This window comes from Cupressus sempervirens, chromosome 8, assembly GCF_028749045.1.
Source record: "Cupressus sempervirens isolate cs-2001-9-10 chromosome 8, ASM2874904v1, whole genome shotgun sequence".
In the NCBI taxonomy this organism is placed as follows: Eukaryota; Viridiplantae; Streptophyta; class Pinopsida; order Cupressales; family Cupressaceae; genus Cupressus; species Cupressus sempervirens.
The window spans coordinates 782,220,171-782,364,349 of NC_143125.1; the positions used below are offsets into that span (position 1 = coordinate 782,220,171).

At 33.9% G+C, this 144,179-nt stretch overlaps 1 pseudogene; it reads left to right on the forward strand.

Annotated features, from left to right (window-relative positions):
* Nucleotides 1-23,853: 23,853 nt before the first annotated feature.
* LOC149544740 (DNA-directed RNA polymerase I subunit 1-like) lies at nt 23,854-98,743 on the forward strand (annotated as a pseudogene).
* The last annotated feature ends 45,436 nt before the right edge of the window (nt 98,744-144,179 follow it).

The window sequence follows — 144,179 nt, forward strand, 5'->3', positions numbered from 1 at the left end:
TAGGTTCATTGTTCTAATACTTTCTTGCCATTGCATTAGAAGTTGGAAATCCTATATTGATAGGTTAGCTTAACAACTATTGGAGAAGGTGATTGAAAATTCTATTGTATTAGGTGGGCTTAATAGCCTATTGTAAATCATTTAATAGGGTGACACTTCATGTAAGTGTTTGTAAATCCTCTAATTAGATCACTATTGATATAGTGTAAAGCCTTTAACAAGGCAGACCATCAGAAGTGGTCAAATAATTATTGCTACAATGATTTTTGTGGGTATCATCCTCACCCCAGTTTTACCTTCTCATTCCTAGAGGGTTTATGGGTTACCAAATCTGGTGTTATGTGTTATTGCATGTGTTTACTTTATGGCTATTTTATGTATTTACATGCATGGAATTCATTTTTAGTTATTTGAAATAAAGGATTAGAAAAGGTTAAAAGTGTGGTACTATATATATAAGAACATATATAACAATGTACCAATTATCTTTTTTGATCATGAAACACCATCATAAGCTAGATCATCACCTTGTAGTTAGAACAAGAAGAACAAAATAGGATCAAACCAATCTTGTGATAAATTATTCAAGAAGGAACAAAATGTGATGCAAAGGAAGACAAAGGTTCAGTAGAATATATAGAACACACCATAAGGATCATATAAATTAATGAGCCTATTAGATTGATCACTACCTAAAATATTAAAAATTGTCCAAATGAAATAAAGCACCATACAAACCAGTAAGAAATATTTTTTTGGTGATGCAAGATTTCCAAGAGCCCAAGATGCTATGCATTAGAAATGTATTCATACCATCATGGTCAAACTATGACAACTGAAAAATTTTGATGTTTCAAAAAATATAAATGTGTAAAAACTGCAATCCTTCGATAAATGATCATTAGTTTACAATCATGTAGATTAAATCTTACATGGTAAATTTTTTTTTTTATTATTAATCATATAATAGAGTTACTCAAAATTGCTATCATCACATTTTCTAAATTGATCAAGTATGTTGAACTTTTGTAAATATAATGCATTTTATTTAATTAGCTTGATTAATAGTAAATAATTAAATGTACTAGCATTCATTTACTTCAAGACAAAATTAATGAACCTATAATGAGACTTCAACTTCATGAGTGAAAAATAAACAACTTGTTTAAATCTCCATACACACCAATTCAATTCTTTTAGCTTTTCCTGCAAAATGATCCACTGAAATTAATTGATTCATTTGGCTCATGTACCTTTTTAGTTCACAATGAATGTTGCTTGTGTAATGTTTAGAAGGGTCAACCACTAACTTTGAATCTACATTGTTGATCTCCTTCGATCCAAAGGAAAAAAATTGTTTACCATTTAATACTGCTAACCCAAGCTCTTATATTCAATGTCTTTACTTTATTACCAGTGTGTCGCTCAACAATTTCTTATTCATTGAAGGGTAATGATGAACTCTTGTATTTTAGTATATATCTACTCATTGTCCTTGCACACTAAACACAATCATTCCTTCCTCCCTTGAAATCATGTGAATGAGGGCATTATTGCAAGATCTTTGATCCTCCTAAGACACCTACTACAAAACGATGAGAACTCTATGGTGAATATTTGATTGTTTAGGTTAATATAATTAATAAAATAGAAGCAAATTTTACTATTTTCAATAACTACAAGATTAAAAAAGATTAGAATAAGTATTTTAAATCTAATATACACTTTATTGTAGAGAGGAGTCTCTCTCTATTAACTGTATTGTTAAAAACAATATTAAAGTGATAAAAAATCTGTCCTCCCATATAACATGTTCTAGTCAATAATATCGTATTTTCCTTAACTCGAACATACCACCGACTATCTTGTAGCAATAAGATGTGGGGATATTCGTTAATTTCGAAGGCATCGTTGTGTATCATGACACGACAATATCGATGAATTTCTAATGAACCTAAGGTTGGATCTGAGATGCAGAGTCGGTGGGGGAAAAACCAGGGGATTTTAACCTAATCATGACAGAAGTCCACATCCAAAATGAGAAAGTAAAATTCTATCAATTTTGTTTTGTAATTATTTTATATATATATCTAATCATTTGTTTATTTATGGTGGATTCTGGAGTTGGATTTTATATGATCATATTTAAATATTATCTTGGTAATTGTCCAAAATTATGTTATGGTCAAAACAACATCAAATGTTTAATGATCATTCAAGAATTATCAAAGTTAATTTATAGAATAAAATAAGTTGGAAGAAGTTAAATTGTATGAGAACTCTTTTTATTACTGATATTTTGAGATAGTGGTATGTTTCAATTTTCTCTACAGTTAAATGGTAGATAAAATTATTTATATGGAAAAAACTCAGAATCTGTCAAATCAATTTGTTAAATTCAAACAAAATTGATGAGATGTGACTATTTCCACTCACTTTTTTGTGATAGAAAAAAGTATAATACATTCAAATCATGTGACAACTGATTATCAGAAAACGATTATACTATGGAGACTCAATCCGTGAAATGTGACTGTTTCCACTCACATTTCATCACCGAGAAGTGTCAGTCTCACCTTTGAATCGTATCAGTGGCAAATGCTCAATGTCTGATCTGTGACATAAATTCGAAATACAAAATATCTCTTATTCAATTAAAAAGAATAGTGAGCTGAATTAATAAGGGTTTCCAGAGGAAGAAGTTGACCTAAAAAGTAGAACGTGGGGGAGATCTGTCCATGACAGCTGAAAGAGTGTTTATTTTTGTATGTGAGAAATACTACTTCAACAGAAGGCGTGCTTCTAGAGTAGGACATACTGCCATTCATAGTTTCTTTGCATGAATTTCAGTCCCCAAACTGATACAAAAGAAATTTTGCAAATCAACTTATAATAACGATTTCTGAATTCAACCCCATTGAAATAGCTTCCCAAGATCACATGAAACCTTCTAACAAACTGTTTTACCAATATGTGGAATAAATATTGGGAGAGTTCAATTAGATGTGTACCAAATATGTTCTTTTCATTAATGGACACAGTAATATTCGAAACTTTTAAGAATTTGCAGGAGCTGTCTATTTATAAAATCTTTAATCAATTTTTTCTTTTTAAACTTAGAATATTGCTGGATTTAATTGTCACTGTTTTGCAACAAGTTTTCAGCATGAGTTTAGTACATGAATAAGTATCATATAATGGCATGTATTTCTCATTATAATTTAAAAATAAAAAATAATTTAATTTAGTTTGAAAAATAATTAGAATGTAACTAAAATAACTATAGTATAAATGATTTGTTTGAATTTTTTCTTGTATATATTATTTTATTCTATTTACTAAGATTTAAAATCATTAAAAAATATAAATAATACTAGTAGCTTTATAAATTTATTCATTTAATTGTACTTATGTGTATAATAAGTTAATTTATTATTTTAACAATGTTAATTGTTAATAATTAGTAAAATTTAATAAATATTAGAATGGTTATTAGTAATGTAAAATAATAAAATAGTCCCCGAAAATATTTACAATATATGTAATAACGAATGAATATTATAATTAGATAAGTATTTAAGCTTAATTTAATATGATCAAGACTAGTTATCATTTTAACTAATTTGACCCCGATATGCAAAATATGAAATTACACTACTCTTGATTAATTTTTTAATATTAGTGTAAAGATTTGGCATATTCACCCATGACATTTATGTCATATTCACCTATTACAAACAAGTGGCATGTACTTGCACTAAAATAATTGTAATAGAAATAACTGTTGAATATTATAATAATTAATCATAGATAAAAAAAAATAGAGAAATAATATTTTTTTTCATTATATAATATATAATTTTAATATTATAAAATGGATTATAAAATAAAAAATTTTAAAATAATATTTTATTATAAATTTAATTTGAATTGAGTTGTGATGTTTTTGGTAAAATAAGAAAATATTTATAAATGAATTTAAGGAATAGATTATATTCATTAAATGGCAAAGTTAAAATAGAGAAATAAAATTTTAAAATATAATATAATTTGTGTCATTTAAAAGAATTTAATAGCTTAATTAAAATAAAACACATATTAATTGAAACATTGATGAAAAAATTAGATAAATAGTTTGTAAAATATTTAAATTTGATATTAAGATTATAATCCTAAAATCTTGCGAGAAAAGGTGATTATGGAGTATGGCTCTGAGAAAAGGGGTCTTATAAGACCAAATTGATTGAGCCAATCATAATTCAAATAAGTCATTTATATAATATTTCTAATTAATAAATTTTTATGGAAACTTTAGAAATATGTAATTAAGAAACACCTGCTTATCTATGATTGATCGATGAGTGCAAAACTATTGATTAATTGAGTTGAACTGAATGCAATAGTACATTGCCTACAACAAGTACAATAAGAGGAAAGTGATAACTTTTATGAGTCCAAAGGAATATATGTCTTTTTGTAATGGTTTCCACCCAACACAAAACTAATTCTTGTATTAAATATGTTTATGAAAATGAAAAGTCATTAGTAATAATGTATTAATTAAAAAACTACATTAAAATATTTAACCAATTCTAAAATCTTGCAAAAATCTTGTAAATTGATTGAGCCAATCATAATTGAAATAAATGAATTATATAACATTTTAAATTAATAAATATTTATGGAAAGTATAGTATTAATCAAAGGGAAAAAAATATTAATTAATGATTGGCTCATGAGTGCACAACTATTGCTTAATTGCATAGATGTGAATGCAATAGTACATTGCCTATGTCAAGTACAACAAGTGTCATTGAGTCGCCAAGTACTTGCCTCTTGTTTTTAAACAAGCATAGATATTAAATTTTTTCTTTTTAAAATTTGAATTCAGTTTATATATTCACATTTTTACTTATTTATAACTAGTAGTATGCAATTTAAAATAGTATAGAGAATTTTTTTTAAAAAAAGAGTTTATAAAGTAAATAGTTTACATCCAATAAATATTATGTTGGATTATTTATAGAAAATAGTAAAAGATATTTAATAATATGTTTTTCATCCTATTAACATATATTTTTAAAATAATAGCTAATTGTTTTTGGAGAATTAAAATGTAAAATGAAGACACACACATATATAAAATGCACTATAAAATTTTGATTGGTTTATGAATTAATGTTTTAAATCTATTACAATATTTGATAGTTTTTTTTTTGTTAAAAAAAGATGGTCATTTAGTTGACTAGTTTGTCATAGTTTAGAAGAAGTTGTAAATTGTTATTGTAATTTTTTTTTTAAAAAGTTTTTTAAAAAAAATTATTAGTATCTTTGAATGGATAATGTTTTAGAACATTTTAAAAATTCATCTATTTCACTAAAGCTAAAATGTAATCTGCAACAATTGATTATCTAATAATTTTTTTTGGCACAAATAAAACCTTGTAAGATGAAAATTATGGAGCCGATAAAAGCATTTGACTAGGGTTAAATATTAAACATGACAATTAGAATGCCAACACATTTTCATAGTATATGGAGAGCATCATAAATTCAGACATTAAAAGGAAAGGAATTGGTAGAGAATGGAAAGCAATCAAGAGCAATATAGAATTGTTGTTTATATTTATAAAAGTTCTCAAATGCAGCAAATGTTGGCCCAGATTGAAAAACAAGATAAATATGTAGAAAGTGGAAACCATTTATTATTTGATGTTCCTTTTCACAAAAAAAATAATAAAGAAAAATTATTAAAGAGATGGCAATAACAGTTATAAACTGTCATACAAAACTGTCGAAACTAAAAACAAACTATAACAAATAAACTAATACAAAAGAAAACCTAATCTAATATTTAGAGTGTAAGAAACCTAAAGATTAATATTAACATCCCCCCCTTAATCTAAAGGGATTAAACTAAGCATTCCTCTAGACTTTTCAAACTTTTCTCTGCCCAATGCCTTGGTAAAAATGTTTGCTAGCTAATCTGCAGTGGGACAATATTTCAGCTGTATATTGCCATCTTTTACATGATGCCGAATCAAATGATACTTTGTGTTGATGTGCTTGGTGTGATCATTAAATATTGGATTTTTAGCCATTTTGATAGCAGATTGATTGTCAATGAGGAGTGGTGTTGAGGAAACCTGTGGTGTTTGCAAGTCTTCAAGAATCCTTCTAAGCCATAAAATTTCCTGAGTTGCTTTAGATGCTGCAATATATTTAGCTTTAGAAGAAGAAACAGCTAGGACTGATTAGATTTCCAAGAAATTGCACGAGACCCAAGGTGCATTAAAAAACTAGTAGTAGATTTACCATCTGTTGAGTCACCTGCATAATATGAATCTGAATATCCAATCAAAGAAAACTCTTTTGTTCTAGAGTATTTCAGCCCATAGTGTTGAGTGCCTTTTAGATACTGAAGAATCCTTTTACCAACTGACTAATGAGCTTGGTGGGGTTGTTGCATAAACCTTGAAAGAACTCCAACAACAAAAGAAATATCTAGACAAGTGGTTGTGGCATAGATCAAACTACCAACAAGTTTCCTATATAAAGTTGCATCAACCAATGTCAAGGAGTCATCTAATGTGAGTTTGATATTTTTCTCCATGGGAGTACTAAGTGGTTTGCAATTAGTCATGCCAAACTTTTGCAAAAGATCACCAATGTATTTTTGCTAGGTAATAAAAACAGAATAAGGTTTTTGAATCATGTCAATACCTAAATAGTAATGAAGATGACCTAAATCAGTCATATCAAAAACTTGCTTCAATTATTTTTTCACATCTTGCATAGTACTTTAATCACTACTAGTGATAAATAAGTCATCCACATAAACAACAAGATAGATAATAATGTTATCAGTCTTTTAATAAAAAGTGTTGCATCATCAAACTCAAAATGCTAGAAATTCAACTTCAACAAATGCTCAGTAAGTTTTTCATACCAAGCCTGAGGAGCTTGTTTCAAACCATATAAAGATTTTTTGAGCCTGCATACCTAATGTTCTTTCCCATTGTTGACATACCCTTCAGGTTGAGTCATATAGATAGTTTCTTTGAAATCACCATTTAAGAATGCAATTTTCATGTCCATTTGGTGAATTTTCCACCCATTTTGAGCTACAAGACTTAACAAAGAACAGATGGTTGTCCATTTTTCTATAGGTGCAAATGTTTCAACAAAATCTATTCCCTTTTTTTGAGAATATCCTTTCACAAAAATTCAAGCTTTATGTTTTTCAAGGGTGCCATCTGCTTTATATTTATTTCTAAAAATCCACTTGCAACCAATAGGCTAACAACCAAGTGGTGGATCAATCAACTCCCATGTGCCATTTTTTATTAAGGCATCATACTCATCCTACATATCCTGCCTTCAAACTTCACTATCTTTAGCTTCAATATAGGAATTTGGTTCAAAGTCACTTGCAAGATTAAGTTCATCAATATACTCTATATTAGCTATAATATTGGATTGAGCTGCTAGCCTCACCTTGTAAGAACTTCTTGTAGCCATTTTCCCTATTTCATTAGGTCTTAAGTCTTTTAGAGTTTGTTGGAGTTGTTTTTCCCACTTATGAGAAGATTTTGGTTGCACAAAAGAAGTTGTAGTAGTTTCCAATGGTTTAAAAATTTTAGGCTCATTTGGTTGATGGAGTTTTTTTCTTGTTCATTCATAGATGGATCAGCTTGATTTTGAGGTATAGATGCAACATGTGAATCCATTAAAGGTGAGGCTAAATAAGTTGCCCCCCCCCCCCTTAGAATGTATAATCTCATAAGAATTTTCTTTCCAAAGAGAAGATTTTGATAGTTCTTCTAGATGTTGAAATTCAAAATCTTCAAAATTTTTAGAAGTTTCACAAAATGCTACATCACATGTAATGATGAGTTTTTTATTAGCTTCATCATACAACCTATAGGCTTTAGAGGATTTAGAATATCCAAGAAAGATGCATTTAAAACTATGATGTTACAACTTACTTCTTTTGTCTTTAGGAATTAAAGCATAGCAAGTGGACCCAAAAATTCTAAGATGTTGAATAGAAGGGGGATATCCGAACCAAACCTCATATGGAATTTCTTGGTGAAGTAACGATGATGGAGACCTATTATGAAGATAAAATCTAGCTCTTGTTGCTTCAGCCGAAAAATACAACTTGATTCCTTTAAAGTATAACATTGCTCTAACCATACTCATGATGGTTCTATTAATTCATTCAACAACTCCATTTTTTTGAGGAGTACCTAGTACAGTGAGATGATGTTGAATCCCATGTTGACATAGATAATCTTTAAAAATGAGAGAAGTAAATTTTGGACACCACTGTCTGTTCGGAGAGTACCAATTTTACATTGAGCCTGATTTTCAATCATAACATGAAATCTTTTAAAAGTTTCAAAAGCTTCTGATTTTTACTACAAGAAATAAATCCAAGTCATACGACTATAATCATTAATGAACAACATAAAATACTTAGATCCTCCCACAAAAGTTATTGGTAAAGGCCCACATAAATCTAAATGGATAACCTGTAATTTTCTCTATGCCCTCCAATTGGATCAAGGGAAAGAATTTCTATGTTGCTTGGCAAGAATGCATGCTTCACACTTTTCAACACATTTAGGCAAAATAGGTAAGCCATCAACACCATTCTTTTTCATGATATGAATTTTATCATAACATATATGACCTAATCTTGCATGCCACAACATAGTAGTAGATAGGTTACCTTCCTCTATAAGATATGCAAAAAATTTAGAAAGAGTGGGAGTGCCATTTAATTTTAATAATCTTCCATCCTCACTTCTAGTCAGCACAATTTAATTATTATATTGCTTTCTTACAACAACCTGAGCATCTTTTTATAGAATAGAGTAACCTTATTGGGGAATCAATATGAGAGATAGTAAATTGCATTGTAACTAAGGAATAAATAAAACATCATGAAGCACAAAATCTGGAAGATTAGGCAACTTAAATTGAATAGTTCCTTTTCCAACAGGTTTGAGAATTGATTTATCAGCTAAGTAAATCAGACCACAATCACTTTTATTAAATTCTTCAAAGTAATCATGTCTAAATGTCATGTGTTGTGTGGCTTCAGTATCTAAAATCCAAGTATCATACCATGAGGAAGTAGATACACATTCTAAAATAGTAAGAACATATTGATCACTATCACTATCACAAGCAAATTGAGCGACACCTGAAATTTTATCATCTGAAGGTTTATCATTATTATAAACTTTTCTTTTATCTTTTTTCTTGAAAGAGTTTCCTTTAAAACTTTCTACCTTTTTCCAAGAGAGTTTACACTCATGTGCTTCATGACTACCTTTTCTACCACATCTTTTACAATATAAAAATTGCCTATCATTTTGATTATCAATTCTCTTCCATTGACTTCCACCTTTTCCTCTATCATTATGATCACCTCTCAAAGCTATTTTATTTATAGGATTTTTTTGATAAGAAAGAAAAACATTTTCATTTGGATTATCTATTTTCCTTCCAAACGCTTTCTCACGCTCTGCTAACTTTTCAAGAAATAGATCAAAAGTAATGGTTTTTAATTGGTTGCTTTCCTTAAGAGACTCTAGATATTTGGAATGTGTTGGAAGAAGTTCTTTGATAAAATTTTTGACATAAATATCAACTTTCCCACCTACAAGATCAACATCTTGTTTTATAGCTCTAATTTCTGAAGCTAAACTCATAACATCACCATTTTTCAATTCAAGATTGAATAGTTTTAACTGCAATTGAATAAACTCTAACTCTGAATGAGAATCAAATAATTTTTTCAATTTATCAAGGGCATCCTAGGAAAGTGTGCATCCCTTATATGTCGATACACTTCTCCATTAACAAAAGCCCTTATCAAAGCTAAAGCTTTTGAATTTTTATATAACCATATTTCTTTTTCTTTAGCATTAGTTGGTTCTATAGGTTGAGTATTTCCATCACATATTTTGAACCATAAATCATTAAATATAAGTGTATATTCCACTTTTCTATGCCATTCCATTCAATTATCTTTTCCAGATAATGTTTCCCCAATTAATGAAACAATAGATTGCACTATGAATACAAAAACAAACACAATTTGCATAGATTGTAAATGATTGTTGAAATTTTCTTGCCAAAATTTAGCAATGTAATCAAGTTGTAAAAACTTTATCAAAATTAAATCAATTGCACCTAAATTTGCTTTCTTTTATTTTGCTTCTTCAAAAATGCTCTAGTCTTTAGATGCTTTGTGCATAGATTAATTCCAATGCTCTGATACCACTGTTGGCCCAGATTGAAAAAAAAGATAGATATGTAGAAAGTGGAAACCATTTATTATTTGATGTTCCTTTTCACAAATAGAATAAAAAATTAAATTTATAAAATAGATGGCAATAACAGTTATAAACTATTATACAAAACTGTTGGAACTAAAAACAAACTATAACAAATAAACTAATACAAAAGAAAACCTAATATAATATTTAGACTGTAAGAAACCTGAAGATTAATATTAACAGAAGATTATGACAAATTGATGCATCTTTATAGAAGAAATTAGCCTATTCCTTATGAAAAATGCAGCTGATGGCAATTTAAGTGATACTACTAAGACATTCAACGTATGAAAATTTTAAATGAACATTGGTGGAAGAAGACTATTAGGATGGAGAGTTCACAGAAATTGTGAATTAAAATGTAAGATTCAAGATTAAAATAGTTATAATTTGTGCTAATTATAGCTGGAAAAATATAATTGTCATTTAAAGAAAATAACTATAAATTTTAAACAATCCCTTTTAGGACTGGTATCTTTCTTATTCAAAAGCACCATTACCATTAATAATGCCCAGTTGTAAAACCCTAATTAAATTGTACTAATATCTCTTGTTAAAGAAGCACTAAGCAACTAAAAGGTAAAATTTAAAAATCAATACTAAAATTTTCCTTAAACAAATTATGGCCTTCTAAAACAAGCTGGAAACTCTGTCAAGCAGCTTCCCTATAAAACCAAGTGTATCATTTAAATTAGAAAAGAGAAAAGAAGCACAAAATCATTGAAATAATGGTGTTAATTCTTGGCCACACATCAATTGAAGCAAAGAGAATTCACAAAACAAAAGAATGTCATAAAGTTGAGATGGTAGAATATTGCAAAAAGAGTTATGGATTTAATGTCAATTCTAGTTATGGAGATATGAAGATATTGGTGTCCTTTGACCAATGCCATTTTTTCCCTTAAAAACAATGCATGATGAAGTCATTGTGATAAAGAATTAAGTTGAAAATAATAAAAATATATTTCTAATTTCTAACATCTATAAATTTGTATATAACCTGAGTCTAATTGAGTCAACCAATAGCAACATAGAAAAATAATTTTAAAAAATGATAAAGTTAAAAAATTATCATCTATTTTTATAAAAAATCTAATATTTATATTAAAAAAACAAAATAATAATAATTGAGATTGGTATATCGAAGTTAATTTAATAACATGTTAATGTAGGAAATAGAAAATATGCCACAGTAGTACTTAGCCTACTGGCAAGTACTAATAATAAGGTTAGAAGAGCTATATAAGAAATAGATCTGGTAGGATTACAGTTGTTATAGTTTCTATTAGTTAAGTTGTTCTCAACTTGTATGGAGGCAAATTTCTAATTGTTTTTCCTAAATTTAAAGACATATATTTTTCTACTGTTGCATTAAATCTATAAGATAAATATTTTTACTACATGTGTAATAAACATAGGGAAATTTGTATGAAAATATTTTTGAAAGGAATTTATTTTTGGCAAATTCTTCAACCCTATCATTATAAACTTTATGTTGGAACAATATTTTTTAACTCTAAAAAGATTTGGCATCTCAAAATGAAGTATATTGTAAAAACAACTAAAATTACATATGTAATAAACTTGAGGAGAGCTCTATGAGAAATGATTTGGTGGCTTACTTTATAATTGCGCAATCTAAAGTGAAAAAAATTAATATATTTATTTATTTCAAATAGTGGCATCAATATTTAATAGGACTCATTAGCAATGTATTAACACGCTTTTCTGGTAGAGATTGAGTTGACCTAGTGATGGATAATATGTACTCTTGAAAGAGAGTTGTCAACTTCAAATTGTGTAGGGAATATGATATGTCCATCTCATTTATAATAGATTTAGGTGCCTCTTGCATAGAGTACAAGGTAGTTTTAAACAAATTATATAAGCCATGTGTACAACTGAAAAAATAGATCTCTCAATATTGTGATTCATAAAGTGACATGTTTCCATTTCCCTTTTCACTCGTTTAAAGATAAACTTAAAAGAACTATACAATGACTCATAAGTATTTCTTTCACAATATTTTTATTTTAATATTTACTTTTTAATTAACAAAAACATAATAATTTTTTGTTCTCTAAGCCAATGTTGTATATTAGTGTCCAAACACTTAGTCATTTACTAGGCAAGATTACAAAGTCATCACTACAATCGAGTTATCTAGTAAAGGTCGAGCATACAAGGCTTATACCAAACATGATAGTGATTGTTGAGCATTTAGTTAAGACTGAGCATATTTATAGATTATCAAGTGTTGAGAAAATTGGTGTATAGAAGATGAGTAACAACATAAAGCTTTATACATGTCTAAGCATTAGAGCATTCAAGTTCCTAGTAGTTTAGTTTTGTTATGTGAGTTTGTAATTGCACAAACTCATATGTGAACCATTTTGGTCAACTTTTAAATGATAATTAACATTTGTAGAGCTAGATAAGGAGTTGATTATGCATCATTATAGAAGGTAATGATCCCAAGGCATACAATTCAACCAATTAGAAAATGATATATAAATGACAAAAGATGATGAAGTGTAAGTCGTCGATCAAGATCTAGAAACTTCACATAATATCTTTTTAAGGAGGATTCTAAACCTAGAATCAGTGTGTATTATTAAGGAGTTGATATGCATAAGTATTATATGTGCATGTGAAGGAGTGAAAAAAAAGTTTCAAATACATAGCAGATAGAGAGAAATCTAAGTAGTGAAGGACTCAACAAAGTTATCAAAATATGAGATTAGGTCAGAGATATAGCAAAGAGGAGACCTAAGATCAACTTTGAGATAAAAATGAGGGTCAAGTACTCAATAAATTACATTGGTAATTGAGATAGAGTATATCTCTTAATAGAGTGATCTTAACAAATCTATATAAACCTCCTAACAGAGTCCTTACTTCATTGTGAATGTAAAATCCTTTGACAAGGTGATCTACCTAATAGTCTCTTAATCTTTTAATAGGGTAGACCTTCCATAAGGTAGATTATATCTTATGATCAAACATTGTAACCTTAATAGGTTGACTTTATTGGTGCAATAGTGAAGATTTTTTGGTTTCATCCCCACCCCATTTTTACCTTCATCTTCAAGTGTTTCTATGTAACCAAAGCATTGTGTTATGTGTTGAATTCTTTATGGATGTGATGTATTTCATTTATATTTTAGCCTTGTAGTTTTAATGATTGGTTTATGAGATGAATTAGGTATGCATAAATGAAATTGGTTTTGAAGTCAAAGTTTAAGATCTTGATTCATCCCTCACCCCTTCTCCCCTCTAAGTATCTCGTTTCCCATATACTCATTCCAACAATTGGTGTTAGAGCTCAATTCTCTTATCAAGAAGCCTAATAGATTGAGAGGACTAGATCATGGAGATGGAAGTGTATAAGATGGGAAAAAAAATTAAGAATTAGATGATTGAAATCTAGATTGTGTTACAATATTTAGAAGGAACAAAAGATGAGTTAAGGAAAACCCTAAAGATAAGAAGAGAGATAGCTATTCAGCTAAATCACACTTAATACATAAAATTTGACATAGAAGGACTCTTTGATAGTGGGAAGACTAGTAATAATGATGGAGCAATGAAAAAAATACTAGAGAAGAAGAGTAACTTAGTAAAAGAAGCAAAAGATCTCAAGTTAGAACATGAAATTCAATTAGTTGCACTATGTGAAGTAATAAAAGAAAAAAAGAAAGAAATGGAAGATAAGCTCTTAGCTAAATAAGACCAAAGACATATGGATAGAAAACTTGAAGAAATATCATTTCAAGTATATAAGCTTACAAATAATCAACTAGTTATGATAAATCAATTAGTGATTGCAAATTAGGAAGCAAATAGAATAGATGTGGAGATCACAAATCTAGGGCTATAGAATGAGAAATTGAAAAATGAGTTAAGACATGTAAAGGAGCTCATGGAGAGGTTGAACAAACCAAATGAAGAAATAAAGCACTTTGAAGACAAGATGATGTCACCTAGAACAAAAGACACCTCTAGACATGGATAAAAAAAATAATCTTCATCTACTAAAGAAGGAGAATTTTCCAAAAGTGGAGAACAAAGGAATGCAAACTCAAAAGGAAACCCTACATGTCATTATTGTTGGAAATATAAGAGGAGTAACTAAGAGGAGAGGAATGAATCAGTTACCACAAAAATAAATCCCATCTATCCCTTAGATGTCTATACAAAACAAACTTTGATGAAAACTAAACTCTGTTGAAGCTCGACAAAAACATAAACAAAATGTTGTAACTTGGCAGACATTGAAATAACTCAACAAATGATTCTGATGCAGGAGCATCCAGAGGTATAAGGGCAATCCTGTGTCACCCAGAAAAAATGTACTTAGACTTAGTTTATGTTTCATGTCTTTTCATTTTTGGATACCCATTTGGGTCAAATAAAGGTTCCAACTCTCACAGTTCAACTATCAATGTGCTAGAAAATCCTGAAAAAATAGGAGCATGCAATTTAGCCACCATTTTGGTGACTTAGAAGGTGTGAATTGGCCAGATGAATGTAATTGTGATTTGGAGCATTCCAAAAAAAGAATCAGGTCAAAAGGCCCCATGGTTTGAAAGTTATTGCAATTTTTTGGGTTTTGGAGACCTCCTAAGAATGCTTCAAAGTCAGGTTAGGGGAATTAAATGACCTCAAAAAGGGCCAAAAAATGGGGGACAAGCAAATTTGGTCCATAGGGCTATAGAGCGCTTCAAGAGATTTTCGAAAATGTAAACGGTTCGTCAATCGGAGTTACGGTTCAATAGTTATGCCTCCCAGAAGTTCGATTACCATTTTTGGATTCTTCTAGATTTGTACCGACTTCTAACGTAGCTTCTGGAACCTTCTATTTGGTCGGTGGATGCCTACTAGCACTTTCTAGAATGTACTCCTAGTCCTTAACCCTTTGGGGTCTATTTAAGGAGATTTCTTGCAGTGTAAAAGGAAGTTCGGAGTGGAGTTTGAGAGGAGGTACTGAAAGGAGAAATTATCTCCAAATTTATGCTATTGTAAGCCCTTAGGGCATGTTTTGAAGTTGATTTTCTCCATACTATTTGTACTAGCTTATTTTCTTAGTTAATATAATTTCCTCTTTTCTGTTGTGTCCATTATGTTCTTGGGTTGTGTCCCTATCAAGTGGTATCAGAGCCAGGTTTTCCTGAGTGTGTAGACAGAGCACTGACTGTGAGGTAGTTTGCACCAGGACTGTGTGGTTGTGGGTTTGAGTTAGAAGATGCCTCCACGAAGAGAGCATGGCGAAAGGGCTAGAGCTATTAATCCTGAGGAGGTTAGAGCCCTCCAAAGGCAGGTGCAGGCACTGCAAGAGGAGCTTCGTAGAGGAGAAAATGTTGCTGCAGGTGACAACAGTGAGGATGACAATGAAGAAGAAGTAATGGGACCAATAGAGGAATTTGACGGGGAAGTTCTAAATCATGCAGAGGAAAGGCTTTTTAGGGCCATTACTAAGTTTGGGAAAAGACCCACAATTGAAGTGGGTGTATTTTCAGGAAATCTGAAACCAGATGAGTTGATCGATTGGATCAATGAACTGGAAGAATACTTTGAGTATGAGGATATCAGGGGCCCAGATAGGGTTAAGTTTGCAAAGGCCAAATTGAAAGGCCATGCCAAAATTTAGTGGCAAGAGGTTCAATTGGAAAGAAATAGAAAAGGAAAGGAGAAGATCACAAGATGGGATCGCATGTTGGACAAATTGAAGAAGCAGTTCATTCCTGTGGACTACGAGCTTGATTTGTTTAAGAAGATGCATGGGTTAAAGCAAGCAGGAAGATCAGTCGAAGAATATACAGAGGAATTTTATCGACTCTTGATTAGAGCGGGGCATGCAGAAGCAAATAAGGAGAAGGTTACTCGTTATATCAGTGGGTTGCGACCTAGCATCCAGGAGGAACTAAGTCTAGTAAGAATGACCAGCGTTGAAGAGGCATACCAGTTTTCCCTATGAGTTGAAGAGAAGCTAAATAAAAGGTTTGAAGGAAGACAAAGAGGGCATGGTCAAGGAGGAAGGGGAAGCGGTAGGTCATCTGGAGGCCGCAATGAGACCCAAAAGAAAAATGAAGATGAGGGTACTAGCAGGAACTAGAGGAATGAGGGTTTCAACTGCTCCTGTGACCAAGACTTTGGAAATTAGAGAGGAAGAGGTAGAGGACATGGACAAGGAAGAGGAGGCTTTCATGGTACCTATTTCCATTGCAATGAAGAAGGTCATCGTGCCTTTGAATGCCCTCAACGACAAGGAAGGATAGATAGGAGAGCTGAGGGCCAAGCTAGGGTTGCTCATGTGGATGAGGATGCAGAATCATCACATTCAGAGGATGCAGAAAGAGGAGAGACCTTGGTAAATGAAAGAGTCCTACTAAGTGGTGAGATTGAACTAGGACAACAGAGGAGTTTTTTCTGTACCATATGCAAGTGTGAGGATAAATGTTGTGATGTGATCATTGATGGTGGTAGCACTGATAACTTGGTATTAGAAGAGATGGTCTCTAAGCTAAAGCTCAAGAGGGAGAAACATCCCCAGCCCTATCGAATTGCTTGGGTAAAAGATGATCATAAGGTCCTAGTAAGTGAACAATGTTTAGTGAAATTCAAAATTGGGAGTTACCATGATGAAGTTCTCTATGATGTGAAAAGGTATGTAGTAGTGGAAAGGTATGTAACAGTGCTAGGATTTCTCTTGTTGATGGAAGGAAGTTTTTAGATGGCATGAAACATCAGCATATGTGCTATGCTTTGATTCCTAGGAAAGATAAAGAAGGTAGTAGTGAAATACCACTTGAAGTTTCAAATTTACTAGGGGAGTTTGGAGATATTATCTCTGATAATGTTCCAGATGGATTGCCACCAGTAAGGCAAATCAGTCATCAGATAGATCTGATTCCAAGAGCTAGTTTTCCTAACAAGGCTACTCACAGGATGACTCCTACTAAAACAGAGGAGCTAAATAGATAGGTTCAAGAGCTGTTGAGGAAGGGATTGATTCGAGAGAGCCTGAGTCCATGTGAAGTACATGTAGTACTTGCACCAAAGAAGGATGGAGAGTGGAGGATGTGTATAGATTCTTGAGCTATAAATAGGATAACCATCAAGTACCAGTTTCCTTTGCCAAGGATGGATGATCTTATGGACTGCTTGAGTGGAGCTCAGTACTTCACAAAGATTGATCTAAAGAGTGGTTATCACCAGATACGGATTCGATAAGGAGATGAGTGGAAAATAGCCTTCAAGATCGAGGAGGGTCTTTATGAGTGGTTAGTCATGCCCTTTGGATTAACGAACGCCCCAAGAACCTTCATGCGGCTCATGAATGAGGTACTTAAGAAGTTCTTGGGAAAAATTTTTATTGTCTATTTGGATGATATTTTAATTTTCAGCAAGATTTTGGAAGAACATTTATTGCATATTCATAGTGTCCTTGAAAGCCTAAGGGAAGAGAAACTATTAATTAATCTGAAGAAGTGTATCTTTGCAAAAAGGGAGTTAGTCTATTTGGGGTTTGTTATATCACCTTAAGGTCTCAAAATGGATCCAAATAAGGTAAAATCCATCTTAGAATGGCCTACTTCGAGGTTTGCTACTAAGGTAAGATCATTTCATGGTCTAGTTAGTTTTTAGAGGAAGTTTATTCAGAATTTCAGTGGTGTATGTGTACCCCTAACTGATACAATAAGAGGGGATAGAAAAGAGTTCAAATGGACTGCAACAGCTGTGAGAAGTTTTGAATTACTAAAGAAGAAGGTGACAGAACAGCCTGTGTTGGCACTTCCAGATTTTAGAAAGGTTTTCCAAGTGGATTGTGATGCCAGTGGCAGCGCTATTGGGGCTGTATTAAGCCAAGAAGGTAAGCCTATTGCATATTTTAGTGAAAAATTGAATGATGCAAAGAAGAAGTATTTTGTTTATGATCAAGAGTTCTATGCAATAGTTCAGGCCTTAAAGAAATGGAGGCATTGTTTATTGCCAAAGGAATTTGTTTTGTATATCGATCATCAGCCATTACAATACCTAAATAGCCAAGGTAAAATTAATCAGAGGCATATGAAGTGGGTAGAATTCTTACAGAGTTATACACTTGTGTTGAAGCATAGAAGTGGAAAATCTAATAGGGTTGCAGATGCACTAAGTAGGAGATAGTCATTGCTTATAGTAATGCAGGTTGAAGTAGTCGAGTTTGATGAACTCAAGAATTTGTACCTCGAGGATCCTAATTTTGCTGAAGCATGGAAAGCTTGTAAAGAACCTGTTGTTGTAGATAGAACCAAGTGATTAGACTGTTTGATTCAGGATGGCATGTTGTTCAAGGGTAGTCAATTATGCATTCCAAGGAGTTCCATGAGGGAAAATCTTATTAAGGAGAAACACAGTGGAGGGATGGAAGGACATTTTGGTCGAGATAAGACCATTTCCATTCTTAGAGAACATTATTTTTGGCCTCAAATTTCATAGGATGTGAAGAAGTTTGTACAGAGTTGTTAGGTTTGTCAAGTTGCCAAGGGGTTTAGTAACAATACTGGCCTATATCAGCCATTGATTGTACCATCAAGGCCATGGGAGGACATAAGTATGGATTTTGTTCTTGGATTGCCAACGACAGAAAGGGGTAACGAATCAGTATTCGTGGTGGTTGATAGGTTCTCCAAAATGGCACATTTCATTCCATGCCACAAAACTCATGATGTTGTCCATATTGTAGACTTGTTTTTCAAAGAGGTGGTAAGACTACATGGTCTTCCAAGGAGTATAGTTTCTGACAGAGATACTAAATTTGTGGGGTATTTCTGGAGGACATTGTGGAAAAAGTTAAGAACCAACTTGAAATTTAGTTCCACACATCACCCACAAACTGATGGCCAAACCGAAGTGGTAAACAAAAGTCTGGGCAATTTGCTGAGATGTTTAGTTGGGGATAAGCCCAAGGGATGGGATTTGATTCTACCATAGGTAGATTTTGCTTATAATAACTCTATAAATAGGAGTACTAGAAAATCACCATTCCAAATTGTATATGGGAGTAGCCCAAGGACTGCACCAGAGCTAAGGAAGATAGAACAAGGGGAGAGGACAAGTGCTGAAGCTGAGGAATTTGCTGAACATATCAAGCGTCTACATGAGGAGGTTCAAGCACACATTACCAAGATGAATCAAGAGTATAAAGCTAGGGCTGATCAAAGGAGAAGACATAACAAATTCCAAGTAGGGGATCTAGTCATGGTGCACTTATGAAAAGAAAGATTTCCAGTCGGTACTTACAACAAGCTGAAAATGAAGAAATTTGGCCCCTGCAAAATTTTGAAGAAACATGACTTAGGAAATGCATATGAGGTGGAGCTACCAGAAGGTATTCACATTTCTCCCATTTTCAACATTGCAGATTTGACAGAATATCATGATGATGGTGCAGATGAGGAGCTAGTGTTAGAGCCATGTCTAATTCCTGCTTCTAAGAAGGAGGAGATAGAAGACATTCTAGATCATCATGTGGGTAGGAGTACCAAAAACGGACAGTATGAAGAGTATTTGGTCAAATGGAAAGGACGATCGATCTAGGATTCAACTTGGATTTCAGCAGCTGAGGTTTCCCATTTGGGATTTCCTCTACCATTCATAAAGTGACAGGGTCACTTTTCAATCTACCCTGGGTGTCATGAGGTGGTCTATTAGCATTCTTGGAAAAGCCCTTTTCGAGGTCATTTAATGCCCCTAACCTTACTTTGAAGCATTCTTAGGAGGTCTCCAAAACCCAAAAAATTGCAATAACTTTCAAACCGTGGGGCCTTTTGACTTGATTCTTTTTTTGGAATGCTCTAAATCACAATTACATTCATCTGGCCCATTCACACCTTCTAGGTCACCAAAATGGTGGCCAAATTGCATGCTCCTATTTTTTTGGGATTTTCTAGCACACTGATAGTTGAACTGTGAGAGTTGGAACCTTTATTTGACCCAAATGGGTATCCAAAAATGAAAAGACATGAAACAGAAACTAAGTCTAAGTACATTTTTTTTGGGTGACACAGGATTGCCCTTATACCTCTAGATGCTCGTGCATCAGATTAGCATGAAAATATTAAGATATTTTATATGATTAATATTACTTTAACCTAGTTACAAATACATAAGAGAAAAAGCATGAACACATTTGACACCAAGATTTAATGTGGAAACCCAATTTGGGAAAGACCACCAATTGCAACTAATTACTAATTTTCACTCTTTTAAAGTGAGCTCTATTAGGAGCCAACCTTGTTAAAGGTTACAAAACACATTGTTAGGTGTGAACCTATTAGAAGATTTAATCACCCTATTAGAAGTGGTCTTGTTAGAGGTCTTTTGATAATTCAATAGAAATGCCATCTTTTAGAAGATTTACAAATAGCTATTAAGTTTGTCAAGAGATGTAGATCATTGCTACAATGTTTAGAGAGTAACAATGAGATGACCTAATTTTTGATGCAACGGAATTGCTAATTAAAAATCTAAATTCTATCTAGTATACTTGGTCCTTCTTGATCGAATGTATTTTTGTATCTCAACAAGGATATTCTACTTATCCTTTTAATTTGCTTCCTCTTAGCATCATCAAATCTTCAATTATGTTCCACTCATTCTCTTTTTTCTAGTCCTCAACTGACCTTATATTTTATATCTTACACATTGTCAAGTCAGGTTGAATATAACTTGGAATAATTAATATTCATCTTCTCAGATGGCTAGAACTAACAAATAATTCAATTGAACCGAATATGCAAAAACAAGAAAATCCTTTGTTAGCTGACCCTATTCAGTAAACACTAACTCATAAATGATTTTCCTATGTTAACCAAGTGAACTCATTCAACACTACATATTCACAAAGTTTCTTTGGTAATTGAGTGAGCTTGATTAACACTAGTTCCATCCAACATTTCCTTTATTAATTGTGTGAGCTTGGTCAACACTCAAATTCCACAAACTTTCCTTTATCACTTGAGTGAACTTGGTAGATAATGTCTTCTGAACTAGGAAAACTTTGGAATTCTTGGTAGACACAGAAAACTATCTTCAATGCTTGAGTGATCTCAACATACACTAACTACCAACGACATGACATTTTGTGTAACATCAAAGACAATACATAATTAATCAATTGTTTCCAAAAATCTCCCTCTTTGGCATTGATGGCAACACAATATGTCATAAGTTTAGAGTAAGAATAAAGTAAGGAACATATCCTTAGTTTCATTCTGATTCTCATCCATGAGAATTCCCTGTATTAGTGTGAACTCCTTTTGCCTTCAGTTTCTCCCTCTATTAGAAAACTTGTGCCTGCAACATTTTCCTCTAATAACAAACTTTATCTTTAATATCAGACCAAGTTCATTCTCCCTTTTATTGACATCTCTTCCTCTTTTTCTTTATGAAATTTCTATGATATATGACATAAAACTTCTCCCTCTTTTATATCTCATGCCAAAGACAATATTTAGTGAATATCAATGTACCTCAAGTACTAATTCATTTGCAATATGCCCTTTGTCAATACTATACCAACTGATTGATCTTCAACATGCTCTGGTTGATGCATCACTAAACTTCATTTAATGAGTTTTAGATAGGGGAATGACCCCTAGCTTACCTCTCAAATACAAAAATGCATCCTCTTTAGTATTCACATATTCCAATATTACTTCTTTATCTTGTACCAATTCTCTCAAAAAATGATATTTTATAGTAATGTGTTTTTTTTGGGTATGCATCACTAAATTCCTTGATATATTAATTACACTAGTGTTATCACAGTATATAACCACTGGATCCTTGATCTCTATCTTCATACCTACCAAGAGTTGTTTGAACCAAACAATATTAGAACAATTTTCTATTATTGCCACATATTCTGCCTCTGTTGTGGACATAGAAATACAATTATGTTTCTTGCTTGTCCAAGACACTAGTCTTTTATAAACAAAGAATGTTCCACCACTGGTGCTCTTTCTGTCATCAATATTTCCTACCTAATCAACATCTACAAATACTTTTAAATCCAAATTGCCTACTATTTTGTATCATAAATCATATTCTTTAGTACCTTTTAAATATCTCATGATTCTTTTAATTTCCATCATATGATTTTCTTTGTAATTTGCTAAGAATCTTACCACCATATCGATTACTAATGCAATATCAGGCCTTGTATGCACTACATATTAAAAATTTCCAATCATTGATCTGTATGTGGTTTGCTCTACCACTTTGGAATCATCATTTTTGGAAAGCTTATTTCTAGTAGACATAGGGGTTTCAACTAGTCTTGAGTCTTCCATTCCAAATTTATTTAGTATCTCCTTGATATATTTAGATTGAGTAATGTACATACCATCTTTCTTCTACTAGATATGCAATCCAAAAAAGAATTTTATTTCTCCAAACATAGACATCTCAAATTCTTTACTCATTTTTTTTTGAAAATTTCTTGCATAAGTCATCATTTCCTATGAATAAAGTGTCATCCAAGAATATTTTTGCCAACATAATCTTCTTGTCTAGTCTTTCTTTGATATATAGACTACTCTTGTCATTTGTTCTTTGAAAACTAATATGTACAAAGTAGTTATGAAGTCTTTCATACCAAGCTCTAGGAGCTTTCTTGAGACCATATAATGCTTCATGTAATTTTCAAATGATATATCTTTCGCTAGGATCTACAAAACCTTTAGGTTACTCTATGTAGACTTCCTCATCAAGAATTCCATTCAAGAATGCAAATTTTACATCCATTTGATAAATTTTGAATCCTCCATGAGTTGCATATGCTATTAAAGTTCTAATACTTTCTAATCTTGATTTCCTTAGTCTACATACTATGTCCTTATCTTTTGTCGAAGGATATCCTTTAGGCTACTTAATTTATACCTCTTCTTCAAGTTCTTCATTCAAAAATGTTGACTTGACATCCATCTGAAATACTTTGAATTTCTTCTATCCTACATAGGCTAATAATTATCTTATAGCTTCTATTATAGCCACTAGAACATAAGTCTTTGCATAATCTATTCCTTCTTGTTGTGAGTAACCTTTACATACCAATCTTTCTTTGTTTCTTACAACTTCACTATGTTCATTCATCTTGTTCTTGAAGACCCATTTAGTTCCTATCATATTCTTTTCTATTGGTCTAGGGACCGATTCCCATGTCTCATTCTTTTCTATCTCATCCAATTCCTCTTTCATATCTTTCTTCCAATAATCATCTTCACATGCTTCATCTACATTCTTAGGCTCAACTTGAGATATCAACACTAATACATTTGGCATCGATTTGCGATGGCTAAGTGTCGCAATTGCGACGGAAATGTTTCGCCACTATGACAGTAGTAGACATCATTGTTTTTTAGTCGCAAATTATGATGTCTATCCTTAGATGTCACAATTTTGATGCCTATCTATCACAATTTCACCATTCTAACTTGGTACGGCTCCCATTGCAATGCATGCGGATCTTGTTGCAATTGTGACATCTTCCCCACGCATTGTGACAAGGTGGTGTCGGCATTTGCCCACAGGTTTGCTGAGGCAAGAGCCTTTCCAGTTCTTTTGTAGGCGTCGCACTTGCGACGGCCTTGGAAAATTGCAATGGGGACATGACGGTGCTAGCGGCACAGTAGCATTAGTGTCGATGCCACTGGTCATCGCAATGGTTCCAAATGTGTCGCAATTGCGATGCAAAGTCAGGAATTGCTACGATGTCACTATGCATGTGACGCACATTTCATTGCAATGCGTGGGCGAATGTCACAATTGCGACGTCTGTGGTTAGTAATATGGTGGGGTCACTATGGCGACAATGCCAACTGCCATCACCGCCACAATGGCCCTGCCACAAGCATGATGCATCATGGGGTATATGAATTCATATGCCCCCCAGGTGATAGAAAACATGCATTCTTTCCAAACGACAGCAATCTCTTTTAGTGTTGCAGGTGTAAACAAGATATCCCAACAGGTAGAAAATTTGTCAAATGTCAATTTCATTTCAGAAAGTCTAGAAAAGAACACAAGTTTTGGCCAATCATGCAGTAAATCTAGATCATCAGCAGATCATGGTGCATCATGCTTGCGACGAGGCCACTCGCGCTGCTGCCACAGCGGCCCTGCCGTAAGCATGATGCATCATGATTTGTTGATGATCTGGATTTACTGCATGACTGGCTAGAACTTGTGTTCTTTTCTAGACTTTCTGAAATGAAATTGACATTTGACAAATTTTCTACTTGTTGGGATATCTTGTTTACACTTGCAACACTAAAAGAGATTGTTGTCATTTGGAAAGAATGCATGTTTTCTGTCACCTGGGGGGCATATGAATCTTGTACATGGTTTTCCTTTGGATGTCCAATGTTCAATGACACCCTCTTCTTTAGTTTAGAGCCATTATACTGAGATTCAAACCCACCTGCTATTTGAATGCTAGTTTTCTTATCTCGTATATAGAATAGCATGTAAGCTTTCTAGGAAAGTACACTTTTCTCACTGATTGAATAGACCTAGAGTACAAAATGTCATAAGAATAACTTCAATCAGTCTAAGAAACTTTGGTATAATTAGTGTTACCAAATAAAGAAAAGGTTCTACATAAAATTGTAGTTCTTTTGTGTATCCTATTATACACAAATTATAATGAGCTTGCTCCACAAAATTAAACATGTCTTCACAACTGTAGCAAATGTATACCTAATTATCATCTAAAGCATGCCAGATGCATATGGATGAACGAATAAAGTAGAAATAATGACCAGAATGTGTGCTCTAGCCATCATGAACAAGAACACCATAAAGAGTGTTCTTAAAATTGCCCTCCTATGATTGATCAATAGACAGAGAAACTAGAATATCATTCAAATGTGCAATATTTATTAAAAAACTAGTAGATATTACAAAAACTATATTATTAGATTCCACTGAAAATGTGATCCACTGGCAAATAATATTGTAAGGGCTACTTACATGTGAACTGCTAACAAATGGTTTGAGATCCAACGTACAACCAAAGTCTACTTTTTTGTCAATTTTTCCTCCAGATCCAACTACACTAAAGCGCTTGAGATGAATTGCAAGAACATGTGGTGATTTATCAATTTTGAGTTGTTCTAGAGCCTTCACTTTTACTTTGCATCGTTCACATTGATCTCTTTTCACACCCCCATCTAACTGCTCTACTATTGTGTAATGGGATAATGCTTTCAACAAGGAATCTGCTCGAATGATCTCTAGGCTCAAATCTAAGAAAGGATCAAATTTATTTGAGCAATAAGAACATTGTGTGCACTTCACCTACAAGCTAGATTAAAGCAATTGTTAATGAATAAAATACTTTTCTAAGACTATAACCTAGAGTTCCCAGCATAAAAATAATTTTGAAAGGTTTAAGTGACTCAAAAAAGAAGAAATAATGACCAAAATGTGTGCTCCCACCATCATGAACAAGAACACCATAATCAATCATTTTCTAACATCTTTTTACCCATTGCACATCAATGTAGTATTGCTATTTTTTTATTCATGTTATGCATGGCAAAAGCATACAGTAAGTGTCACATCAAAGTTTTCATTGGTAAGGAAAAACCCAACAAATTACCCACCATATTACATGGGCCTAAGGAAAGATTTATGCTTGACCAAAGGCAAGGCACCTACAGCTAAAAGTCAGGATGATTGAACTGGAGTGAATAATGACTTTATAGAAAACACTTTGAAAACTTGTTAAGAAAATCTATCAACCTGCAATAAGATTGTATTAAAACTAGAATTATACAGATCCATATTATTAAAACTTAAAATACCAGTCAGTATTAGGTGTTCAAAAAAGAACATTCCGAACACCTCTTGGAATGTTCAGGGCCTCCATAACCTTTGCTACAATAAGAAAGAAATCTAAATAATATTAAATCTTTTCTGAAACTCCAATTCACAAGGATGTATAGTTATGTTCTAATAATCAAATACTAACAGTAAAAAACGCAAAGCTAAAATGGATATGTCACTAGTTTTTCTCCATTCATTCATAAAACAAGCTTGATACTAAAGTGTAAGTGTTTTCTCTTTAAATTATATCATGCTGATCACAAATACTAATCACAGATTAGTTATCCAAAAGGGTGCAATAATGACAGAGGAGCCAAATACTAAAAGATGCAATGAAGAGTTGCAATTCTTCAAATGATATTAAAAAGGCATCAATAACCAATCCAAGGACATTATTCAAACAGAAGATTACTTTATATTCTATATAGAAATAAGTGGTAGTAATCCACTAGACATCAGAAAGTCAGATCCTATGAGTACAATGATAAAGATCAGGAATAGTGACATATATATCACATAAGTAACAAGAGTTACATCAGAATTTGCAATAGTACAGATCACCCATCATTGGGTCATCACCATTACAAAGATATTATATCAGACAGAGATCAAATAAATATCCAACATCTTTACAAACCAAATAGAATCAATCATATCACATTTCAATAAGGTAGATATCATATACAGTGAATAACTTTAGACTAGTATGGTACATATCACTTTTACATTATGATAAATCTGTAACAGTGATTACTTGGTCTTGCAAATTGCTCTACAGAAATTCTAATGATACTTATTGCAGATCAGTAATCAACATTAGATCATCAGGATCTATGACATTAGGTCATTTAGTTGACTATCACTATACTTCCAACTTCAATATATATAATCCTTGTTTAGTATTTGATATTGATTGGATTGGGAATTTTCACAAAGTCATTTCCATCATTATTGGAAGTGTTTTTGGTTATCAAAGTTTGATTGAAGATATCAAAACTACTTAAAAAAACATTTGCATATTGTCCATCTATATTATTTACCAAAGATCAGTTGCATCTCTCTAGCAGTGAATTAAAGAATATATTAGAAGCATGGGTGATATTACTTGTACATAACATCAAGATACATGCACAATTGCATTGATATATCTACCCCAAAAAAATATTGTCATTAATACCTAACATTTATTTGTGGCAAAATAAAGAATTCAATATTAGTAATAATAGAAAGAAGTTTATTGTGATTTAAAATATAAGGATTTAGTCACAGACCCTTAGGAGTCATATAAGGGAACATCAAACATTAGCTCTAACCTCAAATAAGGGATTATTAACAAGCTGAAAGTTATCCTTGTTTCTGAAGTTAAATCTCTCTTCTTCCAAACTTTCCTTGTTTGATTTCTTTGGACAATGTTTTAGGTCATAGGTCTCAGCTAGGTTGTCCACTTTATCATTTCTTCCTTTGTCTTTTGGTTCCTTGAAGTGTTTTATTCCTAAACCTTGATTTTCTATTTTTTATGTATTCATGAACATCTATCAACTTATCATTTTTTCACTTATATCAATCCAAGGTCCTACGATATATAGCTATTGATCTATTCTTGCTTACTGTCTTGTTACCTCATCCTTAAAGGACTTCAATGCTATATGTTGAGATTTTTGACAAGGTAAATGCGAGTGAAGTTCTTGAAGCAATATTTGAATTACAATACTTAGTCTAAACAATGTCTCCTATTTAATTTTTTGCAACTTCTCTCTTTCTTGTGAAGCTATCATCTTGGCATGCCTAGATATTATAGAGCTCTTTCAACATCTTCAGCATGATCCCTCAATTTCCCTAGTTCTTTGCTTGCCATAGTTTCATCAAAACATTTTCTCAACTACTTGTTCCTATCCTTCACTATCACATATCTTTTTCTATCTTCCTCGAGGTGATTATATTTGACACACAATGTATTTTTTGATTGACTGACATTAGAAATATTACTCTTCTCATGGACAAACACTGACATGCTAGTCAATGTCATGTACTTTTTAAAAGGTGAAGGATAATTTTGATCAACATCCTTATCTCCAAGCAGCTTCACATAATCTGAATGATGACCCCTAGATTCAATCCCTACTATGTCATCCTCAATGTATGACATTGAGATGCAGTAAGAACAATCTCATAATCATCATCAATCCATGTACTCATTTCATTTGTGACAGAAGAAGGACTCAAAAAATTAACTGCTTCTATTCCTTCCAAGTATCAAAAACTATTTTCTCTCCTTGTATCTTGTTACCACTATCTTTGAGAGGGAAAGGTTCCTAATAAAAGAGGAACATGGTGAAGCAATGGAAGATGTTTTGATAAAAAAGGATGACGCTTTGAAGCAAACAACTAATGAGAATGAGGTTGAGGAAAAGAACCTAGAAAAGGATGATATGAAGACAAGTTGTCCATTTGAAGGACAAATAACAAATGAGCAGCAATCAAGTGTTGAAGAGCAAGGAGAACCTCACACCAAAAAGGTTCAAAAGGTTGAAGTAGAGGTAAAGAGAAAGGATGTTGATGAAGACAGAAAAATCAAGTCTTGAAGGGCTTCAGGGAAAGGAGATGATTGGAACAAAGATGAAAAGTACAAATGCTGATGTAAATAGCAAAGAAACAAGGCTTGGAGAAGAAGATATGATATTGATTGGTTCTATATGGTGTCCATTGAAAGTTGGACAAAGAAAATTCACAAAGACAATGATGACTGAATCAGATAGAATAGCCACCAACCAAGAGTTGGTATACCAAGGCAAATGGCAAGGGTGTGAAGACATGTTGCAGACAGCAGTAGAGGTCTCAATGTGCAAAGAGAAGGATGAGAAGACAATGGAGATGAAGAGCCAAGGGAAGGCTAAACAAGGTGATTATATTCCAAGCATGGAGAAGTATGAAAATATGATTTATTTTTGGTTAGTTATTCTAATTTTGTTGCAGGCATATGAGAATATGATGGAGATTCCTAGTGTGGGGAAGATAGCAATAATTGGGAAGAGTTATGTTCTAGAAGGAGCTTGTTATTGCTTCTTGTTTCTACCTATTGTTAGTATCTTATTGAGCTTCACTTTTTTTCAAGAATAGTTTAATATTCTCTACTAAATAGGGCCAACCATGTGAACGTGGAAGCTCATTTGGCCCCACCCCCCTCCCCTGTTAACATCTAACATTCATTCATTCTTTCAACCATTAATAAAATGTAACATTCAATCAATATCACATGATAACATTCAATCAATATCCCATGATAACATTCATTAACACATTAGATTCGTTAACATGCAACATTCATCAATATTTTGCATTAACACATAATTCATGAACATTCATTAGCACATAATTAAATTCATTGAGACATAAAATTCAGTCATTATCAATTAAGGCATGTAGATGACAATCATTTCTTTTTTTTCTTTCTATTTATTTTTTCTATGTAAGCTCTAAGAGGAGCATCAGTGTCATCATCAATTCCCCCCTCATCAGTTGTTCTATTCTCTGTTCTTGATGATCTCAAATTCCTATGCTGTTGTAAAGGGGGGTCCTCTGCAATAACAAATAAAAGAGTTAAATTAAAAATAATTTATTATAATTGTTACAAGTATTTAACTATTTTAAATAACATAACTGTAGCGCTCTTTACTTGATCTGACCACATCATTTTGTCTAGACTTAACATCAACACGGTCATGAACATCGACCCCTTGATCCTCTACAGTTGCTATACAAAATGTTTCTTTAATCCAAACACCAATTGCAATTGCATATAAAAAATTTAATATCAAATGTATACCTCCACCACTGGGATGCACATCATGTGAACCTTCGGCATCCACAGATTGTGTAGAAGGATTGTTAGGCTGCATTCCAACATCCTACGCATTGTTATCATTGCTTGCTTAAAATAGATATACTCACTTTATATTGGAACTTAACATCAAATAGACTAATTGGTAAAGTATTCAATTTGAAATATATTTAATTTAGCTTATTTACCTGTGGCTCAAATGCATCATTATTAGAACCTTCCACACTGACTTCAGCTCATAGCTGTTCAGCCACAGCTCTATAGCCTTGTTGGAAGCCAATTCTCTTATCCTCTTCTATGAGGCATCTCTTGAACTCTAAGCCCTGCATTTTTGCGTGGTATGGTGAATTTTACTTGCATTGTTTCATCAACCAATGGAGGGTAGTTAAAATATCAACAACAAATCATCTATATCCATCACAATATAATAGGAGAAACATTGAGCAGTTTTGATGGAGCAATCTACTATATAAATGTTGTGTGTTTGTATGCTTTATAACCTTTATCTTCCAATATCCAATGGCTCCTTATAGGCATTAATACAAAGAAGCCAACTGTCAAAAACTATGGCAATGATAAAAATTTTGAAAAATAAAATTGTATTAGGTATAAATAAAAAATAGTGAAGAATGGTGTAGACTTGTAGCCAGAAGATAACATAGTGAAAATTGATGAGCTCTTTGTTATCACCCACCTCAAAGAAATGTGCATATCAACTCCAAGTGTCAAATGCTAGCTATAAGTGCAACAATGCAAGTTTTCATCTGTGTAACTTGTTTTTCTGCTACAGTCAATGCTGATACATCCTGCTTTAACATAAATAGATTAGTCACCAAACAAATTATCAAGAGACCCTATGGTCATTGTCATGATTATTTGCTAAGCCAATTTTAACATCAAAGCCTCTAATATGAATATAGAGGATCATAACTAGATCCCATATGATTGTCATAGAGTGAGATCTGAAACATTGTGATTCAAAAAACATATACAATCTCTTCTAGAAACAACATCAAGTAAAATCTTGGATAGAAAAAAAATTTTTATGTATAATAAAAAGTTGTTTTTAAATAAACTTAAGAAATTTTTAGTTTACCAAAGTTTTTGCTAAGCCCACATTTGGCAACTATGTAAGGAACTTCATATGATGCTGCAAGGAATGTGTTGATGAAGCCAAAAAATGTGATTTTTTGATTAATCACTAATTGCCAATGTTCATGATTATGTAATTGTGAAGGACATGTCTGAATTGTTTCTACTCTAATTTACAATCAATTTTCATCCTATCACTGTGAAAAATGGTAGTGTGATGTTGCTTGTATTGCAAAAGGGATGTTGCTTGTCAATCTTGCTGAGGGTACTAACCCCAAATTCACAAATGTTCTTCCTTGCAGCAAGCTGCTCATAGTTTCTCTCTCTGACTTAGCTTGATCTGTACCAACTCAAAAAGCATTGTGTCTAATTACATGAATAACATCATTGAAGGCTGGTTTCACATGAACAGAAGTAGGAGCTTTTGCATTGATCTGGATCGTGCACTTCTCCTTTGTTCTATCACAGTTTGCATCATCCCTATCTAAACCTGAGCTTGATGAGGTGGACCTTTCTAAACACAATCCATATGGGCTACTCTCTACTCTCAAATGACAACTTTCTTCCCCAAGAATTTTTAAGCAAGTACCCTTAACACGCTATTTTGCAGCGGGTAGCAAATTTTCAGAAGGGGCTATGGAGAACTCCGCAATTCGATCAAGTTTGGGTGCATTAACTGATACATCAGGAGATTGCATAGCTCGAAGCCCTAAACATTTTTTTCTATCAGAATACCACAAAGTGGCAGCTTTAGAAACATAAGGTGACTCAGTAGTTGCATCTTCTAGAGTAAGTTTTGATCTCTCAGTGAGTGCTTCAATTCTTCCAAATGAAGATGTTGATGAGCGTGAAGTTAAAGAAGATTTTCATGGCCTAGGTGTTACAAATTCATTATTAACAACTTTTACTTTAGGTGTTCCATTCTAAGGACTATTAGTAATGAATGTAGGCCATGAAACTGATGACTTTGTTGGTAGGGATAGGGAGGCCCTACGACTAGAAATACCTGGAGTTTAACCTGGTACACAAGATGGACGTTGAGATTGTTTTGTGTGTGAATATTTACCATCCAATTTTGGTGTCAAGACAACTCATGGTGAAGGTTCTCCATAAGGTAGCTGTCAAATTTATGACTCAAGTTAACATTACAGTTAAGATAACAAAAGAAAATTGTAGAAATAATAAGAATTTGGAACTTACAGATTGCCTGCCTTGAGTAAGATGTGCCTTCTTTACAGAATCTGTTTTTACTCTAGGAGTGGGAAAAACTCGATCAAGTGTCTGAGGGCTTCCCACTCCAACAATCTCTTTTGCAAGTCACTTTGTTGCATTTGTAGGAGAGCTTTTCTTATGAACCATGGGGTGCTTTACTTCTTTATTTCTATCTACAAGACTTTCTGGATTTTCTGCAAGAAAGCTATGGCCACAATGCCTATCCAATGGAACACCCTCTGAACACAAATTTGATTCCTCTAGTTCTTGCACAACTGAATATTTATTTTAAAAAACCTTCTTGGAAGATTTTAGTAATTCCTTTCCTATGTATGAGAATGTACCTTCACTTCCAATGTTATGTGAAAGGCTATCCTGCAATGCACTATCTCTAGCATTCACATAATCACAAGGGGGCCTTACTGGACAAGTTAGATCACTATTACTAGAACCTTCTCTATCACAACTGCTATTTTTTTCATCTATATTTTCCTGTTCAAGATGGTATCCACCCCTCAAGACCCTATCTGGGGTCGGATAGTGAACACAGCCAAAATGTGTCCTTCCTTTAGCAATGTAAGGCTGAAAATGAGGATGCCTCAAGTTAGATACTATAGACCTTCACAATCAGGGCCATACTTTCATAACTATGCCAGATATATAATACCACTGCATTTTTGTGTAAGATACATGCAACCAAATGTACTTTTTATTACTCTTTATAGGATAGCTGAGATCTATGTGTACAATATCCAACTTCTTTTTAGTGGTAAACTTCTTGTTGTGAAAATAAGTTCTATTATGTTTTGCTAAAATGCACTCCTTGCAAATTATGTTAGTAAGCTTCACAATCTTTCACAAATCTCTAACAAAAAATACTTTAGTAGTCCTCTCAATGCTATCAAATTTTATATGACAAAATCTTTTATGCCATAACCAATTGTCATCTACCTTTGCAACCAAACATGTCATTTCAATAGGATTCAACTAAAATAAATTACCTCTAGATCTATTTCATGTTTCAATTACCTTTCCATCTTTATCTTTGATCATGCATGTCTTTTCTATTAACTATAATTGTAACCTTTGTCTACTAGTTGTCCAACACTCAAAAGATTGTGCTTTAAACCATCAATGAAGTATACATCCTCAATATTGGTTTCATCATCAAGAGTTATAGATCCAATACTTTTTACTTGGCATGATGCATTGTTCCCAACTTTGACAATTCCTCCCTCTAGACTTTTGAAGTCAACAAACTTGTTCATATCACTAGTCATATGATGTGAACAACCACTATCAATTATCAAATTGGATTTCTTCTCAACATGTGATACCAAAGCTACCTTCTCTATACTTTCTTCTTTAATTGCCACAAATCCAATTTCATCATTGCTAGCATTTAATGTTTGTTCATCAGAATCATTATCCTCATTTGCATACAAAAATTATCTATATTTTCTAGGCTTATGATTTCCTTTATAATTTTTTCTCCCTTTTATGACACTTAGATGCATAATGACCATATTCATCACAAGTCCAACACTTAAATATTTTCTTACCTCCCTTTTTCCTTCTTACTAAAAGAGCTACTTCCTCATCAATTTTCCTTTCTTCTTCAAATTTACTACTACTAGCAAAATCTCCTCTAGCACTTGTGCTTCTTGATAGGTTAGGTTGAATATTCAAGGCACTAAAAGTCATCTCTATTCTAGTCAATTCTCTAGATTGTCTCAATTCATTCTCAACTACTTCAAGTCTTCCAAGAAATGTCTCGTTTCTAAAGCCTTTGGTACATGATATCAACAATAGTATCATCTAAACTACTAACTTGAATGGTGGCGTTAGAGTCTTCAATATTTTCCATATAACTTCATCATCTTCTTTGTTTCCTTCTTGAGCTTTGATACCTACAATAATTTTTGATATCCTACCTATAGATGTTCTTATAGATTCATCTTCCATCATCTTATCATCTTGAAATGCACAAATCCAACTTTGTAGCCATAACTTCTTAGAATGTGCATCACCTTCAAAACTATTTTCCAAAGATTTCCAAATCAAATGTGAAGTAGCAAGTGATTTTACCAAATTATACTCAATTTTAGGAAGTATAGTCAATAGTGATTCCCTAGCTCTCATATCACACATGAAAAGATCTCTTTCTACTTTAGAGAAACTTTTCAACTCCTTTTCTTCAATAATTGTCTTTCTCTAATTTTGTCAAGATTCAATATCTCATAACCATACACAACAAATGTGTCTTCATATTTTCCTTCTACTAGTCATAGTTTGTTCCATAAAACTTGGGACTATCTTTCCTAAACATGTTCGCCATGGATCTCCCAAAGTTGTTAAACTTTTTCTTCAAGGACCTAATGCTCTAATACCAATTGTTAGAAATAATAGTCCACCATGATAACTTGGGGGGTTGAATCAATTATCCAACAATTAAAATATTTATTATCTTTAAACATACTTAACCATTCAACCAAAGTAAAAAAAAAACCATACAAAGATGTACATAAACAATTACACTAGATATGTTGACTAGGGAAAACCCTAGTGGGAATGATGCCCATAAGATGATGTACTAATATAAATATTTATTGTTAGAGGATAGACCTTGTTAGGAGTCTATTAAAACATTTAGTACACTAAGTCCTTGTTAGGAGACTTTGAATCCCTATTAGGAGATTCCAACCTTGTTAAGAGTTGTGAAATAATGTATGCAAGAAGAGCCCAATGCCCAAACATGCAATTTAAACTACAAGAAGAGCTCACTGCTCAAACAAATAATTTACTGCTATCTTCTTCTTTCCTCTATACTTTCCTCTATCCTATCAAGAAAACCAATCACTACCAGACTTTGTAGAGCAAGTCATGAACCTTGGATCCAAATACCAAACCTTAGATCAATCAATAAAACCTTAGCAATGAAGTTTACTTCACTTTTGCATTGCTCTGCTCAAATTTACATTCCACATTTTTTGCTTCTTATTGAAAATTCATATTTACATATCTCTATACCATGATAAAGGAAAATGTCCTTCCTTTATACCAAGCCCATAAAACAATTCCTAAGTTATTAGTCTTTCTCAATTAATTATTATAGGACCACACTAAGAACACATTACACATAGTGATAACCTTAATATTCTGCCTTGCAACTTGAATAACTTTCTATACATGCAATATTATGATGAGAAAGCTTAGCCACATCATCCTCAATATGTCTTCTTCATGTGCTCAACCTCGATCCTCATGATATCAACTCCTCTAAGAAATACAACATGCTTACCAAAACATGCCTTTGTAAAATCTATGTCAAAACAAACATCACCAAAACTTACATAACTTCTTCTAGACTTATCATTTCTACTTCCAACATTAACTACATATAATAGATACTGCAAAGTATCTCCGATAACCTTGGGTGGTTATCACGCTCAACTAGTTGTCTAAGCCAAGTTAATCTTTCCACTATTCTTTTGTTAGATACTATAGGAGACATCAAACATGCTATGTTGGCATCAATGACTAACTTAGTAATAAATGTAACATATCATCATCAAACCACTCTTGCCAATATTACCAATCTTCCAACACATAGAGTTGAGAAAAGGTAGAAATATAGCCTCACAATTAAGAGACTACACTTGCAAGAGTAATGCCAGACTTGGACAAATCTAAGATGAAAAAGGCTATTAATAAGTATAAGGGGAGATTTTCTCAAAAATACTGAGCTTTTAATATTTTGTAGAATAAAATTGAAGTTTTTATTTAGCAGAGCACAAAAATATGGAAGGTGATCTATGCATTGACAACATAAAAGGATATTGAGTAGGCACCCATGGAAGTAGGTGAAGACAAAGTAGAACAAGAGATAGTTGAATTAACTAATGATTAGTCTATGAAAGAAGTACATGGGGAAGATACTACAAAGGAAAAAACTAAGGAAGAGCAAAAAAAAGACTAGAATGTACCAAAAGTACACATGTCAAGTGTTAGTCCATAAATAGATATAGTAAAGACTAAGGATGTCTTTGATAGTAATGTTGATAACATCAATCCCCTTACAAAAGAGGATATGTAGAAAATATTGACTAATTCCACCACCAAGGCACAACTATGTAGTCATCCTCTTTTGGTGAGTGTGGATAAGATTGAGAAGAAAGAATTAGCATCTATAGGGGTGAAAAAACAAGCATTATTCATTAACCCCCTCCTCAATCTATAGAGGTGCAACCTACAATGTCTATTATAGTATACCAAAGGAAGGACACAATGTCCTCACATATCAGCACTAGGGTACAAAATATTTTAGTACCAGCAATTAAAATAATTGACAAAGAAGGGAAACCAATCCAAATAGGTTAGGAAGCTAGTCCATCACCCAAAACACAAGAACAAGGTGGAGAAAACACTACAGAAAAGGAGAAGGATTGGACTAAAGATTCAGTCTTGACAATTGTTGGTGAACAAATTATCCTTTTTACAATTTATCAAATTTACTCTACACCCAATCTTATAGAAAGAAAAAAACTATTCACAATAATTGATAAAGTGTCATTTAATCTAAATTTCTCTCTAAATTTTCTCGAGGTAAAGCTCCCTCATCAGATTTACAATGAATTTAAGATTACTTTTGCACTTTTTCCTGAAAGTGTCTAAGGGTCTCTCAACTGCTCTTTGGCAACAAGGTAATTATCAATACAAACTTCTCAACAACGAATAAATTCAAACTAACATGTGCAAGAAATGCACTTCAAAGAATGAATCTTCACCACAAAATCCAATATTAATTAAGAATTAAATTAAATGAACTTACAGCAAGAGAACAATGATCAAGATTTTCAAATTCCCAAATCACATTCACAAAGTAATAATGACCCAATGCTTTGAACACCAAGTTTCAAAGTTCAAACCCAAAATTCTTCATTTATGTATATTAAACTTCCATACACAAAATCTTTGAAAGAAAAAACATCCATATACTATCTCAAATCACTATTTTTAGATTATCTACTTTAACAATGTTAGTATCATCTACTTCTATCTAACTATTGCTTAAACTAAAACTAGTCAAATGCCCCATCATCTATAGTTTTCAAATTTGAAAAGGGCCTCCATCAAAACCCAACCCTTTCAGTTAATACAATAAACCATTATTTAAAAAAAAAAAATAGTTATCAAAATGAAAAGGTTTCAAAATGCAATGGTTCAGTTTTCAGCATCTTTGTTAGTTGTGTCTTCCTCCCTAATAGTTTGATGCACTAGCTTCTAGCTTTGAAAAATAGCCATGAACTCTTGTGTTGTATGGGAGTGAGGATTCTTCAAGCTCATCAATCAGGCTCTACATGCATCTTTCTACCACCTGTACTCTTCCACTTTGAGATTTTGTCGTGACATTAGATTCTTGTTGAGGCACAACATGGATTCAATGCTAGCTAGTGCAGTGAAGTCATCAGCTCTTGGTGGTTCACTGTGTCTAATTTGCTCCACTACTTCATTGAAAAAAATTTCAACACTTCAACGTCCATGTTTCCTTCATCAAATTGTAAGATGATTGTTTGATTCACAATTTTGATGTCTTTTATGAGTTCCTCGTGCATCTCTATGATCCTACTTTCGATACCTTATGCCTCCTTGATTGTTTCCTTGTAGATGGCTTCCTTCTAGTTCATGTTACTTTTTAGAATGAACAACATGCAAGAGTCCACATTTGTCATAGGTTTCTTATTCAAAATTTTGAGAACTTTGAATCGTTCAAATTTTGTTACCTGATAAACCACTACTTGGCAATGCCCTAGCTCTATCTCCCATCTTGGGACTAAGGTTTGAATCTCCCCTAGTAGTGTTTTAACTTCTATGTAGACACTAGTAAATTCAAAGATGAATTTATTACCTTCTTTAGTTATGCTATCCACCCAACTCTTCATGGCATCAGTCAGTAGCTTTTGGTTTTGACCTGCTTCACTAACTCTTGACTCTCAGTCAAACTAGGATCAATCGACTATGGAACCTAGACAATTGGTGAAGCTCCAAGATGAATCAGGGAATCAATGTATGCCACCATGGCTGTTATCATCCCCTTCAACTCTTTCTTTTCCTTTCTATCCTTTTTTGATTGTATGAGCATGGGATCAGCTAAAACGAAAACAAGTTATTGCCAGTGCTCCTATTGATGGTCCCCAATTCAATAGAAGTGGCCTTAAACCCTTCATCGTCAATGTCTCTAGATTCTTTCTTCTTCTTATAAGTGGTCACCTCTATAGTAATTTTCCCTATCACTAGATCCTTAGTAAGATAAGTATCCATTTTTATCTTCTTTGCTTTAGAACCTCTGGCTGCATATCTTGTGACTATATCCTTCACTGGTGTAGACACTAGTTCCAGAGTCCTTTTCTTGTTGATTGAATTTGACAGCCATGAAGTAATAATAGGGCTCACCGGCATCATTTGAGCATCTCTATTCAAGGTTAAAAACTTAGGTTGATCTACTCTAGGAGCTTCAATAAACTGGACATTACCATCTCCTCCATCAGAGAAATCTAGTCCATCACCTAAATCTTGCCCCTAGAATGCCATTTTTTGCTTCTAGGCTTTAAGTTGTTTCAAGGTTTTTGATTTGGATTGGGACCTTGTTCTTGGAGCCATAGTTTGCAAGTGGGAGGGAGACTTCTTTCTTTTATTTGAAACCAATGTATCACCTACAATAGGAGAAAATGGAATGTTAGATTGAAGTGGTTCAGAGGAAGAAATCACCTTAGTAGGAGGTTCATTTATGACTCCTCAACTCTTTCTCTATAACCAGTAATATATGTAGGTCAATATGAACCTAGCCCTCAAATTAATATCATCTTCCTCATCTTTACTCCATTCAACTTTGATGGACTTCATCTCATTTGATTCCTTCCAACTGGGTTCAATTATGTCTGAACCATCATCATTTATTCCTTCTAATTTGAACATCAATCTGAAAGAATTGAATTGCTGCAGGGTTAGCCTTGAATGGTCTTTCCTTAGGACTTCCTCTTCATTTTTGTAGTATCTCCAAAGATCTTCCAAATGTTGACTAGTTGAAGGGTTGATTTCCAGGCCGAGGATTTGGGCTGCATACCCCTTACTATTAAAGTCTCTTCTACTATGATAGAAGCCAAGATTGAACCCAAGTAGATTGCTTCCAATGATGGAAGCATTATCCATGTTTTTGTAAACTAATGAACCCAATTTGATAGGGAAGGTTGTTTCCCAATCCTCTTGTGGAAGATTATCTTTAACCATGGAAAAGAGCTATGTACATAACCCAGCCAAAATGAAACAATCCAGGGCATACCAGGGTAGCTTCACAGGTTCATCATCAAACCCACCAATTCTTAGGTATGTGAACCTGGGGAATTGGATGAAGTAACTCCCATATTGTTGAACTAGCCTCTGCACTTCAGGGGAAATCCTAGGCATCTATTTTCCTTTCAAGGACATATAGATGTTCTCCATCAATACATCATGCACTTTGCAAAAACCTTCTAGAACTTTATCCATTTGCAACAAGGGGCAATATTGATAAATGGTTATTTCTTCATTCCACACTCCATGGGGAAGAGAGGTGAGGTTACATGTGTAGGCAATATAGTAGGTCAAATATGAGACCATATAGAAAGCCTCGCGAGACTCTTTGGTGCATTTAAGTTGGGTTCTCAATGAACTACTAATAATTTCTGCCCAATCCATCCATTGTTCACCCTTTAAAATTATTTCAACATATCTATACATCCATTCCTCAAACAAGAGTACATCGGTTGAACCCTTCATTCTGTATAACAGTACAACTAGACCATGTTTATGGGGTTTCATGTGATCTTTAGTGATGATCTTTGGCAACCTAGACCCTCCTTCATAATTGACCTCAGTCCATTTTCTAGCAAGGGTATTGCAAAATTGGCTAGGAGTCTCATGGTATTCGACCAAAGCTTGTGTGGGTGAAAATGCTGCAAAAGTGTTTATTGTCAATCGAAAAATAGAAGCAATAGTTTCTCTTGTAATGGAGAGTATGGTGTTGCCATCTTTACTCACTATACTCTTACTCCTCACATCATAGTGGTCAATATAGAATTGTAGGAGTTCAGGACTAATGAAAGTAGGGGGAAAGGTGGAAACTTTGATTAATCCACTTGTTAATACTTCCATACACCCATTGACTTCATTAGCATACTCTAGGAATTCATTAGCATACTCTAGGAATTCTGCCTACAAATCCTCTACTTTTACCGCTTCTAAATTTTTATCACAAATAACTAATTTCTTACATTCAAGACTAGAAATGTTACCAAGGAAGTGTAAAATGACCTCATTCTCAATTAAACAAGCATGGATTTGAACAGATAAACATTTTGAAAATACACAGATTTTAGAACAAAACAAAGATTGTTAAGTTCTCACCTATTCTCCCCTGAAAACCCAATAAATTTCTCTATCCACTTTAACAGCTCCTTCTTTCCACTTTCAAATCTTTGCATGATAATTAAAAAGGAAACTGAATGAGTTTATTTTAAATAAAGTGATTTCATGTGGAAGTATAGGATGATCATTAAGCATTAATGAAACATCACCTCTCATTACCCTTCACACATTTGAAACCCTTGCTGCATGAGCTTTTCATTTAATGATTTTCCCCTTTTTGGCTTCATCAATAATGATTAACTTAATCATTTTCTCGAGCTGAAGATTTACACCACTTCCAATAATGATGGCTTTTTTTTCTTGGAAATAGAAATTTCCTTTAACTCATGATTCTCTGACAAGATCATAAATGGCCTTGTGTGATGATGGCACACCATACTTCTAGATTTGGAAATGTCAATCATATCTGTCGTGAACCACTTTGAACTACTTCAAATTGAGGTTCGAAGTGATTCAAAGTAATTCAAAATAAAGCAGCACTACATTGATGAATATTTCCTGCCAAAGAAAAGCATTTGCCTAAAACCTTATGTTGAACTACTTTGAACTACTTTGAACAGAGGTTCAAAGTGGTTCAAAGTGGTTCAAAGGAAAGACTATGACCACAGGTGTTTATGACTTCAACCAATCACTTTAGGAGATGATGAATTCATAGACAATGAGGGAAAGGCTCTAATCAACAATAGGAAAAAGGGAGGGCAAGGAAACTTTTGAAAAGATGGTGACTCTATATATGACTAATAGGGGCTCTAGCTGGGGACCGTGTATGTGGAACATATAGAGAAATTAGAAAATAGGAAAACAAATAGACCTAAACTAACATGAATAAAATGATAGGAAAAGGAAAACCTAACACAACAAAAAGACTATGTACACAAAAGGGAACTGTAGCACTTAGAGTTTGATCAGCTTCAAATCTTGCCCATTATAAGTAAAAGGAAGAATTGTTCCATCTGGACACTTCAAACAGAAATTTTTTGTGCCAACAACTTCTGAAATAAAGAAAGGGCCTTTCCAAAGAGATTCAAATTTTCCATGTGCTCCTATCAACTCCTTCCTCTTTTCCCACAAAAGAACTTCATCATTTTTGAGGAAATTGTGCAGTCATGCTCTTTTGTCAAAAATGTGCTTCACCTTCATCTGATGCTCTGTAATGTGATCGACCAATTTGTTTCTTTCATTCTCCAATTTATGAAGGTACATTATTCTTTTCTCCAAGGAGTCTTTAAAAAATTGATCTTCAATGACTAATTGCAAATTTTTGGTGGATAATTCCAGTGGTAAAGACACCTAGGCCCTAATCCCATATACCAATTCAAATAGAGCCATACCAATCACTCTTTTTGGTGTGATTTGATCTACCCATAATGCTTCATAGAGTCCTTTATGCTAGTCCTAGGAATTGTCAGACACCAAATTTTTAATTATGGCCACCAAGTTCTTATTGTTGGACTTTGCTTGCCCATTCCCCTGTCAAAAGTAAACTAGTGAATGAGCCAATGATACACCATGTTCATAATAGAAAAGAGATATCTCCTCAGATGAAAAATAAGTGGCATTATTCAATACTATTTTCTAAGGTACTTCGAATCTAACAAAAATATGTTCCATTAGGAAATCACACACCACTTGGGAGTTTTCCTTTTTAGTTGGGATCACTTCCACCCATTTAGTGAAATAATCCATTGCTATTAATATATAGCTATGTCTAGTGCTAGATGAGGGATTCAAAGGTCCAATGAAATCGATACCCCATTGTTTGAAAGGTTCATCAATAACCATAGGCCTGAGAGGTAGCACTGCTAATTAAGGGTGTCTAGTAAAAAGCTGGCATTTTTTGCAATTCTTCACATATTTATAAGCATCCTAGAACATGCCTAGCCAATAGAAGCAATTTTTGAGGATTTTGAAGGTAGTAACTATGGATGAAAAGTGCCCTCCACAAGCTTCTGTATGATAACCTTTCAATAGTTTTTCTCATTGTTTCGTGTCTACACACCTTAGGAAGGTTCCATCAATTCCTCTTTTATACAAAAAACCATCCGAAATCACATACTTCATAGCTTTCAATCTGAGATTTTGTCTTTCCTTATGATTCATGTTAGTGGTACATTCGCCATATTTTAGGAAGTATGCAATGTTTGAGAAGCAAGGGTCTATTAGACTGACCAGCAAAATGCTAGGAGTTTCTTCAGGTCATTCAGAAGAAGTATCTTTATTTTTAGCCATCAATTTACGCAAACCCTATCCCCTCACCAAAGAAGTAGGCTTAATAGTCAAGTCATATTCTTGAACCTAAGTTACCCATACTATCCTTTTGTTCATTCCTACTTCCTGTTGGGTTAGAATACGTTTGACTACTATTTTAGGTAAATACACAATAGAATGAGAATGTAAGATATAATACCTAAATTATTTTAATGCTTTCACTACTACAAACACATGTTTTTTTGTTTGAGTGTAATTCAATTCATGCTTTTTCAGTGGGACACTCATAAAGGCAATTGGGGCTTCATTACCTTCATCATTCTACTGAGTCAAAATACTAGATAACGAATGTTTAGAAGCATAGCAATAGATGATGAAATCCTTTTCAAAACTTGGACTTACCAACATTGGGGTGTTTGCAATGGCTATTTTAATATCTTCAAAAGCCTTCTTGCCTTCATCTTGCCATCTAAAAGGATGCTTCTCACTCATCATATTTAGCATGTATCTCACTTTTTTAGATAATTTTGGCACAAAACTCTTCAAGAAGTTAATCTAACTGAAGAAGGATTTTAGATCACTCCTATTAGTGGAAAAGGATAGATTCTGTATCACTTTTACTCTTTCTAGGTCAATTTTTATGCCATCTTGAGAGACTATATGCCCCAGAAGCTTACCTTCTTCTACAAAAAATAAAGACTTTTTGTGATTCAAGGATATACCATGATGTCTGCACCTACTAAGTACCTTTTCTAGATCTTCAAAGTGACATGCCCTCTTTTTGGAATACACTGTTAGATCATCTAGGTATATCACAATGATCCTATCCCTCAAATCTTTGAAAGAGGAGTTCATAGCTCTCTGAAAGGTGGCCCTACATTGATTAATCCAAAAGGCATTTGGTTATAGGTGAATGTGCCCCATGGGGTAATGAAATCTATTTTATGCTAGTCCTCTAGTGCAACACTGATCTAGTTGTATCCTAAATATCCATCAAGCATAGACATTATTTTAGATCTTGCCATAGTCTATAAGATATGATCTATGGTGGGAAGTGTGTAGTTATCCTTGAGGCTTGCCTAATTTAAGTTTTTGAAATCTATGCAAATCCTTATTTCCCCATTTTTCTTCCTCACATGAACAATATTGGCTACCCATGTAGAATGATGTATGGGGTATATTATACGGGCCTTCAACATTTTCTCCACTTCTTAAAAATGGCCTTAGATACCTTGGGGTTATAATTCTTGAGCTTTTTTCTAAAGGTGGTGGCTCCTTGCTTCAATGGTATATGATGTATGAACTCACCATTTCTGAAGTTTTTTAGATCTTCATACCCCACTCAAAAACATCTTGATATTGAATAAAAAGTTCAAATAATTTTTCTTTCTCTTTTGTAGAACAGGTGTGACCTATAGAAACCAATCTAGGATTTCCTTCAATTCCAATGTTAATCTTTTCATGCTCCTCTTTCTTTTCCCTTAAATTAGCATTGTTCTTTAAAGCGCTATCATCCTTTCTACCAAAAAGGTGTTCTAAAGAGACCAGACCTTTAGGAATCCTATTTCCTTTGAGTTGGATAATTTCCCTAGATTCTATTTATTCTTCTCCAATTAACTTCCCATCATGTTCAGACCCTTCAAAGAAAATTTTGGCAAAATCCCCAGCGCATTCTAGGAACTCTTTTAATTGGGTGTCATCATTAAAGATCTGCTAGTGATTAACATTATTTGGGACTTTGGGTCTGTAGATCATTTCAATCCTATAAGTGTCACTTTTAAACTCTAGATGGGGTAATAATAGTGATGCTAAAATAGCCAGAGAGTTAGCCTTTGTGTTATGAACACGAGGAATGAACTCAATAGAAAATGCTTCAAATGATTCAATTTCATCCCAAACTAAATTCCTGTAATGCTTCAGCCTATCATTTTTAATATAAAATTGGCTCTTTACCTAATTCATGATAAGTTCAGCATCACCTCTTACCTTTAGTTGTTTCACTCCTTTTGATTTAGCCTCTTGTAGTCCCAAAAGCAATTCTTTGTACTCAGTAGTATTATTAGTGTTATGAAAATCCAATTTGAAAGAAAAGGGGAGAACATCTCCTGAAGGTGAAGTAAGGACAACACTAGCACCTGACCCCAAATTTGAAAAACTTCCATCAAATTCAAGAGTCTAGAGGGTATCTTCACAATTCATTACTTCACTCACCTTGTATTGTTTCTCTGGCAGAACCACACAGTTTCCAAATTGACATTCTTCAAATAATATTTGTGCTTTAGGATTGTCTGAGGGCACCACTATATACTTATTCTTTGGTTAAGGTTCTAGCTTCACCCATTTCTTCCCCACAAGGATGTATGCTTCTGACCAGTCTAATTTGATGTCTCCTCCCATATCTTTACAAAAGGTTCTACTGAGGAGCATTCCATAATTGGCTGGAATATTAGCTACGAGAATTGTGAGCTTTACTCTTTTTTCAAGGCAAGCATATAGGACAGCTTGTACATCCTTTATTTGACCAAGTAAAGGTACTTGTTTCTCATCCATAGAGTAGAAACAACCAAAAGTTTTGGTACACTCTAGGCCAAGGGCTTGAGCAATGACTTTAGGCATGATGTTATTTGATGCCCCAGAATCAATGATACAATTATTGATCTTCTAGCCATTCAATAGCAACAAAATATAGAATGGGTCAAGTTTCTTCTCATCTTCTTCCCTTTAAATAGAATTTGCAACTGTCTCACTATAAGGAGCATCTAGATTGTTAGATGTGTCACCTATGAATTTTCCATTATTGGTAGAACCACCTTTTACATATTGAACCAATTTGTCTAATTCTTTAGGGTTTAGCTTCAAGTACTCAGTAGGAGAAATAGATATGGAAGAGGATTTGTAAAATTCAACAATATCAAAGGCTGAAGTACTAGCTATCATTTCTATTCGGGTCAAGATCCTTAGTTCAACAGCTTTTTCTAAATCAGTATGTAAAGGTTCTTTACCTTTAGAAGTGGGTGTATTTGAACTATTACTTGGGTAATTTTTTTGATTTCTCTATCCTCTAATCATTACTATGCATGCAGGATTTTTTAGGGTTGTGAACAAAGTGCCTCCTCTCCTTGAATCTGATTCATACTCTAGGAAATAAATGCCTAATTTTTCATTCTCTAGATTTTGTTCCTCGGGTGCTTGTTCTATGGCAATAGCATTCTTTACTAATTGAATACAATTAAGCCACTTAGGAAAATATTGCTCATCATGATTAGAAGTCATATAAAATGAACACATTGCGTCTTTGTTAGCCTCTTCAATTTGTAACCTTGTTGGAGGAGGATTCAATGTGGGGTTCTTACCAAAATTTTGAAATGGTGGTTGCCTATGCATATCCTAGTAAGGAGCTTGATAGAAATTAAAATTTTTGTTGTTGTTGCCTCTTTATCATCGCAACATCATTCATTAGTTTTTGAAAAATAGGATCAGTAGAGTTCGAAGAAGAAGGTGTTCCTAGTGTTTGAACATCTCATTTCCATTTCCCTACATTTATAAATGCATCTTCCAACTGAATAGCAAGTCTCTATGCAGTAGCTAAATCAGTGCATACATCTTTTATAAGATGGAAACTTATGTCAGGGTGCATGGCATTAATAAAGAATGACTTCTGATTCTCTGCATTAGGCCTAGATGCACTGGGAATTCTTTGTATAACTATATTAAATTTAGCTACTAATTCCCTCATTGGTTCATGCATTTCCTTCTTCATTTGGCTAAGTTGGAAAATTAGGGAACTTTCATTTTTAGGATCCTTGAACCTATCTTCAAAGGCATTTTTCATATCATCCTAGCTAGTAATCAAATGATGAGGAAGGCAATTAAACCAATCTACGATAGCATCAATTAATGTACGCACAAATAATCTCATAGAAACTTCTTGTGTGGGAACACTTATTACAACATAGGTTGAATGGAAGGCACTCAAGTGATCCTATATGGAAATCTTGCCATCCCCACTGAACTTGGGCAATACTAATTCGGTGGCTCCTTTGGGTAATGGGGCAGGGTTTACACCTAAGTTCAATGGTCCTATATTTTGACCCCATGGTTAATTTATGGCCATGTTTGGTGGTGGTATAACTTACAAAGGTTGGACATTGATAATAGCAGGAATAAGCATGCTCAAGGGAAGCAGAGACTATACTAAAGGTGAAAGCGAAGATTGTTTTGGTGGTGAATTAGGCCTACTTTGAGATTTAATAATCTTCTTTTTGAGGTTGTCAAAGTTAGGTAATAATTTTAGGTTCTTTAATGGCTCAAAGTTTTCATCAAGAATCCCCTTTTCTCTTCCCCGCTTGTGTATCTACGGGTAGCCAGTTTTGGGTGATTATAAGTTCAAGGTCTTGCTAGTGTTTGGGCTAATCTATTCATGATCACCACCTCTTGAACTTCTGGTACTCCTCTCAACAACTTAGCTTTTTCTTCTTCTCTCTCCAAAACAACCAATACTTCTTGGTATAGTTGACCACTTTTGCATAATCTCCAAGCAGTTGTAGCCAAATCCGAGATTATGTCTTCTTGAGTATCTTCAAATTGACTGTTTAGTTGTAGTACAAGGAAGACCTCATTATGTGGGCAAACCATCTTTATACGTCACTCTTCAATATTTAGGTTCTTTCAAAGGGACTCTCCCCAGCAGAGTCACCAAAAATCTGTTGCTGAACAGATTGTCCTTTTTACAATTTATCAAATTTACTCTATGCCCAATCTTATAGAAAGAACAAAAATATTCACAACAGTTGAGAAAGTGCCATTTAATCTAACTTTCTCTTTGAATTTTCCTAAGGTACAACTCCCTCATTAGATTTACAATGAATTTAAGATTACTTTTGCACTTTTTCCTGAAAGTTCCTAAGGGTCTCTTGACTGCTCTTTGGCAATGAGGTAATTATCAATAAAAACTTCTCAACAATGAATAAATTCAAACTAACATGTGCAAGAAATCAACTTCAAAGAATGAATCTTCACCACAAAATCCAATATGTATCAAGAATTAAATTAAATGAACTTACAGTAAGAGAACATCGATCAAGATTTTTGAATTTCCAAATCACATTCACAAAGTAATAATGATCCAATGCTCTAAACACCAAGTTTCAAAGTTCAAACCAAAAATTCTTCATATATGTATATTAAACTTCCATGCACAAAGTCCTTGAAAGCAAAAACATCCATGTTAGAGTAAATAATTAAAATTTACTAATTATTTATTCTATTTACTTAAGCTTACTTAGGTAAATGCATTTATTAATTAGTTGTAGTCTAGGAGTTAGTAATAAGTTGTCAACAATACTAGAGTTTTTTCTCTCCTAAGTCATACTTATCCTCTCACATTGTTTGAGGAGTTTCCACCTTATGTGGATGCATGCTTAGTTGTCACACTTATCTCCTAGCATCTTCTAGCTTGTTCTGGAAGATTCCTGGAGCTCTTTATATTCAGGCTCCCTCATTGTATTTCACATCATATTGCATATTGTAAATACAAATTTTCTTTTGTGTTTGCATACTTATTCTCTCTCTCATGTCCATTTAGGGTTTTTCCCTTGCTCAATGCTCTTCCTTCCTTGGCTTCTCTTTTACAGGTTTTCGCATGCAAGTGATCTTGGGCATCTTTGAAGTTGGATTTCATCAACTCCAAAAATCCATATACTATCTCAAATCACTATTTTTAGATTATCTACTTTAATAGAGTTTATATCATCTACTTCTATCTAACTATTGCTTAAACTAAAACCAGTCAAATACCCCAACATTTATAGTTTTCAAATCTAAAAAGGGCCTCCATCAAAACCCAACCCTTTTGGTTAATACAAGAAAAAATTATTTTTAAAAAAAAGTAGTTATCAAAATGAAAAGGTTCCAAAAGGAAATGGTTTAGTTTTGTAGCATATTCATCAATTTTGTCTTCCTCCCCAACGGTTTGATGCACCAGCTTCCAGCTCCAAAACATAGCAATGAACTCCTGTGTTGCATGGGAGTGAGGATTCTTCAAGCTCATCAATTGAGGTCCACATGCATATTTTTTCCACTTGTACTCTTTCACTTTGAGACTTTGTCATGACATCAGATTCTTGTTGAGGTGCAACATGGATTCAATGCTAGCCAGTGCAGTGAAGTCATCGACTCTTGGTGATTCACTATCTTTGATTTGCTCCAATGCTTCATTGAAACTTTTTGTCAACACTTTAACATCCATGTTTCCCTCATCAAACTATAAGATTCCCATTGGATTTATAATTTTCATGTCTTTTATGAGTTCCTCCTACATCTTTGTGATCCTACTTTCAATGCCTTGTGCCTCCTTGATTATTTCCTTGTAGATGGCTTCCTTCCTGTTCACATTATTTATCAGGAAAAAAAACATGCAAGAGTCCACATTCTTCATAGGGTTCTCATTTAGAAATTTGAGAACTCTAAATCATTCAACTTCCATTACCTAATAAACCACTGCTTGGCAACACCCTAGCTCTGTCTCCCATCCTAGGACTAAGGTTTGAATCTCCCCTAGCAGTGTTTCACCTTTTGTGTAGACACTAGTAAATTTGGAGATGAATTTATTACCTTCTTTAATTATGCTATCCACCCAACTCTTAATGGCATCAGTCAAAAACTTTCCCTTCTACACCTACTTCATTAACTGTTGACTCTCAACTAAACTGGGATTGAACAACTATGGAACTTGGACAATTGGTGAAAATCCAAGATGAATTAGGGAATCAATTTATGTTGTCATTGCTGTTATCATCCCCTTCAACTCTTTCTTTTCCTTGCTATCCTTTTTTGATTGCGTGAGCATGTGATCGATTGAAAACTTAAAGAAGTTATTGCCAATGCTCCTATTGATGGTCCCTAATTCAATAGAAGTGACCTTGAACCCTTCATCATCAATGTCTCCAGATTCTTTCTTCTACTTATAAGTAACCACCTTTGCAATAATTTTCCCTCTCACCATATCCTTAGTAAGATAAGCATCCTTTTTTTATCTTCTTTGCTTTAGAACCTCTAGTTATATATCTTGTGACTATATCCTTCACGGGTGTGGACACTAGTTGCAGAGTCCTTTTCTTGTTGATTGAATTTGACAACCATGAAGGAATAGCAGGGCTCACCGACATCATCTAAGCATCTCTGGTTGGGGTTAAAAATATAGGTTGATCTACCTTGGGAGCTTCAATAAACTAGACATTACCATCTCCTCCATCAGAGAAATCTAGTCCATCACCTAAATCTTTCCATAGGATGCCATTTTCTACTTCTGGGCTTTAAGTTGTTTCAAGGTTTCCAACTTGGATTGGGACCTTTTTCTTGAAGCCATAGTTTTCAAGTGGAAGGGAGACTTCTTTCTTTTATTTAGAACCAATGTATCACCTACAATAGGAGAATATGGAATGTCAAATTGAAGTGGTTCAGAGGAAGATATCACCTTAGTAGGAGGTTCATTGATGACTCCTCAACTCTTTTTCTATAACCAGTCATCTGTGCAGGTCAATATGAACCTAGCCCTCAAATTAATATCATCTTTCTCATCTTTACTCTAGTCAACTGCTAGGGACTTCATCTCACTTGATTCCTTCCAACTGGGATCAATTATGTCTGAACCATCATCATTTATTCCTTCTAATTTGAACTTCAATCTGAAAGAATTGATTTTCTATAGGGTTAGCCTCAAATGGTCTTTCCTTAGGACTTCCTCTTCATTTTTTTAGTCCCTCCAAAGATCTTCAAAATTTGGAGTGGCTAAAGGGTTGACTTCCAGGCTGAGGATATGGGCTGCACACCCCTTACTATCAAAGTCTTTTCTGATGTGAGAGAAGTTAATATTTAACTCAAGCATATTACTTCCAATGATGGAAGTGTTATCCATGTTTTTGTAAACTAATGAATCCAATTTAATAGGGAAGGTTGTTTCCCAATCCTCTTGTGGAAGATTATCTTTAACCATAGAAAAGAGCTATCTACATAACTTAGCTAAAATGAAACAGTCTAGGGCATACTAGGGTAGTTTCACAGGTTCATCATCAAACCCACCAATTCTTAAGTATGTGAACCTGGCGAATTGAATGAAGTAACTCCCATATTGTTGAAATAGCCTCTACACTTCATTGGAAATCCTAGGTATCTATGTTCATTTCAAGGACATATAGATGTTCTCCATCAATACATCATGCACTTTGCAAAAATCTTCTAGAACTTTATCCTTTTGCAACAAGGGACAATATTGAAAAATGGTTATTTCTTTGTTTCACGCTCCATGGGAAAGAGAGGTGAGGTTACATGTGCAGGTAATGCAGTAGGTCAAATATTAATCCACTTGTTAATACCTCCATACACCCATTGGCCTCATTAACATACTCAAGGAATTTTGCTTGCAAATCCTCTACTTTTACCCCTTCTAAATTTGTATCACAAATAACTGGTTTTTTACATTCAAGACTAGAAATGTTATCAAGGAAGTGTAAATCTGACCTCATTCTCAATTAAACAAGCAAGGCTTTGAACATATAAACTTTTTGAAAATACACAAATTTCAAAATAAAACAAAGATTGTTAAGTTCTCACCTGTTCTCCCCTGAAAACTCAATAAATTTCCCTATCCACTTTAACAACTCCTTCTTTCCAATTTATAATCTTTGCATGATAATTAAAAAGGAAATCGAATGTTTTTTTTAAAAGAAAGTGATTTCATGTGGAAGCACAGGATGATCATTAAGCATTAATGACACATCACCTCTCATTACCCTTCACACATTTGAAAGCCTCACTGCATGAGCTTTTCATTTAATGATTTTCCCCTTTTCAACTTCATCAATAATGATTAACTTAATCATTTTCTCGAGCTAAATATTTACCCCACTTCCAATAATGATGGCTTCTTTTTTATCAAAAATAGAAATGTCCTTTAACTCATGATTCTCTGAAAAGATCATAAATGGCCTTGTGTGATGATAGCATGTTGTACTTTTGGATTTGGAAATTTCAATCATATCTACCATGAATCAATTTGAACTACTTCAAACTAAGGTTTGAAGTGATTCAAAGTAATTCAAAAGAAAGCACTATTGCATTGATGAATATTTCCTACCAAAGAAAAGTGTTAGCCTAAAAACTTATGTTGAACTACTTTGAACTACTTCAAACTGAGGTTGGAAGTGGTTCAAAGGAAAGACTATGACCGTGGGTGTTTATGACTTCAACAATCACTTTGGGAGACGATGAATTCATAGATAGTGAGGGAAAGGTTCCGATCAATGATAGGCAAAAGGGAGGGGAAGGAAATTTTTGAAAAGATGGCGACTCTATATACAACTAACAACTATGAAACTAGAGGAAGTGATAGTAATTTAGACACATGGTACCTTACTAGATACTACTACTCCTACTCCTAGTCAAGCACTTCATAGGCTAAGTACATAAGCCACACCATTGCAACCATCAAGGCCCAGTCCTAGCACATCTAAGGTTGATGAGGTGACATCTTATGGTGATATCAACTTAGATGAGGTGATTGATCTACCAATATTTGATCTTACTTTAATCATAATAGATCAAATGATCATATTGCAAGATGCTCAACCAAGGAAGAAACACCAAGAACTACTTAGAAGAGAGCATAGGCAGAAATAAGCACTCCATGACATCAAGGAAATATTTCTTGATGCAGTCAACCTCCCTACACTTGATGAAGCCAAGCCAATCATTAAGTAGTTGGAAAATATTGTGGAAAATATTAGTGATAAAGATCTAGGTACTAATGTTAAATTATTGGAGTGGTCTAAGAAGAAAGTTCAAACAAAGGTGAATGCATAGATATCAAGTGCTATTGCACTATACTAGGTTGAGTTAGCAACCAAAACTTAGGGTGTAAAGAAGATATTACACAATATATGTGATGTTCCCCTATTCACACAATAAGTGTAGAGACACATTAACCATTTGGAGGTAGCTTTGAAGAAAATAGGAAACATTCTACAACAAACTCCTAGTCAAGGTCAGTCTCATTTTCAAAATTTACTATCAGAACAAGGCTAGTTAGCATCTTTACAAGCTCAAGATGAAAATATTAGGGCTACATTAATCAACATCTAGTCCATATTAACCCCTCACATGGAGGTGTTACACAAGGAACTATCCTATGTAAAGACATTGATGAAGAAAGATCCCCATCCTTCTAATCATGAAGGCCTAGTCACCCTTGCTATCAAGTTAGACAGTCAGGTCAAATCTTTGGAGGTACTATATGAAAACTAGGATGAAGCACTGAAGATTATAATGGAGGTTCATAAACCATTCTAGGAAAAACACACAATTTGTGTACCACCCATTACATAGGTGTCAAATTGGGGAGAATAAACTAAAGGAGAGCATAAGTTTTGGGGGAGACCAAACATAGAGGGAGACTACATAATAGAGCCAACACAAAAGACCTACATAGTAGGAGTATTTAGTTTCAGAATAAAAATTAGAACAATCAACTCAAGGGGAGTTATATAAATTTGAGGTATGAATGATAAGTCACAAGTTTTGAAAATTTTTGAAGTTTTGAAATTCTCTATGCAAGCCAAGTACTGAAATGGAGATTGTCTAAGTTATGCTCAAGGGCTAAGGTTATTTATGCATGACCAAGTTTTTTTGCCACTCATGTCAAAGGGGGAGATTATTAATCTCAATTTGGTTTTGACATATAAGTGACAATATACTTAAGTCATTTTCTTAGTTCATGCCAAACAAGTAATGTATACTGAGCATATGTTGTTAGATATATAGTATGTGCCGAGTAACTAGTAAGAATCGAGTCATTCAAGTATTGAGAAGATAGTATATGTTGATTTATTTAGATGTTGAGTGATCAATGGATGTTGATTCATTTAAAGACCAAGTTAAAACATTGAAGATATAATGGATGTCGAGCATTAGACACTTCAAGTGCCAAGTAAATAGTTTTGGACATAGTTGTTTATAATGGCATAAACTTCTATGTAAACTAGTTTGTAACTGACTTCAAGATTGTTCTGTAATTCTAGATGATAAGGATGAATCTATACTAAGGATGCCTATGTAGTACATGTAACCAATTAGTTGAAAGAATGTTTTAAGAAGAAAAATGGGTGAATCATAATCATTGATTCATACCTAACCTAAGTCACCTAAGTCTTCATAAGAAGGACAAACCCTTAAAAAATGCAAGAGTGGAAAGCAAGAAGAGGGAACTTTGCATGCACAAACATGGAATTTATGGTAGCTAAGGAGTTGTGTATTTAGATATTTTACAAAATTAGTTAGAGAAGATCAAAGGAAAGGAGTTAGAGGAAGGAAGTCATACATTTGAGTAGAGAGGATCAAGTACACATTAGGAAAGAGGTGATCTATTATCTAGCAGTAGAGTGTTAACCCCATGATCATTGCTGAGACATTCTACCAGGTGAATCAATTAAATCTCTTAGAAAAGTAGTCCTAATAGGTTGTTGTAAATCCTTTAACATGGCACTTACTTCATTGTATGTTTTAAGTCCTTTGGTCAGACACACTTCTAATATGATGTTGAAATCCTTTAATAGAGTAAGATCTAACAATCTTGTAAGCCTTTAGTAGGGCATACCTTTCATAGGGTAGATCATAGTTTATGATCAAACATTGTAGCTTTCATTGGATACACTTTATTACTATAGTAGTGAAGATTTGTGGGTGTCATCCCCACCCTAATTTTACCTTCTCATTGGAGGGTTTTTGGATAACCAAATATCTTGTTTCATATATGTTGTGAATGTTATTTTCTTTCATGCTATGGATGAATATTTATAGCTAGCTATTTCTATTTACATGAAAATCATGAGATGGATGTCTGGTGAATGATTTTAGGGTAAAAAATTTGAAGGACTGATTCACCCCACCCCACTCTCAAAGTTTACTTTCCTTATTATATTTCCAATATATGTTACTAAAGCATCCAGAGAGTATTTTATATCATATAGTTTTATAGTCTAACTGTAAGAATTTTCCTTAGGGAAAAATTCACCCATTAACTAAGAACTCAAACACAAGCACAACTGTAGACTAGAAAGAGAGAGTATGATCAGAATGATGATATATTCATTCAATATGCATTGAGAGTACACTAGGAGTTCTTATATATAAATGCCTCTAAGATACATCTAGAATGCCTTAGAATTAGCTACATGATAAGTCATAGAACTAGGCACATGTCCACTAGAAATGGGTTATCCTGCATTAAGCACAGAAGTAAGTGTGATGATGAGAGGATAAGCCTACAAGGGTGTAACATGCAAATAAATATTATAGACAACATGTGCTAAAGAGGGACTATGAATAATTGTGTTTTCAACATGACAGTTTAGCAAATGATGCAAACTCTAATGTTTTAGACACCATGTGATAAAATAGAGTTGGGTACTTTTATATTGTCAACATGAACACTCAAAAATGTGTGCAAACTCCTAAGTGTCTCACAAAATAAAATAATAAAATAATGCATTAACCTAAGTAAACTTAAGTAAGTGTAAATAGTAAATACATATTTACACCAACACCCTCCCTTAAGTGCAAATTAGGGGAATACCCTTAAGCTTACAAAAACTAGGATGAAATGGATGATGGGTCCTGACTACTAGGCCATGTTAGGTACCCATGTACATAATGAAAATGTAGTCTCTCATAAAGTGAAGAAAGAGGGAAAACCTCATTAGAAAAACCCTCCCCCAAAAGAGAGATGAATAGGGATGCATGGATGGATGGAGTAATAAAGACCCCTCCATTATGACATACATCCAGTATATACAAAGTTGAAGAAGGAGAGAGACAAAACCTCATAAGAGAAAAAGGTCCCCCTCGTAAGAAAGAAGAGGAAGAGAGACAAGGTAGTCCCCCCCCCCTAAAATGAAGTATGCCTATCAATGAAAGCCACTCCAAGGAAGAAGCTAGCCCAAGAGTGCTAGACGATGTTCCTCCCCTTTGAAAGAAACAATGGCAAAGGTACAATCCCAAAGATGTATGCTAGTCCTAAAACCTACTCAAGTATCCCTATGTTGATGCTAATGTTCTCCCCTTCCAACTATGCTAAAAAGAATGAATGCAAATTTGGAAAGGTTGTCTATTGAACCTATCCCAATAAACCATCTATCTCCTCAACTAACAAAGAGACCTCCAATAACTATTGTTCATAAGGATCACAATCATGCCAACTTGTAAAGATTGATCATGTAGAGAATGGACATGAGGGTCAAAGTGAGCCCTCACAACAACTATAGAAGGATCATCTTCATCAATGAGAAGATGTAAGTCCTCAAGTCTATCTCCCAAGTTTTTGGTGTGTGACTCCAAAAATAAACCTACAATGTATGCTATGTAGTCATCAACTAAAGCTAGAGTTGGAAGTCATGTACCCTACTATGTTGGACCTTTCACTGTGGCAATGTAAGCATGTGGACTAGACTAAAGATATGACCTCTCACTACAACTATTGATAGAACCCCACATATCTAAATCTATTGAAGCACTATCGCTAGTGTCACTATTAGTTTCTACTATGTATGAAGTGTGGAGAGGAGTAGAGGATAAGCTAGGTGAACATTCCTCAAAGTAAACATCCTTCTCACAAATATTTGATGAGTCTCTAGATCCATTAGTCCATAAGCCTTCATTTTTTTTTCATATCTAATGAAAGTACAAGGTCAAGTTGATAGTGCATTGTAGCCCTTGGAAGATAAATTTTCCCATGTAGGACAACCAAAGACTCTGAAGTGACTCACAATTGGTTTTCTGCTACACCATGCCTCAAAAGGAGTCTTCCCATCTAAGGCATTATGAGGAGACCTGTTAAGTATGTGAGTAGCACTACTAGTGGCTTCAACTTCTAATGTAGGATCAAGAGACTTGGCTTTTATCATGCAATTTGCCATGGATTTGAGAGTCCTAATCCTCATTGCTACAAAATTTATCTTGTATGAACTAAATCTTGGTGGATTTTGAAGATCAATTCCCTCATGTTTGCAAAATTATTTAAGTCTTCTATCCAAATATCTATTCTCATTGTCCACCCATAGCATTTTGATGGATTTCCTTGATTTGTGTTCAACATGAGTCTTAAAGGCTTGAAGCTTATGAACCACTTCATTCTTGTGATGAAGAAAGTAGACCCAAGTGAATCATGAAAAGTCATAAATGAAAGTAAGGATGTAGTAGCCTTGGTTGACTGAAGTCATAGCAAAGGGTCTTACTAAAACCATGTGAAACAACTAGAGAACAACTAGAGCTCTAGAAGACTTCCCTTTATCATACTTCTCCTTGAGATGCATATCCATTGAACATGATGAACACTCTCCCTTATAAAAGTTGATGTTAGGTAGACCTTTAACCATGTGTTTTGAGAAAAATTGTTGAAGATGGCAGAAGGCAAGATGACCAAATTGTTCATGCCATAATGTGGTTTGTGAATTAGAGTGAGTCAACAAGGCTTGAGAAGGAGACTTAGGCACAAAGTAGGAGAGGGAATAAAGCCTCTTGTCATGATTGACTTTCCCCACTAAAACCAATGAATCATCTCTAAGACCGTACACCATCACTAAATCTAGAAGGAACTCAACTTTATGACCATCTCCAAGGTGAGTGATTCGATAAACTGAGAGGAGATTGGAGCTAAGATTTGGAATGTAGAGTACATCTCTAAATTCCCCATTTTCCATTTCCACATGTCCTTTTCCTTCAACTTCCATTTTATTATCATCTCCCAAAAAGATGTGTGGGACCTTTGATTGCTTCAATGAAGAAAAATCTCCCTTTGAAGAACCCATATGGTAGGAGGTACTTGATTCAAGTATCCATTCCAAACAAGAACTTGTGTTTGTCATAATTGCTTGCCCTTTTCCCTTTGAAGAGGTTGGAGTTAAATCCTTGGAAGTACCTGGCACTTGAATTTTTTTCTTCCTAAGTAGATTTTCTCTCATCAATTCTTTTAGTTTTGCAGTGATGTTCATCATGATTTGGCTTTTTGTAGTATGCACAAAAAATTGTGTGCTTCTTTTCATTACTTGCCTTTTTTTTGGAAGAAGAACTACCTTGTTGTGAGGACGATTATTGTGTCTCATATTGTGATTTTTGCTTCCACTGCTTCTTCTTCTTATTGCTAGAAATTTTCCCTCCTTGACTTAATTGGTGCTCATCACTACCCACCAAGGCTTTGGTCTTTGATGACTTGAGAAGTCCTAAATCCATCACATGAGATTTTTCAACAATCAAAATTCCTTTATCCACCTTACCATACAATGATTCAAGTTTGCCCCAAGCTAGTTTGGATTCTATGAAATTGGCAATGTGAAAGAAGAGATCCTTATGTACACAACTCCTAATAACACCTAGAGCCTATTGGTCTTGTTTTATTCCATTCAATGAGTTCTTTAGCATTAGTAGATTTGGTAATTGTACCATCAACATAAAGATTGTAACCTTTTTCTATTAATCTTCTCCAATCAGTATCCTTCCATGTAGAATAATTGTGTGAAGTTAGAGGTAGACATTTAAATGAACCCATGATGTAGAAATGAAAAGAGGACAAAAGAGAGACACAAGAACATAGTACATAACCCCCCTTTTCACTTAGTCAAAAGACCTCCCCAAAAAATATGCTTTTGGCACTTTATAAGTAGTGCATGTACAATGGGCCATTTGTCAAAATGAACAAAGTGGAATTTTTGATTTTGCTTTTACAACTACCTTTTGAGACCCAAATCTATCACTAAGCATTGTAGCTTAGATGTACAACAATTCTAAAATGTAATCAAAGCAATATAATGTAGAAAAATCCCTAATTCTAAAAATGAGAATTTTGGCCACACAACCCTAGAATCTGACTATAGATTTGGAAAGTAGATGAAAAATAATGCACTTTCAAAAAAATGGAACATATTTTAGTGTCTAGATGAGCCCATACGGAGCATTTAAAGTTGCAAAATATAGGATTAAGTAGGTACAATCACCAAAAAATATAATTTTAGAAAAGTCCTTGAACCAAAACTAGAAAAAGAACACCACCAATGGAAATTTTAGGAAATTCTACCCAATTTCAAAAAAAATCACACCTAAATCAAAGTTTGGATGTCCAAGTTGGGGGCTCACAAATTTAGGTTGCCAAATCAAAAAGTAATATGGAGAGGGGTCTGAAAAAAAATTGTTATAATTTGATGGTCAAATAGCCATCACAATAGTTGAAAAATAACTAGGAATGATGGTCAGACAATTGTCAAATTCAATCTAGTGAAATGATGATGTTTGCAAAAAATCAGCACCCTAGGGTGATGTAGCAACTAATTGTGCATTTTGTACTATACAAACATACAAAAAATTTGGTATGTGGTGGTATGGACTACTATGTTGGAGCTAACATGTATAAATTTTCTTGCATGTTACTAGACTAACATGGTGGATGTGTGTTGTTTAGGCTAAACCAATTAAAAGAGGTCATGTGGTGGCTCCTGATGGATTCGCATGGAAAATTTGTCATGTCAAGAAGAAGTTTGCATGTCATTATATGCTATGGGTAGGAGTGTTTAAAAAAATAAATTACCAAAAAGGAAATGATAGGGTTGGGAAATGCACTATTTTTTGTTAGAATATACAATGCATGGGAGCTAGCAAATGAGATTCAACGGTGCCAAAAAATGAAGAAAGTGACGGTTGGAATCTGCAGACTAGCTAAAGTTCATTGAAATGTGTGTGGAGGAGGCCAAAACTTGAAAATAGTGCCAAAAAAAATGTTTTAGGTAGGTCAAAAATGTGGTATTAATCCCACATTGAGTGGGAGAGTAGCCACAGTGTTGTTTAAAATGTCGAGCCCACAGGGTTTAACACAAAGCAAGCCCCATTGGTGGGTGATTTGGTTGCCAATTTGAATGTAAAGAAGGCTATCGGGAAGGTGGGTTGGCCAAGTTTGTTCACCAGTATAAGTATGAAATACTTTCTAGTTTGTACTTTTAGGAATATTCTTTGCAATAAAATAGAATATGCCATGTTGCAGAGTTGGTGTGTGACTACTCGATTCTCCAAAAAAAAATTATCTACTAGTTGCTTGAAGGGAAATTGTTTTTTCAAAATAATATAGTTGAAATAATTGTAGAGATTAAATAAAAATACTAGATCTAATTTAAAAAATTGTAGATCTAAAGATCATACCTGTGTTGCAAATTAGGGCCTTTGGGTGCTAATTTGTAAAAAAAATTGCCTCACGATTGACTTTGGCCTAGGGTAGCCAAGTTTATAGTCAATCTTGCAATGGTAAAGTTAGATCTACCTCTAGATGCTCTCAAATCCTATAGTACTCTAGATTTGGGCTGAGGTGTTGAAGCAACAATGGTCTCAAATGGTTATGTGAAGAGAAAATCTCCAAGCTCTGATACCATGTAAGAAACTACCTTAGGGAAAAATTCACCTAGGAACTAAGAACTCAAACACAAGCACAAGTGTAGACTAGAAAGAGAGAGTATGATCAGAATGATGATATATTTATTCAATATGCATTAAGAGTATGCTAGGAGTGCTTGTATATAAAGGCCTCTAAGATACATCTAGAATTCCTTAGAATTAGCTACATGATGAGTCATACAACTAGGCACATGTCCACTAGATATGGGTTATCCTCCATTAAGCACAGAAGTAAGTGTAATGATGAGAGGATAAGCCTACAAGGGTGTAACACACAAATAAGTTTTGTAGACAATATGTGCTAAAGAGGGAGTGTGAATAATTGTGTTGTCAACATGACAACTCAAAAAGGTGTGCAAACTCCTAAGTGTCTCACAAAATAAAACAATAAAATAATGCATTAACCTAAGTAAACTTAAGTAAGTGTAAATAGTAAATATGTATTTACACCAACACAAACATTGGGCTAGTAGAAGTAATAAAAATGGAGAAAGATGGTAGTCATTTACTTAATGTTGTACATGTCACAAATAAATGGATAACTCTTGAAAATGTTTTTTATATGCTTATTGCTAGAAGTACTACAAGAATTGCAAGAGATAAAGAAACAACAAGAGTATTCCAATTATTGGAACATAAAGAAGGTTTATGTCAATTAAATTTAATGGGAAAGAGAGTTAATTATGCTTACTGGTCTATGATCTCTCATGATACTTACTTGAAAGTAAATAAGATTGGAATCACCCCATATTTTGAAGTTCATATTACATACCCAAAGAAAATTACTAATTGGAATGTTAAAAAAGAAAGAAAATCAATCTCATCTTTTGATGTCAACAACCGGCTTTTTCAAAAAGTATTATTAGGGCCATTTTCTACAAATTGTCTTTCACTAAAGACAACTACTGGAGAAAAAGTCTATTTGGTAAATTTTAGCCAAATATCCTTTTTACTTAGATAGTGAGTGGTGGAAGGAAAACATATTCCTTGTATGATTTTTGGTAAAATTTTAGCATGTTTTTGTTGATCTTTGATTGTTTTTTACAAATGAGAATCAACATAGTTAAGTTATTTACTTAGTTCATATTGAACTAATAGTACATGCCATGGACAACATGTATATATTAGACCATGCCGAGTCATAGTGAGTGCCAAGCAAATAGTATATGTTGAGTGACATAGGAGTGGAGTAAATAGTGGATGTTGAGCAATACAAGTGCTGATTCATAGTATAAAGATTAGTGTATGTTGAGTATAAACAACATCAGATGTTGAGTGAGACAGTTTTGACATATTTTTTTGTAAAGGCATAAACAACTATGTAAACTATTTTTGAACTGACTTAAGATTGAATTTTAATACTTTGGAGATAAGAATGAATCTCTAGTTGGATTCCCTATGCAATTACATGTAGCCAATAAAAAAATGGGAAGGATTAAGTGATACAATGGATGAATCTCAATCATATATTCATACCTAACCCTAAGTCACTAAGTCATCTTAAGGAGGGAAAACCATAAACTCTCTATCACATGTGTAAGGAATTGAAGGAGCAAAGAGAGAAGTTTGCATGCACAAATAGAGAATTCATGGTAGCTTAGAATTTATGAAGTAAAACAACATTGTAGAATCAGTTAGAGAAGAATAGAGAAAAGGAAAAGGATATTGCAAAGAGATATCTGATCAAGAAGGATCAAGAAGAAATAAGTTTAGAGGTGATTTTTTATCAAACAAGCAAGTGCTAACCATAGAATAAAAGCTGAGACATTCTATAGGTGATTTCAGTCAAAATCTCTTATCAAAGTAGTCATAATAGGCTATATGAAATCCTCTAACAAGGTGAGACCTAACAATCTTTGGAATCCTTTAATAGGGAAGACCTATCACAAGGTAGATCATGTTTCATGGTCAAAACATTGTAACCTTCATTGGATACACTTTATTATTGTAGTAGTGAAGATTTGTGGGTTTCATCCCCACCCCAATTTTACCTTCTCATTGGAGGGTTTCTGGGTAATCATATCTAGTGTCATATGTGTCTGATTGATTATGTGTTTACATGATTTCACTTTATATTCTTTACATGTTATTTCATTTTACTCATTGAATGTATGGTATGGATGTGTGGTGAAGGTTTTATGGGTCCAAGTTTAAACTATTGATTCACTACCTGCCCCTTTCAAAAGTTTACCTTTCTTATTGTAATTCCAATAGTTTTCTCCCTTGGGGTTGTAAAGGTGGTGTTGGAGGTTTTATTGGTGATCATTTTCTACTACCTTCACCATCAAGAATACTATGTTCATTGTATGGAAAGGCATGATGGGCTTGTTGACACTATTGTAAAAACACCTTGTAGTAGTTATTTTTAAAAATCCCTTATAAAAATCTTAATTGTTTGAAGTTACACTATGATTACACTAAAAGAGATTCAATAAGTTATATTTTTTATTATTTTACTATGGAGAAGATGGAGTGGATGTTATAAAAGCTAGCTACTTGACTCAACTTGATGTTCTTGTTGCTAATCAAAAACTAGTCATAGAGAGGCTCGATGAGGATCAACTAGATGAATTAATTTATTGGTCTTTAAAAAAAGGGAAGTCTCTAGTTTTAGATAGCCATGCAACTAACTTAGTTGAAGTGCTAAAAAAGAAAGCACAAGGTTTTATCAAAAAAATTTCAAAGGAGAAGAGAAAAATTCTTAACTTGGAGGGTCAAAGGAATTTTTTTAATTTTTTAAGGCTAAAGTATATTACAAGCCTTTCCTAGCCAAGGAAACCTATAGGTTTTATTGTTCATAAGTCTATTGGGGAACCATCTATTGGTCATGTTTTTGCCTCATGTTCCTATGAATATGTCATTCTATGATTTGCTTAGTTTTTATGAGAAAATTAGGGCTTGGTTCCTTTTAAAATTTGTTAACCCTAAGAAAAAACCTAATTAATATCTTGCATATTGTTCCCTAGGGAAGCCCTTTAAGTCATATTCCTTTGCTTTATCAATTGAGTGGGAAAAATAATTTTTGAAAAGGTATATATTTTTGAGAACTTTTTAAGAATTTTCATCTTTGCTTCATAATCTCCCAAATTTTTCTTTACCATCAAATCTTTCTAAGATCTATGGTGGTCATTTTGTCATTGTAGAAACTTGCTTTCATTTTATAGCATGCGACATGATGACCAAGAAATTACCACCTATGAGACCCAGTTCATATTTAATATGTCTTTAGTGTGCTTTTCACATGCCATATAATCCTTTAAGATCTATGGTAGTTTATATGTCACCACTAAGAATTACAAGGTTTTCATTGGTATCAATATGGTGTCCTCATGAAAAGTGAAAATGGTGGGACCAAACCTCAAGATGGGTGTTGAGATTTTGGTATGTCATAAATGAGCTTTGCCAACATGATTGATTATTAGATGTGTTAGGCATAGTAAAGGAGGTACTAGGGAAAGAGTGTGCTTACTTCACAATGCCAATTTTTTGCAAAGTCATGGTGGTCACTATGTCACCACTGAAACTTATGAGAGCTTCTTTGGTAGCAACATGGACACCTAAAAAAGTGAAACATAGCAGGGATAATAGTGAAGACAAATGTGATAAATTTTATTTTTCATTAATAAGCCATATCATCATCACAAAATTTCAGAGGTGTAGTAAATACATTATTTTAATGAGAACATTCTTATTTTACAATGTCAGAGTTTTTCAAAATATATTGTGGTCACTATGTCACCACTAGGAATTACAAGGTTTTCTTTGGTAGTGACATGGAAACTTCCTATGAATTAAAATATGATGGGACCTAATTTCATAAAGAAACACTAAAAGGGCTAAAAGGTTGATAGTTATAAATGATTATGCTAGCATGTCAAGGTGGTTTGATGTCACATACCATGTGGATCTACACTTAGAAAGGATACATATTAATTAGAGTCATTAGATCAAAGATATATCAATGGTGGGTGCCATGTCACTATGGAAACTTTCTCAACCTTTAGTGCATGTGATATGGTGACCAAAAGAAAGTGAGATGGACCCACCATAGTTGCATTAAAACACTTGTAAAATATACATCGTTAGATCAAGGTGCATCAATGATGGTCACTATGTTGCATAGAGAAGTTGCTTGATATTTATGCATAGCGATATAGCAAGAGTGTGACACATTTCTTAGAGCATGAATAGGTCTAGAATAAGTTTCTAGTAGTGGAAGGAAAAACTTATGTGGAGAAACTTGATTGGGTTGACTGCAAACCTTGCAAATTGAAAGTGAGCCATTCACAATTTTATTCCTAGATTATCAGATTTTTTAGAATCAACGACATGTTTTCAAAATTAGAAGGTGATTCCACCCTATTTATCCTTACAATTCATTTGTGAAAATTGAAAGCTCCCCATGCAAATGAGAACTAGAGATATATTGCAAAGATTTCATCTTTTCTTCTCTACGTAAATGAATTTTAGAAACTTAAAGAACTAAGAGTCATTGAAGAATTGTTCGTTGTGTGATTAAAGTGTGAAAGAGCTTCCAATATCCACAATGTGTGAAAAATTGTAGTGCAATAATAACAAACAACCAAATAAGTATCCAAACCCATTAGAAAGTAAAAAATTTTGGTATTTTTCATCTCTAGTAAACATGCCTCCAAAGAAGGTTTTCTCGAGAAAGGTAGATTATGCAAGTAGAAATATACATGATGACCTTCTTGAACTATTGCTTGAGTCTACAAATGAGTCTACCTAGATGAAAAAGATAATTTCTATGAACCCTAGGCTCAAGATTGTGGATGGCTTATATGATAGAGGGAATTGGATTAGGGATGATACTACTACTAAAACAGGGCTCCATCTTTTTAAAAATGGTTTTCAAAAAGAAAATTATTTTCTCCTCATGGAGACATTTGGAATTTTGATTTGGGAAAACTAGTGGTCCCTAGTGTTTTCATGGATGTTGAGCTACTCATGGCCATTGTACAAAATTATGACCTAGTAGCTAGAATAGTGAGAAGAAAAGATGGAGAGTGCCTAGTAAGAATAAATGCTAAGGAAATTTGAGAAGCTATTAGTTTAGAACCATTTTCTAATTATCATGTAACCATTGACCTGCTAGGATTGGAGAAAGAGTACTTGTCTAAGAGGAATAAGATTAGGTAGGGTGCACTAAGGGAACACTTGGGCTTAATTGGAAACTTGCCAATAGTTAAAACATCTAGTAGAAAGCCTTTTAAGAAGGAATTTTTCACTTCTAGGGCATAGAAATATATATGACACTGTGTAGGGTTTTTGGCAAAGATGAAAAAAAATTGTGCAAATAAAATGTATGTATATGTTGACTCAAATTTCTTCTTTTAGTGTTGATGTTATTTTTGATTTTGTATCATATATAGTAGAAGAGATCCACATAGGATTAGTTGGAATTGTAAAGAGAAAGGTGGAAAATAATTTTGGCCATTATTCATTGTTAATGCATATGTTCCTTTTTAAAGGAGCTAATTATTTTGAAAAAGAGATGGTCCTAAATTGAAAGTATGAAGAAGAAGCTCTACCAGTCTAGTTGTGGAGTGCAACCATGACTTGGGATGCAAAGGAGGCTACTTTTTTTAGGTTTGATAGGTTTTTTGCATCTATATTAAGATGCCTCCTATTAAGGGACAATCCCAAAATCCCCAAGGCACTGTTGGATTTCATTAGACCAATGGATAATCCTTCTAATTTGAAAGTATCACATAATTAAGCTAACATCATACCATATCCTATTTCAATAGTTTTTAGAGTTTATGGTTTCCAAGGGACTCCCCATGTACTACCCTACAAGGTGCTTTTGAAGGTAGGGATAATTGAGATGTTGTGGTAGCTAGGAGCATTGGAGGAAGCACAATTGGCTAGAAGAGGTAGAGGCTCAATTTTCCCCACATGTACTATGGCCCATCATTTCATAATCACAAAGGGTGGTTGGTTATTCTTGACTAAATTCTTAGACCAATATAAGATGGTTGTGTCTCATCCCTATTTTTGTGACACTAAGGGAATTTTTGATATGTTCAAAAGAAGGGGTAAGGTTGGTGCAAAAGACCACCAATTCTATTTCCTTGAAGACATAATAAGGAATGAGTTCTCTTTGTAAGACCAAGAGATAAAAATGAAAAAGTGGAGACTTTACCCCAGAGTTTTGGAATTCATTCATTGTTTTGATAACAATTATAGGCCTCTAACTAATGCAAAATAGAGGCAGGTAGATTAAACAAACTCATGACTACTTTTACTAAAATCATGGACATCATGAATGAGAAGAAACTATTCTTTTTTAATTATTTTCTTGAGAAGGTAAAAGAGGTCATGAGGAGGTTATGTTTTACTCCTATAGTAAGATCAAGGTAGTTAGTTGTTCAAGGAGACCTGGCTACTATATAATTTAGAATAAAAGGGCCACTATAGATAAAGGAAAATAGATAATGGGATCAACTAGTGATGTTCTTAAGGAAAGACCTGATGAGCCTCATGTAAAAGGTAGAAAATAGAAAAGGAACAAACACCTCAAGTTGAGGAATATTCGCCTACTCAACCCCCATTACAAATAGGAGATGAACAACTCAGCAAGGTGTAGGTGGAGTAGTTGGGATCCCAAGGGGGAGTATTCATTACTCAAGAAAAATTAGAAGAGGGAAACCCTCATGAACCTCTAATTCTAAGCCTGGAGTTAATAGTGGTAGACTACAAAGGAAAGGAGTCAGACCCTATGATGGAATAGGCTAGCCTTGAATTCATCTTTGATGATAATTTTGTCAAATCTAGAGCCTTCTACCAATTTGCTTGGAGAGAAAACATGGGAATGTTTGAAGAAAGATGTAATTAGCTAAAAACAAAGCATCTAGAAATAGAGGAGGAAAATGTGAAAAATCAAATAAAGGAAGAGATGATGCAACAAGTCAAGAGCTTGAACTTTAAGGATGAGAGACAAATGATAAACACATCTGGTGTTTTGCTACTACCCAATTGGGATATTATAGATGCTTTGCTTTTTAATTCTATTATAGATCAAATGAGTATAGAGGATTAGGGGAAGAAAGAAATGAATGGTGCTAAATTTAGTGAGGACCAAGTTGAATTGGTCATATGGTTGATGAGGAAAGGATCTAGGACCAAATCTTCCTAGCTTAATGATATTGGATTGATAGGCAACCTAATTGTGAAAAGAGTTGAAGAAACTACTAGTGTAGAAGCTACACATCTAGGTGTTGGAACAACCAACCTTACCTTAGCCACAACTCAAAGAGATGAAAGGGAAAGGTTGGAATTATAAAAAAAATATGAGAAAATTCTTGTCACATACAATAAAGAAGTTCAAAAGAGAATTGAACTTGAAAAGAAACTGATGTGATGATCCACCAGGCCAAGAATTACTTATCCTCACCCACTAGTTGGGCGTTTTAAATCTTGTCCTCTCATTGAGATTCTAGATACACCACAAAGGACACAATATTATACTCTAGAAGATTTTGAAGAAGAAAAGAGAAAACTATGGGCACTGCATGTGGAACTGGATATACAATATGAGGATAAACTAAGGAAAGCCCTCATGTACTTGGTTGATAAAATTGATTGGCCCTCACTTTATGAGCAATTAGAAGAGACAATAAATATATAGGATGATATAAAGGAAAATGATGAAGCCTTGAAGCCAATTGTCAAAAAGTGGAGTAAAAGGAGTAAAGAGGTCATCTTTTTATATTTTTCTCTCATTAGTTCATCTTTTCAGCACATACAAAAACTTGTGATACTACCAATGATCTATAAGATTTTGATGATAAAAGAGTTGAGTTACAAAGGAGAATTGTCAATTATCTAAACAAGTATAAGAGTGTTAAATTTTATTTGTTCCCACATGCTTTTGATAAAAGGAATAGATTGAAAAATAAGGAGGAATGGGCCCAAGAATTGAATGACCTATTATGTTTAAGGTTGAATAGAGTCATAAATGAAAAATCAAATGCATGGTAGGAAGCCAGAGCTGAGGAAATTGTAAAAGTACAATTATTCTTTGATTCTTTAAGGAAAATTTTTGCTAAAATTGACAAAATTGTTGAATATGTTATTAAGAAACAACATGATATTCTAGAATTTAATTCACTAGATGACACACCTTTTGACAAGTGGATGGAAAATATCACTCATGGTTAGTAATTAGAAGCTGTTAATACTAATGATGATGAGGAAATGGAACAAGATGAGATATAGATAATTGACACATCAGCAAGAGATCAAAAAGAAAAAGAGGACAAAGGTATACAACCAATTACAAATGCTAGCACAAAAATTTAGACTGATGACTTGCTAGAAGAGAAAATAGATATAATTGTTGTCTTATCAGTCCATGATGATATAAATGGATATCCTTGAGTTGAAGTAAGTTTATGAGAATCAATTCCAGGAACATCACTATCAATTCCATTAACCACATCTTCCAAGGAGCGACAACAACAATCAATCCAATCATCAACTTTTTCATCAACAAAGAAAATGTAATGAAAGGATGTAGCAGAAAATGGTCCCACCAAAAGAATGTTAATGATGTAAAGTTTTTCTTGTTGCAAAAATTTTTGTCTTTTATGATAGTAACAGTGTAGATAGTTTTCTCTCTTAAGGGTAGTTGTTAGTTCCTCTGTGCCAAATCTTGTTGCATCTGATGCTATATAAGTGAGATTCCAATGTTAGAGGAGAGGTCCAACTCATTTACAATTTTAGTAATACTTCACATTGTTTGGTCCAGTTTCTTGGTGCAAATTTTATGATGTTGTTCTCTACAAATATGTGAGAATACATTGGTTCTATATGATTCTAATGTCTTATCTTGAGTTATTTTGAGTTATATTACAATTGTTATACAATTTTCCAAAGAAATTAATACAAAGATGAACTATCCCCATATCTTTTCTTCCTAAATCTTGTCTCCATTTTTATCACCTAGTTATCTTGAAATTGTAAGAGTAAATTTGGTTTCAATTAAAAGCAATTAAGTCAACTTATATGTCATTTAACTATTTCTTTTAATTCAATGAATTAAGTAAATGCTTCAATGAAGTTAATAGGATTTCCATGGAAGTAGGAAGGATGTGTATAAGAATGAGTTTCAATGAAATTTTTTGATAAAATTGATTGTAATACAGTCAATTAGGTCTAACAATTGGATAGACTTTAAATCCCAATAGATGAGGCACTAATCTATTAGTTCAGTCTATAGATGGAGAAACCATGATTGAGCATTAAGCTTAAAACCAAATCAAATCACTTTTACTTTCATGTTTGAAGAATATCAAAGCTGGTTAGCACTTGTTTACATTTAACCTTTGAGCCTTAGTTAGCTGTTATTGCCTAGAGTTTCTTGTAAACCTAAGAAGAATTGTGACCTATCTACTATAAGGGATGTGTATTGCTGTAAAATGTCATGGAATGAGGGAAATATGCATGTAGTATTAGATTGAGCATCTTTTATCCCTCAAGTGCACCCATCTTGGTTTTATAGAGCTAAAAGAGTAGAGAATCTTGTGCAATTTTGTTGAAGTTGGGTCTAGAACAAGAGAACAAATAATTATTTATGTGAAATAGCTAATCCTTAGGTTATTGTGATCTTTATTATCTTTTTATTAAGTATTTTTTTTCTTAATAGTGTAAAAATACGAACACCATCAACATAGATGACTTTGAACACATTTTATTTTTTTGGTCAAGGTGAAATGAATGTTACAATAGGTGTTCCTTGTCTGCATGATATTTTAATAACAAGATCAAAGGAAATACTTACTTCTTTTACAAATTTCCCTCTTCTTCAAAGTAAAACAAGGGAGGGTGTTGTAAAAATTACTACAAAATATAGGAGAATTTGATTTGCAAATTTTATATAAAAGTTTAGTTTTTTGCAAATTACCCTTTAGTGTACAAAATTAGTAAGTGTCTACTATCCACCTCATTCAAATGTAACACTTAAAACATCTGAGAATGTGTTTCATGGTCAATTCCTAGATATCATGAATAAGGAAGTTAAGGAACCTAAAAAAATGGCTAGAAAAAGATGGACATGATGCAATTCTTATTGTTTATGATTCTCAAATTATGGAAGGTAGAGTAGGAATCAGTGATTATGATTCTCTAGTTAAGTCAAAAGATAGGGAGCAAGTAGAAAATGAAGATGATTAGGATGAAGAAGCTAATAATGAAGGGGCACATGCTTAGAAAACATGTGATAGATGAAATGGATTATGATGATGAGGTTCATGATAATAAAATGTCTCTTAGAAATGAAGATAATAAATTAGAAGGGGAAGATAATGATGAAAATTATAGTATTGTGCAAGACGAAGAAGAATATATTCATCATAAAATTAATAATTTAGAATTCAACAATTCACTAAATGAAAGTATGTTAACTCAGAAAAGTGCTTCAAACAAGAACAAACATCAGCCAAGGAAAAATATAGAAGGAAAAATTTACCTAGAAATACAAATACTTTACTTTCTCATATTGAAAAAAATGTTGCAAAATAGGTTTTTATCCATTCTATCTCAAATAGTAATTGTTTTTCCATCATATACTTTAGTAGAGATCCCAATACTCTATCACTTTAGAAATATTGAATAAACTTTAAAGCTCTAATGATTCTTGGTGATGAACTTGACTTGGATAAATTAACAAAAAAAATATAAATGTCATGCTTCAAAATTGAAGTGTTCAAACCTCTCCTAAAACTATTGTAGAAAAAGTGAGAGGTGTATTTAATTCCTATGTCGTAGGTGTTAATAGTCATCATTCAACTTTACTAGAAAATTTCATGGCATTTGATGGTAGTTTTAGGCCAATCAGAAGAATTGGGATATGTCCAAATACATCACCATTTCTTTAAATGAGTTTTGAGATAACCACCAAATTCATTGTGGAGTCTTTTTTTAGGGTGAGTTAGATTACTTGGAATCACCATCTTCTTGAATTATTTTTGGGTAGGTTGCAAAAGTTAGAAGTAACAAAATTTATTGTTTTCCCAACTTATGCTATATCCTTAATTTTCAATTCAAACACTTGGAGAACACAAATATTTGAAATGAAGATGGTAGTAATTATTGGAGTTCTTTAGAATAACTTGGGGGAGTAGGACGGGGGGTGGGGGAGGGGGAGAGAGGAGGGGTGGAGGGGGGGTGAATCAGTTATCCAAGGTCAAGATGTACAAATAAAAAATTTCACAACTTAGTGAACCCATAAAAGATTTATCATCATGCATGCATCCATAAGATTACACAATCACTTAAAAATTGTAGGTTACTATCAAATCAATTTCCAAAAATGTAAACATAAAACATAACATATTCAATAACACACTTGACACAATGATTTACATGGAAACTCAATTTGGGAAAAACCACCGGTAAGATGCTACTCTTTCTCACTATTCTAAAGTGATGACCTTTGAAAGGCATGTTAGAAATATTCAAGATAAGATAAGTTACTAAGAGGGGAGGGGTGAATCAGTAACTTTAAAAACTTTCCTTTAAATTTACCACACATCCATCTATGCTACTGCATACATTAGTTCTGAAATATAAAACATTCATTACACAAAAGAACGCAATATTTTGGTGACCTAGAAACCTTCCAAATAGAAAGTAAAACTAGGGTGGGGATGATACCCACAAAAATTCAATACTGCAACATAAAGTTATCTTGTTAAGGCTTACATTGACCACTTCTTCTGATCTGCCTTATTAGGAGCACAAAGGATTGTTAGGTCCACCTTGTTAGAGGATTTACCAACATACAATGAAGTATGCACTTGGCTAGGAGATTTATACAAAGACTATTAAGTCTACCTTGTTAGAGGATTTAGAAGACTAATTCACCTATTAAGATGAAAAAATGGATCTACTTACAACTGATTGCTGATAAAATCCTTTATATATTGATCACCTTATGTGATGAATATAACTTTTCTGCCTCTGTATGGACCTTGTTGTATTCCTTGAACTGCTGCTGAAAATCCATCACAGATACTTTTCAAAATTACTTCACATTACTTTTCTATTCCTTGATATTTGATATCTTGCAATAAATCTTACATATATACCTTTCAAATTTACAAAACTGCAAGGTCAACCAAAATGCACGTGAACAAATACATTACAAAGTTGACCCAACAGTAAATAACTCGGGTTCACTGAACTGACTCAGGGACCTTCTGATACATGAAATCCATTGCATTACTCAACATCATCATGCACTTATTAGAATTGAAGGCTTAGTCCATACTAATCACTCAATGTAGTTCTGAACTTAGTAACCACTAGTGACTCGATAGATGCAGTGTCACTCGGTAGATACTGCACGCTGAGTTTACCTTGCTTCACTCGATAAAAAATGTTTCTTTCGATGCTCAATTTTCTTTGAATCTTCATGACACAAACTTACTACTTAGTAGACACTGTGAAGCATGGTAGACATTAAGAAACTTGGTAGATATTGCTGGTCTTCACATTTCTTGTATTTATTCAGTAGCTTCAGGAATGCTCAGTGTAAACTGTATAACTACTAAGCTTACAAGGTAACCACTGGATGCTTGGTAAGTGTTCAGAATTGAATAAGTGTTGTACTTAATGAAAAATATAACATAATGCCAACAATCTCCCCCTTTGGCATTAGTGACAAAAAAAACTTATGAATCAAAACTTATGTTAACTAACATTCTAATTTTGATTTACCAAAATTAATCTTTGTAAATTTGTTATATATACATATCTTACATGTCTCCCCCATACATATGGAATACATAGCTTTTATCTGTACATATGTCAATTTATTTTTATGTCTTCACAAGTCTCTTTTACTCCCCTTGCTCTCTCATTCATCTCATACTCCACCTTTTTAACAATATGCCAAAGAATATATACAATAAATTCAAATAGAGACACTAAAATGTGAGAGAAATTTGGAGTGTACCTTGAGAATAAGAGACAATGTCTTATCCCAATTATCTTGAAAAATTTTGTAGGTGGAGAGAGCCACTTGAACTTTTATAGAAAGTTCAATCATATGATTTGCTATAGAAAAATTGTTGTCGTGAATCAATGTTTTGGAATAGACAATATGTTTTTGCATTTGGCCCATGACTAGAAGGATCATATTCTGGATGTCAATCAGTGTAGATCTAATCTTGGATTCTTCTCTAAGTAACTTTTCCTACATTTCTAACAAAAATTTCACCTTCATGTGATGTGAAGAGCTTGAACTATGGTCAAGCTATAACTTTTGAGCACTAGCCTTCATTTCCATGTCTATCTTATTTAATTTTTCTTTAACATCCTTGGTGTACTCTGTAACATCACAAAGCTTGACAAAAAGTAATGCTATATTTGTAAAATATTGCTCAAGGTTGCTCAAAATTGTGGATAATTCTACTTGCTTTATTGCAATGTGCTCAAGCACCTTATTGTCAAATTTCTTCTTTGCCTTTTCAATGAGCTTCTCTTGCCTAGAGGTTTCCTCATTGAACTTATTTATAGCCTCTTATAATTGTAACAAAATGTGTTGAGATGGATCAACATCAACACCAATAGCTTTAGTAATTATACTTTTTGGCATTCTCGATTATTGTGTATTCATTGTCCCTCTCTTCTCTTAGCTACTTCTACCTTTCCTTTAGCTCTAAGAGTTGACTGACCACTCTCATTTCCTTGGCTAAGGCAGTGTCCAAATCTATCTTGGGAATAATAATATCTTTATCCAAGTCTAAATCTTCATCAATTTCCTTACTAGTAAGCAAAAGTTTTAGAGGAGTCTTAGGTTTTACTTCAGTTCTTACTTCCTTGGATTTAGAAAAATAAACAATAGTTGATATAGATGGACTAGTAGAAAAAACTTGAATTGGTCCAACTAGAGGAAAACTGAGAGAAGTACAAACTATATCCAAAATTGATGTGCTTCCCAAAAATGATGTACCAATAGGTAATGTATAGGAAAGAATGTTTGTAATTGAAGTACTAACAAAGATTGGTGCAGTTAGAGCTATGGTAGACAAAATTGTAGAATGGGCTAGCAAACTTATTGTACATGGAATAGAAGAAGTTAGCACAGTTGATGATGTTGTGATTGATTACTCAGGTGTTGACGAAGAGGGTTGTAGCTCGGTAGATGAAGTAACTAATACTTCCATAGAAGATGCTTGGAGCTATGGGGTGGTAGGAGTAGATGATATTTCAAATGTAGATGCAATCAATCCTGCTGAAGTTGTTTCCAACCCTGATGATGTTGCGGGCTTAGGTGGAGAGTGAGGAAGGGAAGCAATGACTTTTAATACAATCTTCATTAGGTGTTCTTCTTCATCCACTTCCTCCTTATCTTCCTCTTTAGCTTATTCCCCTTTCTCTTCATCATTATCCCTTAGTGCTTGATAATCTTCAATGTCAACAGTAGCACATGGAGTGATGTCATCTTCTTCATCATCACTATCACCATCATCATCCTTGATTATAACTGGATCATCACTAGGTTTATGCAGATGATAGATATTCTTCCACATGCTTGTTAAATCTCTAAGAACATGCTCAATTTCCTTAATTAGAATCAAACATGTGTGAAATCTAATCATCATTTTACCTTCATTATTCTTCATAGCTGCCTTTACTTTTGCTTTAGTGAGATTTGGTAATATATTCTTCAAGGATTATTCATAGATGTCTTTTACTATTTCTGTGGCTGATTCCCACCTTAGTTGCAGTCTTACTAATAGTTCTTTTGAGATCTGAGGAGAAATATGGTCTAGGGAATACTTCCACTTTCCCATTTTCATGAGTACCAACTCCTCAATTTACATCTTCTCCACATCAGTTCTAGTTTCAAACTTTAAAGCTTTGAAGTTTGTAATGACAACTTCTTCTTCCATCTGTTTCAACCTTTATTGGAAGGTAAGTTGGGGCTTATTGAATACTACTTCATCTTTATTTTTTCCTTTGCCTCTCCTGGTGAAAACAATAGTGGAGGCCTTTGGAGGTTTAGTAATGGTACCTTCCCTTTCTTCTTTGCTGGCTCTGCCTCTTTCTTTGATTCTTGCTCTTCATCTTCTTGTTATTGATCCTCTTCTTCATCCTCTCTTTTTCCCTTTGTAAGCATTAAGGGACCAGTGACAGTTTCCATCTTAGCAATCTTTCTCTTACCTTTGTTGATTGCTTGAGGTAGCTTAATTTCTAATTCAATTTTGGCTTTTGCCTCATCATAAGTACCAAAGATTGGTTGCTTGGAATCTACAGGCTCATTTACCAATGCTTTAATGATGTCCCTAGTTTCATCAATATTGACCTCATAAGGGAGAGGTTTCACCCATGCAACTCGAGGCTTGACTGCCTGAATGTATACTCTATCACAGTCTACCATGAAACATGCATCATCTTTATAGTCCTCAACAAGTTTAGGAGGAATCCTAAACCTACTGTTCATTCTTTCTTTGAAGTCTTCAAAATAATTATCCATTATATTGTCAAAGTTTATACCCATTTTTGCTATAAACTTATTTATCTGATACAAAATGGGAACATCCTTTCTCCATATGACAGAACCTTTGGATGAAAAGAATTTTGCACATAAAAGAAGATACATGTTAACAAAGAACTAAATTTGTAGGGATTGTTCTTTGATGACCTGATGCTATCCATATTCTTGTTTAGTTGCCTCAGTAGTAGCTCTAACAGGTCAAATTCCAAGTTTTTCTTCACATCTTTGAATGCTAAGTCTATTGCCTCACATGGTACACTATTCAAATGACTGGAACTATAAATCCTATGAGAAATTACATGAATTTTGAAGCTCAGCTCTACATCAGTAATAGTGCTAATTTTCAAGCCTCTACCATCCCACTCAGCTAATTTTTTCTTTTGGAGTTCATCTTGACCTAGGGTTTTGGTGGATTTAGCTTTTCTTAGAATGGGAAGGCTAGTAATCTTGTGAATCATCTTTTTGGTGATCAATACAAGCCATTCCAACCATAACTGACCATTGTGAACATGGCTAAGAATATACCTAATCCATTTTATCTGAAATCTTCTTGGCATGTGTGATATGTGTGTCAACTCTTTTGTTTCCAAATGCTTGTGTTTGGGTTTCATTGAGCCATCAACACACATTTCTTTTAAAGCACTATCTATTTCTAGGGTTCCTATCTCTTGAATTGAACATTTAAAATAAGTGCAAATATCATTAATCAGAAATACCTTTGGTGGAATTTTTTATTGTGCACCATTAGGTTTGAGTGCCTCCTCCACTATAGGAACTAACTTGAAATTTGGTGCTTTCCATTCTACACCCTTGACCAACATCTCTGATCCTCTTTTCACCTTGCTACTACTGGTGCTTCTAGATGCCATTTCTACTTAGTAAGTGATGGAAATCTTCGAACAAATTCCCTAACTACAAATTCAATCAGAATCACTTGGAATCACTTGAAATGCACCTGGAGAACTCTTTGATCTAAGGATATAATGAAAATTGAAGTTGAATTTCACCCATTTTGATAAAAAAAAATTCCATTAATGCTAGGTACCATACTGTCATAGCACGTGATAGACTATCATCCACTGACCTAACTCGGTAAGAGTATCAGGTTGGTAGATGAACCAAATTCCTTTTACTCTTGACCTTGCTTGGTAAGGTCTTTAACCACTTTCCTTGGTGGAGTCTGATGCAACTCGGTGAAAGATAACCTTTGGTGTATCTAGAATAATAATTGGATCATTTGCATTCCTCAAAATTCTTGGAACTACTTATGATTTTCTTGCAAAGTACAGCTCCAATGCATTCTTAGAAATTTAGTTTGAGGGGATGAAGTCACCCACATCTTGAGTGACTTCACTTTCATGATTTGAGCTTGTGTCTTCAGTGGATTTAGGGATCCATTATTGCTTCATTTGTTTCCTTATGTTGTCAGCCCTTGCTTTCTTTTCATCTTCATTTTTTCCTATGTTCATGCAATTTTTAGCTATATGACTAAGTTCAATGCATGTGTAACACCTTGTAGTAGTGTCCTTCTTCCTTACATGATTCCTTGCACAATTTATACTAGTGTGTCCATATTCTCCACAATAATGACATTTGCACCAAGTATTGTAGTCCCATCCAAATATTACCTTTACAAGTTGTTCAATTGGATTAAATGATTTGGATCTGCATTGAGATGTCTTTGTTGGATACAATTGTTCAAATTGTGTGTTTTCTTTGATGTCACACAAATTTCATATCAATCATCAGATAGTGTCTATCGAGCTGAGAAGGTTAGCAAGGAAAAGGATAGTGTCTATCGAGCTCAGAAGGTTAGCAAGGCAAAAGATAGTGTTTATTGAGCTCAGATGGTAAGCAAGGCAAAAGGAAAGAATCTATTGAGCTCACTCAGTCATCAAAGGAAATGTGGCAGAAATAGTTCTTACCAAGCTCACTCGGTCATCAAAGGAAATGTGGAAAAAGTAGTTCTTACAGAGCTCTCATGCAGCAATTTAGTTCTTACTGAGTAAACTTGACAGCCAAAGGATTTTATAGATATTGCAATGTTGACCGAGTCAAGAAGATTAAATTAGGACATTTTTGGAAGTAGTATTTACCGAGTAGGGTTAGCCAGTGAAGGATTCCATTATTTTATGAAATAACATTTATTTGTTTAGAGTAATATCTATAGCTTACTGATGTATGGTTTATTGGTAAATGTAACATGTAAATGGGCCGACTTGACAATCTGAATGGTATAAGTAAGAGGTCAAGTTGCAAATTCTCAGTGTGTGGAATAAATATTGTGGAAGCAAATTTGAAGGATGATTAGAGGAGCAATAGAGCCATATTTGATCAAGGAGGATCTAATGATGTTGAACAAAGACCTGTAGCCAACAAATTTAGTTGCATCTTGTTAAGGTCAATTCATTGTTGCTTTCTAACCATTGTAAGAGTGATTTCAAATCTCTTAATAGAGTTCGTTTAACAAGCATTTTGTAAATCCTCTAACAACGTGACAATTTGGTTGAATTGTTCTAAAGACCTCTAGCAAGGCCACTCCTAATAGGGTGATTAAATCCTCTAATAGGATCACACCTAACAGTGTGTATTATAACCTTTAACAGGGTTGTCTCCTAATAGGGCTTACTTTAGAAGAGTGAAAATTGGTGATTAGTTACTTGGTGGTTTTTCCCATATTGGGTTTCGACATTAAATCTAGTGTCTCTTGTGTTTAGTTTATTTTCAGTATCAATAGTAACTAGATCTTTAAGACATCTAAGGGATCTGAAAATTAATTAATTTTTAAGTAACTGATTCACCCCCCCCTTAGGTACTCTATCTTTATCCCAACAATTGGTATCAAAGCTTTAGGTGCTTATAGGGAAAGATTTTAAAGATGTAATCTAAAGGTCAGGATGTCTTACAAAAGGGAAATTCCAAGACTTAACAGGGACAACTTCTTAGCACGACAAGGATTGATGAGGCTTCATCTGGCTTCTATTGGTGCTACAAGGCTAAAGTACCTTGATGAAAAATATGAAGAACCTTCCGGTACATTATTTGTCAATGATATTGATGAAAAGAAGACTCACAATAACATAATGATAGATATAACATCTACTCTAAGTTATGAAGAATTTGATGACATCAAGGATTGAAAAATACCTTTGCAATGTGGAACAAGCTGAAAGAAATCTATGGAGTAGATGATAATGTGAGAAGAGCCAAAGTAGAAAGGAGATGTGAGGCAAATCATAAAATAAATTTAGAGGCCATAGTTGGAATATTGACTACATTTGAGCTAGACAACTATGATAATTACATTCCAGCTACCAAGAACATTGAATCAACATTTGAAGCCAAGCTTTCACTCAAAGAAAAAGGGAAAAGGATGAAAGACCCACAATCAAATAGTGATGAAGAATCAGAACAAAGTTCAAACAGTGATCTTGAAGTGGTTGAAGCTCTACTAGCAAGAAAATATTCAAGAGGCAAATGGAAATACAAAGGTAAGGTTCCTCTATTCTGCGTTTCTTGTGAAAAAATTGGACATATTGCTGCTAGGTGCCCAAATAAGTAAAAAAAAGATGAGAAGAAAGATCACAAGTACAATTGCAAGAAAGAATTCAAATAATTCAAAGATAAAGGTAAGAAAACATGTTTCATGGCTAAAGATTCTAATGATTCTGATGATGATGAAGAAGATGAAATTGTCTATATTGCTATGAAAGATAAGTCTGATAATGATGAGAAAATGACACTCATTTCTCATATAAACAAAAATGATACATGGATCATAGATAGTGGTTGTGCTCATCACATGATTGGTGATAAAACTAAGTTTGAATACTTTGAAGACTATGATGGTGGTAGTGTAAGATTTGGTAACAATGAACCTTGTTGTATAAGAGGAAAAGGAAGAATCTCACTAACCAAGGAACTTGTATGTGATAATGCATATTGGGTAGAAGGACTAAAGAATAATTTGTTGAGTGTGGCACATCTACTCAATAATGTATTTAAAGTAGAATTTATGCATGGAAAAGAAAGATTTCTGGATGGCAAAGGAAAACTAATTGGATCAGGCACTCAAACAAAAGGTAACTTATTTTATCTTGAACTTGGTGAATGTTCATGTTTCATTGCTCAAATTGAAGAAAGTTGGTTATGGCATAGGAGATTGTGTCTTGTAAACTTTGAAAACTTAATAAAAATTAGTAAATTCAGGAAAGTAAGAGATATTCCTAACATAAAGAAACCTAAGATTGGTCTATGCAAGAATTGTCAAATTGGTAAAATGGGAAAGACTAGTTTTAAAAGCAAGAAGTATCAGACTGAAGAAGTTCTAGAAATTGTGCATACTAATTTGTGTGGACCTATTGGCATTGAAAGTTATACAAGTGAAAAAAATTTCATTCTTTTTGTTGATGATTATTCAAAAATGATAACTATTGTAATGTACCTCAAAGAGAAATCAAAAGCATTTGAAAAGTTCAAATGGTATTTGGCCAGAGTAGAAAAGGAAACAAGAAAAAGACTGAAATGCTTAAGATTTGATAGAGGTGGTGAATTCATTTCACATGAGTTCAATAACTTTTGTATTGAAAAGGGAATCAAAAGATAGGTTTCAGCACCTAGAACTCCTAAAAAAAATGGAATAGCAAAAAGAAGGAATAGATCTATCATGGATTGTGCAAGAACCTTAATGATTGAGAAAGGCATTGCTATAAAATACTAGAAGGAAGATATTAGCACTGCATTTCATACCTTGAACCAAGTATAGCTGAGAAAGGACTCATTCAAAACACCCTATGAGTTGTGGTATGGCTACAAACCCAATGTAAGTTATCTAAAAGTATTTGGAAGAAAATGTTACATTTGGAAAGAATCTAGAAAAGGTAAATTTGATGTAAAAAGTGATGAAGAAATATTGTTGGGATACTCCTACAAAAGCAAAGCATATAGATGTTTGAACTTATCTACTCACAAAGTCATAGAAAGTGCACATGTGAAAGTTGATGAGTTTGCAAAAAGAACAGAAGAAGAAAGCAAAAAGGAACCTGAAGACTATAGAAGATTTGTTTACATTGAACCTAATACAATGCCAAGTATACCTATTAATCAGTAATTCTCAACTCTAGAGTCTTCATTAACGAGTCACAAGAAGTTCAAACTGAGTCAATACCTATCGAGCTATAAGAACTCGAGTTGTAAATAGAAGCTACTGAGTTAGCATCCACTAAGCCTGAGAAACTAGAATTAGAACCAGAAGTTGAGACACAAAAGGATAACAATGCGAGTCATTCAAAAGGAAAGGAGCCCATGTTAGCCAAGTATGTCAGGAGGCATCATGCATTAGATCAAATCATTGGTGATAAATCAGAATGAACAATGACAAGAAGTAAGTTGAAAGGAACTTGTTCACTTGCTGATTTTGAACCTAGAAATATCAAAGATGCACTAGACAATGAGAGTTGGATTGAAACTATGAATGAGGAGAAAGAAAAAATAGAGAAAAACAAAACATGGACTCTTGTACCTAGACCCAAAGACAAAAATGTGATTGGAATAAAGTGGGTATTCAGAAAAAAACTAAATGAAGATGGTAAGGTGTCAAAGAACAAAGCTAGACTGGTATGCAAAGGATATTCACAAGAAGAAGGTGTAGAATATGGAGAAACTTTTTCTCTTGTTGCAAGATTGGAAGGTGCTAAAACCTTACTTGCATATGCTCCAATCAAAGGATTCAAATTTTATCAAATGAATGTCAAGTCAGCATTTCTCAATGGCATATTGGATGAAGATGTTTACATTGAATAGCCTGAAGGTTTTGTTGATCCAGACAAGAAGGACATGGTTTGCAAATTGCATAAAGCATTATATGGTCTAAAACAAGCCCCTAGAGCATGGTATGAAAGATTGTATAACTATCTTATTCAGATTGGTTTTTAAAGAACTAATGACAATAGCAATTTGTACATAAAGGAAGGACTAGATAATAAGATTGTTTTAGCAAAATTTTTTGTAGATGATACTTTGTTCACAAGAAATGATGATCGTTGCAAATAATTTTTAGAAAAAATAAACAAGGAATTTGAAATGTCAATGTTTGGTGAAATTAAATTCTTTTTTGGTCTTCAAATTTAATAGAATAAGATTGGCATCCACATCACTCAATCTAAGTACATCAAAGAGATACTAAAAAAGTTTGGTATGGAAGACTAAAAACTAGTTGGGACTCCTATGTGTACTAGATTAAAACTAACCAAGCATGATGAATCAAAGGAAGTGGATCAGACATTGTATAGATCCCTGATTGGAAAGTTATAATATGTAGTGCACACAAGATAAGACATTTCCCTTGCAGTAGGAATTGTAGCAATATTCTCAGCAAAACCAAAAGAAAATCACATGATGGCAATCAAAAATATCATAAGATACTTAAAAGGAACTGTAGAATATGGATTATGGTATAAACTTGGAGGAAATATGGATTTAAAGGTGTTCACTGATGTAGATTGGGTAGGAAATATTGATGATAGAAAGAACACAAGTGGAGGAGCTTTCTTTCTTAGAAAAAGGTTAGTTTCTTGGAAAAGAAAAAAGCATAATTGTACATCTCAATCCACATCAGAGGCTAAATATGTTGTAGTAGTAGTGAATTGCTCTAAAATTGTGTGGTTTAAAAAATTATTGGAAGGTATGAAGAAAGAAATCAAAGAACTTGTTGTAATGTTTTGTGATAACACAAGTGCAATTAACATCTCCAAGAATCTAGTGATGCATTCAAAAACTAAGCATATTGCAATAAAATATCACTTTGTTAGAGAATTGGTGCAAGAAATCAAAATAAGATTGGAATATGTGCATACAAAGGAACAAATTACTGACATATTCACAAAGCCTTTACCAAAGGATGCATTCTTGTATCTAAGAGGTAAGTTAGGGGTCATTCCCCTATCTGAAGCTCACTAAAATATAGTTCTAGTGATGCATCAATAGAAATAGAATTGAAGATCTATCAGTTGATCCAACAAACCAATGAAGACATTGCGTATGACTTTGTACATTAGGTACAATGGTATTCAGTTGTTTTGAGTTGTCTTTGGCATGTGTTGTCAAAGAGGGAGAGTATACTGTCATATCTCTCTAAAATTTGCAAAATAATAAGAGTTTGTGTAAGAGGGAAAGATTATTATGAAAGAGGGAGTTTATTGTATTTGAAAAAAAAAAAAAGTGAAGTATTCTATCAATAAAAGACTTGTTTTCAAATTTCATTATGCTATGACATGTTGTGTTGCCATCAATGCCAAAGAGGGAGACTGTTGGATACAATTTTCCAAATTGTGTGTTGTCTTTGATGTCACACAAATTTCATATATAGTCATCAGATAGTGTCTACCAAGCTCAGAAGGTCAATAAGGCAAAGGATAGCTCAGAACGTCAACAAGGCAAAAGATAATGTTTACCAAGCTTAGGTGGTTAGCTAGGCAAAAGGAAAGAATCTACCGAGCTCACTTAGTCATCAAAGAAAATGTGACAGAAATAGTTCATACTGAGCTCACTTGGTCATGAAAGGAAATGTCGCAGAAACAGTTCTTACTGAGCTCTCATGCAAGAATTCAGTTCTTACCGAGTAAACTCGGTAGCCAAAGGATTTTATAGATATTGCAATGTTAACTGAGTTAAGAAGGTTAACTTAGGAAATTTTTAGAAGTAGTATTTATCGAGTAGGGTCGGCTAGTGAAGGATTCCATTATTTTATGAAATAACATTTATTTGTTTAGAGTAATATCTATAGTTGACTGATGTATGGTTTATTGGTAAATGCAACATGTAAATGGGCCAACTTGACAATCTGAATGGTATAACTAAGAGGTCAAGTTGCAAATTCTAAGTTGTGGAAGTGTTTGGAATTAATATTATGGAAGCAAATTTGAAGGATGATCAGAGGAGCAACAGAGCCAAATTTGATCAAGAAGGATCTAATGATGTTGAATAGAGACTTGTAGCCAACAAATTTAGTTGCATCTTGTTCAGGTCAATTCAATGTTTCTTTCTAACTATTGCAGCAGTGATTTTAAATGTCTTAACAGAGTTGGTATAAAAACCATTTTGTAAATCCTCTAACAAGGTGATAGTTCAGTTGAATTGTTCTAAAGACCTCTAGCAAGGCCACTCCTAATAGGGTGATTAAATCATCTAATAGGGTCACACCTAACAGTGTGTATTGTAACCTTTAACAGGGTTGGCTCATAATGGGGCTCACTTCAGAAGAGTGAAAATTGGTGACTAGTTACTTGGTGGATTTTTCCATATTGGGTTTCCACATTAAATCTAGTGTCTCTTGTGTTCATTTTGTTTCAGTTGCATGTGAGAATGCTTGAAAAATAAATAATAGTTTAATTTACCGAGTTACAACATTTTCTTACCGAGTATCAATAGTAACTAGATCTTTAAGACATCTAAGGGATCTATGGATTAATTTATTTTTTAAGTAACCAATTCAACCCACCCCCCCCCCTCTTAGTTACTCTATATTTATCCCAATAGCCTTGTGACCATGCTTTTTGCATTTGTGATAATTACCTTCAAATTTTGGTTTCTCCTTGCATTCATAGGCTTTGTGACCATGTTGATTACAGTTATAGCATTTTCCATTGAATTTTCCTTTTCCATTGCTCCAACATTTTTTTGATGTATGACCAATTTTCCCACAATGATTGCATGAGGGTTTTAGATTCCCTTTTGCATCTTTCTTAGAAGATTCGCCTTGTTCTTCATTGTATCCAAGTCCTGCTTTACCTTTTTGCTTATGATAATTCTACTCATTTTGTTGAATCAATTGATTCATGTCTTAATGTGATTTCAATATTCTTTCATTGATTTGGTTTTTAGAATTTAGGTCATTCTTTAATTTTTCAACAATTTTCTTTTCACATCTCAGTTCTCTCAATATTCTTTCATTAATTTCCCTTTCATAGTTTAGATCACTTCTTATTCTTTCATTCTATGCTTTGAGAATCCTAATTTCTTCATTTACTCCAGTGATTTGATCAATGAGGTCTTTAGGCTGATTGGATTGATTCTCTTCTTCATTGTTTCTTGCCTTCAAGTCTTCATTTTCCTTATTTCTTTGTTCCAAAATTTCACATAGCCTGATTGATTGGGTTTCTTGTTCTCTTTTGAGTTTTCTTACTTCTTCCTACAAAGAGCCATTCTTTGCTAGGAGTTCCTTGATTGCCTCATTAGCTTCATCTAAGTTGCTTGATGGTAAAAGGTCTTCAATCTTTTCTTCAACATACTGATGGTCATTCATTTGTCTTGCAAGTTCCTTCCTTCTTTTCAAGGATTGGGAAAGATGCTCCTTTGCTTCTTTCAGTTAAGATATGGTCATCTCTATATCTAGCTTTTCATTTTCAATTGCCTTGTCAAGTCTGAATATCTCCATTTTTCTTTTAGATCTTTGCTCAAGCTGCCAAACTTTTATCCTAAGAACCACACAGATTTGATACCAATTGTTGGAAATATTCAAGATAAGACAAGTTATTGAGAAGGGAGGTGTGAATAAATAACTTTAAAAAACTTTCCTTTAAATTTACCGCACATCCTTCTATGCTACCTCATACATTAGTTCTAAAATATAAAACATTCATTACACAAAAGAACACAATATTTTGGTGACCTAGAAACCTTCCAAATAGAAAGTAAAACTGTGGTGGGGATGATACCCACAAAACTTTAATACTGTAGCATAAAGTTAGCCTATTAAGGCTTACATTGACCTCTTCTTGTGATCTGCTTTTTTAGGAGCACAAAGGACTATTAGGTCCAACTTGTTAGAAGATTTACAAACATACAATTAAGTATGCACTCAGTTAGGAGATTTATACAAAGACTATTAAGTCTACCTTGTTAGAGGATTTAGAAGATTGATTCACCTATTAAGATGAAATAGTGGATCTACTTACATTTGATTGTTGATAAGATCCTTTATGCACTGATCACCTTATGTGATGAATATAACTTTTTTTGCCTCTATATTGACCTTGCTATATTCCTTGAACTATTGTTGAAAATCCTTCATAGATACTTTTCAAAATTACTTCACATTACTTCACTATTTCTTGATATTTGATATCTTACAATACATCTTACATATATACCTTTCAAATTTACAAAATTGCAAGGTCGGCCAAAATACAAGTGAACAAATAAATTACAAAGTCGGCCCAACAGTAATTAACTCGAGTTCACTAAACTAACTTAGTGACCTTCTAATACAAGATGTCCACTGCATTACTCGGCATCGTCATGCACTCAATAGAAGTGAAGGATCAATCTATACTAATCATTTAATGTAGTTCTAAACTTAGTAACCACTGGTGAATCAGTAGTTGTAGTGTCACTCGCTAGATACTACACACTGAGTTTACATTGCTTCACTCGACAAACACTATTTCTTCCAATGCTTGGTTTGCTCTGAATCTTCATGACACAAACTTGCTACTTGGTAGACACTATGAAGCATAGTAGACACTAAGAAACTTGATAGATACTACTGGTCTTCACATTGCCTGTATTTACTCGGTAGCTTTAGGAATGTTTGGTGTAAACTATATAACTACTAAGCTGACAAGGTAACCAGTGGATGCTCAGTAAGCATTCAAAATTGATTAAGTGTTGTCACTAATGACAAATATAACATAATGCCAACAAGGCCAACCTTTTTAAAGGTTACAATACACACTATTAAGTGCAACCATTTAAAGGATTTCAATCACCCTATTAGGACTGAGCATTTCTAGAGGACTTTATATTGGAAATATAGGAGTAACTAAGAGGGGGAGTGAATCAGTTACCACTAAAATAAATCATAGATCCCGTAGAAGTCAATCATAAAATTTAGACTGAGAAAACTGATTGCTACTATTACTTGGTAAACACATAGAAAATGTTATAACTTAATAAATGCAAAGTGTGAATTAATTTTAGCAGATCTTAAACATTAACAATAATTAACTTCCAAGCATAATAGAAATAAAATGAACACATGAGACACCATTATTTAACATGGAAACCCAATTTGGAAAAAACCACCAATGTAACTAGTTACTATTTTTCACTCTTTTGAAGTGAGCCTTGTTAGGAGCCAACCCTATTAAAGGTTACAAAACACATTGTTAGGTCTAACCCTATTAGAGGATTTAATCACCCTACTAGGAGTGGCTTTTGAAGAGACCTATAAAAAATTCAATGGAATTTAAACCTTGTTAGAGGATTTACAACTGGCTATTAAACCAACTCTATTAAGAAATTTTAGATCACTACTACAATGGCTAGAGAGTAACAATGAAATGACCCAATTGTGATGTAACTGAATTGCTAAATCTAGATCTCTATTCTACTTAAACTTGATCCTTCTTGATTGAATATTACTTTTCTACTCCACAAGGATACTTGCTTATCCTTCAAGTTTGCTCCCTCTCTTTTCTTCTCAATTCAATCAACACACTTGCACACACACTAGAAATCTCAACTTGACCTTTTATTTATACCTTCTAGATTGTCAAGTTAGTCCAAATTCAAATTACAATAACTAATATTCATCACCATAGTTGGCTAGAATCAATACATAAAGTAATTAAGCTTCATATGCCAAAACAAGAAAAATCCTTCAAAAGCCAACCTTGTTTAGTAGAAACTAACTTTGGAGCGATTCTTTGCATTAACCAACAAAAGCTTGGTTAACACTATGAACTTACATAAATCCTTTGGCAACCAAGTGAATTCAGTGAATACTAACTTTGTCTAGCTCTTCCTTCATTAACCAAGTGAGCTCAGTTAACACTCTTTTCTACCTCAATTCTTTCGATGCCTAAGTGAGCTCAATAGACAATGTCATCTATTTAGAGTAAACCTGTGAACACTAGGTAGACAAGGAAAACTATCTTTATTGACCAAGTGATCTTAGTAAGTACTACTTGTCAACTGATGTGATATTTGCATAACATCAAATATAACACACAATTAATCAATTATATCCAAAAAAATTCCTCTTTGGAATTGATGGCAACACAACATGCCATAGCACAATAAAATTTTGAGAACAAGATTCATTTTGATAGGAAGTTTCTTCCTCTTTGATTTTACATAAGAACTTCTTCTTTATGCTATATTCTTCCTTTGCATACCTTCTGTTCAAGCTTCTCCCTCAACAAAATTTTAGAAGGATAAAGATATGATAGTAAACTTCTCCCTCTTTGACATCACATGACACAAACAACACATGCCAAATTTGTATCATTGTACTTTGGGTGTTGATTCATATGCAATATTTTTTTGATTATGCTACATCAACTTATTGATCTTTAACTTGGTTCTAGTTGATGCATCACTAAAATTTATTTAGTGAGCTTCAAATAAGGGAATGACCCCTAGCTTACCTCTTAAATACAAGAATGCATCCTTAGGTATTGGCTTGGTGAATATGTCTATAATTTTTTCTTCTGTATAGACATATTCCAATCTAATTTCTTTGTCCTACACCATCTCTCTAACAAAGTGATATTTTATAGCAATATTCTTTTTTTTTGGAATGCATCATTGGGTTCTTTGATATGTTAATTGTGCTAGTGTAATCACAAAACATGAATATTGGCTCTTTGATTTCAACCTTCATTCCCTCTAGCAATTGTTTGAATGAAACAATATTAGAACAGTTCACTAGTACTGCTACATACTTTGCTTCTACTATGGATTGGGATGTGTAGTTTTGCTTCTTGCTTCTCCAAGATACTAGCCTTTTACCAAGAAAAAAAGCTCCACCACTTGTTCTTTTTTTGTCATCAAGATTTCTTGTCCAATCAGCATCAATAAACACCTTTAGGTCTAGGTTTCCTCCAAGTTTGTATCATAAGCCATAGTCCTCGGTACATTTTAGATATCTCAAAATTCTTTTGATTGCCATCATACGATTTTATCTAGGTTTAGCTGAGAATCTTGCCACTATCCCAACTACTAGGGCAATATCAAGTCTTGTGTGAACTATATACTATAATTTTCCAATCATTGATCTATATAAGGTCTAATCTACTTCTTTGGAGTCATCATCTTTGGTAAGCTTGAGTCTAGTACACATGGGGGTACAAAATGGTTTAGAATCTTCCATACCAAACTTCTTGAGTATCTCTTTTACATACTTGGATTGGGTGATATAGATGCAATTTTTATTCTATTGTATCTGCAATCTAACAATGAATTTTATTTCACCAAACATGGACATCTCAAACTCTTTGTTCATTTGTTTTGAAAATGCTTTCCATAGGTCATCATTTCCTATAAATAGAGTATCATCCACAAATATCTCTACCAATACAATTTTTTTATCTGGTCCTTCCTTGATGTATAAACTATTGTTATCATTTGTTCTTGAAAAACTAATCTGTATCAAGTAGTTATGTAGTCTTTCATACTAGGCTCTAGGAGCTTGTTTGAGATCATATAGAGCTTTTGTAATTTATAGATCATGTCCCTTTTGTCAAAATCAACAAAACCTTATGGTTGATCAATGTAGACTTCTTCATCAAGAATTTCATTCAAGAATGTAGATTTAACATCCATTTAATATACTTTGAATCCTCTATGAGCTTCATATGCAAGTAGGGTCCTAACACCTTCTAATCTTGCAACAGTAGCAAAAGCCTCACCATAATCAATTCCTTATTCTTGAGAATACCTTTTGCACACTAATCTAGCTTTATTTTTTGATACTTGTCCATCTTCATTTAGCTTATTTCTGAATCCCCATTTTGTTCCAATCACATTTTTACCTTTAGGCCTAGGAACAAGAGTCCAAGTTTTAGTCTTTTCTATATGTTATATTTCTTTGTTCATTTCCTCAATCCAACTTTCATTTTCTATAGCATCCTTAATACTTCTAGGTTCAAAATCAGCAAGTAAACATGTACCTTTTAATTTGCTTCTTGTCATTGTAACTTTTGATTTATCTCTAATGATCTAATCATGTGCATGATGCCTTCTAACATACATGGCTAGTATAGGTTCTTTAACTTTTGAATGAATTACACTATCTTCATTTTTAATTTCAACTTCAAGCTTGGGTTGTTCAAACTTAGGAGGCATTGACTTGGTAGTTTCAAAATGTGACTCGGGTCCCTATGACTTGATTTGTACTTCTTGTAACTTGGTAGCTAAGGAAGAATCGAGAGATTAAGTCTCATCATTGTTAGATATGTTAGGTAATGTATTAGGTTCAATGTAAAAAAATATTTTGTAATCTTCTAATTCCGTTTTGCTTTCTCCTTCATTCTTTTTTGTAAACTCATCAATTCTCACATGTGTACTTTTGATGATTTTATGAGTAGACAAATTCAAACATTTATATGCCTTTCTTCTATAGGAATATCCTAAGAATATACCTTCATCAACTTTCACATAAAATTTCCTTTTTCTAGACTCTTTCAAGATATAACATTTATTGCCAAATTCTTTCAGGTAACTTGCATTGGGTTTGTAGCCATACCATAATTCATAGGGAGTTTTATGTGAATCCTTCTTCAACTATACTCAGTTTGAAGTATGAACTATAGTGCTGATGGTTTCCTTCCAGTATTTGATAGCAACATTCTTTTCAATTGTTATAGTCCTTGCATAATCTATGATAGATGTGTTTCTTCTTTCAGCTATTCCATTATGCTCAGGAGTGCCAGGGGCTAGTACTTTCCTTTTAATTCCTCTTTCAATCCAAAAATTATTGAATTCATTGGAAATGAATTCACCACCTCTGTCTAATCTTAAACATTTCAATCTTTTTCCTATTTCTTTTTCTACTCTTGCTAGATACCATTTTGTATTGCATAAAAATGTAACAATGGAATAAATAATAAGAAACTAAAGCCTATTCCTACATATTGATGCAACCTCAAATATGAAAGACAACATGTAAATAATGATGACATGAAATCACAAGATCTCAAACCATTCAAATTAGCACTAATGCAAACCTCATAAAATCACCAAGTTGTTGATGATTTCATTATTGTGGGATTTGGTTGCTCCCAAATCCTGTAGCATTACAATGGGCTATATAATGCTTATGGAGATGAGGAGAGGGCTATTCTTTTATAGGAAATGAGATGAAACAAAAAGTTGAGATTTAATACAAGATGAAGGGCTAAGATCTCTTAGGATCAATGAGGTGTCCATGAGGTGGATGCCAAGTGGACTCCATGTGGATTTTTTTTTTTTGACCATTCAAAGGATGGAAGATGCTCACACATGTATGAGCAAACTTTGATGTGATAGGTCAATGATAGGTGTAAGAGGTGTGAGAAGCATTGTTTCTCACACATGTGTGAGACACCTTGATTCTCATGTGAAGCGAGAAAAATATGTAAGAGGTGTTGAAAGCATGAGGGGTGTGGGAAGTGTGAGGATTCCTCATAGATGTGTGAGCACACACTTAGGATTAGAAGGGGATTAGCAAGGTGATTATGATAGTTAAGTAGGATTAAGTGGTGGGTAGGCTTAGAAGAATGAGTTAAGTTAGGAAAGTGAGGTTGGGTGAGGCTTGAAGTTAGGAGCCATGTGCTCAAATAGGATTAAATTTAATATTTAATTTCAAGTGGGCTTAAAAGGGATTAACTAAGTAAACAAAATAATTTACTTAATTAAAGTGAGTGGGTTAAGATGTAAGTGGGATGAGGGGAAATAGGCTAGGACTTAAATAAACCTTAATTTATTTAAATCAAGGAAAGGTGAATGTAATTAAATAAATAATAAATATTTATTTAAGTGGTCATGAAAAGTGTATTTCGATAATTTTAGGTGTCTACATTTTTCCCCTCTTTGATATAGCATTAGTAATGTTATATCAAAGAAAAATAAAATATAGTGGATGGAAGGATAAGACTAGTAGCATGATGCCCCAGTAATGGAAGGATGACAAAGGATGATGAAGGTGGAAGGGTATGCCCTCTTGAGAGGACATGCAGGCTAGGAGAACATAGATGTTCTCTCAAAATGGATGGTAGTATGGAAGGGAGGGAAAATGAAAAGATTGATAAAGCTATGCTGCAATGGTGTGAACAACCTAAGTTTGATATTGTATTCAACACTATGCACCAAGGTATGAGGAACTAAGATGATAATGTGTCAAGTACGTGATAAAAATGGGTCTAATACAACCATATGCCTTATGAAACCATGATATGGAAGACCATGATTCCTTGGGACAATAAGATGCAAAGACCATGATAAATTCAAAAAATACTAATACATACGAGTAACAAGCAATCATGCACAAAAAACCAAAAGAAAACCAAACTTTTCCCCTAGTCAAGCTGAAAACCAATCAATGGATTGATTGATGATGATTTATTAAGGATGATAATGTTAATGATAAGCACAATGCACATCCAAGGGTTGGGAAGGAAACATCCCATGGTGATGTTCAAATATGGTCAATGGATTATCAATTGACTGGGTCAAATTGAAGAATTGATTAAGGATTGATGTACAAGATTGCAAGATTAGATTGATTGGATTAGTATTGATTGAGATTTTGATGGATAAATTGAATTGAAATGGAATTGGAAGAATGAACTTGGATGAGATTGGAAGAATGATGTTGATAGGATGAAGAATGATGAGAGTAGAATTGAAATTGATTTGAGGTGAAAGGACAAGAAGAAGGAAAAATTGATTGAAATAGAGGATAAATGAATTTGAGTGAAGTGAGTGGAAGAATTAGATATGAACGAATGTGATATGAACAAATGTGGGATAGAATATGTTAGGACCAATGACAAGGGAGAGCTAAGGCATGGTAAATGGATGGGAAGCAACATGATTCGGTGGATGAAAGGAATGGTGAAAGGATATGAGGGGCCAAATGATATGGTATTAGAAAATGTGGAGCCAAGGACTGTGTTTCAAAGGAGACCAAATGCCCCATACAAAGGATTAGAAAATGGAAGAAAATATGGTGGGAAAGGATGCATGAAAATGGAAATATGGTAAGAAGGCTAGCATATGGAGGAAGAGAAGGCATGTGCTTTTCCAAAGCATGTATGAACATTTTTTTGTTGTGCCTCTTGTATGGATCACAAGCATGGGCATGAAAGGATAATGAATATGGGATATGGGAGGGAGGGTATGAATATGATATGGGTAATGATATGAAGGATATGGATGAAATATAGATATGAAGTGGATGAAATGGATGGGATAACCAAGACCAAGGACATATGAAAGAAAGTTGGAAGTACATTGGAGTATGGATGGAAAATGGATGAAATTAACATGACAATGACTATGGGAGGTAAGATATGGATAGAATGTCAAGATCAAAGATCTAAAAGGATCATGGAAGTATGTAGGATAATGTATGGATAATATGAAAAGGATATTTTAAGTGAGCATATGGATGGATGGAAGGAAAGTGAAAGTCAAGATCAAAGATGGAAAAGGATGATGAATGGTAGATAGGAATATGGAAGATATATAAGGCAATGTGGTACGGATGGAGCTTGCCCCTAGTGTAGAGTGCAAGTGGAAGAGGACAAGTGAATGGATGGATAAGTGGAATTGGAAGACATTGGATAGATGATAGGTAAATGAAGGGAGGAATCAAGCATCAAGATATATGGATGGTATCCCTAGATATTTATTTCTCTTTCTTGGTTATTTTTAAGGAATTTGTACTAGTTTCTCATAGATGTTGATAGGGTAGTGAATGGAAGGATGAAGTTGATTGGGGAATGGAGGAAAAAAACCTATGAAAAGGTTTGGATTAAGGGGGTGGAGTGGGTGGGAGGAAGACATGGTTGATGGATGCTAGGTTGGAAAAATTGTAAATGAGTGGATGAAGGAGGTGAAAAGATCATCATTGGCACACACCTTGAAGGGTGATGGAAAGGAGGAAATAGTGAAGGATATGTAGGAGAAAGTTTGGCTTTTGGGATATAGGGACCCAAAATGGATGAAGGAGACGATGGATTTAGGATGGTGGATTTGGGTATATAAGGACCCAAAATGGATTTGGAAGATGGAAGATTTGAGAATTTATGGATGAAGGAAGCCTTTGAATCACAAGATTGGATGCCATTTTCAAGTTTTCTTTGAGATTCATAGCTACATTAAGTAGCTTTGGGATCCACAAATTTTTTTTATTTTTCATTTTGAGCCTTTGTGGCCTTCTGGTTTTGTTTTGGATCAGATTTGTGTTTTCTTGGACATGTCTTGTAGAGGGGACATGTTGATCCTTGGAATTTTGTGGATTTTTGGCTTTATTCTCTTTTTCTTTGGCATCCAATTTACTTCCATTGGCTATGGTATGGGTACATAAAGATAAATGGTATGGAGAGCTTATGCATGGTGAGCATTGGAAGGAATTCGAGGATGTGTGCCTTTGTTGATATTTACTAGGACCATGAGGGGATAAAGTGGAAAACATGCATATGGTGGATGGATGTATGCAAGGTCCCAAAATGGAAGGAAGGGATGAAGTGCTTAGTTGTGGAACATAAGGACCCAAAATGGATGGAAGGGATGAAGTGTTTGGGTGTTGAATAGAAGGACCCAAAATGGATGGAAATGAGAAAGGAATGGGAATATGGATATAAGGGCCCAAAATGGACCTGGAATATGGAGGATGGGAATGATTAGGTTTGGAAGGAATAATCTTGGATGTGGAAGAAGTGGAAGGTATACCAACATCTTGAGACATTATTTCTTCAATGGGATACTCATTAGTTTCAACACAAGATGTGAGTCCATGTGTATGGGGTTCATGAGTGGATTGGATAGGTGTGATAGGATCATGTCAAGGATTAGGATCATGAATGGGATTATGAGGGGTAATAGGATCTTGAGATGTAGTGGGATCATGAAAGGAAAATGAAGGGGTGCTTTGATCTTGACTTAAAAGAGGATCATGTGGTGGAATGAGTGGATCATGAGATGGAATAGAATCATATAATGGAGTGGAGGGAATGGAACAATGAGATGGAGTGATTTGATCTTGACATGGACGAGTATTAGTGAATGGAGTGGAAGGAACTTCTTCATGAAGTGGAGGATTGATGGATGCTAACTCTTGAGATGGAGCGAAATTGGTAAGGTGTGTGGTACATGAAATGCCTTGATCTTGATTAGGAAGGGAATCATGAGATGTACTAAGAGGGATAAATGGATCTTTATGGATAAGGGAACAATGGGATGGATAAATGCTCAAATCTAGAGGAGAAGAGGAATCTATAATGTCATGTTTTGGAGGAAGGTCTTGAGATGAAACTAGGGGTATGACTTTGGCTGATTGGATCACTTTATTTTGAATTTTGTACTTAGACAAGAATTTAGGTGAGAAAAACCTATTATGAGGTGCAGATGATGTTTTTGGAGGATTAGGATTTTGTGAAGGTGGAGGTATGGGTAGGATATTGGAGTGATGTTTTTTGACATTAAGCTCAGAGTAGCGGGAATCACATGGAGGGTTGGGGTTGGATGGGACATGAGGATTATGGTCTTTGAAACATGGGGGAGGAGGACATATGGCATGGAAGGTGGACTTTTTCTATTGATTTTCTAGGCTCAAGATAGAATTCCTTAGTTCCTCAATTTATTTGGCCATGGCATTTTTGCTTGAGGCATTGTGTGGGCTATGAATGGAATTGTAGGTGGTTGAAGGATAATGAGATGGATTTCCCTTGTCAAAGGTAGAAGAATAATGAACATGAGATGGATTAGAATTAGATATGAAGTTATGAGGATTGATTTGATACATAGGTTGAAAGGGAGGTATAACTCCATATTTCCTTTGAAGATCATCAACCATTTGATTAAGCCAATTCTTATCCATAGATTAGATGAGGAGTGGTGAGAGATTTGATGATGAATGAAATATGAACTTGGGACTAGGAGCAATTTTGGACTTTGTGTTGACTCAATTTGAATTGGATTTGACCTAATATTGATTGGATTGGATTTGATTTGATTTGATATTGATGAAGGGTTGATATAGCTTTGATGAAAACCTTATGATATTGTAAACAAGTGAATGTGGGATTTGAACTAAAGTTTGATGTTTATGATAGTGCCCCTATGTTCAAAGTAGAAGATTTGATGAAAAGTTGAATTAGAGGAAGACTTGAATGGATGAGATTAGAAAGATTTATTGTGGATGAATATGTAAATGGATTGAATTAAGAATTGATTAGAAATGTATAAATTTGACAAGGAACTAGATTAAGAATCATGAGGATGAAGCATTGGATGAGGGAATTGAAGTGTGATATGGAGTATGAACCATGGCTAGGATGGAGATTAGGAATTAGATTAAATGATTAGGAAGATGAGGAAATGATTTGGATGGATAGAGATTATTAAGACCTTAAGGAATGGTTTGAATGATGAAGACAAGAGATGTATGAGGGTGATGAATGTGATGGAAGGAAGAAGTGACGTGGAATTTATGTGGACAACTTGACTAAGAGGACTTAAACTAAGACTTTTTTTTTGTTGTTTTTGAGATTTTCTTTTTGATTTTTTTGGATTTTTGAACTTCTACAATGTTTTTAGATTTTTATGTTATATGATGTTTTGGCTTTTTCAAAATTGAGATGCAAAATCAAACAATGAAATATATACAAGACAAGTGTAGACATTGTGTCCCTTTCAACTAGGTAGGGTTTCAAACACTCAAGAATGTCAAACACACCACCAATCCTATAAGGTTTTGATTAGGATGTACAAGGATCAACTAGAGGGTGTCCTTGATATACGAAAAGTATATGAGGTCCAAATCTGTAGATGAAAAAAAAAATGCCACACAATCAGGGGGGGACAGTAACCCAAATCCCCTCCTTCACTTCCCAAAGGTATAAATTTTTTTAAGGCTTAGCCAAGAGTGACAAGATTTTACTTCAAAGAGAGGTGTCTTTTGATTCACCTCTCAATTTTTATACTTTTCCAAAACACTGGAGTTGAGGTCATCCCAAGGGGTGATGAAATCCCCAAGTAGGCCTCCTAAAAAAAAGATAGACAAGACCACTTATTTCTTGTGCATCCAAGATCACCCAAAAGCACAAGTGGAGAAAATATGTAAGTGGCCTCACGGTTTAACATACACTTGTTCTTTCCCAATGAGGTTGTATGTTTTGTAATCTACTTTGAAAACATGTGTTTATAGCATACAATGTTCTTTCCAACTTAAAATCATCATCAACATAAAAATTGAGAGTTCGCCAACATAAGTAAATCAAGCATCTTAAACATAAGAAAATTTGGTAAGGAAAGGATCAATTCATTTATGCATTCAAGATTGAGTGAGTGTTCATTTTAAGCACAAAATTGAAATGTTTATTGCAATTTTCATTGATCCTTAGACATGTAAGATTGTGCTATCATACATTCCACTAAAATGTTCAATTTCCTTATGGCATTCAAGATTGTGTTCGATTGTTTTAGCTTTAACCATGCATTCAAAGACAAGTTTTTAAGCATACAAGTTCATTCCCAAAACAAATTTAAAGAAAAACTTGCAAGCAATATGGTTAGTGATTTCTAAAATTCTCCAGCCTCAATGCACAAGTGAGAAAATATCCTTGAAAAACCACAAGTTAGTACATCAAAAATATGTGACAAAGACAAAATAACCTTGCAATAAAAATGTTAACACAAAGTTTGGTCTTTGAAAAAAAAAATAGGGATCTAAACAACATCAAAATCTAATGAAACCAACACCATCATGATGGGCTCGGAATCAGCTTTTTGGCAATATTTCATTTTTTGAAAATGGAGTTTGTATACTCAAGTTAAGAGGAAAAAACCAAAGGCTGCTCCTTATGGTCTAAAAGAGCATGCGGAATTCTGATGCAATGATGATGTCAACAACCTATGGACTTAAATTTGATGGTTCGATGCATGTCAGGGATTTTTATTTTTATTTTTTTTGCTAAAAAAGTTCAAATTTAATCTACATGATTTTTTAAAAAGATAAATTTATTAGAAAAAGAAAAGTTTAACAATAAAATCAATACTTTATGATTTCAATCTACATATCAATTTTTTTTTTAAATGGGTGGAGGGAGTTCAGCAGAGGGATGGCAGAGCAAAGGTGAGCAGTGAGTAGAGGTTGCAGGCTGAGAGGAGTGTAGCAGGGGTGTTGGTGGAGGGTTTGAGTGGTAGGTAGTGGTAGAGTAGCTGCACACAAAGGTTAGTAGTGGGTGAAGTGTGGAGATCGAGCAGTGGGCTGAGGGTTTAGTGACGAAGATGTTGTAGAGCCGGAGCTAAGTGGCACAAACAGGGGAGCAAAAGTTATAGAGCATGGGGAGAAGTGAAGGAGGGAGAAACATGAGTTTTGTCATGGTGATGAATAGGAAGTTGGGTCGTAGGAAGTGCAGGGTTGAGAGGAGGTAGAAAAATGCAGTGGTGGCAACAGAAGTAGAGCAAGGTTATAGGGTGCTCGGTAGCAATGAGGGTGGAGGAGCAATGATAGAGTGAATAGAGTAAAGGAGTAGTAGGGCTATGAATGGTGGGCCATGGATGGGGTTGTAGATAGTGGTGGCATGGGAGATGGTAGCGGGAAGTGCAATAGTTTCAGCGAAGGGCCGTGGTGGTGCGGGGGCGGCCTTCGCGGGCACTGCCGGTGGTAGCACCTATGGGTGCCAAACTTGCACAAAAGAAAAATGACTTTAATATATATATATATATATATATATATATTTATTTATTTATAAATTTTTTTTTTCCATTTAGACCTTTTGACAACATTTTTTTTTACAACCTCTCTCTCTCTCTCTCTCTCTCTCTCTCTCTTTCTCTCTCTCTCTCTCTCTCTCTCTATATATATATATATATATATATATATATATATTCTACTATATATATTTATATGAAATATATATATATATATATATTTATATAATATATATATATATTTATATAATATATATATATATATATATATATATAAATGATAATAAAAAAGAACATTAAAAAAACTCTTTTTTTTAACCTATTTATTTCTCAACAAAGATAGAGAATTTTTTTTGCTTTCCTATTAACAAAGAAGTATACTCAATGTATATACACTCCTACAACTTGGAAATAGACAAATAAGAAATATAGAGTGTTATATGTTAAAAGACTTCTCTTGTGTGCTTCAAGCATGATGATGAGCTTTTTGGCTCAATTTAAGACTCCTTATGAAACTTGATCTCCAAGTGCAAGCCTTCAACCTACAAGCTTAAACTCACAAAATACATTAGATGATTAGTTTGAACCCATGAAGTGGGTCCCACCGGGTGTGCCAAAATATGTTACACAAAAATGTAACAACAAAATAAACAATAAGCAATTAAAGCCTATTCCTACATATTCATGCAAACCTCAAATATGAAAGACCACATTGAAATAATGAAGACATGAAATCACTAGAGCTTAAACCATTCAAAATAGCACTAATGGAAACCTCATAAAATCACCAAGTTGTTGATGATTTCATTGTTGTGGGATGTAATTGCTCACAAATTCTACAGCATAACAATGGGCTAGATAATTCTTATGGAGATGAGGAGAGTGCTTTTCTTTTATAGGAAATGTGATGAAACAGATGGTTGAGATTTAATATAAGATGAAGGGCTAGGATCTCTCAGGATCAATGAGGTGTCCAAGAGGTGGAGACCAAGTGGACTACATGTGGAATAGGGTTTTTGACCATTCAAAGGGGGGAGCATGCTCACACATGTGTGAGCAACCTTTGATGTGATAGGTCAATGATAGGTGTAAGAGGTGTGAGAAGCATGGTTTCTTGCACATGTGTGAGACACCTTCATTCTCATGTGAAGGGAGACAAATATGTAAGAGGTGTCAAAATCTTGAGGGGTGTGGGAAGTGTGAGGATTCCTCACACATGTGTGAGCACACACTTATGATTATAAGGGGATTAGATAGGTGATTAGGATAGTTAAGTAGGATTAAGTTGTGGGTAGGCTTAGAAGAATGAGTTAAGTTAGGAAAGTGAGGTTGGGTGAGGGTTGAAGTTAGGAGCCATGTGCTCAAATAGGATTAAATTTAATATTTAATTTCAAGTGGGTTTAAAAGGGATTAATTAACTAAATGAAGTAATTTACTTAATTAAAGTAAATGGGTTAAGATGTAAGTGGGATGAGGGGAAATAGGCTAGGACTTAAATAAACCTAAATTTATTTAAATCAAGGAAAGGAAAATGTAATTAAATAAATGTAAATTTATTTAATTAAAGGTAGGGTAAGACTATAATTCAATAAATAATAAATATTTGTTTAATTGGTCATAAAAAGGGTATTTGGACAATTTTAGGTGTCTACACATTTGAATTTCTCAAATGCTTCTGATTTTTCTCTAAGATACATAACAATCATCATTCTAGAATAGTAATCAACAAAAAGAATATAGAATTTTTCTCGACTATAACTTTCTATTCCAGTGGATCCATATAGGTCAGTATGCACAATTTTTGAAACATTTTTAGATTGATATTTTTTTTCTCTTAAAACTAGTCTTTTCCATTTTGCCAATCTAATACTTTTTTCAAAATCCAACATCTGGTTTCTTCAAACTAGGGATACCTCTTACTTTTTTGAATTTTCTTATCTTGACCATATTATCAATGTTTAGATGACATACTCTTCTATGCCATAACCAAATTTCTTCCATTTGAGCAATAAAACATGAGCAATCACCAAGATCAAGATAAAATAGGTTACCTCTTATTTTTTTGCCTGATCCAATTAGATTTCCTTTATCATCCAATAGTCTTTTCTTTCCATGCATGAATTCTACCTTGAATCCAATGTTGATTAGTTGTACCACACTTAATAGGTTATGTTTTAGTCCTTCAACCCAATAGGTTAATGAGATTCAACCTTTCCCTTTTATGCAACAAGGTTCATTGTTTCCAAACCTTACACTACCTCTATCATAGTGTTCAAAGTGTTCAAATTTTTTTTTGTCTCCAGTCATATGATGTGAATTTCCACTATCTATGATCCATGTGTCATTTTTACTAACATGAGAGATAAGTGTCATCTTATCTTCTTCTTCATCAAATTCATCTTTTATAGTAATGTACATTATTTCATCTTCACTATTATTAGAATCTTTAGCCATAAAACAAGTCTTCTTACTCTTTTCTTTGAATGATTTGTGACTTTTGGATTGCTTCTTGCCTTTGTACTTGTGGCTCTTCTTCTCATCCTTTCTTTCTCTATTTGGGCTCCTAGTAGCTATATGACCAATATCTTCATATGAAAAGAAAATGTAAGGAACTTTACCTTTGTATTTTCCTCTACCTCTAGAATATTTCTTTGCAAGTAAAGCTTCAATAGCTTCAAGATTACTATCAAAACTTTCCTCTATTTCCTCTTCAATTTTGGAGTGAACGTCTTTTATTTTCTTGCCTTTCTGTTTGAGTGAAAGTTTAGTTTCAAATGTAGACTCAACATTTTTGGAAGCTGGAACATAATTGTCAAAGTTTTCTAACTCAAAAGCTATCAATCTTCCTACCAAGGCATCCAAACATAACTTGTGATTTGGGTCACATCTCTTTTCTTGAATAGTAGATATTCTAATTACATACATAGGAAGCAATGTTTTGAGAACTTTACTTACAATAGTTTCTTTCTTGATTTCTCTTCTAGAAGTTTTGATTGCACTAACACTAGCTTTGATTCTTTCCACATATTTGGCAACATTTTCATCTTCTCTCATTCTCATTTGATCAAATTGTCTTGTAAGGCTTTCTACTTTGGTTGTCCTTACATTGTCATCACCACCATAGATATCCTTTAGCTTATTCCACATATCAAAACCAGTTTTATAGTCTTTGATCTCATCAAATTCAACATAGCTTAGAGCGGATGCAATATCAATCATCATGATGTTATGGTTCTTTTTCTCAGCAAGATCGCCAACAAATAATGTGTCAGTAAGAGTTTTGTATTTTTCACCAAGGTATTTGTAGCCTGAATCACTAATGGTGCTAGATGAAGTCCCATAAGTCCCTACCATGCTGAAAAGTTATCTTTGGATATCTTTGGAATTTCTCTCTTATAAGATATCTTGATCTTTAGCTTAGGTCCTTGAAACCTTTCCTGCAAGCACCAAATGCTCTGATACTAATTGTTGGAAATATAGAACGAGTAGCTGAGAGTGGGGGTGAAACAGTTACCACTAAAATAAATCCCAAATCCCTTAGATATCAATCATAAAATTTAGACTGAGAAAACTGATTGCTACTATTACTTGGTAAACACACAAAAAATGCAATAACTCAATAAATGCAGAGTGTGAATTACTTTTAATAGATCTTAAAAATTAATAGTAATTAACTTGCAAGCATAATAGAAATAACATGAACACATGAGACACCAGAATTTAACATGGAAACTCAATTTGGGAAAAACCACCAATGTAACTAGTTACTATTTTTCACTCTTCCGAAGTGAGCCCTGTTAGGAGCCAAACCTGTTAAAAGTTACAAAGCACACTATTAGGTCGAACCCTGTTAGAGGATTTAATCACCTTGCTAGGAGTGGCCTTACAAGAGGTCTTAAAATAATTCAATGGAATTGCCACCTTGTTAGAGGATTTACAACTAGCTATTAAACCAACTCTATTAAGAGATTTTAGATCACTACTACAATGGTTAGAGAGTAACAATGAAATGAAATAATTGTCATGCAATTGAATTGCTAAATCTAGATCTCTATTATACTTAAACTTGATCCTTCTTGATCGAATATTACTTTTTTCTCCACAAGGATACTTGCTTATCCCTCAAGTTTGCTCCCTCTCTTTTCTTCTCAATTCAATCAACACACTTGCACACACACTAGAAATCTCAACTTGACCTTTTATTTATACCTTATAGATTGTCAAGTTGACCCAAATTCAAATTACAATAACCAATATTCATCACCATAGCTGGCTAGAATCAATACATAAAGTAATTAAGCTTCATATTCCAAAACAAGAAAAATCCTTCAAAAGCTGACCATGCTCGATAGAAACTAACTTTGGAATGATTCTCTATGTTAACCAATAGAAGCTTGGTTAACACTTCAAACTTGTAGAAATCCTTTGGAAACTAAGTGAGCTTGGTTAACACTCTTTTCTGCCTTAATTCCTTCGATGCCTGAGTGAACTTGGTAGACACTGTCATCTATTCAGAATAAACTTGTGAATGCTTAGTAGACAAAGAAAACTATCTTTACTAACCAAGTTAGCTTGGTAAGCACTATCTATCAGCTAAAATGACATTTTTATAACATCAAAGACAACACACAATTAATCAATTATATCCAACACTTTAGACCATTCACCTGGAATGTTGCCTAGTTAAAAGATTTACAAATGATTATTAGGTCAACCTTAATCCAAAGAATTTGTGCTAGACTAATACAATTATTAAAGAGTAATAGTAAGGCTTGATTTGTTAACAACTTACCACTCCATTTGCAAATTGCAGATCTTTGTTTCAATCCTCCATTATGCTTGGCTTTCATACACTTTATCTTTGATAGCTTATCCACCCTTCAAGCATCCATACCCTTAAGCCTTCTTACTTAACTTGCCAATGCATATTTTTCACTAAGGTCACTAAATGATGCAATACCCTAGAATCCTTTTCTTCCTTAGGTTCTTACACATGACAACCTTTTCTTTTGACCAACCATCCCTATAAATAGAGAATTAAAATATTATGTTTTTCAATCTCTATCATCTAATTTAGGGTTAGGAAAGATTAGGTAGGATTCAATGAATCTACCGCTTATTTCATTTCATTCCCTTCTAGAAAATTTTCCTTCAATCCTCTTTAAATTTGCCTCAAAAAAGTTTACCATGAGTTATGTGCTAGCATCTCATCAATCTTACCTTCCACATGATTCACATAATCCAAGAAAACAAACTTGTTAGTTTAGATCCACCAAATTCATAATCTTTCTAATAATGCTAATGCTTGACATTAATTAGCTTATGATGCTCGACACATATTATGTTACTCAACCTCCACTATAAAATCACTCAACATGAGTTAAAGTTTATTGGTGCTTACCAAGAATAAAAATTTATTGGGTATCAACTATTTTACTTAGCTCCAACTAATTTTCTATTAGATTGTGGTGACTAATTAGGAAAGTACTATACTGTAGACACTCAAAAATGGTTCGCATCTACGATTTCATCACTTATTCATACTAATTTGTCCCATTTTCTCATTCTACTAACTTCAATCTTTTGGCCAGATTGACCATATTTTGTCATTTGTATCCCCTTTCACATCAATTTCATATCAACTCAGAATCATATCAAATCAACTCAAAATCACCCCAAATCAACTCGGAATCACTCAAAATTGGTCCTAATCAACCCAAAACATATCAAACATCCCAAATCAATCATCATTTATCCATTCCTAGGCATTGTTGTGGCTTTCAGTGCCTTGGAAACCTATCAACTTATCAATCTTATCAATCTGACCTTAGTACTATCATGGCTCTCAGTGCTAGGTCAAAATATCATTCATGTCATTCAATCTTTGATTTTGTTGAGGCTTTCAATGTATGATCATGGAATCATCAACCATTTAATTAATATTTACAATTTCTATCAGTGTTATTATGATCGAACCTTATCAATCAATTTTAATCCTGTAGCATTTACAATGTCGGTTAAATATTACATATCAATTTATTCATGTCATGTGTCCTTAGCATGTTATAAATTTCCATCTATCAATTAATTTGACCATAGTTTTGGTCTACCTTTTCATCATCTTATTCGATATCCATCATCGTCACATTTTCATCAAAGGATACAGTCGCATTCATTTAATCAATTTGGCCAATCATCTGCTAATTTTCTCTATAGGATTAAATAACCCATAATTTAATCCTATTATTTCTAATTATTCTTCCTAATTATCATCCTCAATTAATTAATTTTATTAATTAATTAGTTTTTCATCATCAATTAATTAATTTTATTAATTAATTGATTCATTATCTGCAAATCGTGGAAATTCTTAATTTCCTAAGTTCCATTTTTCATCATTAAATCCATTTTCTACTAATTATTATTTTGTGGAATAAGAGGATTTTTAATTCAAATATTCCATCATCATGACACTTGGATATGACACCTTGTGGATTCTCCTTTGACACTTGGCTAAGATTTGTCATAATCAAATATTCTTACCTCTTACGCATGTCCCTATTTGGCTTATTCATCATAGATTCTTGGCTTTAAGTGGGTTGAGGAATCTTATGACGCGTCATAGATTCTCTTCCAAATTTAACTCTTCTGTGTCATAGAATCTTATTTTTGGCATATTCTATCATATGTGTCATAGGAATTATTATTACCTCTTACGCATGTCCCTATTTGGCTTATTTGTCATAGATTCTTGGCTTTAAGTGGGTTGAGGAATCTTATGATGCGTCATAGATTCTCTTCCAAATTTGACTCTTGTGTGTCATAGAATCTTACTTTTGGCATATTATGTCATATGCATCATAGGAATCTCTTGCCACATTGCATGTCTGTGGGTGACAAATCCAATGCTCTCACCCTACATGAAAATTATAAAATGGACACCCTTCCTCTCATTTCAGATCTGAATGCTGAAACCTTGAGTCCTTGGAATCTGAATGCTTGAGTTTTGAAAATCCAAATTGTTAAATATTTGAGTCTCTAATTCTTTGCATGTTGCATGCTTGCTATCACATAAAATCACACTTCAAGTATTCTCATGGCATTATCTACATCATAGACTTTGCTTCAATTTTATGTGTACTATAGGAAACTTTGGAGCTACAATCATTTGGAGAAGAAAGAAGAACATGGGAGCTACAAATGAAAAAGGGGGTTTCTATTGCTTTCTCTATTAGTTTGGCTTTCATGGTAGACTAGTGGGTGCTAACATATGATTATTGAGTTTGTGATTTGCTCATAGTATGTTACGCATTTTAACCCATTTTTTTGGTCCTACATTTTGTGAACCCGATGTGACATGCATATCTAAATTGGGTTTTCTTGTTTTGTACTTGTAGGTGCAAGGAAGGAGCTCACTTGGAAGGGTATAATGACTATCTTCTCTCTCTTTTTTTCACATCTAGATCTGTACTATCAGAGCACACCTAGGTTCATAATAAGCACATGCACCAATCAAAATCTACATTTCAAGTTCCTATCACTCTCTAGGACATAGATTAGGTGATTTTGTGTTACTAATGGTCTATTTGCAGCATGTGGTGATCATTGGATGAAGATATGATCATAACAAACTATTGATGTGTGTTTTGCAGGACGTTGTCGAAGACTATGTGTGTCTTTCAAAACTATGTGTGTGGATTTCCTAGATTAGATAACATTTCATTTGGTGCTTAAAAAGAACCTTTTTCTTTTCTGTCTGGCATGTCTACGATGTTAGATCCCTAGGAGTTGCATTGGATGTATCCTCTCCCCTCACCATTCATGGATCTTGGGTGTAAGAGAAATCTATGTAACTTCTATAGGAGGCCTGCCATGGACCAAGATACTTGATATTGGGTATGCTAGGGGACGACCTCAGAGTGGTAATGGGCCAAAGCCAAGTCAACATTCCAGCCACTATATAAAATTTGATTACTGTGAAAGCTATATTGGTGGTATTGCTGCGTGATAGCTCTCCTCCAGTACCCTTGTGGTGCGTCAAACCCCGATTCTCAGGGCTGGGAGAACTTCTGTAAAAGTTTATCATTAACTTGCCGAATGGAATGCCCTTACTAAAAACCATGTTTTAGTGGCCAAAATCCTTTCTATCCACTGGCTCAAGGGGTCACCCATGCCTATGAAGACATCCTACATTCTCGTGGTCCTTAGTAGAGGCAACAGTCCCTTGGGAAGTCATGCCCCTTGGGAAGCGGATCTTGGTAGCCCCAAGAAGTGAGTGCACTGTAAGGGGGAGCCTGTGGTGCCAAGATCCTAGGTTGTCTGCTTTGGATAAGCATGGATGAACTTCGATTCAAGTAGGAATTCAGTGGATAGAGTCCCAAAAGCCTAGGTTGTGGTGTGTTTATTAACTTTTACAACAACTATTCTTGTCTTAATGTGTCTTGCGTGTGTGTAAAACATAATCAAGATAAAAGCCAAACTTTTAAATTTACACCTTGGATATCATTTGAACTTGTCAAAACCTCACACATTGCCAAAACATTTCAACCTTTATCAAAATTTGCAAGCATTGATTCAACACACTCGAACCTTGGAAAACATGGCAACTTGTGCTCTTAAATGTGCTTGGAAAAATGTAGATCTCACACTTGCATAGATTTCACTTGTAGTCACCCTAGTCCAGGCTTCATTCTTACATCATATAGACTTCATATTGCACCTTTTAGTCCTCATTACTTTTCATATTGCATCCATTTAGGTTCAATTTTACTTTCCTTAGTTTTTGCATTCCCATCTCAGAATCAGCACTTTTCATTCACCACCTTGCATCTTTACATACCTATTCATCATCTTGACCACTTTATCCATCATTCTAGGTGTCCTAATCATCATTTTGAGAATCCAAACTTTCCCTAACACTATTGTCTACCATTTACCTCTTTGTGACATCCCACTTAGCATCACCATCATTTTGAGTCCTCAAAATGTCATTTTGAACCCCCAAAACCTTTGAATTTAGTGAAAAATCTAGAAAAAGTATAAGTCTTAGAGTATCTCCTAGTGTTGATGGATAATGGATCTTGACTAGTCCTTTTATCTTTGCTTATCATTTTCTTTGGTCAAAATTTATCTACGTCTTGATATATTTGACCTTTTCATCTTTTATCAATTTGATCTTTTCATCTTTTATCAGTTTTTGGTCAAGATCCAAAGTCCTTTATCACAAGGTTAAACTCTTAGGCAAAATACTTTCAAAAGGTTTTATCTAAGTTCAAAAATTTCCATTTACCCTTTTCATAACATCCCCAAATGTCATTTTGACCTACCCTAGTAGTATATCCCCTTCATATTGCATTGATCAAAATCCTTAACATCATTTTCACTACCAATCCCTATCAAATTGTCCATCAACCAAATTACCTTCTTGAGCATTTACCCTCATTTTTCATGTCCCAAGTGTCATTGTGAACCCTAGAACATCATCCTTTACATGATACACCTTGCATACATCAACCTTTAGCAACCTTAACAAGTCCAAAACATAACCCTAATTGTCATTTTGCATACCTTAGAGTCATTTTCATCCCCTCTAGTCAAACTTCAAAACATCACCTTACATTTGCATTTGCATAACATCCCTAGGACATTTTCACTTTGCACATCAAAACCATAATTCATCTAGCATTTCCTCACATTTCATAACATTCCTAAACACTTAAAAATCCCAAAAACACTCATATCTTGCATACCCACCACTCTTTGCACTCTTAGGTATCATGCCAGCACTTACTAGGAGACAAGCAGCTCAAAGACCAGAGGAACTCTATCAACCTTTGTTTTTTGATGCACAAGCACAACCAAAACCTCATCCAAGACAAAGAAAGAGCAAGAAAATCCAACAAACCTTTGACGAAGACAAAATCAATGCATCACAACCATTACTATCAGACCCTTTGAATATGTATCCACAAGATCCTCATAATCAAGCTATGGCACAACAAACCTTGAACAATGCACCTACCATGAGATTTCCTCCAAACACTTCCCCCACACATGGGATGGTTCAATGGAGTCCTGACTTTGAACCTATATTCATGCCAATGCCACCAGGAGAAGGAAGTGTACCAACCTCACCTGAAGATGAGCAATCACATTCATTTGAATTCAGCCAACCTAACACATCAAACATACAACAAGGTATTGTACACCTAAGTGATGACTCTGACATTGATTATGGCATCACTGATGAAGAAATAGCTAGGGCATGTCAAGAAAAAAGTTTTTTCAAGAACTTCAAACATTTGGCAGCATAAGAAATTGTCAAAATTAACCCAAACTTGGAAGGTCCTAGGTCCAAAAATCAAACCAACACAACAATTGAAAACATCCAACCCATGATAAATTTGGACTTAGACAAGGTCAAACAACCTTTGGAGTTTTCAAACACAATAATGGCACCTATAAGGTCCCATCAAAAACCAACAATTGAAATCCTCCAAAGCACATTTGAACACATCAATGTTAATCCCTTGTTTGATGAAATACCACCAATCCCTAAACACCCCAAAAGGAAATTAAGACTTGATTTTAGTCATATGATGCAACAACAAGATGAACCTAAAGGGACCTATGCTCTAGGGATGCCAGACATACCTTCTTTGGAGGAAAATCAACAAAGTACACCTTTGCTCCTAACTTTACCAAGTGCTACGACATCAAACACTATAGAACCTCTCATAAGTACAACATGTGAAACATCAAGCGCAACCATCCCTATGGACACACAAAGGAAAATTCTTATTCACATTACACCCATTCCCAATAGAAATTCATCTCATAGTCAAGTCAATATGATGTCACAAGAAGGAACATCTAACACACAAAGGTATCAAAACAACAATACAAACATGACGTTTAATTCTCAAGGACTTAGTCAACCCCCATGACAACAACAACCTACAATGGTACAAGGACTCAACACTTCCAAGGCACAACCAAGTCTACATCCGCTTGACACACATACCACATATCAACAACAACATCAAACGCAACAACAACAACCACAAGTGGGGCAAAAATCCAACATTCCTAACATGCAATCCCATGTGGACCCACTTGACTTACACACAATTTATCAAAAACAATTCCAACAACAATAAATGATGTTTGCTAAGCAATGAGAGAAACTCAAGCAACAATTGGAATACCAAAGATGCCCTGAGCAAAAAATCACATACCAACAACATTTTTTACAACAAAAACATATGCCACAACAACCTCAACAAATACCTCTACAACAACAAGTATGTACATGGTCTCACATACAACCAATAGAGGTATCCCAACAACAACCACAACACATGGCACAACAAGAACACATGGTACAGCAATCATAGTCAATCCCACAGCAAATGCCACATCAAATACCATAACCAAGTTCCCCAACAATAGGGACCTTTCTGTCTTCGAGGTGCCAACATACCTCCACCACCTAGCGACACTTCATCAGACTCATCAGAGATAGAAATGTAAGAATCAAGTAGACATAGTTCTCGCCACCACAAACGATCTACTCACATACACAAAAGACTTGAAGGAAAGACCGTCATGCAAAACCCCAATGAAGAACTATTACAAAAATTCAAACAACTTTCCAAACAAGTCGAGGCATTGGGAGTCCAAAAGAAATAGGCTCTATACACAGAAAGGGACCTACATCCTAATCCATTTGATAAAATTTTGTATATGCCTCCATTCCCAAAACACTTTGAAGCTCCAAGGTTTGAAAACTACTGAGGAAAAGGAAACCCTATTGATCACATTCGATAATTTTGTGCTTCATGCACCAAACTCAGTGATGAGCCCACGTACCTTATGAGATTGTTCCCTTGTTCTCTAGGTGGGCCTGCACTTGAAAGGTACTCCAAACTTCTTGGTAATATCAAATCTTGGTAAGAACTAGCAGACAAGTTTATCTCCCACTTCACCTTTAACATCGCAAATGAGGTGACACTTTTTGATTTGTGCTCAACTAAACAAAAGGTAGGAGAATCATTCATCACATTCTTACTACGTTGGAGAAACCTAGTTAGTTAATGCTCACTAGATATTCCTAAAGAACAACAAGTAAACCTTTGCATTGAAAACTTAGTCCCAGACTTAATGTATGAACTCAAAATCAAGAGTCCAAGCACCATTTCTAAACTAATGAAAAAAGGGGCTAGTATTGAAGATGCTCTTATCTGTAAGGGAGTCCTCAAGATAAACAAAGAAAACACAAACACCAACTTGTCTAATGACAAGGCAAAATTTTTCTCCAAAAACAAGAATGTGACTAATGATGGTATTGTGGATGCTTGCACAATTAGCACAACACAACCTCAATTGACTTTGAAAGGTATAAACCCTACAAATTCACAAACCTCTAATCAAACATTAGCTCCACAATAGAAAATTGAGACTCCCACATAAGATAAACCTCAAAGACATCCTAGAACCAAAGATAGGAAATTCACACCATTGGGGATACCACTTGAGACTACATTACAAAAATTACTAAGTAATAACTTCCTGAAATTACCCCCAATCAAAGATGAACCATTGACTAAAGCTGATTGGTGGGATGACAAAAAGTATTGTGATTACCATCACACCAAAGGACATAAAACTTCATCATGCTTCCAACTAAAACATGCAATACAAGACCTTATTGATGATGGTGTCATCACAGTTGATCCATCACTGTTAGCATCCAATTCTAATCACACTATTTTCAAAGATCCTTTGGGTAATCATGACAAAGAGAAATGCTCAAGTTCAAATTCAAACTCATAAGGTAATGTGAATTACACATGTACCGGCTATGACTACACCATCAATTGCTTTAATGAGTCTGATTTTCATATATCCACATTCATATTAAAGGCTGAAAACCCTCATTGTGCTATCACTACATGCCATAGCAAGATCACCCTACCTGGAGCCCCATCTAGACCTACTGTTTCTACTAGACCTGTACCCCCAAGTAGAACTATTGCTCCTACTTCATTTGATTATAGCCTTGTTGAAAAACTCGGCAAAACCCTTGCACAAATATCCATTTTGGACCTACTACATGCATCTCCCCAACATCAAAAGATCTTGGATCAAGCCCTTAAAGAGTCAGTATTCCTAGATAACATTGATGTTGCTCAGTTCCAAGCCATGGTTGGGAACCTGTCTGCATCACAACATATCACTTTTTCACCCTGAGATATTCCTAAGGACAAACCTAACCATAATGATCCCCTTTATCTCAAAGTCTTCATCCATAATGCCAAAGTCAAACGTGTCTTAATAGATGGAGGAGCAGGACTGAACATCTGTACTCTTAAGGTTGTCATCAATTTGGGTTATTCTAAAGATGATGTGGATCCATCTCGAAGGATGGTGAACGCTTCTCTAGGGGCATCATCACATTACCTGTCAGAGTTGGTCTAGCTACTGAAGACACATTGTTCCATGTCCTAGACATTGAAATGAACTGCAACATGATACTAGGACACCATTGGCTTCATGCTATGAAAGTAGTCCCTTCTACATATCATCAATGTTTGAAGTTTTCCTATAATAACATGGAGGTTACCATCCCTGGTGATCCAGATCCTTTCCAATTTTGTGCTAATCTAAGAGATGCTACTACATTCCAAATCCCAACAAACAATGAAGCACAACCCACAAATTCCTCTAAGTATGTGGATGCTGATATACTGCTCAGTAAAGCCAAGGAAAAGATGAAGATTGAAGACAATGGGTGTGGAGAGTACTTTATGTCTCAAGTCTTCCACATCAAGGAGTCACCACTTTCTCCCATCAGTACAAAGAATTATACTTCTATCAATGAGAATACATCCATATGTATTGAGAAAGCAAAAGAAGAACGAGAACCCACTTTGATATCTCCTAGGAAGTATGGACTTGGGTTTACCATCATGCAGAAACAAGGCTATGATGGTTATACTGGTCTTGGATCTCAGAAACAAGGAATCATCAAACCTATCATTACAGAAGGAAAACCTCCTAGTTTGGGTCTTGGATTTAAACCATTACAAATAGGTCCTCCTAGTACTATGGTACCTATGTGTAAGACTATGGATGTTTTGAATGATGAAAAGGCATCTGAGGATATCCCACCTAAAACCAACAATCCTCTAGCTTCTGAGCATAACCCCAATGACCCAGTTGAATCAGATACACATATATCTACCTACAACCAAAGCCCATTCAACACTAATGATGACATCTCCTCAAGTTATCCTGAACCTTTGGATTGGGACCATTGCGGACCACCAATTTTTGATCGATTCAACAATGATGACACTCTTATAATAGACTTTGAAGGCATTATGACTGAAGATTATAAAGAAGTAGTTTCTCCTAAAGAGAACACATTGGCATACTTTGGGGAGCCTACTCCACCTTCTAGTTACAAAGCAAAAAGAGAAAGAAATAGCAAGCATAGGTCTCTTGGTGAAAATCGAAAGGCACTATTATACCATAAAAAATCAAAAGCTAAGAAGCTCCCAAGGATACAAAATGAAAAATATCATGCCATGAGTATCAATGTTCCAGTGTTCAACATGTCACAAAGTCTTTTGGAGCTCTCTCGATCAACATTCATATGGAAGGTCATTGGTCTCAACCCTCCCAACCCTCCCTTATATCCCTTTGTTTATCCCCAAATCCAGCTACCTAATTTGTCCAATAGCAAAAATTAGTCTTTTATCCAACAAGCCTTTGCATATGTCATCATCACTGACACCCCACATGATACATCTATTTACCCAATTATCCTCAAATGCCTTGATTCACAAGAGATAGACATTGTCTTACATATGGTACACGATGACATATCTTGAGGCCTTTCTAGTGGTTTGATTTTAGCTACAGACTTGGAACAAATCCTGCGTAGTTATGGTCAGTCATGGATCCAGAGCTCATTAGCTAGTAGCACCAACAATATATATCTTCTTAGAATTTGTCAGTGACATTCTTGATTTCATGTAAAAGTCTTGAAAAAATATCAAAAAAATAGTAAAAAGTCATGAAAAAAGCAAAGAAAAAAAGTGAAAAAAGTCATAAAAAAATGGATGTCTTGATGTAAACCTGGAAAATAGGCATCTTGGAACAAAAATTTGAGTCAAAAGAAAAATTCCATCCAAAAGTGAAAACCTGGTAAACGGGCACTTTGGGCAAGTACCATGGTGAAAACCTGGCAAACAGGCGCCATGTGTAATCAGTTATTGCTCCTCCATCTATTAGGATTCTATCTGGTCTTTTCCCCCTCCATCATTCCTCGATCATATCCTTCATATTTCAAGACATCCTAGTCCCTTATCATGGCTCACTAACTAGTTAATGTCCTTTGTTACCTTGCCTAAGCATCACCAGTCTACACACACACTCTGTCATTGGCCTTTGTACATAGTTTGCGTCTTGTCTGGGGGCATATTACCTACATGGTGCATGAGTTTGAATTTGAACTAGGGGCATATCCCTAAGTGCTTTTTATCCATTAGATCTATCACATAACAGATTGGAGCTAACACTTGTTTATGCTTATACGATCCTGAAAAAAATCCCTAAAAATCATTAAATGTCTTGAAAAAATCCTAAACATTCAAATACGATCCTGAAAAAAAAAATCACTAAAAATCATAACATGTCCTAAAAAAATTACTAAAAATCATAAAATGTCTGGAAAAAAATCCCTAAAAATCATAAAATGATCCTGAAAAGAAAATCACTAAAAATCACATAATGTCCTGAAAAAATCCTTAAAAAAAAAAAAATTCAAATACGATCCTAAAAAAAGCACTAAAAATCATAAAATGTCCTGAGATAAAAACCTAAAAATTGTAAAATGACCTGAAGAAATTAGTTACACTAAAAAATCAAATATTCCCAAAAACCATAAAAATCACAAAACCCATCAAAAATTTGCAATAAACCTTGTACATATTCACTATGGATAAGCATCCCTTTTGTGTTCACCCTTGCACTTTGCAGACTGAAAATCAAAGCACTACACTTTAGTGCCAATCACAATATATGAGCAACATGAACCAACAGTCAGTCCAACCAGTCACTATAAACTTGTCAACTGAATCCACAACCAAAACTATCACATTATCAACATGTCAAACACTATCTACACAACTAAAAACATTAACAAGAATGTAATAATGGACAAGAATAGTTGTTGGCTCACGTTGTTTAGTGAGTGATTTTATTTTTTCTTTGATTTTTTATCATGTCCCTATGCTACTCGATGATATAAATTGATCTATGAGGGTGGTCGGGATGGTTCATGGTCATCTTTTTCCATTTTTGTCTATTAAAATGTACCTTTTGAGAGTCTGGTGCATGTACATATCCCTCAGGAAGGACAAGGTCATTCTCTATTTTCATCGTGCTTGTTTACGCAAAAGGCTTGCATTTGCGCTCTGGCCCTTTATGCCATGATGAATTGCATTCCATTTGCCATATCAAAATAAAGCTCCATTTGACATTTAGTGCACTTTCTAGAAGCAAAACTCTGTCCATCATACTAACATCTCCTCATCTCATCTTTCTTCGCCATCTCATTCTTCATCACCATGATCATGTCTTCTAATTCACCAAATCATCTTCCTCTTGCATTCATGCATTCTTGCATCATCCTGCACTATCAATCAACTTTCTATGGCTTTCCACCTGGTTCAACCTTAGTCTGACATTTGTCTCATCATCTTTGACCAAATACGACCATTTTTGATGATTTCCCTTAGGTTATGACATCTTTCCATCATCTTGGGCATCCACGCACAGTTTCGGGTCATTCCGTCAGTTGCTATGGTTTTGTCTTCTTGTTGTCGATAAATTGACATATCATATGCTTATCTTAGTCAGTTTCTTGAGGGGGTACCCATATATATCATCCCCACTGGGGCATGTTGTAGCTTTCTCATCAGTTATTCTTTGATACAAAGCTCTAAATCACATTGTATCAAAGAGGGGCAAAATGTAGACGCTCAAAAATGGTTCACATCTATGATTTCATCACTTCTCCATACTAATTTGTCCCATTTTCTCATTCTACTAACTTCAATCTTTTGGCCAGATTGACCATATTTTGTCATTTGTATCCCCTTTCACATCAATTTCATATCAACTCAGAATCATATCAAATCAACTCAAAATCACCCCAAATCAACTCAGAATCACTTGAAATTGGTACTAATCAACCCAAAACATATCAAACATCCCAAATCAATCATCATTTATCTGTTCCTAGGCATTGTTGTGGCTTTCAGTGCCTTGGAAACCTATCAACTTATCAATCTTATCAATCTGACCTTAGTACTATCATGGCTCTCAGTGCTAGGTCAAAATATCATTCATGTCATTAAATCTTTGACATTGTTGAGTACGATCATGGCATCATCAACCATTTTCATACTATTGACAATGTCTGTCAGTGTTATTATGATCGAACCTTATCAATCAATTTTAATCCTATAGCATTTACAATGTCAGTTAAATGTTACATATCAATTTATTCATGTCATGTGTCCTTGGCATGTTATCAATTTCCATCTATCAATTAATTTGACCATAGTTTTGGTCTACCTTTTCATCATCTTATTCGATATCCATCATCGTCACATTTTCATCAAAGGATACAGTTGCATTCATTTAATCAATTTGGGCAATCATCTGCTAATTTTCTCTATAGGATTAAATAACCCATAATTTAATCCTATTCTTTCTAATTATTCTTCCTAATTATCATCCTCAATTAATTAATTTTATTAATTAATTAGTTTTTCATCGTCAATTAATTTATTTTATTAATTAATTGATTCATTATCTGCAAACCATGGAAATTCTTAATTTCCTAAGTTCCATTTTTCATCATTAAATCCATTTTCTACTAATTCTTATTTTGTGGAATAAGAGGATTTTTAATTCAAATATTTCATAAAATATTCCACCATCATGACACTTGGATATGACACCTCGTGGATTCTCCTTTGACACTTGGCTGAGATTTGTCATAATCAAATATTCTTACCTCTTATGCATGTCCCTATTTGGCTTATTCATCATAGATTCTTGGCTTTAAGTGGGTTGAGGAATCTTATGATGCGTCATAGATTCTCTTCCAAATTTAACTCTTGTGTGTCATAGAATCTTATTTTTGGCATATTCTGTCATATGCATCATAGGAATCTCTTGCCACATCGCATGTCTATGGGTGACAAATCCAATGCTCTCACCCTACATGAAAATTATAAAATGGACACCCTTCCTCTCATTTCAGATCTGAATGCTGAAACCTTGAGTCCTTGGAATCTGAATGCTTAAGTTTTGAAAATCCAAATTTTTGAATCTTTGAGTCTCTACTTCTTTGCATGTTGCATCCTTTCTATCACATAAAATCAAACTTCAAGTATTCTCATGGCATTATCTACATCATAGAATTTGCTTCAATTTTGTGTGCACTATAGGCAATTTTGGAGCTACAATCATTTGGAGAAGAAAGAAGGACATGGGAGCTACAAATGAAAAAGGGGGTTTCTATTGCTTTCTCTATTAGTTTGGATTTCATGGTAGACTAGTGGGTGCTAACGTATGATTATTGAGTTTGTGATTTGCTCATAGTATGTTATGCATTTTAATCCATTTTTCTGGTCCTACATATACATACTTCATAAATTCTTTGCGGCTTAAAAATAATAAGGTTAGGCCCTATTTTATCAAGATTTTGGGCCAACATGTAATTATTGATTATAACCCTAAAGTGGTTTAATAATTGTATAAAAGGGCTTAGGGTTAGGGATTATTTCATAAGGTGATGCAAAATTTGTTCTTGCTGTAGTATTGATATGTAAGCGATTATAGATTGTAATTAGGTTTTAATTACTAGATCATAATAATATTGGACTTGTTGTTTGGTGGATGTAGCCCAAGGATTGGGTGAACGATGTTAAATCTTGGTGTCTTGCGTTCTTTTCTGTGTGATCTATTGTTTTCTAATATTGATTATATTTGTATGTAATTGTTATTTCTATCCATAGTTTAATCCTAACAAGTGGTATCAGAGAAAGGTTTTTTTTAGTTATCCTCTATAAGAAAGTCTCATGGTTGAGTGGGAGTGATGGTGGAAAAAGGTAAGCTGAGGGTTGACAAGTTTAATGGGTAGAACTTCTAGTTATGGAAGATGGAAATAAAGGACTATCTTTAGTAGAAGGATTTATGAAGTTAATGGAAGGAAAAATAAAGAATCAAGGATCTATGTCAAATGATTAATGAGATATTTTGGATAGAAAGGCAATTGGAATCATTTTATTATGTGTAGAACCATCGATGACATTTAATATTACAAAAGTGAAGACAATAGAAGAGTTGATGAAAACCCTAGCAACATCGTATGAAAAGATCTCCACTTTAAACAAGGTGTTTCTCATAAAGCATTTATTTAATATGAAAATGATAGAAGGTGGATCTATTGCAAATCATTTAAATGAGTTTAATATTGTTACTATTCAATTATCTACTGTGGGAATTAATTTTGATGAAGAAATTAGGGCTCTCTTGATTTTGTGTTCATTTCTTAAAAGACAGAATGGCTTGGTAATGGCTGTGAGTAATTATGTTCCTAGATCTAGTACCCTAAAATATGGTAATGTGATTAGTGTTATTTTGAGTGAGGAAACTCATAGGAAAACCTTAAGTGGATCTACATCAAGAAGTGCTTTGAATGCACAAAGCTGAGGCAGAATGATTGAGAGAGGAAGTAATTTGAAAAATTATGAGAAATCAAGAGGAAAGTCAAAGGGGAGAAGGTCTCAATCGAGAGGACCAAATAACTGCTGGTACTATGGGAAATTAGGGCATAAAAAGAAAGATTTTTAGAATCAAAAGAAAAATGAAAGAGATAAACTAGATGGATACAAGGAGGCAAATGTGGTAAGTAACAAATTCAAAGAGGATGCTTTTCTTTTATCTTTAGAAAGTGTTGATGATTCCTGGGTTGTAGATTCGGGTACTTCATTTCATGGTACACCTCATAGAGGTTATTTCATTGAAAATGTCCAAGTGTATTTTGGATTTGTTTATCTGGGGGATAATGAACCCTGCAAGATTGTTGGAAAAGGAAAAGTTAAGATTAAGTTTCAAAATGAGAATCATTGGCTACTGCATGAAGTAAGACATGTTCCAAGGCTAAGTAGGAATTTAATTTCAGCAGGGCAACTCGATGATGAGGGTTGTGTAGTTACTTTTAATGATAAAATTGGAAGGTTTTAAAATTTTCACTTGTAGTAGAAAAAGGTGTGAAAGTAGGAAACTTATATCTTTGTACAAGTCATTTTGTTCCTTCTACTTTAATTGTTTTAGAGAAAAATTAATATTCATGAATAGTTGCTATGTTGAGTAGGTAGAAAAAATGGCTACTATAAATTCTGATACAGTGTTGTGGCACAACAAACTTGGGCACATGAATGAGAAAGGTATGAAAGTACTTCAATCAAAGAATATTTTACTAGGTCTGAAATGTGGTAATAAAAATTTCTATGAAAGTTGTGTGTATGGAAAACAAAAGAAAGTGAGTTTTGTAGAGAATAGGAAGGAAAACAAAAGGGAGAAATTAGAGCTTGTGCATACTGATGTATGGGGACTGGCTTAGGTATCTTCCCTTTGAGGCTATCATTATTATGTTACATTTATTGATGATGCAACTAGAAAAGTTTGGATTTATTTCCTTAGACAAAAATATGATGTATTTAAACTTTTAAGAAATGGAAATGCTTGGTTAAAAATGAGATTGGTAAGAAATTAAAATCTCTTAGATTTGATAATGGTAGTAAGTATTGCAATCATGAATTTGAAGATTATTGCTCCACTAATGGTATTCATAGACGAAAAATTAGTCCAAGGACTCCACAAGAAAATGGAGTAGTTGAATGCATGAACAAGACTATAATGGAGCATGCAAGGAACGTGAGGTTGGATGCTAGGTTTCCCTTACACATATGGGTGGAAGCTATCAATACTATTGTATATTTGATTAATAGAGGTCCCTCTACTTCTTTGGGTTGTGGTATTCCATAGGAAGCATGGACTGGTAAGAAGGTGACTTATTCTTTTTTCAAAACCTTTGGTTGTGAAGCATTTTCTCACATAGATTCTAAAAATAGAATGGAGCTATAAGCTAAGTCAAAGAAATGTGTATTCTCTTGATATGGCATGAATGAATTTGGTTATAGGCTTTTAGTTTTTGAAAATCATAAAACTATAAGAAGCAAAGATGTCATACTCAATGAGAAAGTGTTGTACAAAGATCTATTACAAAAACATAAGAAGAAAGAAGATGATTATGTAGTGCTCAATGATACTCCAAAATTTGATGTTCTAGCAATTTGTCATGATGTGTAACAACAAATACCACACAGATCGATGAATATTACATGGTCAAAAAGTCAAATTAGACCTCAAGAAAGATTATCTCCCTCTTTGTATTCAATTTTACCTACTGATGCTAGTGAACCTGAATTTTATGATGAAGCTGTGCAAGTGGATACTAAGATCTAGTGGGAGTCTACAGTGAAAGAAAAGATAGAGTCTTTGCTAAAGAATAAGACATGAGATTTATGCTAGTTTCTTGTAGGTCAAAGGGCTTGACAGAATAAGTGGGTTTATAGGTTAAAAGAAGAGGAAGGAGGTAAGAAAAGATTTAAAGGCAGGTTAGTTGTAAAAGCATCTACATAGAACAATGGCAATAATTTTGATGAGATATTTTCTCCTATTGTTAAGATGACTTCTATCTATACTATTTTAAGTATTGTGGCTATTGAAAATTTTCATTTGGAGCAACTTGATTTTAAAATAGCCTTCCTTCATGGTAATTTGGATGAAGAGATAAATAGCTTAGCCACAAGGATTTGTGGTCAAGGGTAAGGAGAACTTAATGTGTAAATTGAAGAAAAGTTTATATGACTTGAAGGAAGCACCTTAGCAATGGTATTTGAAATTTGATAATTTTATGCATGAGCATGGATAGAATAGGTGTCATTAAGATCATTGTGCTTATTTTAAGAGGTTGGATGATGGCTACTACATTATTTTATGTTTATATGTTGTTGATATGCTTGTACATGGGTCTAACATGGATTAGATTAAGGAACTAAAATTTCAGTTAGCACATACATTTTCTATGAAGGACTTGAGGGCAGCAAAAAAAATCCTTAGTATGAAGATTTGCAAAGATAGGAAGAACAAAAAATTAATGCTATCTTAGGCTAATTATGTTGAGAAGGTGTTGTAAGTTTTCTCTATGGAGAATGCTAAAGCTGTCAACACACCTTTACCTAGTTATTTGAAGTTGACTAAGGAGATGTGTCCCAAGACAAAAGAAGAGGATGATAAGATGTCCAAGGTACCCTATGCTTCAATTGTAGGAAGCTTGATGTATGTTATGGTATGTACTAAGCTAGATATTGCACATGTAGTGGGAGTTGTTAGCAATTATATGAGTCATCCAAGAATTGAGCATTGGAATGCAGTCAAATGAATTCTCAAATACTTGAGAGTAACATCTAATAAGTGTTTACACTTTGGGGGCTCTACTACTTAATTTCAGGGATTTTTTGACTTATACTTGGTAGGGGATATTGATACCAAGTGAAGTACTACAAGTTATGTCTTTACTGCTGGTGGGGTAGCCATGAGCTGGGTTTCTAGGTTACAAAGGTAACCAAGGAGATGCTATGGCTTCAATTCTTCTTGGAAGAAGTGGGACATCTTTAGAAAGATAATTATTTGTTGATAGATAGTCAAAGTTCCATTCATCTTATAAATAATTCAACTTTACATTCCAAGACCAAACACATACAATTACAGTATAGGGGTGAAGCACCAAGACTTCTTGGGATGTCACCCATCTCAATACCACTCCAACTTGAGCACACTTAAGTATGAAGTTTTCTCCATGGTTAAACCCAAAGCTTACAAACCCATTTTTAAAACCTTCACCAAATTTTTTGCCTCATGAACCATTCATTAGAAAGCCTAATGAAACATGGGTCAATGAGTTTGATTAAAAAATACATAGTTAAATCTTGATAGCAATATCATTTGACTTGCTATGGAAATTATCTCCTACTTATAAATTGATGATCTTAATGGTTTTTGTAATGAATGGTTCATAAAGAACAACACTTGGTGAAGGTTTTTCAAATGGGTTGCAAGATTTTGGTTTAACCATGGAGGAAACTCTGTAGTTAAGCATGCTAAAGCTGGAGTAGTACTGGAATAGATGACCTCCTAGGAAGTCCTGGTGCTTTACCCCTATGAGCATCACATAGATCCAATGAGTGCTAAGTGTTACATTTATTCTCATGAGAGATGGATTCATTTTGAATCACTACACATGAAACATGGGTCAATGAGTTTGACTAAAAAATCACATAGTTAAATCTTGATAGCAATATCACAATTTGACTTGCTATGGAAATTATCTCCTACTTATCAATTGATGAGCTTAAGGGGCTTTCTGATGAATGGTTCACAAGGAACAACACTTTGTGAAGGCTTTTCAAATGAGGTTTCAAGCTTCGAGATTAACCATGGAGGAAACTCCATAGTTAAGTGCACTTAGGCTAGAGTAGTATTGGGTTGGGTGACCTCCTGGGAAGTCACGGTGCCTCACCCCTATGGGCATCACCTAGATCCAATTAGTGCTAATTTTTCCATTTATTCTCATGAGAGATTAATTCATGTTGAATCACTACTCATGAAACATGGGTCAATGAGTTTGACTAAAAAATCACATAGTTAAATCATGATAGCAATATCACAATTTGACTTGTTGTGGAAATTATCTCCTACTTATTAGTTGATGAGCTTAAGAGGCTTCCTAATGAATGGTTTATAAGGAAAAACACTTGGTGAAGGTTTTGAAATGGGGTTGCAAGTTTTGGGTTTAACCATGGAGGAAACTTCATAGTTATACACACTCAAGTTGGAGTAGTATTGGAATGGGTGACCTCCCAGAAAGTCTTGGTGCTTCATCCTTGTGAGCATCACCTAGATCCAATGAGTACTAAGTGTTCCATTTATTATCATGAGAGATGGATTCATGTTGAATCACTACTCAAGAAACATGGGTCAATGAGTTTTATCACACAGTTAAATCCTCATAGCAATATCACAAATTCTCTTCATCAATCAAATAATTGATAATACTTAAATCATATAAGCAATTTTCTTATGAGTAAATATTAGGTTTGACATCAATGACAAAAAAAAAATGAAACACATTTATCATACTTGTATCAATCTAGTTTTAATAATCTCCCTCTTTGGCATTGATGGAAAACCAAATTAATCAACCAAAAAGACTAGGTTTAAACAATAAGACCAACAAAATACCAAAAGGAAAATAATTCCTTGTATTGAAATCTCTACTTCTATCAATAACTTTCATCTTCTAAATAGATTACAATTTTTTTTCTATCATGAAGAACAAACAATCAAGTCATCCTTGTGCCTCCCTTTGGATCACTTCTTAAAATCTCCCTCTGCATTATCATCCTCTTACTAGGTAGATGTAATTAGCAGATACAATTTCTTTCTTAGTAGTTATAATTTCTCCCTCATACTAATGGATTTCTCCCTCTTTGTTTAGTTCCTTTGTGTGTTGTCAACAATGTCTTTCTTCAATATCTCTTAGCTTTTTACTCAGTTTCCTTATATATCTCCCTCTTTGACAATAATACCAAAGACTTGTCATCTTTGATATGCAGATATGAACATCTTCAATTTCTCCCTCTACCACCTTGATTGTGACTAATTTGTTATTTAAATGTTTTGAGTAATTTATACAGCTCCTAAAGTAAGATCCATTGCATCAATGTGTAACGTATATCAATCAATGTGTTTGATGCAGGGCACTCCTCTTGTTTCTTAGATAGCTTTTGATAGGGGTATCACCCCTAGTTTACCTCTTAGATACTCATGAGCATCCTTGGGTAATGTTTTTGTGAAGATATCAATAATTTACTCTTTTTTGTTAACATATTCCATCTTCACCTCTTTATCTTGAACTAATTCTGTCAAGTAATGATATTTGATTGCAACATGCTTAGTCTTTCTATGCATCACATGATTCTTTGATATATTTATAGCACTTATATTATCACAATAAAGTATCATTGGTTCAATGATCTCTTCTGTGATACCTTTGAGTAATTGTTTGATCCATACAATGTTTGTACAATTTACTACAACAAGAACATATTTTACTTCAATAATAGATTGAGAAGTGCAGTTTTGTTTCTTGCTAGTCCATGTAACCAACCTCTTGCCTAAGAAAAATGCTCCTCCACTAGTGCTCTTTTTTTCATCAATATTTCAAGCCCATTTTTGATTCAAATTTCTCATTTTTCTTATAGTGTAGACCATATTCCTCTATTCCTTTTAGATATCTCATTATTCTCTTTACTACCATCGAATGATTCTCCCTGGGATTAGCAAAGAATCTTGCAACAATCCCTATAGATAATGCAATATCAAATTTGTTATGCACTACATATTGTAATTTTCTAATCATAGACCTATATAATGTTTGATTCACCTCAGCTAAATCATCATTCTTTGACAATTTATGTCCTATCACCATAGGTGTACTTATTGGTTTAGAATTCTCCAATCCAAAAGTTTTTAGTATCTCCTTAACATACTTTGACTGAGTGATGTATATACTACATTTCATTTGGTGTATTTGCAAACCCACAAAGAACTTGATCTCTCCAAACATGGAATCTCAAATTCTTGCTTTATTTCATTTGTAAAAGCCTTACATAAACTATCTTGACCTCCAAAAATGATGTCATCAACAAAAATTTCAGGTAACCAAACAGCTTTCCCTTTCTTTGTTTTCAAGTATAGATTGTTGTTATCATCAGTCCTTTCAAATCCAATCTTTACAAGATAATTATGAAGTTTGGCATACCATGATCTTGGTTCTTACTTCAAACCATATTATGCTTTGTGTAATCTACATTTCATGTTTTTATTGTTAACATCAACAAGTCCTTCTAGCTTTTCTAAATAAACTTCTTCCTCTAATATACCATTTAGAAATATAGATTAACATCCATTTGATAAACTTTGAAACCTCTATATGTAGAATAAGCAAGAAGAGTTCTTACTCCTTCCAATCTAACAACAAGGAAAAATGTTTCTCCATAGTCAATCCCTTCTTCTTGCACATATCCTTTATAGACTAATCTTTCCTTTTTTCTTGTGACTTCATTTTTATCTAACTTTTTTCTATATACCCACTTGGTGCCATTCACATTTTTGTCTTCTAGTCTAGAAACTAGAGTCCATATTTGATTTTTCTTAATTTTATCAATTTCTTCTTCCATGACTTTACTCTAGTCTGCATCTTCTAAGGAGTCTTTCACTATTTTTGGTTCTTTCATGCTCAACAAACATGTACCATTTTTCAACTTGTTCTTTTTCATTGGTCTAGCATCTTTATCTCCAATGATTTGTGTAGTAGGATGATGTCACTTGACATATTTAGACAATCTTGGTTCAACTCTAGTTTCTTCATTTGGTCTTTCAACTTCTAAATCATTGTGTACATCTCTATTAGGTATTTCAACATCTCTTTCATGTACACCAATCTCAGAATAAGAATGTGTCTCAATTTCATTTTACAAGTTGACACCTGAATGTAGCTCAGTTCCTAAATGCAACTCGACATTCATAGTATGTGTCTTGGTAGTTACTAAAGCTTGTTGTTGGTTTTTAATTTGATTTACAACATCTTCTTTAGTAGGCATACCTTCATAAAAGTACACAAATTATTTTTATTCTTCTAGTTTTGTATTCTTTTGGTTCCTTCATAGGTTTAGCCTCATATACTTTTGTATATATAAGCTTTACTTCTTGTGGAATAACCTAAGAATATACCTTTTTCAATTTTTGCATATAGTTTACCATTCTTGAAATCTTTGAGAATATAAAATTTTCTTTCAAATACCTTAAAATATTTTACATTGGGTGAGTATCCATACCATAGTTCAAAAGGTGTTCAATGAGTACCTTTCTTGACTTGTACACAGTTCAAGGTATAGACAACTATACTTACAGCTTCTCTCTAGTATTTCAAAACAACATTTTTCTCTATCATGAGTGTTCTAGCATAATCCATTACAAACCTATTCCTCCTTTCAGCAATTAAATTTTTTGGAGGGGTTCTAGGAGAAAATTCTATCTTTTGATTCCTTTGTCATTACAAAACATCTCAAACTCATTTGATGTAAATTCAACTCCTTGTAGGTCTCAGATTGATTTTGACAATTGAGTGTCAACACATTTAAGAAATCTATGGCAAGACAAAAATTTAACAAATGTCAAGTCATTTAGATGCCAAGCAGATAGACACTGTGAAGCAAGTTTCAACTATCAAGTGACTAATAGATGTCGAGCCAGTATATGTTTCAAGTAAACTATAGGTGCAAAGCAAGACAAAATTTCTATATTTGCCAAGCATCAATAATCAGTAAGTGCTAAGTAACATAAAATAAGTATAAGAGTTTGTACCCTCACAAACTAAGAGGTAAGATAAACTTTAAGCAACCCCCCTTGAAAAAGAGATAAAAATATTGGTGAATCTTACATTATTTTGAAAAAAAAAAAAAAAATTCTATAATTAATTGGAAAATATTTAACTATAAAAATAATTTTTATAACTAAATTTAATAAAAATGTGGCAATTTTAAATATTTTTAAGAACTAAATTATTAGCCAAAATTTCCTAAAATCATCCAATTAGTGAATATTAGCCACTAAAAAATATCCTGCTAAGATGTAAGCCATTTTTGAGCTAACATATGATGAATCTCAATGATAGATTCATACCTAACCCTAATTCATGAAACATTTTTAAGGAGGTCAAAACCCCATAATTCAATGAATGTAGAAGAAAGCATGTGAAAAGAGAATGCATGCAAGGAGAGAATACTAGAAAAATCTGAAGGAAGTGAAAGTGGTGAAAAGACTTAGAAGAAGGACAACACTATAGAATTAGTTAATAGAATAGAGTATTAATACTTTGAATAGAATCATATTAGATCAATGAGGATTAGATCAAAATAGATTGATCACCGATCTAAAATCAGCAATTGAAGATTGTAAGTTATCAAGTCAACACATTCTACTATACTTTCTAGCCATTGTATTAGGAGAAAGAAAATTTGATGATGATAGGTTGGTTTAACAACCATTTTGTAAATCTTTAAATAAGGTGACATTCTAAGTGAGTGTTTTTAAAATCCTTTAGAGAGGTACACCATTAATAGTTTGTTAGAGCCTTTAATAGGGTAGGCCTCTCATAGGGTAGACCATTGATGATGGTCAAACTTTGTAACCTTGACAAATTACATATTGTTGCAGTGATAAGTTGTGGGTGTCATCCCCACCCTAGTTTTGCCTTCTCATTCTGAAGAGTTTCTGAGTGATCAAATATTGTGTTTTCTATTTTCATGCATGCCTTTACTTTCATGTTAATTAGAAATGTTTAATGCATGTATTGATTTTAGTTAAAAGTTTTATAGCTTAAAGTTTGGTATTTTTGATTCACCCACCTAGAATTATTCTTCCCACTTGTAAATTCCAAAAATTGGTATTAGAGCCAAGTTATTAAAAGGAGAAGCCTTACAACTTGAAGAAAATATCTAGAAATGGAGGTCTACAAACTTGGGAAGATTATAGAGAATGAGGAAATTGAGATACATCTCATTCTGCATTCTCTAGAAGAAGCTAGGGAAGAATTGAGGAAATCCCTAAAGAGAAGAAATGAAATCACCATAGTTGAGAATGATACATAGTGCAAGGAGGTTGACACCTCAAAAGTGTTTACCAATGGACATTCTAAGGAGTTCAATGAAACAATTGTAGACCCGATGGAGAAGAATAGAGATCAAGCCGAAGAGATCAGATCTCTCAAGATTGAGTAAGAATCTCAAGGCATGCTACTTTGTGAAGTGACTGAATAGAAGAAGAGAGCTATTGAAGATAAAGCTATGATAGAATATGACAAGATAAACCTTGCCAATAGACTAGAGGAAAAGTCAATTGAGCTTGTAAGAGCTTCCAATATGTAGCTAGACACCCTAAGCCAAATGATGAATGCCCATCATGAACTAAATGTCAAGGACATTGAGATCTCCACATTGAAGATGTAGAATGAACAATTGTAAAATGACTTGAGAAGAGAGGAGGAAATTACAAAGAGCTTCAAAAAACCTAATGAAGCTATCAAATACTTTGAATAGATACTAAAATCACCTAGATCCAACAATGACACTTTAGGACTAGGATACATCAACACTAAAAACTGTGTGCATAAAAGTGTCACACTTCAATAAACCATTATTCTTGAGAGAACCCATGGATGAGGAAGTCTCAAGAGCTAGCTTAAAGCTCTCTGTCTATGATGTGAAAAGGCTATGAGATGGTGGCTCTCAAATGAACTAAACTATGCAACCCTTGCAAGGTGCACCATAGAACAAGAGATTCAAAGAGTAGAGGCAAGAGTGCTAATATCCAAGAATCTAGAATAAAATACAATAAAAATGCAAGCTATTCTAAATGAAATGTAAGCTAACAAAAAGAACTAAGCTAAAGCATGAATGAAACTAAGATAAAAAATTATTCCATAATGCAAGTAGAATGAGAGCTAAGCTAAAATGCAAGAATGCTCTGAGTCTCCAAAATCACTAAGAAAACCTCAAGCATAACAATAACATGAGACACTAAGATTTTTTGAATGAGGAGAGAGTCCACCCTTTTAAAGAAAAATGGACGGTAGAGATTAAGAGGCAAGATGAATGTAATCAAGGGTGGAGTTTTAAAGTGGGAGTGATCCATGTGCACAAGCATCTCAACCCCCAATCACAATTAATGGTTGACTTTTGAGAGGGTTTGAAATGTATGGAGGAGAATTAAAGTTATTTTAAAAGTAGAAGATTCCTCTCACATAGAAAAATGTGCATTCATGTGTAGAAAAATATTCCTTTTCTTTTATTTCTAAAATAGGAATAATGCTTTATGTGTGCACACTTAGGATAAGAGATGAGTGGGGAATTTTATTTAATTGAAAGGGGGACAAGTTATTTTAATTAAATATGAACTTGGGGTAAAGTGGTTATACCATGGGTTATAATCAAATAAATAGATTTTTGAGGATTTGATAAAAAATAATCATTAGATAAATTATGAAAAAATGCTAGAGAGGGGGCTCATAGTCTAGATGACCATTTTTAGTTGATTACATTTGCCCTTGTTTGACTAATGTTTGATCAATTTGGGAACACATTATGTCAAAGAACGAAGACTCTAAGATGATGAGAGATTTTATTATGAAGAATAAAATGCAGAAAGAGATAGCAAGTCTTGAATGTATAGTCTAATAGCGATAGTATTGAACACTAGGATAGAGTAGATATAAGAACTGAAGAAGAGTACTAACACCAAGAAAAGTAGATAGATCAATAGAAAATAGATAGTTTTAGCATAAAGCAATTTGTGACAATGATAGAACTTCATGCCCTCTCGGGATCAAAATCAAAATAAGATACAGGAGATGTAGAAATAAGCTAGATTTGATCAAATTAGAACAAAGAAAAGTTCATGATGATAGATAAGAGATTAAGACCAAAGAGTGACCACCAAGCAATGAAGATATGCCCCAATTTGACTAACTTTGACCAAGAAAGATAAAGCATAAGAATTAGGTCAAAGAAAGAAGAAAGATGAAATGAGATGAAATAGAAATGAAAGAAAATAGTGGAAGAGAGTAGAAATGATGAAGAAATGACGATTTCCCCTACAAGATTCAAAGATTAAGCCTCAATAGGTCAGCCAACTACATAGAAGAAAGAAGAAATTTTTGACTAGTGAGATAAAGCCAGATTTAGATTTTGATCCCAAAAATGGATTATGATATCGAGATTAGCAAAGATAGGTCAAAGGCATAGATGAGATAGTAAGATAGAAAAGAAGCGAGAAATAGGAAAGAAGAGATAAGATAAGATTGAGAAGATACAAGAGAAGGATAAACGTAGTTAGCTAACAAGTCCATGAAAGATAAAGAAGAGAGCTCTGTCACCATGCAAAATGCAAAGCTAAGCTAGAATGAACCCTAGAATGCAAGCTAGTATGAAAAGGTGCAATTGCAAGGGTTACATAAGTAAGTCCTAGTTTTTATCATCGAGCCTTATTAGGGACATCATAAGATCATACAATCATCACAAGTAAAATTATGAGGTTATGAATATGATCTATGTTAGATAGAAATGTGGGAATCTAATCTAAGCATCAAAGACATAAAATTCAAGATGACTACACGATCAGATTCCCTAAGTTTGATATAGCAAGATTACACCTATATCAAGGCATAAATGCCAAGATAAACCTGAGTGCGGTCTTGCAAAAATAGACAAGGATGATACACTGTAGGTCCAAAGTGTCATGTAGCACAAGCATGAATGACCTAAACACCTTAGACTAACAAAGTATACCCACAAGTAGAAAGCAAGTAAAACATGCCCCATGCCCCCGATCTTCTAGTCGATGACATCCTCAAAAGTCTATTAGGGAGGGAACATATACCAAGAAAAATCATCATAGACAACACACAAAGTAGATAAAGTGCATCATAGCTTAGTCACTTAAATGTTAAGTGCGTGTGTGTAAGTTACTTGGCCATTTCTTCAAGACTTGATTCTGATGGTGAGAAATATCATAATACCCTAGACTGTAGGTAGAGTATTTGAAAAGTATTGAGAAACACTCGATGGCAAGGGTGGGTAGTGTTCAGAAACACTATTTTGTGAGTGCTAAGGAGACCCTAATGCACAAGGAGACCTCAATAAGATAAGAAATTGTGTCCCTAAGACAAGGACAAGAAACAATTCAAAGCTAGGAAATATGTAGCAGAGTGTGTGATTAAGGTTGATAGACATAGGTGCAAGGGTCTCAAGCAGCACTTGTTTCCAGGTTTTCACCACTTGGTAGATTTTTTTTAGGACTTTTGATATGCCAACACTGGAGCAAATAATAACAAAAGAATTAACAATTTTATGATAAAGTTCAGCTAGTCTATACGTGTCAATCCGAGAGCGTAAGCTTGCAAAAGGTGTCCGAGCAATATGCTATCAAGGGATAATAGTTATGACCTAAGTGATTATGAATGCAACTAGAACACACGAATTGAATCTATGAAAAACTAAAGAAATCCCAGTGATAGGAACTATCACTTCCTGGTGACAGGAACACTAGAAATAGAAATAAACATTAACCTATACAATATTAAGAACAACAATTTATAAATAACAATGGCTTTAGAAATGTTTCATCCAACTCTAAATTAATTAATCTAAAATTACTAAATAGATAAAAACACAAATATCTAATTTAACAAATAGACTAATTCTAAAATCAAACTCTTCAATAATATATTAAATAGCATACCAAATAAAAATATCATCATGCTTTGCCAGTTGAGCAGGCCCTTACTCCCTAGCTTGCACGATGAGTAGAGAATGGTCAGATTCTACACTGTTGTAATCATGCAAAATATTACTTTATTCAAAAACAACACATGCTAATACAATATGCCTTTCTAAAAGCTTCCTTATAGCAATCTACAGAAATTTGTATATATCCACTACATATGTCTACTACTGCTTATATAGGTGCATATTTAAAAATGCAATCACTACAATGATATATAATCTATGCAAGGAATAGCAAAAGTCTGATGTGCAAGTATTTTTTTATTACCATCCCAACAAATTATTATTGTCTTCATATCCATTAGGTTGCAGGTTTGTTTTGGCCCATAAAGAATAGGTAATAAGAAGTAATTCAGTTGTAAAAAAATGCTTAGAACCATAGGTTTTTTCCAGCATGTATCCACATAGTTTGCTGTAGGTACAAGTTGAATCTATATATGACATAGAACATAAATATATTATGTGACAAGAATAGGCAATTAGAATGATATTGCCCTCATTTGTTGCTGATTCATGGTAGAGCAAATTCTTGTCGAAATCCAAACCCGTAATAGAAAAATCACATTTTGAAAATGGTCTCTAACTTTTCCATCTTGCATGTTCTGAAGATTTTTTCGCGTGGGATTGTAATTGGGCATGTTCTGAACAATACCCATGTTTTAGATTTTTGAGATTCATCCGCATCTATTCAAAAAATGAAATGCAAAAGTAACTATCCTCATTTTAGTTGGTAATTATTCCTGTTATGTTCTTTCTCAACATACTCCTTGGTCAATATTCTTGGAAGGAATAATGCTTTAAATTGTTGATGAAATAATGAATGCCAAAGAAATACATTTCAAAGTGGATGGAACTTTATATTTCTAAAATAGCTATAGGAAGATGCATAGTAGGTGACAGGAAGAACCATAACTTGTTAGATAAATACAATTTCATCTATTTATTCACATATTCTATCTAATAACTATATTAAATATTACTCATAAATATTTGATCAGATGCAACATAGAAAGAGAAAATGGAATAAAAGATAGGGATTTAAATGACTGTGAAGGCTTATACGGAGGATAAAATATGGTATAATTTAGGACAAATATTGCTCTCATCAACTTTTTTTTCAATTTTTTTTGTATTTTTTTATTTTTGATTTTTTGGTGATACATCAAAGCACCTATTGCTAGGTTTTCACTAATATGATCATTTTTTTAGGATATTTTTTTATTTTAAGGATTTTTTCAGCACCATATATGATTTTTTGAAATTTTTAGAAGGCTTTTAGAGCTTACTAGTTCTCAAACAAGATCACATCATTTTCTCCTAATGTCTAGCAAGGTATAGGACATGATGGAGAAACAAGCTAGTGGATAAGTAGATATGGATAAGAAAGGAGTATGAAGCAAGTAAAAGTGATCCTCAAGGACTGACTCCTCAAGATTACCCAAGCTAGGGAAAGAGGTGAAATAGTCATATGAAGCATGTTTTGGATAAGAAATGGAAGTAATGAGAAAGATAGCATGTAGGATAAGCGGTGAAGCCAACAAGTGCAATAACATATAAGATAAGTGATGGAAGCCAATGAGTAAGATAGTATGAAAGTGTGCAATCCAAGAGAGTAGACATGTCAAGAGGCTTATTAAAACCATGTTTTATTTATTTTGATTAAGACTCATGGGGTCAACTATATAGGATAGCGATGGGATAGAACAATAAGAATAAAACTCAAGATGGAGGCTATGAGTGAATGAGAAAGCACAACAGAGAATATCATGGATAAGATAGCCAATATGCAAAGATAGCTCAACATTGTCCAGATCAAAGAGAGAAGAGGGGATAGATAGATGATGGAATAATTACACATGATGCCAATTTACTAAGTTTTCAAAATGGTACTTATCCAAGGTACCACAAGATGTAGTTTTCACCATAGGACACATTTATTTCTCTTTACTTTTGCTACCAAGGTGCCACAGGAAGTAGTTTTCACCAAGGCACATTTTCTTTTCTTTTTCTTTTTGCTTTTTTTGTTTTGAATTTTTAGAAAGAGCTGAAGCTATTTGAATGTAGATAATGCGCCTATAGAAAAGATAAGTCATGATAAGCCAAGACCATAAAAAGGTATGCTCAAAGATGTTGATAGGGTGATGAAAGAGAAATGGTAGTAGGAAGAGTATATGGAGGATAATAGTTCATGTATACAAAGTAACTATAAGCTTTAGAGTATTTCATGAGGGTAGCTGAAATATTGGACAAGATCAACATTGACACACACCTTGAAGGGTATTGGAATGATGGAGGAATCATAGATGAAATAGTCTTGAGGTTTAGATGTATGAGGTGGTAGAAGAGATTTTGAAAAAAGTGGAGTGGAAGGCTTTGGAATATTTTAAAGAAGATGGAATGGAAGCCTTTGGAATATTGAATGTCAAACTTTGAAACATTTTCAATATTCAAGTTTTTTAAAAGAGACTCGGAAATCCATATAGCTTTAGATTTTCCTTTGGATACTTTACAACATATTTCTTCAATAATTGGTTTAGGAACCCATATTTTCTTTGATTTAGCTTTTTTAATAGTGGACCTTTGTGATCTCTTTTGCGCATTCTCCTTCTTAGCATTCACATGTCGATTAGATGGGACATATTGATCTTCCTTTTTCAATGGATTCTTATGTTTATTCTCACTTCCAAAGGACTTGGGATTTGTGGATGAATAAGGATGATATGACTGGTTTAGATGGATAGATGGGTGAAAAGTCATCAAGGATGAGTGTCTTTGTTGGTCTTGAGATATGATGGGAGAGCTAGGAGTGGAAAATGTAGGAGATGAACGAACATAAGGTCCCAATATAGATGGAAGGTTTGAATGCTTTAGCTTAGATGGATAAGGACCAAGGATAGATTTAGAAGATGCAAAGGGATAGTGGGAAGGGATATCAACATCTTTAGAGTGAGAAACATGGTCAAAGCCATCGATAGACTCATGAGTACCTTTGATAGGAACACCATTTTTAACAGAAGCACTTGAAGCTTGAGCACAACTTTGAAGTGGATGTGGAGAAGTAGAACATGAGGGGATGATTTGATCTTGACAAGTAGCTTTGGATAGCATATGAAGAGAAGTTTTCTTATAATTTTCAATAAGTTCAAGGGAGATAATGGAAGTGGTATCTTCATCATACTTAGGAGGTGGACAAGATATAGGATATGGAGGGGAAAAATATTGAAAGAGATGAATGGGTGATTGATCTTGATCTTTCTTGACATTTACAACTTTTTCTTTTTGAGAGTCCTCTTGACATGGAGCCACTTGTAAGGATAAAGGGATAATGAAGAGTGAATGGAGTAGTTCTTTGATTAGGCATAGTAGTGCATGAAGGTTGAGGATATTTAGGATTAGTATCATGGAAAAGGTTTGTATCCAAGTGAAGGTTAGCTTGAGTTTCTTTTAGAGGTAGCCCTTGAGGATACACGTAGTCAATGTGGAAAGCATTAGGTTCTTTATTTGATGTAGGCATGTTGGAAAGCTTTGAAGTGTTGGGAGATGCACGAGTGTTGGAAGAAGTGGAGGTATCAAGGCAACCATCACTAGACATAGGTTCATTAATATGATCTTTCTCAAGAAAAGTATCCTCATCACATGAACCATTAGAGGTATTAATAAGATCTTGGATTTTATGTTCTAGCTCAATGCAATCTGAAGTACTATGATCATCATGTTGATGATAAGCACAATAGATATCCAAGAATGGGTTTCCATATGAGCTAGACTTAGGTAACATGATGATCTCATCACCAAGAAGTTTTTGAAAAGTTTCATCATAAGAATCTTCCAAGGGAGTAAAAATTCTCTCAAAAACATATCTAGGATCTTCTTGTTGTTTCTCAAGTGAATAGGATGCATCCAAGTCTTCATCATTTTCTTGGTCAAAGATAGGTTTATCATGAAATTTTGGCATAGGCTCAAAGGATGTATCATTTTCTAGCTCTCTAAAAAGGCCTTTAGATCTAGTAGGTGAAGACAATTGATGTCTTAAAGTAGAGCATGTAAACCTAGAAGAAGAGGATGACCTTAAAGAGGGTGACTTGCATGCATGTAAAGACCTTAATGAAGATTCATGCAATGATGAAATCTTCTCCTCTAACCTTTTCTCAATTTTAGACTTCATTTCTTTTATGCGCTTAGAGAGATGAAGGTAAGAAGGGTCATTTGTCTCTTCTAATTCTTTGTATTGAGCATATAGATCTTGAAATCTTTAGTGACATGGAGGATATCATGATCATCTAGATTTGGTTGAGTTTTGTTAGCACAAGCTTTGAATTCCATAGTGGTAGATAGATAATTGAGCTTGAAGGAGACTAAAGGAAGCTAAGAAGGTGACACAAGATAACTTGATGTCCAAACTAGAGAGGTAGAGTGTTCACTTGTCAAAATAGTAAAGATAGAGTAAAGTGACTTGTCAAGAAAGTGTCCAAGAATCTTAAAACACTAGTGACTCAAGTCAAGAGCTAGGCAAGAAGCCAATAGCCAAGTCGATAGAGCAAGTGGGGTGACAAGTAAACAACTTTCCCAACCTAAGAGTGTAGTCAAGCAATCAAGGTAACCATTTTAGCAAAATGATAACTCGCAAGAGGACATAGACCATGAAGATAGAAAGACCAAGACACTAAGACCAAAGAGCCACTTTAAGAAAGTTTAAGCACTAGAGACATAAAAAAATCATAGCCAAATGATGAAACCCCCCTTAGTAAGCAACACAAGAAAATGTTTGCACTTGACAGCTTGACTTGGTTGACAAAGTTTGAAAATAGTTGATAGCATAGCAAGTTTGATGTTTAAAAGCAATTTCTTTCCAAGCAAGATAGTGACACATGGAGTAGTCTTCAAACAATCAAGCAAGGGACAAAGAAACCTTGCATGATATAAGCATATGTGAGGTCTCGAAAGAAATCCCTAGAACTATCGTCATGTGTATGTTCTAAAGATTTCCATAGGTCTAGCATATTCAAGAACACATCAAGAAATATCTACCTAAAATTTACGGTTCATTACTCAACAACTTGGCCCATGCTTGATGTTCCTTTGCCTCACACCAAGTGGTTTCCCACAAGAGATATTGGCTTTGTCATGGAAATTCCATAAACACAACCAAGGGAACAGATATGGTGAGTGTAAATCTTAGAGTGATCTAGGTAGTAATCTAGGATCAATCCTTGCACCAAGAAATTGAGCAGAAAAATAGGGTAGCTACTAACCTAGGGTGTTTAGAAAAGGTTTCCATTCATAGCACTCCTCTTGCTCCTGATACAAGACACCTCACCTTGTGATGAGTAACTGGTCTCGTGACCACAAGCATACCTTAAGCATTCCTCCCTAGTGATCTCCTCATGGTCACAATCCCACAACAAATAACATTAGGTAAGATAAGTGCTATGTCTACCAAATTTGTGTGTCCTTGATAGCCTTGAGATTATAGTGGGATGGAATAGCTGGGTAATCTTCTTGTCCCCACTTAGGTCATTTGTCTCAGGTTGTTTGAGAGTAGGCCCTCTAAAAGATCATAAGTACCACAAAATGGCTCCATTATAAAGGGTCAAGATTTCTAATTCACCTCAAAGGTGAAGAGAATACTCTCCTACCTTTATTTATTCCCCCAAACACAACAAGAAGATTCAATTACCCACTTGCTTTCAAAATCCAAATGTAGGTCAAGATTTTTGATTCACCGCAGGGGTGAAGAGCATACTCTCCTATCATTTAGGGATTTCAATTACAAGTTTAATGTGCCTAAAAAAAAATAAAAAATTAAAATGATCAATCAGTAGATTCCACACATGAAATAAAAAGAACAAGAAAGTTTTGGTTTTTATGCTTTGGGCAACCTTGCAAACAATTGTTAGTAGCCCTTGTGCATTTGAAGCTTTGACATGCGTTCTTTTTAGCAATGAAATGAGAAACTCCCTACAAAAAAACCAAGGTTATGGCATAAAAACCAAGTAAGACCTGCAACAAAAAGTGGTTAGTTGCCTCAAAAATCCAATTTGTCTTTCAACCAAATGCATGCAAAGAAAGTGCAAGTTAATCACAAATGCTCTCATTTTTACTCTTTGATTTTGACCTAGTCAACAAGATTGGACTTTTTTGCTATGATTTCAAATCCAAAAATAGAAATGCAAAGAATAGACCCCTACTAAAAAGTAGAGATCATTTCAAAAGTGTAAGAAATTCAAAAAAAACTCTTCATTTGTGCCCTAGGGACCTATTTTTCCCAAATAGACTAGATTTATCAAATTGAGTTTTTGGGCCTTAATATGACCTCTAAATTCAAACTAGAAAGAATGGAACCCATATAAAATTTAAGTATCTTTTTAAAAATGTAATTTTTTACAAAAAAATCACTTATTTGCGACCATAAATGATGTTTTATGAAAAACAAAGAAAAAATCATAACTAATGAAATTAAAGTCAAAATGATCTTAAAATTGGACTAAGATATTTATGACCCATCCCCAACTTGTAAACAAAAATTCAGATCTAAAATCAAAGCGCTTTGGAAGATATATTCAAATCTTTAAAAACTAAGGTTTTGGCCTTCAAACAAATTTACACAAAGGTTAGCCTTAAAACCAAAGTAAGAAACCTACAAAACCACTTGATTAGATCCAAGGAGTTGTTAAAAAAAATAAAAAATGATAATGTAATCAAAATGCAAGCAAGAAAAAAGAGCTAGAAACTTGTTCTAGCCCCATGGTGGGCACCAAAAAATGTGTGCATAAAAGTGTCACAGTTCTATAAACCATTATTCTTGAAAGAACCCATGGAAGAGGGAGTCTTAAGAGCCAAATTATAGCTCTATATCTATGATGTGCAAAGGTTATGAGATGGTGGCTCTCAAATGAACCAAACTATGCAACTTTTGCAAGGTGCACCATACAATGAGAGATTCAAAGAGTTGAGGCAAGAGTGCCAATATCAAAGAATTTAGAATAAAATACAATGCAAATGCAAGCTATTCTAAATGAAATGTAAGCTAACAAAAAGAACTAGGCTAAAGCATGAATCAAACTAAGATAAAAAGTATGCCATAATGTAAGCAGAATTAGAGCTAAGCTAAAATGCAAGAATGCTTCAAGTCTCCAAAATCACTAAGAAAACCTACATCATAACAATAATATGAGAGACTAAGATTTTTTGAATGAGGAGAGAGCCCACCTTTTTAAAAAAAATGGATGGTAGAGATTAAGAGGCAAGATGAATGTAATCAAGGGTGGAGTTTGAAAGTGGGAGTGATCCATGTGCACAAGCATCTCAACCAATCACAATTAATGGTTGAATTTTGAGAGGGTTTGAAATGTGTGGAGGAGAATTACAGTTGTTTTAAAAGTAGAAGATTCCTCTCACATAGAACAATGTGCATTCATGTGTAGACAAAAATGCATTTTCTTTTATTTCTAAAATAAGAATAATGCTTTATGTGTGCACATTTAAGATAAGAGATGAGTGAGGAATTTTATTTAATTAAAAGAGGGACATGTTCTTTTAGTTAAATATGAACTTGGGGTAAAGTGGTCATACCATAGGTTATAATCAAATAAATAGATTTTTGAGGATTTGATTAAAAATAACCATTAGATGAATTATGGAAAAAAGCTAGAGAATGGGCTCATAGTCTAGATGACCATTTTTAGTTGATTACAAAAAGGAAAGTCATCAAAGACTATAGAAGAAAGAAATAAAAAATGTAAGAACACAAAATCTACTTGTCATTTTGTGGTAAAAATGGACATACCTCTAATGTGTATAGGAGAAAGAATGCCAATTAGCATTACAAACCTAAAAACATGGGTCACTATCATAAGTGCAATAAGCAAGGTCATCAAGCACATGATTACAGAACTAAAATCATCAGGATACCAAGATTTGAAGGTCATGACTACAATTGCAGGAAGTATGGACATAGAGCCTTTGAATGCAGATTTAAGCCTATGTGCACACCAAACCAACCAGTAAAGTCAAATACTCATGGACATCACTATAGTTGGGACTATAACACTAAGCAGAGTTGTCACTACTATCAACAATATGGACACATTCCTAAGAACTGCATAAGAACACATTTTAGTGGAAACTACAATAGGTGGTTGAGTCAAACAATTTATTTCAACTACCTAAAGGCTAGACACATCAGCAAGTATTTCCCAACTAGGTCAAAAGCACCCAACTTTGAGTTCAACAAAGGAAAAATAAAAGTTGATGTTGAACACATAAGAGGAGAAATGAATAGAACATGGAAAAGAAAAGATGGAAGCAACACATCCAATGGAGGGATCACTTTACCTAAAAGGTCACGTGGTCACACTTCATCCAACTAAGAAAAAGAAGGTATGAGGGACTGATATTTAAATGTTTTATCATAGATTAGTTCCAAGAATAAATCAGTTCTAAAAAGGATAGATTAGCATGAATAAAGATGCAAAGTTAGATCTTCAAAATTTTCACATTGTTGTTGAGTAAGGAAAGTTGCCTTCAGATGCTAAGTAAAATCCTAGTATATCTCGAGTTGTCTGCCAAAGTCAATAGAAGCCAACCTCCTAGTGGATGTCAAGTTAAGGGAAATTTCTATTGAAGCTGAGTAAGGGAAACTCTAGTGTATGATGAGTGTTGGAAAATTAGTGAAAGCCAAGTGAAAAAAAATTGCATAAGGAGTCAAGTGGATAGTTGTATATGTAATAAGCATTAAATGCTATGAAAGGAAGGCTATAAGGTCTAGTTTTCAATCATTTTTCATCATCGCAAACATAGATCAAGAGCAAGAAGAATGCAAAAATGGTTTCCAAGTAGAGATTTACACCTTTTCAAAGACTCCAACCAAGATTCAACATCATTTCAACAATTTAAGGTATTTACACTAGTGTTGAGCTATGTAGTTAAGCAATTTTTACTTATTGAAACCCTAGTTTAAAGAAATGGCATCTAGCTCTTGGAAACCATAAGAAAAGGAGTCATTTGAGGTTCAATTGGTCAATAATGAAGTTAAATAACTAGATTTTAGACCAATTACCAAAGTTGCTTACAAAAATGACCCTTTTAGAGCTTTATCCATTATTCCACCTAAAGTTGTGATGGTGCAAGATGTTAGAAGGTGTTATAACTATAAAGTAGGTGCAATTGGTGACATGGAAATTTTGCAAGCATTTGATAAACTTTGTAAGAATGGGGTTTTGAAGGAAGAGTTTTAGATTATTAAGAGGAAGGGTTTAACTTGTGCCCTAGATTTGCGTACTATATTCAGAATTGAATGCGTAATAATTGTGTTAAGTAGAATCCATGATGGATGCCTATGGTTGGAAGATGGACCCATCAAAACTATCTATAAGAATTATACATAGAGTAACTAGGTATCCAACCCTAGAATGACCAAAGACCCTAAGGAGTGATTCTAAAGAAGCCATAGAGAAGAACATTGGGGCAAAGTGAAACAAGAGAGGGATGACTATTAACACCATCAAAGATCCTCTTGTAGAATTTGTTATTAGGGTCATATTTCATAAATTATACCAGTCTAGTCAACTCAATAGTGTAGCTTGTATTGTAGTTGACATTGGATACAAAATTGTCAAGAAGGATCATATAATCTAGCTGAACTACAATTACAACAGATTATGGAGAACTTGGGAGCCATAAGAAGGTCCAAGGGTGCCCAATGCAAATTTGGAGCAATTTTGATGTGCATGTTCTTTTATATTTAGAATGGATTCCCCTCTTTTGGAAAGGTAAGCTAGAAAACAAATGGGTCAATAGCAGTCTAGGTTAATGAATACATAGAGCACATGGGGGAAAATTTTGAAACTATAATGACTAGCTACTTTGAAGACTTTAAGAAGCTAATGAAATGGAGACTCAAGATACCTATCTCTCTTGTTGAGTAGCACATCAATGCCATATGTTTCTTAGTTGACATTGATTTCACATACATCAAAGTAGTAGTACTAAGGGTGAGATGGCTAAGGCCACTTGGATATGAAATCAATATTAATAAGGCATCAATAACAATCATAGCATTTCTACCAGAAGATATAGATAAAAGTGAAAAACCTTTTGACACTTTTGATGTTGTTAAGTCAAAAGTCTAAATGGAGTTTAAAACTACTAGATTTAGTGAAGGCACAATAGAAGGTGAGGAGGATGATGAAGAGGAAGATGAGGATGAGGAAGAGTAGGATCAATGGCCACTTGCATTAACCCAAGGAATGGGAGAAGATGTAGAAGAGGTAGAAGGTGCTGAGGGGGAAGAGGAAACCAAGGAAGTACATACCGAGCTAGAGGCAAAGAAAAGAAAATCCTACACCAAACTAGCTATCGAGCTGAAGAAAATTGCTAACCCTAGCCCAACAAAGCCCACCACAAGGGCCAGTACAAGAGCCACATCAAAGAAGGCTAAGGAGAAAGAAAAGAAGAAGGCTACTGATTAGGTAGGTCCAACCAAGAAGAAGCCAATGTTAAAAAGTGTTAAAGAAGGACCACAATATTTCTATATTGGATGACCTAGTTCACCTTGTAGTAGAGTCAGCCATCCAACTTAAATCAGTAGAAATTGCACTAGATAATTGGGATGCTACTTTAAGGATAGTAATGGAGGTAAATAAATCCTTTTTCACAAAATATTTAGTTCATGTGTAGACCCCTTTGACATAAGTACCAAAAAAGGGGGAGATAATATTGTTGAATTTGGGAGAAAATTTTGGGGGAGAAATAGAAAAGCCAAAAGGAAATAATAATTTCAAGGGAAGATATGTGAAAGGGGGATTCAAAATAGAGCAAATAAAGAAGGAATGACAAGGCAATGTAGAAATAAAGAGTATCAGAATTAGCATGAGACAAATCCAAATGAGAAGTTGTGGATATAACAAAGGCACATCAACTCAGGGTGAGTTACAAATTTTGAGGTATCTTCACAAAATTTTGAACAACTTTTGAAGTTTTGTATATATGCCAAATATATGTATATTATACTCAAAAAGATTAGATTCATCATGTATAGTTAAGAATTTTTGACACTCATGTCAAAGGGGGAGATTGTAGGTCTCAGATTGATTTTGACAATTAAGTGTCAACACACTTAAGAAATTTTTTTAGTTGATGCTGAGTTACAATATGTGCTGAGACAGAAATTCAACAAGTATTGAGTCATTCAGATGCTAAGTAGATAGAAAATGCCAAGCAAGTTTCAACTGCCAAGTGACGAATAGATGTCGAGCCAATATACGTGCCAAGTAAATTATAGGTTTCAAGCATCAGCAATTAGTAAGTGTTGAGTAACACAAAATTAGTATAAGAGTTTGTGCCCTCACAAACTAAGATGTAAACCATTTTTGCACTGACATACGATGAATCTTGAAGGATTAAAAGATAAGATCAAATCTATTCAATTCCCTATGCAATCAACATGAAACCAATTAGACAAATGGAAAGACTTGAGCGAGAAAGATGGATGAATCTTAATCATATATTCATACCTAAGCCTAAGTCATGAAATTTTTTTAAGGAAGTTGAAACCCCATAATTCAATGAATGTAGAAGAGAGAATTTGAAAAGAGAATGCATGTAAGGAGAGAATACTAGCAAAGTTTGAAGGAAGTGAAAGGGGTGAAAAGATTTAGAAGAAGCACATCATTACAACATCAGTTAATAGAATAGAGTATCGGTACTTTGAAAAAAATCATATTAGATCAAGAAGGATTAGATCAAAATGGATTGAACATCAATCTAAAATCAACAATTGAAGATTGTAAGTGTTAAAAATGCTCTAGAATAATTGAGAGGGGGGTGAATTAGTTATTCAAGGTTGATGGAGACACAACCCAAGCACATAATGGATACAACATGAAAGAAAAAAATTTATTAACTTTGTAAATAAGCTAATACATTCAATAAAGAGAAAATAGACTTCAAAACATGCCCTATGGGCTTACAATAGTATAAATCTGGAGATAATTTCTCCTTTCAGTACCTCCTCTCAAACTCCACTCTGAACAACCTTTTACAATACCAGAAATGTTCTTAAATAGTCCTCGAAGGGTTAAAGATTAGGAGTACATTCTAGAAAGTGCTAGTCAACATCCACCGACCAAATAGAAGGCTCCAAAAGCTATGTTAGAAGTCAACACAAATCTAGAAGAATCTAGAAATGGTAATCAAACTTTTGGGAGGCATAACTTTTGAACTATAGCTTTGATTGACAAACCGTTTAGATTTTTGAAAAGCTCTCAAAGCGCTCTATAGCCCGATGGAAAAGCTTTGGTTGTCTCCCATTTTTTGGACCTTTTCAAGGTCATTTAATGCCCCTAACCTAGCTTTGAAGCATTCTTAAGAGGTTTCCAAAAACTAAAAAATTGTAATAACTTTCAAACCGTGGGGCCTTTTGACCTGATTCTTTTTCTGGAATGCTCTAAATTACAATTACATTCATCTGGCCAATTTACACCTTCTAGTTCACCAAAATGATGGCTCAATTACATACTCCTATTTTTCTAGCATTTACAAGTATCCCAAGGTGTTCAAATACTCTATCCTAGAACACTGATATTGGAACTGTGACAATTGGAACCTTTATTTGACCCAAATGGGTATCTAGAAATGAAAACATATGAAATAGAAACTGAGTCTAAGTACTTTTTTTTTTGGTTGACATAGGATTGCCCTTATACCTCTTGATGCTCCTACATCAGACACCCAAGGTAGATTGAAAAGTGACCCTGTCACTTTATAAATGGTAGAGGAAATCCCAAATGGGAAATCTCAGTTGCTGATATCCAAGT